We start from the raw sequence: 144,179 nt of genomic DNA, 5'->3' as shown, positions 1-144,179 counted from the left end.
TCCAATGTGTGAAGGTGAAGTGATGATAAATAATTCAAATGCAACATACAGGTGCTCTGATGCAGGTGTGTCCAAAGCTCTGGCAGGGGGTGGGGGTGCGCAGAGCAAGATGAGCAGTTGCCCTGTTGAGAAGAGGACCAGGAGCTGGGTCACACAGGATTTTCACAGGGCAGAGGAGGAACAAGTTTCTAAGTGGAGAAAATAGACGCTCAGGAACTTGGCAGCAAGACCATGGGGTGGAATCACTTTAAAGGGAGAGAAGATGTGGAGTGAAGCTTAGGCAAAACTGGGAAGAGTGGTGACCTCAGACTCAAGGGCCCTTTGGATTTAGTGTTCTTTTCCTAGGCAATGGAGCGCCACCAAAATTTTGAATATGCCACAGCCTAAAAGGTAAGATATCGCAAAATACTTTGGAAATCTTCTGAGAGCTGAGCCATTGAAAAGAATATACAATAACTAGAGTTTTGAAAAGTCTCAGGAGACAGAGTCTAGCCTTTCCCGGGTCACTCCTGGGAGGAATGTGGAAAGCTGGAGTGTTACCAGCTGCACTCCAGCGAATTTAAAGAACTTAATTTAACATCAGGCATTAATGATGGCATTGGAAAAAATCTGGTTCATGGTCCCTAACCAAGGTCATTAAACAATGCTATTTTTGCATATATTACCTACAAAGCTAAGATCAATCCTGATTTTCTTATATTTCAATGTTTCATCCCAGAATTGCGCGTACAGCGGCAAGAGAAAACATTGAGCAGACTCCAAGGCAATGAATGAGAAATAGGGAGATTCTCCTGACTTGTCTGAAAATCTCTTTGAAAACTACATTGACAAAAGTATGTGATGGTCTTCATATACAAACTCTTCTCTTTAGAAATGAAAGTCCCTATTAAAAATTTTAAAGTACTGACAACTATGAATATAAATGGGTCTTCAAATACTGTGGGCTTTAAATGGTTTCTAGCCTATATGATAAGAAAGCAAGCTTCTAATCTGAAAGTTATGTTTCAAAGGCAAGCATTTCACACTTTCTATGTCCATTATTACATTTTATTGAGGGAAGGCAGTCTGCTTGGAATAATGCAACTCCATTTCCTACTTTTGGTAAAGAGCTGTCTTTGGACATAGATAATGAGCTGTTTCAGTCATTACAGATTTTCATGACAACCACTCAGAGTTCACTGCAAATTCAATTACATTCGAATTTGGCAACTCGGATGGTCATAGCACCGACTATGTTTTCTCTATTCCTCAAGAAGATTGGTACGTGTTTTGATGGCCCCTTAGTGTCATGATGAAAAATAAGTGTCCCTGTTTTTCCTCTCCAGTGTCAACAATTTTGGATGATTATATACCTTATGAAATTGCTGCTATTCTAGTGTTGTTTTCAAGGTCCACTTAAGTACCCAAATCTACTCACATTTTTATGCCTGGTATGGCAGTTTGGAAAAATGTAAAACACTACACAGCAAAATGAAGTCTATCTTTAGAGAGATATGGCAATTTTCATCTTCATTTAAAGGAAAGTTGGAGAGATTTTAACCAGCTCAGGAGCCCAGAGAGGTTAAATAACTCATCCAAGTCAGGTAGACCCACCTGACTCCAGATTTCAGTCTCTGCTGACATTCAGAGCTCTGTTCCTACTGGTGTTAAGCTAGGATGTTTTTTTCTATTAATACATAAGTCTCCTCCACACCTGGACTTGGGCAGGTGAGCAACTGAGATGCTGTATTTTTCTGTTTATCCTTTCAAAATATCTTTTCCAAGCACCTTGTTCCAGGTTCTTATGTTTGCAACAAAAAACTAAACACTGTTCTTGGCCAGAGGAATGTTTAACCTAATTAGAGAGGAAATCTCATGAATTACAAAAATAAAGGGGCAAAACACTACTATGTGTCAAGTGCTGTTAAAAAGAACATGGAATTGCAGAGAAGGAATACGGTGCCACTGTGAGAAGTGTGGTGGGAGGCGGGGGAGGGGCCCAGATCCATGAAGTGGGCAGATGCCAGGGTCCCCACAGTCAACAGGGAATAGAACCCAGCTCCTCTTTCAAAAATTCACATCCTGAGACAGCAGACCCCTGACTTGCCTTTGATGGCTCATATCCATCAAACTACCTCGTCTTGCCCATGTTTTTCATGTCATGCCCTCTTTTTTAGTTCCTATATTCTGTGCTAAGCTCTTAGCAGCAGACACAGAAAAGGAGACATCCAGCTAAATGATTCATATTTGGTGTATAAGATGAGCTGGGTCATTGTTGTAATCAAGATTTTTTATGAATACTGGAAACAGAGCTAGAAAACAAGATTTCAGCAAGTATTTGAAAGGTGTCCATTTTGTGGGGTTTTTCAAATTTTGACTCTACTGAGGTTTAACTGACCAATAAAATTATAAGATGAACTATAAAATTATAAGATATTTAAAGTATATATCATAGGGATCTAATATATGTATACATTGTGAAAGGACTCCCCATTTAGTTAATTAACACAGCCATCATCTCCCATATTCATCTTATTTTTTAGATGAGAACATTTGAATTCTACTCTCTTAGCAAATTTCCGTTATGCAATACCATGTAGTGTTGACAGCTAAATAAAGAATTATTGGACTCAAGAAACAATGGAGTTGGGGTTGGGCTGGCCACCTTGGTAAGAACCAAGATTCTATGAAGATAAAAATAAAGTCAAAAATTGTATTAAGACAATAACTGTGCATCTTTTCTAAGGCACAGATAGACAATGGACACCTTAGAGTTGTCATTCACTGCATGATTCTAATAATTTAACCTTGAAAATTTAAAGTGATATCAGATAGTCAGCCACAGAGTGCAAAGGAAAAAAGAAATGTCTTAATACACAAAGGAAATGAAAAAATTTTATTGCACCTGGATTTAACTTTAATAAATGCTTTTTAACTTTCTCCAAAATGACATTGGTCATTTGACTAGAAGGTGGGCTGAGGGGAAATTTTAAGAGATCATTTTAAAGCCCTAGGGAAAAAGATGCTGCAAAAAAGATGTTAATGAAAATGGGGTTACAACTGACATTAATTTTTCTTTATACTCAATTTTTCAGAATTTCTACAATGTATGTGAATTGGTATCACAATCATAAATACCATATGCATTAAAAACAATGGGAATACAAAGGAAAAGATATGCTCGTTCACTGCAAGATAAATGAATCTGCTTTCGAAAAGTTTCCAGATGTACAACTCTGCTGTCTGCATGTTATCTGAATTTCTTGGCCAAAATATTCTGGCCATTTTTAAAGGAAAAAAAAATCACAAATTAATAAAGATAAATTGCCTAGAGATAGATTTTAATGAAAGTGAACTCACAACAGCAGCATATTTATTACCTCGCATTGGCAGTTTAACAGAGGCACACCTGGCGCTGAAACTCATACTGTTTAAACTATCTCAGCACATCTGGTCTTATCTTATCAAATAATGCAGATTCAGGTGAAACTGAGGAAGCCCTCATGTCTGTGGGTTTCTTGTATAAAAACTTTCTAAACAGCAAAACACACAAGAGATACAGGAACACCTACAGAAAAACACAATCATAGGGAAATTTCACGAGGTATGTGTCAGATCATGGGAAAATCTGGAGACTGACGAGCTTGATTAAAGCCATGCTTGCTTCAGAAAAATGATCCAGAGGGATGGGATGGGGAGAGAGTTGGGAGGGGGGTTCAGGATGGGGAACAATGTACACCCATGGTGCATTCAAGTCAATGTATGGCAAAACCAATACAATGCTGTAAAGTAAAATAAATAATTTAAATTAAAAAAATAAATTAAAAAAGAAAATACATAAAAAAGAAAAAAAAAATAAAATGAAAGAGAGAAAAATAAACTTATAAGTACATTCTAAGAGCATATGAGCAGACAGCTTTAAAATTTCAGTTCCTACAGAACCGTACCCTTATTCTTATGTGCATCTATTTGTGAACCAAATTTTTTTATTTAGACACTCAGGTGCCAACATCTGAGAAACCTGGTGGGTGACAGGTGAGTAAAGAGAATCATCTCAGAGCTCCAGGTCAGCGGGGAGCAGACAGCATGCTAGAACCTGGCGTGTGCTCTACAGGGGGTCCTGATACTTCAGAGAAGCCCCCGAAGGAGAGCGATCAGGTACCCACCACGGATTCCTACTAATCCATAACGCAGCTCCTATGATTAAATCAATCGGTCACAAACTCCACTCCACGAGCAGCTGAACAGAGGTGTGGTGGGTGAGCCAGCTGGACGAGGCCTTAGCCTCCTGCACGCCGTCCATCACGCGCACTGGTTCAACTGAAGTGTGTTGTGCGTGCCTGCTCAGTCGTATCCTACTGTTTGCGACCCCATGGACTGTAGCCCGCCAGGCTCCTCTGTCCATGGGGATTCTCCATGGCAAGAATACTGGAGTGGGTTGCCATGCCCTCCTCCAGGGGATCTTCCTGATCCAGGGATTTGAACCCAGGTCTCCTGCATTGTAGGCAGATTCTTTACTGTCTGAGCCACCAAGTGAGCACCCAATAATAATAATGTTCAATGAATGAACTGTTAGATAAGGGAGCTGAGGTATTCAAATTGTTTCTCACTGCCTCTCTAAGAGATTCGACAAAATTTTCCTATGTCTGGGAAAACATGTGTGAAAAAAGGAAGCTATTTTTTTTAAATGTCTAAAATTGGCCTTGGAAATGATTTAAAAATGTTAAGGCAGTTTGAGAATCATGAAAAACTGTAATTAAGTCATTTAAATTGTTGAAATTACAGATTTTGTAAACATGACAGGAAACACTGACCTGGATATTGTAAACACCACCACACAGCACTTCGTTCCCTTCCATCTGTTCTGAATCTGGAGTCTTTATTCAGGATACAATGCTCCAGGAATCACTAGAAACGTCTTGTTGACACTTGCTCAGAACTTTCTCTCCTCTTTAGCATGATTTTATTTCATAAATCAAGGATCAAATATTCCAATAAAACACATCTCTAATTTATTATTAATAGGATAACAATTTATCTTTAAAAGGTTATTTTTTAAAGTGTTGAAACAATTTATTCCTTAAAGCAAAGAATTATCTGTACAATTTATTTTAGAGATGCTTTTCTATCTCACATGGAATAAGTACCTAACTTAACCATTTGTGAGCTCCATATTTTTAAGGATATAGAATTAAGACATGAGTACTGCTACCAGTAAACTTACAACCCAGCAAGGTAAACACTTAAAACAAAACAATATACTAGAAGTAGCTAAATGAATCTTGAAATATATTAGATGGCATACACCAACCAAATCACATGATGCAATGATTAATAAATGGCTCAGAGAATACACCCTCAGTAAGGACTAGAGGAATCCAAGAAGATTGCACAGAGATGTCAGCCAGGGAAGACTTGAAGAGAGAGGGTTTTGACTGACTTTAAAAGTCAGTACAGATGAATGGAAATTTCCTACAATGCTCTCTTGCCCTTTCCGTCTCCATCTAATCAGAGGAACATTAAAAGAGGTATTTCATGCAAAACTGGAATTCTAGAGAGAACATATAAATATATATCACAGGCATCTACATAGTACATACCAGAAGGATATATGTGTGTGTAATATCAGATCAGGGGCTTTCCTGGTGGCTCAATGGTAAAGAATCTGCCTGTCAATGCAGAAGACATGGTTTCGATCCCTGGGTCTGGAAGATCCCGTGGAGGAGGAAATGACAACCCACTCCAGTATTCTTGCCTGGAGAATCCCATGGACAGAGGAGCCTGGTGGGCTACAATCCATGGGGTCGCAAAGAGTCAGACACAACTGAGAGACTACACAACAAAACATCAGATACATACATATCATATCTGATGGGTGTATTTCATGCAATATATACATATATGTATCATTTCATATCAAACAGAGGGACCCAAATCCTATCTATGAACAATGATGCTATAAGACCCACATTCCTGACCCTCAGAGCTTGCTTTCCCCAAAAATCCCTCAAAGAAAGTGGCATCCATCTTTCAGAGCTACACGTCTCACTCCCAAGAGCTAACATCACCCCACAACCAGCTGAGGAAGCACCAGGATGCGAGTTGTCCCAGAGCAGGTTTACCTGAGCCCACCGTCTGGGGAGTTCTCTTCATGTTTACTGGTCAGGAGGCTCTTTAGTTCTCCAGTTGGTACCATCATGTCACCAGCCTTTCAGCCTCACTTACCACAGTTGATAACTCCCTTATCCATGAGAAGCCACATTTATGAAGCTCTAAACATGGATCACCCTGTGTTCTCTCCCCATCTTCCTCCTATTTCACTGCGGACACCTTCTCACCACGCATTTCTTTGTCCTCTTCGTCTCCCCAACCCTAAATACTGTCATGACCCAGAGCTGAGTCTTCCAAACTCCTCTCTCCAACTGTACCTCTGTTCCTTCAGTATCCTCCTCAGGGTCATGGCTTAAATCTCAACTTCCATCTTCATATCCCCAGCCTGGAATCTCCCTCCTCAGTTCTTGATGCAGACATCTGCTCATGGGTTGTGTCAGCTTGATGTCTTAAAGGGGACTCAAATTTCACAAGTCTAGCATTAGACTTTTCACCAACCACTTGAACCTCTTTTCCAGCCCTTCGAAGTCCCTTCCAAATCAGCCCTTAGGACCATCATTCACCATTTGTATGAGGCAAAATGTGAAGTTATCTCAAACTTGGCTCTTTTTCTTAACTCATATCCAGTCCATCACCAGAGGTGTTGACTCTGGGCAGTCCTCCACACTGACCCGCCCAGGCTGTGGTCACCTCCCACCTGGGCTATTGCAGTAAAGGCCTGTCATGTCACCCCAATCACTACAATCTACTCACTGAGCAACTTATACAACAGGCATTTACGTCTCACAGGCTGGAGGCTGGGCGTCCAAGATCAAGGTGTCTGCAGGTTTGGTTTCTCCTGCACTCTCTCCGCGCCTTGAAGATGGACCACCTCCCTGCTGTGTCCTTAAGTGGTCTTTTCTGCTTTTCCTCACCCTACTAGTGTCTTTCATGTGTCCTGATCCCTTCTTCTTATAAGGACACCAATTAGACTGGATTAGGGTGCCACCCTAACAACCTCATTTAACTTTAATTACCTCTTTAAAGGTCAAGTCTTTAAATATAGTTACACTTGCAGCTGGTGCTTCAGTATATGAATTTGGGGAGGCAACAGTCCATTACGGTATCATTCAGTGTTTTCCCATCTCACACAGGAAACAAGCCAACATCTTTTCAGTGGCCCGAGAGACAGCACCTGGCGTGGCCACCCTGCCTCCAGTCTTTCTCCAGCTCCTGCACGCAAGCAAATCAGCTTGGTTGCCTTTCCTGGAAGAAGAGGCACCCTCTTTACTTGTGATTCCCTCCTTGGAAGGGGCTTTCTCTTCCTGTCACAGAGTTCTCAGGTCTTTGCTGAAGCATCTCTTTTCCAGGAGACCTTCCTGCCTAATTTACAGCCTCACCTTGAACATCACGATCCCCCTCTCCCACTTTATTTTCCATCAGGACACCTGTCATCATCTCTCCCAGTGTTGACATGACATATATTTTACATATTTATGGGTATTTGTCTGACACCAAGCTTCCTGGTGGCTGAGGTCTGTTTTATTCAATGCTGGTTCTCCATCATCTTGAACAGGAACAAACATTCTCTGATCAAGGTGACAGAAATTCATGACTGTTTTCAAGGGTATAACGCTGATCAGAACTATCAACTATTTCTAGAACTTATTTGATCTTGGCCAATAAGCGACCTCTGCTTTCTCCTACTTGATAATAAGCTCGTACTGGTTTTGAGATCTCTTTCTGGCTGCTGACTCTGCACAGCTACCCCAGGTCCATTATTATTTCTTGTTTCTTTGCTTGTATACTTAGAACATGCTGGAATCAGCACATACAAATTCATAAATTCCGACCTCAAGGGCTTTTCTACGAAAGCCCCTTGTTTATTGAGGTGTTAATATAAACCATAGTCCTGCAAAGAGTTAGAAATTTAAGATGAAAGAAGAGAAGATTTATTGAGCACCCACTTTGAAAGTGTATGATTTCACTGAATCCTTACTACAAGCCTCTGTTACCACTGTTATTAAATCTAGTGATACTGTATTAAGTCTATTGATACTGTATTAAGTCTGTTGATACTCATTAAGTCTATTCATACTGTATTGTCTGTTGATACTGGATTAAGCCTATTGATATTGTTATTAAGTCTACTGATACTATATTGTCTACTGATGTTGTTAGTAAGTCTAGTGATACCATACTGTCTATTGATGTTATTATTAAGTCTATTGATACTCTATTAAGTCCACTGATTTGATTGTCTCCTCCCACACATGAGAGCCAATATGGTTCCCTGAATATATAACAAAATCTACCCTTTTTTTTCCTCCTGAATATGCAGAGTTAATCCACAACTCTTAAGGATTTTATATAACAAGAAGCTTATCTTCTCCACTGAGCTAACATTCTCCTGCTGGACACCCTGTGCCTATTCTCACATGTGGAACCCTGGACACAGCCTTGATCTCAGAGGCTCGGAATAAGCAGGAGCCAGGAGGGAGGAAAGGCATTGTCTTCAGCAATTCTCCAAATACAGCATAATGTACTCTGTAAGAGTCTAGACTCCTGAGTGCAAAGCCCAGATTGTCCATTGACTAGCTATACATCTTGGGGAAAATACTTCACTTTTCTGTTAAATGGGAAGGATGACAACAAATACATTGACAGCATTCATAGAGATGTTATGCCACAGCCTGTAAGAGCTTCAGTAATGTAAGCTATTGATCTGCAACTTGCTTTTTTCATTCATACCAGCAGTTACATGTGTCCCCTGATGATAAACATTTAATTTCTGATCTCTTGCTTTAATAAAGCAAGTCAAACATACTCATACATATTTCCAGAGGCTTATGTGAAAATTAGTCTAGGATATATACAGAGAACAGAGTTTGGCAAATGTTCATCTCCAGTTTGTCTAGATATCACAAAATTGTCCTCTAATGCCTTTGTACTGACTTTTACTTCTGTCCCCCCACGCAGCAGTGAATGATACCCTCCCATCATCTGATTGTGAGGCTTGATGAGTGTGGCCTTCTGATGTATGTGAGATGACCTCATGAGATACTCTGTTTTCATTTCCCTGATGGTTAATGAGGTTGGATATCTTTTCATTGTGTTGACCTTTCAGATTTCCTTTTTGGCTGATTGCTTATTCACAATCATTTCTACTACATTTTATTGATCAAGGTAATTCATAAAACCAACTTTGATTTGAGGATAGGAGAAATAGAATCCATCACTTAAACAGACAGAGCATCACAACGCACAGTGCATTTGTCAGTTCTGTGGCTTGCCTTTTTATAACTGTTTTAGTTAATTTTACTGGAATTATCTATCACTCCCAAATAATAATTCTTCACCCATTTAGGTTATTACAGAATATTGAGCAGAGTTTCTTATGCTATATAGTACATCCTAAATGTAAAAAGAATTTGAAAAAGGATAGATGTATATGTATAATTGAATCACTTTGCTGTGATTTATGCATCACAGACGTCGCTTCCCAGCCTGTGGCTGATCTTTTCACACTTTACAGTGTCTTCTGACTCATAGACATTTTCAGTGTTAACATAGTCAAATTTACTGTCTTTGTCTCATGAACTGTGATTTCTGTGTCTCTTTTAAGAAAATCTGTGCTCTCCAAAAGTCATATTCTGCTATTTCTCCAAATGCCTTAAATTTTAGTATCTACATTTAGGTCATAAACCATTTGGTATTTATTTTAGTACATGGTTTGGGGTAAGAATAGAATCTAATTTTATTTTTTTTCATGTAACAAGCCAATTGCCCCAGCAGAGTCTGTTAAAGAGTCTAGATTCCTTTATTTATTTGTAATGTCCTTCTGCTGTATAATAAGTTTCCTTATATTTATGGTTGTATTAAAGTCCTCTCTAGCTAGAATACAACACTATTTTAACAACTGAATAAGTTAAGACTGAACATTTGATTTGATACACCTTCATTTTTTTCTTTAACTTCTCCTGACTACTAATGTTCTTTGCTTTCTCATTCAAATTACAACTGGTTTGTTGAGTTCCACTTATTAGTATCCTGAATGTTATTATATCAAATTTTAAAATTTAATTACATTGTAAGCAATGTAAAAATCTCATCAGGCATTTTTCATTTTTTTCTTAGAGACTTAAAAGATGATTCTAAAATTAATATGAAACCATCTAGTGTGTAGGAATCTAGTACATCCAAAGCAGTCTTTGAAAAGACTTAAGTCAAAGGACTTATACTGCTTGATTTCAAGACTTATTATAAAGCTGTAGTAATCAGGATTAGAGATACTGGCATGAAGACTGACATAATACATCAATGGAACAGAAAAAAATGCTGGAAATAAACCCACATCTGTACTGATGTTTGATTACCAGCAAAGTCAGCAGAGGAGAGCCTTTTTGAAAGGAATTCTGGGAACAATTGGACATCCATCCAGGAAAACGGACCATAACACTCTCCTCAAACCAAACACAAACATAACTCAGCATGGATTACAGACCTACATTTAAATGCCAGAACTACAAAGCTTCTAGAAGTTTCAGGGTCCAAGTTAGGTCTGGGAATATCTGTACCAGTCCTTAACTAATTTAACAAGAAAGAGCTGAGCAATAGCAAATTGTTTCATAGCCCTGTTCCCATGGACAGCACAAAATTTTCTCTAAAACACTACACACTCCAAAACTAACATACTCAACAGCTAAATCTAATCATACTCAATATGCTTCTTACCTTACTTTGTACCAGTGCGTAAAATCTTAACAAGATTCTTTTAAAAACTCCTTATGGGAAATCTATCACCACCTCATTTCCTGATGCTCCAAAGTGAGCTGTTTAACTCAGTGTTAAGAAATTTCCCATGTCCTTCTCCTTGTTTTACCTCTCCTGGCCAGCACAATTTTTGATATGTAGTAGGCACTACTTTGTTTCATTTTATTTAATTGAAGATATAAAGTCAAGGTTTAAATGTTCATAAAAATTTATGAAGGAAACATTTCTTTAAATTACTAAAGCTGAAGCCAATGGAAATGACAGTAAAACTCTAAAATACCTATTTTCTCTCACCCAAAAAGTCCCTACTCTTCTATTGCAGATCAGCTCAAAGAATTTAAAACATTTTTTTTCAAAACCAACAAAGAACAAAAGGGTAAAATTTTAAAACACAATTCAGGAGTTTGAGCAGATTCAGTTTTCTCGTCATTTAAAGGTAATGAACCTTTGACACTATAGCTTTAATATGAGATGATGATATTCTTCTCCAAATGTGTTCATAACTATTCACGGTGAAGCAGTTTTAGGTTCACTGAATTTACATGTTGCATATTACAGAGCATGACAGCTTTGAAACTCCATAGGCAAGAAACTTGTGACTTCCAATTCATTGTTATGCTGCAAATTAATAGGTATGTAAACCTGTAATAGATATTTTCATCTACAAAGATTGCAGTTGCAGTAAGAAGCATTGTTGGTCCTTTAATAGACTGGAACCTGGTGGTCCAGAGTCAACGATAAGAAAGTAAGAGAAAGAGGCTGATATCCCCTGGTTTACGAGGAAAGCCAATAGAGTCCTGTTCTTAGGGCTCACGCTGCTGCATGTAGGCACCAGGCGCCCTCTTGAGTGGATGAAGGCACAGTGTGCCTTCTCGAGAGGGTCTTAGAAGCCTGGGCAAGAAAGTGAGCTCAGTGGACCTCCACGCTCCAAGAAATTAGCCAGAAATAGAGAGAGAGAGAGAAAGACAGAAATAGAAAGAAAGAAAGAAAGACATGGGGACCCAAGCTCTGATAGAGCAAAGGTGTTTTAATCAACATGGTGTGTGCATATATACTGTCTTACAAGGTGGTTATTCTCAGCAAAGATAAAGATTAAAATTCCAGACTTACAAAACATAAGATGATCCCTATCAAGAGAGAGCTGCAAACAATCACCTTTTACCATATGGCTCATAAAAAGGAAGAGGGTACTTATCACCATAATGAGAAATGCCTGGATTCCTCAGCCCCGGGAAAGGCGTGCCTCTCCTCTTAATTCCTGAATATTCAGGAATTAATAAGGACCGGAGGGTTCCTGATAGATCCAAAACAGCACACAGGAAGCCTCCTGTTAAATGCTTCCTGACAAAGCATGACAACTATTACATTTCTGCCGTGTTTAGCACCAATTTCTGAATGAGCACATCCAATCACATTGTTATCTATTTCTTAAATATTTTAGGACCTCTCATGTTTGTTCCAGTATGCTAAGCAATGCAGCTCTCTAAATTTCTAGCGCCGTCCAGAGGCTGCAAAACTTTAACACATTTTTGAAATCAATTATTAGAACACAAAGGGGTCTGAGGGAGAATCTGACACAGCAACTGTGGAGCTATTTTATTCACGGGACTTTTTTGAGAATCTTATAAAGATTACAGACACTGTCAAAACAAATGCACACTTTCACAAAATTTTGCTCACAACTTTAGGAATTTCAAAGAATACTGAAGTCTGATTCCTGGATCCCAGATTAAGAATCTTCACCTAGTTTAGTCCCCTTGAGTAAGTTAGTAGTGTGTGCTCAGTCGTGTCCGACTCCTTGCAACCCCATGGACTGTAGCCTGCCAGGCTCCTCTGTTCATGGGATTTTCCAGGCAAGAATACTGACATGGATTGCCATTTCTTCTTCAGAGGATCTTCCCAACCCCATGTGCTGTGCTGTGCTTAGTCGCTCAGGCATGTCTGACTCTTTGTGACCCTATGGACTGTAGCCCGCCAGGCTCCTCTGTCCTTGAGGATTCTCCAGGCAAGAATACTGGAGTGGTTCGCTATGCCTTCCCGCAGGGGATCTTCCCGACTCAGGGATCAAATCCAGGTCTCCCGCATTGCAGGTGGATTCTTTACCATCTGAGGCATCAGGGAAGCCCTTTCCCAACCCATACTGGGAACCAAAGCCCAGTGTGGGCCAGGACTCAGCACTTAAGTGGCCCAGCCAGACTAAAACTCAAGTTTTTCTGTCTAAGTTCATCTATTTTTCTGCACAGTACTCAAATTCAAAAGAGGTGACTAGGAACAAAACACAGGGTAACAATTCAAAGTTCTTATTAGATATGGAATAAAGTCTGAACAAGACAGACAAGTAGGTGCAGTAACTCTAGCATAATATATTGAGTGGTAGAAAATAATCATAGCAAGCCATCAAAAATGACAGCCTAGGGACTTGCCTGGTGGCCCAGTGGTCAAGACTCCACTTACCAATGCAGGGGACAAGGGTTCAGTCCCTGGTGCAGGAAGATTCCACATGCCATGAGGCAACTAAGCCCGTGTGCCGCAATGAGAGACAAGCTTGGATGCCACAACTAGAGATGCCCATATGCTGCAGCTAAGACCCAACCAGCCAAATAGATTAAATAAATAAAAGTGACTGCCTAGGCATGAGAGGTCAAAGTACATCGCACACAGTGGGCACAGATCACCAATATAAAGTGATTGCTAGAAGGGAGGAGGGGGAAGGGCAGAGACAAGGCGGAAAGTCAGGGTAGGGAGGGAAGAGAAATGTGTTTACCAGCACAGAAATAAACGTTTGTCCAAAACATCGTACTTCTGCTAAGGTTAACACTGTCTTATCTGTTCAGTTAAGTGCAAGTGTGACCATGATATGGTGCTTCTGTTAGGGGAAGCACACTGATTGAAACCGCCCACCCTGGTCAGGTACCATAGTAACCATTTGCATGAGTTGTTTTATGGCAGGAGATCCTGATAAGGAATACGGAACTAATAGGCCACCACCAGCCGGAAGAGTTCGGGAAAGATCCAGAGGAGACACTACCTGTCCGTCCACTTCCCAGAATCCCTCTTGCTAGCATCCATCTTGGCTGAGCGATGCGTGCGCCACCAGGAAAGACTCTGAATTAGAATGATTGGCCAAAGACCACCCGGAAACTAATCCCATCACCATAAAACCCAAGACTGCGAGCCACGCGGCAGAGCAGTTCTCCTGGGTTCCCTTACCTACTGCTCTCCACCCGGGTGCCCTTTCCCAATAAAACCTCTTGCTTTGTCAGCATGTGTCTCCTCGGACAATTCATTTCCGAGTGTTAGACAAGAGCCCAGTTTCGGGCCCTGGAAGGGGTCCCCCTTCCTGCAACACTTCCCTGATGGCTTAGCAGGTAAAGAATCCACTAACCACGCAGGAGACACATGAATTTGATCCCTGGGTCAGGAAGATCCCCTGGATGAGGAAATGGCAACCCACTGCAGTATTCTTGCCTGAAAATTCCCATGGACAGAGGAGCCTGGTGGGCTATATAGTCCATGGGGTGGCAAAGAGTTGGACACGACTGAGCAACTAAGCATGAATGCCATGCGACAATATAAGTGTCTGCCATTAAGTAGTTATCAAAGGAACAAATATTATCTCAGTTTCTTTTTAACCTTGGAGTAAGATGGATCCTGTTAAGATGGTGCTTTGTTCAGAGATGGAGCAGATGGGATGGAACAGCCTGGGAGCTGGCGGGAGCTAAGATTTCAGAAGAAAGCAGAAGCCACTCTGCACAAAGAGGAAGACGTGTTTGGAACCCCACGTAGAGGGAAGGACAGAGATGGGAAGGAGGACAGGGTGCGGAGCGGGCAGGTGGCAAGAGGGCTCCACTCTGGGAATGTACTGGAAGAAGGAAGGACTAATCTGACTCCACATATCACCTGTTTCTTTTGCTTTAACACTGTGCTCAGTTGCCTGTGCTGAGTCACGTTGGCTCTGCACCTTTTGTGAAAGAATGCTGCCCAGAGCCTGAAATACACAGGGGAGTCTCTTCTCAGGGCTCGGACCTTCAAGGGTCCATCCACACAGAGATAAAAAGTTGCAGAACAGACAAGGGCACTTGTTTTATTGGAAGTTTATAGAAACATCATGACCTGACCTAACTGCACAGCTGAAAGAACAAAGGATTCCTATACCAAAACATCTGCAACAGAAAACTACCCCCTCCCTCACCTTGCCCTTTAAAAATGCTTTGCTGAAACTCTTCAGAGAGTTTGAAGTTTGGGGAGCACAAGCCACCCATCTCCTTGCATGGCCCTGCAATGAATCTCTCACTGCTCCAAACTCTGATGTTTTGATTTGTTAGACCTCACAGTGCATTGGGCACATGAACTTGATGTTGAGAATATGAACTCAGTAACAGTATCTCTTCCTCAGAACCCCCAAATCTTGAGACTGGTTTAAAATTCAAAGAATGTTTAACATGAGTGGTCACTTAAGGGAAGACACTGAATGACCTAAACACTTTCTCTAGGGTGATGTAGGGGCCAAAACAAAGCTGCTAACTCTAACAGAACTCTTTCTGACAATAGAATATATGTCCAAAGAAGATTATAGACTCTTCCCTGGAAATGTTAAGGCTGAATTAGTTATCCAAGAGATTGAAATGATGCAGGTATAAAACCAACTGCACTGAAGTTAAACCAACTAACCAAAGTTACCAAAGTCTGCTAGATATCTTCTTTAGTATCTTTTAACTCAATTTTTATGTTTCTATGATTTGCTTTCTTCAATAGTCCACATGTTTTAAAATATTAGACACCATTAGAAACAAGAATTTCAGGCACTGAATTTAAATATATCTGTGAAATTCACTCATGCACATGAATTTCATTAAGTTCAGTGAAGCAAATAAAGTCTGTTGTTATGAAGAGGACCTTTGACGGCTCATAATTACATAAAAATAAGTGCATCAGTTGAGTAGACAAAATTAAGATGTCAGCATTGATGAATCTCATAACTAAAATTTTAAGAAGCACTTTAAGACTCAGTAACTTTTCCCTGTTTTGTGTGGCTACATTAAAGTGGTAACAATTAATTTTGCAGCAACTTGACAGTAATTATTTAACTCAACACATCATGGAAGGCAATTTTTAGAAATGATGGACTAAAATACATTAAATCTGCTTAGCTAATTAAAGCATGAAAGACTAAGATGGCAATTGCAAAGAAAATTCAATTTAATTAAAAACCTGAACAAAATTTATAGATTAGAAGTAAATGATTGGTTCTAACACTTGTAAGTAAGGATAACAATACTAAAACAAAAACAAGCTCCAGGTCAAAAAGCTAATAAGAGGCATTTTTTGGCAATGGTAGCAGCAAGGTTCTTTTTGGTAAATACTGGCAGCCAACAATAGTTAGGACAGATGTATGTCCAGGCTTCACTTAAAAGCTAGTCTCAGATCAAAACCCACCACACATGGTAGGTATTGCATTGAATCTGTAGACCACCTGGGGTAGTATGGTCATTTCAATAGTGTTAATTCTTCCAGTCCACAGGCACAGTACACCTTTCCATCTCTTTATGTCACCTTCAGTCTCTTTCATCAGTGTCTCATAGTTTTCTGGGTACAAGTCTTTGACCTACTTAGCTAGATTTATTCCTTGTTATTTCATTATTTTTTATATGATTGTAAATGGGAATGTCCTCTTAATTTTTCTTTCTGGTAGTTCCCTGTTAGTGTATAGAAATGCAGCTATTAGCTTTGGGCTTATTATATATGACTTTATTTGAAGAAGGAAATGGCAACCCACTCCAGTACTCTTGCCTGAGAAATCCCCATGGACAGAGAAGCCTGGTGGGTTACAGTCCATGGGGTCACAAAACAGTCAGACATGATGTAGCAACTAAACAATAACAGCAACATGCCCTTATTGTGTTGAGGGATGTTGTCTCTGTAGCCACCTTGTTGAGAGTTTTTATCATAAATGGACGTTGAATTTTGTCTAAAGCTTTTTCTGCATCTGTTGCGATGATCAATCTGTTAATGAGGTATATTGCACTGATTGATGTGTGGATACCAAACCATCCTTGCACCCCTGGGATAAATCCCAAGCATGGTGTATGATCCTTTTAAAGTATTTTTGAATTTGATCTGCTAATATTATGTTGAGGATTTTTGCATCTATGTTCACTAGTGATAATGGCCAGTTATATGATAATGTTCTCTTTTAATGATAGCTTTGTCTGGTATCGAGGTGACCCTAGACTTGTAGAACGTGTTCAGAAATGTTCTGTCCTCTGCAATTTTTTGGAATAATTTGAGAAGGATGGATCTTAACTCTTCTCTAAATGTTTGGTAGAATTCACCTGTGAAATCATCTGATCTTGGACTTCTGTTTGTTGGGATTTTTAAAATTACTGATTTAATTTCATTAATGGTCACCAGAGCTATATGCTGTAGGGGTTCCTCCTATGTGGTCTGCATGGGCCCTTCTGCTGTGGTGAGCTGACTACTGTGGGCTAGTATGCTTGTCTGACTCTTATTTCAGTTGGTTGCCAGGCCCTGTCTTGTGCGGAGGCTGCCTGCTGTGGTTGGTGGGGCCAAGTATTGGCATGGCTGGATATAGGGCCAGGGAGTCTTGGTCTGTACCACCTTGTTGGTGGGAGGTGCTGGGTCATGAGGGGGGGGTGGGCTTCTGGTAAGCAGGGTCAGTTTTGTCATGGCTGACTGTGGAGTCCATGGTATCTTGGAGCTAGAGGTGGGGCCATGCCCTGGTGTCTCTAGCCCCGAGGGTCCTGAAGTCAGTGTTAGCTGACAGGTGGTGGGACAAGGGCCCAAGGGATTCCAGAGACGGTGCTGACCCCTTGGTGTGTGTGGTCAGGTTCTGGGCCCTCTGATGGGCAGGGCCAGTCCCAGGGCAGCTGGGATCGGTGGGATTCCATGGCAGCCAGCTGTTGTGTGGGGCTGTGTTCCCACCCACCTATCCACTTGGCCCAGGGTGTCCCAGGGCTGGTGCTGACTGGCTGGTAGGTAGGGCTGGGTTCTGGAACTAGAGGGAGGATTTCAAAATAGCGCTCACAGCACCAGCATCCTCATGGTGGATGAGCTCCACACAATGCTGCTGTAGCATCTGCATCCCCAGAGTGAGCTCCCACTACCTCCAGTCTCTCTGCGAGGTTCTTCAGCAGAGAGTGGGTTTGACCCAGACTCCTTCCAAACGACTGCCTCTGCCCTGGGTCCTGGGTTCTGCGTGAGCTTGGCAAGCATGGAGTCTCTCTTTCCCACTTGTCTCTCTTTAGCTTTGACTTTCTCTGTAAACTTCTAGCTAGCCTACCTTTGAGCTCTCAACTATCATGGAGCCACCAGCCTCCTCTCAAACATGTATTACCAAGCTCTCCATCATTTCTGAGAGTGTCCTTAACTGGAAACTTCCCCAAGCTCTCCTCCAGAAAAATTCTGTCTCCTTAGGGAGGGTGGTGAACTCTCTGCTTCTTCCCCAGGAGAACCTGGCCCACTGCTCCAGAGCTAAGCAGGACATGTGCCTTAGTCACTCAGTCGTGTCCAACTCTTTGTGACCCCATGGACTGTAGCCCACAAGGCTCCACTGTCCATGGGATTCTCCAGGCAAGAATACTGGAGTGGGTTGCCATGCCCTTTTCCAGGGGATTTTCCCAACTCAGGGATTGAACCAAGTCTCTCACTTCTCCTGCATTGGCAGGTGGGTTCTTTACCTCTAGCACCACCTGGGAAGCCCAAGGACTTTAAATAACTGCTTTTAAAATAATTTTCACCACTTTTGTTTCATTGGAGAGGGTCTGCAGAGTCACCATTCCAATATGTTTTCCATTTATATACGTTTTTACCATTCAATTAAATTTTCTATTTATGTTTTACAATGTAAGTAATATATTAATTTACTGCATATAATATAATCATACATACATATAGTTGCAAATAATCCTACCTGTCTTGTGCTGCTCAAAATATCTCTGAGAAGGCGCTCAATCAAAACTGTATGGATGGATTTATCTCTGGGCTTTCTATTTCATTCCATTGATCTATATGTCTGTCTTTGTGCCAGTACCATACTGTCTTGATTACTGTAGCTTTGTAGTATAGTCTTAAATCAGGCAGGTTGATTCCTCCAGTTCCATTCTTCTTTTTCAAGATTGCTTTGGGTATTCAAGGCTTTTTGTATTTCCATACAAATTGTGAAGTTATTTGTTCTAGTTCTGTGAAAAATACTGTTGGTAGCTTGATAGGGATTGCATTGAATCGATAGATTGCTTTGGGTAGTATACTAATTTTCACTATATTGATTCTTCCAATTCATGAACATGGTATATTTCTCCATTTATTTGTGTCATCTTTGATTTCTTTCACAGAGTTTATAGTTTTCTATAAAGGTTCTTTGTTTCTTTAGGTAGATTTATTCCTAAGTATTTTATTCTTTTTGTTGCAATGGTGAATGGAATTGTTTCCTTAATTTCTCTGTTTTCTCATTGTTAGTGTATAGGAATGAAAGGGATTTCTGTGTGTTAATTTTATATCCTGCAACTTTACTATATTCATTGATTAGCTCTAGCAATTTTCTGGTGGTGTCTTTAGGGTTTTCTATGTAGAGGATCTTGTCATCTGCAAACAGTGAGAGTTTCACTTCTTTTCCAATCTGGATTCCTTTTATTTCTTTTTCTTCTCTGATTGCTGTGGCTAAAACTTCCAAAACTATGTTGAATAGTAGTGGTGAGAGTAGGCATCCTTGTCTTGTTCCTGACTTTAGGGGAAATGTTTTCAATTTTTCACCATTGAGGATAATGTTTGCTGTGAGTTTATCATATAGGGCTTTTATTATGTTGAGGTATGTTCCTTCTATGCCTGCTTTCTGGAGGGTTTTTATCATAAATGGATGTTGAAGTTTGTCAAAGGCTTTCTCTGCATCTATTGAGATAATCATCTGGTTTTTATCTTTCAATTTGTATAATGTGGTGTATCACATTGATTGATTTGCAAATACTGAAGAATCCTTGCATTCCTGGGATAAAGCCCACTTGGTCATGATGTATGATCTTTTTAATATGTTGTTGGATTCTGTTTGATAGAATTTTGTTGAGGATTTTTGCATCTATGTTCATCAGTGATGTTGGCCTGTAGTTTTCTTTTTTTGTGTGGCATCTTTGTCTGATTTTGGTATTAGGGTGATGGTGGCCTCATAGAATGAGTTTGGTAGTTTACCTCCCTCTGCAACTTTCTGAAAGCATTTGAGTAGGATAGGTATTGGCTCTTCGCTAACTTTTTGGTAGAATTCACCTGTGAAGCCATCTGGTCCTGGGATTTTGTTTGCTGGAAGATTTTTGGACACCTTATCTTTGACAAAGTAGGCAAGAATATACAATGGAGAAAAGACAATCTCTTTAACAAGTGGTTCTGGGAAAACTGGACAACCATCTGTAAAAGAATGAAACTAGAACACTTTGTAACATCATACACAAAAATAAACTCAAAATGGATTAAAGATCTAAATGTAAGACCAGAAACTATAAAACTCCTAGAGGAAAACATCAGAAAAACACTCTCTGACATAAATCACAGTAGAATTCTATGACCCATCTCCCAGAGTAATGGAAATAAAAGCAAAATCAACAAATGGGATCTAATTAAACTTAAAAGTTTTTGCACAATGAAGGAAACTATAAGCAAGGTGAAAAGACAGCCTTCAGAATGGGAGAAAATAATAGCAAATGAAGAAACTGACAGAGAATTAATCTCAAAAATATACAAGTATATTAATCTCAAAAATATTAACTAATGTTAATCTCATATTAATCTAAAAATATTAATAATATTAATGTTAATCTCATATTAATCTCAAAAATAATAGCAAATGAAACAACTGCCAAAGAATTAATCTCAAAAATATACAAGCATGCAGCTCAATACCAGAAAAATAAACAACCCAATCAAAAATGAGCCAAAGAACTAAACAGACATTTCTTCAAAGAAGACATACGATGGCTAACAAACACATGAAAAGATGTTCAACATCACTCATTATCAGAGAAATGCAAATCAAAACCACAACGAGGTACCATCTCACGCTGGTCAGAATGGCTGCTATCAAAAAGTCTAAAAACAATAAATGCTGGACAGGGTGCGGAGAAAAGGGAATCCTCTTACACTGCTGGTGGGAATGCAAACTAGTACAGCCACTATGGAAAACAGTGTGGAGATTCCTTAAAAAACTGGAAATAGAACTGCCATACAACTCAGCAATCCCACTGCTGGGCATACACACTGAGAAAACCAGAATTGAAAGAGACACATGCACCCCAATGTTCATAGCAGCACTGTTTGCAATAGCCAAGACATGGAAGCAACCTAGATGTCCATTGGCAGATGAGTGGATAAGAAAGCTGTGGTACATATACACAATGGAATATTACTCAGCTATTAAAAAGAATGCATTTGAATCAGTTCTAATGAGGTGGATGAAACTGGAGCCTATTATACAGAGTGAAGTAAGTCAGAAAGAAAAACACCAATACAGTATATTAACATATATATATATGGAATTTAGAAAGATGTTACCGGGAGTTGGCAATGGACAGGGAGGCTTGGTGTGCTGCGATTCATGGGGTCGCGAGGAGTCCGCCAGGACTGAACGATTGAACTGACTGGCTGAACAATGACCCTATATGCAAGACAGCAAAAGAGACACAGAGATAAAGAACAGACTTTTGGACTCTGCAGGAAAAGGCGAGGGTGGGATGATTTGAGAGAATGGCACTGAAACATGTATATTACCATATGTGAGATAGATCACCAGGCCAAGGTGGATGCGTGAAACACCGAACTCAAAGCTGGTGTGCTGGGACAACCCTGAGGGATGGGATGAGGAGGGAGGTGGGAAGGGGGTCCAGGATGGGGGACACATGTACACCCATGGCTGATTCATGTCAATGTATGGCAAAATCCACCACAATATTGTAAAGTAATTAGCCTCCAATTAAAATAAATAAATAAATTAAAAAAAAAACTATATGGAGAGTTCAGACCTTTCCACACCCCTGGCTTTCCCCCTATATTTCACTTCGGATGCATTTAGCTTTTCCATCAGGGAAATCATGACCAGCGCTCTGGGTCTTCTGAGCCGTTGTCACCTTCCCCAAGAAGAAACTGTGGAGCCAAGTCGCTCTCCCATGTGGACGAAGGGTCAGTGAGTAAATACTGATAGACACAGACGCACTAATAGGTGAACCGTGTGCCTTAAAATCATTTCAGCGAACCTCTCCACGCTTTAAAAAAGAACAGGAAAAAAAAAAAAAAATCGTGGTACTGCTTCTTCTTTAGGAAGTAGCGGATGGGCGCTACTCCTGAGCGCAAACCCCGCGGGGTACCCCCCAGCGGCCAGTCCCCGGTCCTGCGCTGTGTCCGGAACCGGGGAGGTTCGCGGGCGGCCAGCCGGGGACCCTCCGAAGCCCGCGAAGGACCGGGCCCCCTCGCACCGACGACCGGACGCGCGCGGGAAGGGCGGCGCTGGCTGGGGTACCTCGGGGGAAGAGGGCCGCGGTGGGGGGACCAGCCGGTGCTCGCGGAGCTCCGAGCGCGGATGCGCGAGGCCACGGCGCTGGACCCGGGGAGGGAGCGTCTGGAAGGCGGGGGCCGGAGGAGGGGGTGCCTTGCAGCCGCGGGGCCGGGGCTCGGGGAGCGGGCAGTGGAGGGCGCGCCCTTGGACGTGCGCGCGGGGCCGGTGCGCGTTCGGACCCCCGGCGACCCCGCCTCCCCGGGCGCCGGATCCAGGGCGCCCCGAGCCCGCGCCGGGATATGGGCGCCCGCGGCTGGGGGAACGTCCCCCCAGCCCGGGAGCGGAGTCGCCGCGGCGGTCGCCGAGGGAGGAGGACCGAGGCGCGGCCCGCTCTGCCCGGAGAGAGGCCGGTGGTCCCCTTCCGCCCGGGATGGAGGGTCCGGCAGGGCCGGCCCGCGCCCCAGGACCCGGGGAAGCGGCGCAGGTAAGGAGCGCGGCCGCGCGCCACCGCCTCGCCCCAGTGGCCCGGTGTCCACCCCTGAACCTGCCCGCTGCCCACCCCCAGCCCTGCCCCACGAACCCCCGCCGCCTCCTGCCGGAGCCCCGGCCGACCCGCACCTGCCCCTTCGTAGCTGCTCTCCGCGGGGTCGAGGGGCGGGGAGCCCCGCGGTGTAGTTGGGACCCTTCTCCCGTCTTTACCCCCAAAGAGCCGCGCGCAGACGGGACTTAACTTCTGGAGAGGTAACGGTGGTCCGTGACCCGGCCTTGCGCATCCCTCGGCGGCGGGTGGGTGGGAGCGCCTTTGGGGGCTAACATGGACTGTTTGGGCAGAGACCTCTGAAGTGCCCTGTCTCACCACCTCTTCACTGGGGTGGTCTCTCCATCCTCATCCACTACTCTCAAAGCCCTCTTAGGTGTGTGTTTGCATGTTATCACTTGGTTACGTTGGGATTAAGTATTAATAGGAAGTCGGTGACAGCCATCTAGAGTAGCTGCTGTTCGTAAATTTCGAGACAGTGGCGTGCGGTATTTCTGGGAAGCCGCTGATCTTCAAGTGTTACCTGCTGTCTCGGGCAGGTGATGCAGGGCTGGCGCTCCGTGTGGATGAGCGGTACCTCGGTGTGGTGCTGCTGGGTCTTCCTGAAAGCGGGGAAATCCGTGCGAAGCAGTGGAGTTGTGTTTTTTTTTTAAGTAAGCCTTTTTATATGGCTCTTTTCCTGCTCTTCTTCCTTTCATAAGAGCACGTTAGTTTAAAAACTATGAAAAGTAGATTTTACAGTATTACTCAAATATTTGCTTAAGCTGATCTCTTGGCTCTTGGTGGTGGACTGTTTTGCTGGAAGGTTCGATGTGCCTGGAATTAAAACTTCCTCCGAGGAAACCGTCCCTCCAACAGAGTGCTGTCAAGTGACATCCACTCCAGGTGTGCAAAACGTCCTCCAGGGAACTTTTCAGATTGTAGAATAGTCATATTTTCATGTATTTTACTTTTGTGAATCCTGTGTTCTTTCCATTTTCAATGTTCGTTAGTGCTGACTCAACATTACAATATTTAGTAGATGTTTCACATAAATCATTAACATAGATAATATACTTGCACTTACAGGCTTAGAAGTATAAAGTGTCCTGCATAATAGTTATCATCTATTAAATATTTCTTTAATCTCAGAAAAAAATGTAGTGATGAGTTTTAACAAATTAAATTCATTAGAGCTACATAGCAGACTATGAAAGAAATAAGCAAAGCTTCACATTTAACCAATAATTTGTTTGCTTTTTTAAACTATAAAAGCACGTCTTTCAGAGATAATGAGAGTCATTTCAATTTTGAAGATGTGTTTTATTCCTCTGGCTAGATCATATTTAAAATATATCAGATTAAATATATATATGTACTATTACATTTTAATCAGCATCATTTATTTCATTATGTTGGTTCTGATTTTTCTTTTAATTTCTCAAACCCTCATTTAGTGGTTAGTACTTAAGATTGTGCCCTACAAGAACTCCTGTCTTACTATGGGTAATATATGCAAGTGTCCATAGACATAGTTACAGTTAAGCAAAAAAAAAAAAAAGCTTAATTTTTTTTCTCTCTAGAATTGTATAGTTTAAAAGTGATTTATATGGGAATGATCATTGTAGTGTAATAACCCAAACATTTAATCTCCTAGACATAGGAGATGGTGATTAGTGATTTTAAAAAAAAAAAAATACCCATTTTATTGTCTTCTTAGTTAAATTTATATGAAGTAAACACAAGGCTATGTGCTGTCAGTTCTGCAAATGCAGTATTCTCTGTATAGACAACCTCATTTGAAGTATATTTGCATATAAATTTCTGAGTGTAGCACCATCTAAATTAGGAAACAAAATAACTGTGTATAACAACTTGTCTTTTTAGCATATCATTTTGCTATATGTAAGGGAGATGTTTGTTGTGGAATAGGAGGCCTTGGGAAGAGGAAGGAGACAGAAAAGAGATGCTTCCTCAAGGTCATGGACCCCTTTGAAGGTCTGCTGAGAGTTACAGGTATGCTATCCAGAAAAATGCCTGAAGAGGTGTACCTACTTAGGACTCAGTTTCAAGAGGTTAACAACTCTCCAAGCTCAGTCTTGGACCCCAACCAAGACCACTTAAGTTAGATTTTTAGCATGTCAGTGGGCTTGGTTGCTGCACATACAAAACCCTAAATCATTCCATTATAGCAAAACAGAGCTGCATTAATAATTACCTTCATAATAAAACAATGAAAACTGAATTGGAAAAGAAATATCAATTAGGTATAAATTTATTAAAATGTGCTTATTCTTTTTGTCGGTTTGTTGCTAAACTCTTTTTTCAAAAATTAGATCTCTGAATGAGAAAAGGAAGAATTTTAATATGAAAATTTTAACTAAAATCATATTACACTGATGACAGAGACCTAAGGAGCAAACAGATATGTAAAACCTAGGACTGGACACAAGCTGTGTTCTTACAGAGAATGTCTATATGAATCACTGAGTTATTTAGATGAAATTCTGTGGGTTGTGTTATAACTGAGGTTCTGACCAATGACCCCTCTTGGTAGCCATGATTTCATCCTCTGTATCCTTCTTTAAGATTCTTGACTCAGTCTGTTTGTTTATAATTCCTTAGTTCAAAATGCCATGAGGAAAATATCCAATAAATTGCTGTTCAGAATCTCCTTCTCAGATGTACCCTTAGTAACTGTCTTCTGGTGTTTGCCCTAAAAAAAAAAAAAAAAAGTGTTGTTTTATTGCATTGATTGAGTTCCTGCTTAAACCAGGCACTTTAGGGGTTCTACTTCATTCCGTCTTCACCAGCACCCCGTGATTAGGGCCCCTGATAATACAGAAGGAACCTGGGCCCAGAGAGGCTGTTTTCATTGGCCCAGATGGCTGCTGGGCAAAACTGAGTAATGACACAGACCTGACCCTAAATCTGTGCCTCCCACCACAGACAGAGCACAGAGGGTTTTTTAGTTCAGTTCAGTTCGGTCGCTCAGTTGTGTCTGACCCTTTGCGACCCCATGAACTGCAGCACGCCAGGCCTCCCTGACCATCACCAACTCCCAGAGTCCACCCAATCCCATGTCCATTGAGTCAGTGATGCCATCAAACCATCTCATCCTCTGTCATCCCTGTCTCCTCCTGCCCCCAATCTTCCCCAGCATCAGGGTCTTTTCCAATGAGTCAACTCTTCGCATCAGGTGGCCAAAGTATTGGAGTTTCAGCTTCAACATCAGTCCTTCCAATGAACACCCAGGACTGATACCCTTTAGGATGGACTGGCTGGATCTCCTCATAGTCCAAGTTACTCTCAAGAGTCTTCTCCAACACCACAGTTCAAAAGCATCAATTCTTCTGCTCTCCGCTTTGTTTATAGTCCAACTCTCACATCCATACATGACCACTGGAAAAACCATAGCCTTGACTTGCCAACCAAGCTTGGCAAAGTAATGTCTCTGTTTTTTAATATGCTGTCTAGGTTGGTCATAACTTTCCTTCCAAGGAGTAAGCATCTTTTAATTTCATGGCTGCAGTCACCATTTGCAATGATTTTGGAGCCCAGAAAAATAAAGTAAGCCACTGTTTCCACTGTTTCCCCATCTATTTGCCATGAAGTGATGGGACCGGATGCCATGATCTTAGTTTTCTGAATGTTGAGCCTTAAGCCAACTTTTTCTGTCTCCTCTTTCACTTTCATCAAGAGGCTCTTTAGTTATTCTTCACTTTCTGCCATAAGGGTGGTGTCATCTGCAGATCTGAGGTTATTGATATTTCTCCAAGCAATCTTGATTCCAGCATGTGCTTCGTCCAGCCCAGCATTTCTCATGATGTACTCTGCATACTAGTTAAATAAGTAGGGCTTTTAGGGCAGTGAAAATACTCTCTATGAATCAGTACAGGAGGAAAACTGGAAAATTCACAAATATGTAGAAGTTAAACAACATGCTCCTGAACAACCAGTGGGTCAAAGAAGAAATCAAAGGGGAAGTGAAAAAATACTTTGATGCAAATGAAATGACAACACAATATAAAATCTTTGGGGTGCTGCAAAAGCAGTTCTAAGAGGAGAGTTGGAAGCAAAGTGCTTACATTCAGAAAAAATAAAGATCTCAAAGAAACAGTTTCATTCTACACCTCAAGGAACTAGAAAAGGAGCTCAAGCCTAGCAGAAGGAAGGAAATGACAAATGTCAGAGGAGAAATAAATGAAATAGAGACTAAAAAGACAACAGAAAAGATCCATGAAACTAGGAACTGGCTTTTTAAAAATAATTAAAATTTACAAATCTTGAGTTAGACTAAAAAGAGAAGACTCATAAAATCAGAAGTTAAAAGGGAATCATTACAAATGATAGCACAGAAATATGAAGGACAATAAGGGACTACTATGAACAATTATATGCCAACAAATTTGATAAGCTAGAAGAAATGGATATATCCTAGAAAAACGCAACATACTTAAGACTAAATCAAGAAGAAATAGGATATCTAAATTGCCCAGTAGCAACTAGGGAGACTGAATCAGAATCAAAACTCTCCCAACAAAGAAAAGCTGCTGCTGCTAAGTCACTTCAGTCGTGTCTGACTCTATGCGACCCCATAGACGGCAGCCCACCAGGCTCCCCTGTCTCTGGGGTTCTCCAGGCAAGAACACTGGAGTGGGTTGCCATTTCCTTCTCCAATGCATGAAAGTGAAAAGTGAAAGTGAAGTCGCTCAGTCGTGTCTGACTCTTAGCCACCCCATGGACTGCAGCCCACCAGGCTCCTCCATCCATGGGATTTTCCAGGCAAGAAGTACTGGAGTGGGGTGCCATTGCCTTCTCCAAAGAAAAGCTAGAGACCAGGAAAATTCTACCTACATTTAAAGAATTAATGCAGTTTCTTTTCAAACTCTTCCAGAAGAGTGAAAATGTGAACACTGCCTTTTGAATTTTTCCTTTTTAAATCAACCTGTTCAAATCATAGGAGATACAGGAGATGATCATTTCAAAATGGAACATGTGACCAGTTTGATCATGTAAAAGTAAATGAGAAGTGATGGAGGGCTGGAGAAGAAGGGGCACGTGTCTAAAAGTGGGGAAATGCTAACACCCTCGACTAGAGAGCAGACAGATAAAGAGATGATCTGTCATCCGGGACCAGGAAGCAAATGCTGACATAGACTGTTTGGAATTTCAGAGGTGACCACAGATAAAACAACATAGGGAAAAGGAGAAGAAGGTCACTGGGTGATAATGTGCATGAACTCAGCCAATAGCATGAGTCCAGAGTTAATAAATCGAGTTAACAGCCATTTAAGGTTATTTAAAGGTCAGAGGTGAGTATGGGGAAGAAGATGTAAGTAGTGACTCGGACCAGTGAACGTGGAGATTGGTAGGGAGAAGCAGAAGACTTCAGGTTTCTCATAAGCGCTCCCACCTCCTTTTTTTTTTTTTTTTTTGCTGTGAGACTTGTGGGATCTTAGTTCCCTGACCAAGGATTGAACGCAGACTCTTGGCAGTGAAAGCACAAAGTCCCAACCACCGGACCACCAGGGAATTCCCAAGCCCTTCTGATGGTTTTCCTCTCCAGCGTGTGTGGGTTCTGCTTTGCTAATGGCTCAGTGTTTCCTGTCATTCTGATGGGCACACACAGCACTTCCATTCTCTGCCCGAAAGTCTATACTTACTGGGGCTGCAGTATCCATTTTCTGTGGATTATGCAAAGTTATATGTTCATGGAGTAATGCTTTTTAATTATTGTGATGCAATTCAGGCATTACCAGTGGATAACCTTTGAAATTTCAAGTCATACTCCACTTTCTCTTCTGAAATCTTAAAGTTTTCTGTTCCTTTTAGTCTTTCCTTTTCCTACCTCTTATTTTTCCAGCATTCCAATGCTTTTATCCTATCTTCCCTGAAAACACTCAATTAGCCCTTAATACTGAATACTGACTCCTAAATTCCCCAAAAGTACCATGAAAAACATAAGATACCCACATCAGTAGTCTAGTAGTTTCATTTTTATTGATATGGAAACTCTGAAGGGAATATGAATTGTTTTTGTTAAAATGCCTACACTTGGAGACTTCTCTGGTGGTTTAATGGTAAAGTATCTGCCTGCCAAATGCAGGGGACATGGGTTCAATCCCTGGTCCAGGAAGATTCCACATGCCAAGGGGCAATGAAGCCCATGTGCTACAGTTACTGAGCCCTCACTCTGAAGGCCGTGCTCCACAACAAAAGAAGCCACTGCGCGAGGAGCCTGTGCACCGCTCTAGACAGTAGTCCCCACCTGCAGCAGCTAGAGAAAGCCCGCATAGCAATGAAGACCCAGTACAGCCAAAAAAACAAATAAAAGCAACTCCTGCAGCTCAATTCCAGAAAAATAAATGACCCAATCAAAAAATGGGCCAAAGAACTAAGCAGACATTTCTCCAAAGAAGACATACAGATGGCTAACAAACACATGAAAAGATGCTCAACATCACTCATTATTAGAGAAATGCAAATCAAAACCACAATGAGGTACCATTACACGCCAGTCAGGATGGCTGCTATCCAAAAGTCTACAAGCAATAAATGCTGGAGAGGGTGTGGAGAAAAGGGAACCCTCTTACACTGTTGGTGGGAATGCAAACTAGTACAGCTGCTATGGAAAACAGTGTGGAGATTTCTTAAAAAACTGGAAATAGAACTGCCATATGACCCAGCAATCCCACTTCTGGGCATACACACTGAGGAAACCAAATCTGAAAGAGACACGTGCACCCCAATGTTCATCGCAGCACTGTTTATAATAGCCAGGACATGGAAGCAACCTAGATGCCCATCAGCAGATGAATGGATAAGGAAGCTGTGGTACATATACACCATGGAATATTACTCAGCCATTAAAAAGAATTCATTTGAACCAGTCCTAATGAGATGGATGAAGCTGGAGCCCCTTATACAGAGTGAAGTAAGCCAGAAAGATAAAGAACATTACAGCATACTAAAACATATATATGGAATTTAGAAAGATGGTAACGATAACCCTATATGCAAAACAGAAAAAGAGACACAGAAATACAGAACAGACTTTTGAACTCTGTGGGAGAAGGTGAGGGTGGGATATTTCAAAAGAACAGCATGTATACTATCTATGGTGAAACAGATCACCAGCCCAGGTGGGATGCATGAGACAAGTGCTCGAGCCTGGTGCACTGGGAAGACCCAGAGGAATCGGGTGGAGAGGGAGGTGGGAGAGGGGATTGGGATGGGGAAGACGTGTAAATCCATGGCTGATTCATATCAATGTATGACAAAACCCACTGAAATGTTGTGAAGTGATTGGCCTCCAACTAATAAAAAAAATTTAAAAAAATAAAATAAAAATAAAACAGAAACTATGAAACAGGAAAAAAAAAAATGCATACACTTGGATCATTCCTAATTATAAAGTCATCAGAAAGGTGGGTGAGAAGCCTCCAGGTAATTATATTAATTATCTTCCAGATGAAAAACTTGAGTTTTCAGTTGTGTATAGAATCATTTGATCATTTCATTTTACTTACTTGAAAAGTCTGTGGCCATCTATTTTGAAGAACTACAGCTTCAATTGAAGGAGCAAATGATTCACATGGTATTTTTTTTAAAGGTTTAAAGTTGATCACTTACAAAAGAATTTAATTTGATTTCACATTTCATTTACTCTGAAAGCCATCCTCTTACCGCTGTTATACTGACCTCTTCTGGAAAATTCTTGTAATGTCATTCTGATCATGTATGTTAGCTCTGTGTGTGTGTGTGTGTGTGTGTGTGTGTGTGTGTGTGTGTCTTACTGTACACTATGGAATTGCTGTCATAAAAAGCAGAGTCTGGTGTAACTGCAGAGTTCAGCTAATTGAGGGTTTACTATATGCAGGTGCTAAGCAGGTAGTTCATGGTCCAGTAGAGAGAACAGGTTTACAAACCAATGATGGCAGTGTATATACAAGCAATTATAATAAATTTTTAAGTACATATAGAAGAAAAAGCAGGAAAAGATGAGCAAGAACTCTAGTCCAAGGTCCAGTGGTGACTCCTATGGTTCCTTACAGAACCCACAGGGAGAGGCCAGGTGAGATGTGCAGGGCCTGACTATAAAGGGGCATGTGCCTGTCTGGACCTGGTGCCCTATTCCTACGGCTTGCTGAAGGACTTGAAGCAGGGGAGTGATGAGGACAGAATTTCCTGTTCTCGGTGTTAATGTGGCATCGGGGAGAGTAAGATACACCACAGTGTACCTGCACACAGGGGAGCAGGTTCCAGCCACACACCAGGCAGACCTGACGGGGGTCCCCCAGTCAGAAGGGGACCCAGGGCAGAGAGAGGGGCAGAGCAGGAGGGGCGGTGTCAACTGGTGACTGGCGGCGGGTTAGCAAGGGGGCTTTCTCCACCTGTCTCCCCGGACTGTGTGGAGGCTGGAGTCGTAAGCCAGGAAAGGAAGGATGGGCGAAGGGGCAGGTTTGGGGAAGCGATGAAAGTGTGGCCAGGGTCAGGGAGGCTTTGCTGTCGATGCTGTCCACTGCAGGTAGAGTATAAAGTCACAGGGGCTGTTCTGGATGGGACCACTGTCTATTCATCAACTTCAGCTGAACCCTGAACGCAGACTCATACATTTCACTGGTAACTTTACTCCCTACCTCTTCGAGGCAGCTACTCCTCACTTCTCTGCTCTTTCCAAAGCTCGGATTATCTCATCTGAAAGTTGCTTCCCTCCATGCCCTTAGCAGCTCTGACCTTGAATAAAGTGTTTTACACCTAGTGGAGGGGTAGACTAGTTTTCTTTAAGGCTTCTTATAGCTTTATAATGTTATCATTCTGTTGAAAACAAATGTGATGTGTGTATGTGAGTTACAAACCTGAACTAGACCTACAATGGATGCTTTGAAGATTTCTTTTCAATAGTATCAACTGTGGTATAAAATCAAAAGATATTGTTTTCAAAGTCATCCTTCAAGCAGGATTAAAAGTTTAGTCGATAGTGTTAAATATATCTGTGAATGTGAATGGAGAACAGATAAACAACTTGACTAACATGCTTACAAAACAGCACCCAAGGTGAAAATTCATCGCTGTAAATCAGTTAGTCGACTGACAAAAGGTCCCTTTGTAAGTAACTTTTAAGTGTGACATTTCAACCAGAATATTGAGTTAGGGGTTTCAGATTTTGACTATTCAGGCACCCAGTGATACAAAAATACATCTCATATTATCACTGTTAAATACAGTAGGTATTTTTGTTGAGAATTGGTGGTTTTGCCATAGTATTTTGTCCAACTGAATTGCCACGAGAGAAAAAATGGTAATGCACAAAGAATTCATGAAAGATTTTTCAGTGTCTTATGAATAAATATACGATTAGTTGAAGCTGTATCAGCTTTTCATTTAAGGCCTGCAGCTGTTGGTGTAAGAAGCATCAAATTTCAAAAGAAGTTAGAGCATAAATAAATAGCATGAGAAAAAATCTCCTGAGAAGAAAATAAAATAAAAATTAAGCATATGGATTATCATTCACATTGCTTCTCACAGTCAAGGTTTAGTGCCAAAATATGAATTTCAAGTACATAACTTAGTCATTTTCAATTCATGCTGCAAATCAGGCTCTGTAAAAATAGTGCAGAATAAAAGATTAAGATTATTCAAAAGTTCAGTAAATTTCCTTTACACCTTATAAAAGATGAATGATCTAATTGTTCTTTTTAAAGAAAGATAAGACTACATAAGATCACCTTGTTACTTTCACTTAATTTGTTAAACAAGATATAATTTTAGTTTACTGAGAAAATAACTATCATAATTTTAACATGTTGAGTCTACTTTCTCTTTATTGTAATGATCATTATTTAAGGTTTTCTCAAATGTTTAAGTTTTTTCACTTATAAAAGGTCTAAAAAAAAAGTGAAAGTCGCTCAGTCGTGTCCAGCTCTTTGCAGTCCCAGGGACTATACAGTCCGTGGAATTCTCCAGGCCAGAATACTGGAGTAGGTAGCCATTCCCTCCTCCAGGGGATCTTCCCAACGCAGGGATCAAACCCAGGTCTCCTGCATTGCAGGTGGATTCTCTACCAGCTGAGCCACAAGGGAAGCAGTCTAAAGAAAGTGATTTTTAAAGACTGTTACATAAGACTTTGCAGTTTACTTGAAAGAGAACAGTATACATTTAATACTAGTAAAGTCAAATGTGAATTTGATTTTTATAAGACTTTTGTTGACATTGGATTCCACTGGAAATGCATCCCACAGGTTTTTCTATTCATTTAAGGTCAAGTTCACTGTAGAAAGTTAAAATCACATACGAGGGTCATGATTCAGGGTTTAACTGTTGGTTTTGTGGGAGGTTTTTCTCCTTGGCACACTTAGTGCTGTGTCCTGGAATTGGTGCCCAGACAATTTTAAGTGTGGTATGAGCTGCTTGTGTCACGGGAGTAAAATTAGATGCGCCTGTTGCTAATAGGAGGGAATGAAACATGAGACAGACCCAGAATGGGAGCCTTTCTCCCAGCTGCCTGGTGAACTTGACCCCTCCCCTCTCACTGGGCGAAGTCCTTGGACAGCCTCAAATCCTGTCTCAGAAGCTCTGAAGGAGCGCAGTTAATTCACCGTGTGCTTTTTAACAATATCTAAGGTAAGTAATCGGCTTTAACTTGGACCTTACAGAATTAGACTGTTTAACTTAAAGACCAAATAGATATAAGGCTTCTTGATTATTTTTTCCTTCATAGATGACATAACAGAAAATAAATTTAAAATGTTAAATATATTTAGCTCAAAATGATTATATATTAAATATCAACAAAATGGAATTAATGCCTCATTTCAAGTTTTTCTAACAATTAAAATGCTATGTGTTATTCTAGCATGATTATGTCCTTCTAATAGTTTTAATTTTAGAACACCATGACAGCATTTTTGTATTATCAGGCATTCAGTTGTTATACTGTAGTTAATCCAGATAAAGAGTAATCTTTCAGATCACCTACTTCTAATTCTGGGCTTCCCTGGTGGCTCAGAGAGTAAAGAATCTGCCTGCAATGAAGGAGACCCAGGTTTGATCCCTGGGTGGGAAGATCCCCTGGAGAAGGGAATGGCAGCCCACTCTAGAGTTCTTGCCAGGAGAATTCCATGGACAGAGCCTGGCGGGCTACAGTCCATGGGGTCAGAGAGAGTCAGACACGACCGAGCGACTAACACTTTCACTTTCACTCACTTTTCACTTGTAATTCTACTCTTAAGCTTTTCTGGTAGAAGTACACTTGCTTTACATTTTGTCATAGTTTTGTCAAAGACATTTAAACACAGAGTAAAATTCATGAGAACCGAAGCCCAGGTGGTTTGATACATTGAGAATGAGCAAAACAGAAGCAAAATGCCAGCTTCAGCTGCCCAGCTCTTCTTGGATGAAAAAGGGAAAAATGTCTCTCTCTCCAAATCTGGGGGAAATAATCTATTGCTCAAAATATGTATCAGAAAGTATAGTAAGTAGAATATGAGGTAAGCGTGTGCTGTACTTTGACCTGTTAAACATCTGTTCTTTCTGGTGGATCCTAAGTAACATAGGGCCTTTGGAGGACGGGTTTCTAAAGAAAGTCATCAAGAAAGATAATAGGGAAAAAATAGCTTGGCTGGCTGGAAAATTTGCCAGCAGAATGGAGTAACTCACTAGTGCAAAATGAACTACAAAACTCCCTGTGTTTATGTTTTGCTTGTTTTCTTGGAAACATTTTGTAGAGATGGATACAGAGAGACGTACTTACTGCCTTGTGGTTCAAGTTGTTGTTAGTCTTAGAGGTTCTAGAATTTATCTGAGGTTTCTTTCAAAGCCAAATGAAAAGCAGTGTTTCACTATATTTAAATATCAAATTCCAAAGACCAACACATCCAAGTTTCCTGAATATGTTGGCTAAGCTTGCAGCTAAAATGCTGCAAATAAAGCTGTTCCGTGTTGTCCTTTAAAAAATAAACCCTGTAGTCATTAAACTAAATTCCCACTGTTGTTCAGTCGCTTAAGTCGTGTCTGACTCTGTGACCCCACGGACAGGCTTCTCTGTCCTTCACTATCTCCCAGAGTGCTCAAACTCATGTCTATTGAGTCGGTGATGCCACCCAACCATCTCATCCTCTGTCATCCCCTTTTCCTTCTGCCTTCAATCTTTCCCAGCATCAGGGTCTTTTCCAGTGAGTCAGCTCTTCACATCAGGTGGCCAAAGGATTAGAGCTTCAGCTTCTGCATAAGTCCTTCCAATGAATATTCAGGACTGATTTCCTTTAGGATTGCCTGGTTTGATCTCCTTGCAGTCCAAGGGACTCTCAAGAGTCTTCTCTAGCACCACAATTTGAAAGCATCAATTCTTTGGTACTCAGACTTCTTTATGGTCCAACTCTACTATAATGAAGGTGAAAATCAAATAACAATTATAAATTATGAATGGGTGCCCATTTTGTTTAATTTTGCACATTTTATGGGACCTGGAAAGGGTTTCCCCAGCTCCCTCTTCTACCTGGCTGCTTCTCAAGTGAGCCCAGCACTGCTCGCCCCCCCGAGGCTTTGGTTTCCTAGTGAGGAACCTTCAGAACCCACCTCTGCTTCCTTCTTTCCTTCCTGCCTCCTTTCTCTCTCAGCCTCAAGAGCATCTAGCCTTATTTTTCTCTGGACCTACTTCAGGACCAGATTGTTCTCTGGTGTTTGCGTGAGCTTTGTAGAATTCCTTACCCACAGTCTTTGCCATTACAGACTCCAAGCTCACTTCTTGTTTCACATCTTACTATGCCTTAGGGAATTTCCTGGGAAATAGATGCAGGAGTGTTTGGTGATCTGTGGACTTGCAGGAGACATGAGACCTCTCCCAGAGTCCTTCACAGTGTCCAAGTCCACTTGACTTTGATCCAGCTGGTATGCTGTGCATGCTGGTTAAAGAGCTGGCATTCTCATGAGTTGTATGTGCCCAAGGCATCTGTGCTTTGTCCTGAAGCCACTGGGATAGAATTAGTCTTAGGGGAGGTCACTTTTGTTGCCATGGAGACTGGATAAGGGGCATGGAGGGGTTGAGAAGAGCTGTAAAACGTCAAAAGATGGCCTCAGCTGAGGTCTGGAAAACAGACCCCAATGGAGAACCAGCAGGAAGAAGTCATTGCCATGGAGACGGTACCTAAAACCCATCCTCACCTTTGTGACTATTTTAACTCTTACCTGAAACATTCTCAGCAAGTTTTACATGTGCAGCATCTTTGAAAAAACACACTCTCAAGAAGCCTGGTACGTTGCTCGAGTTGATCAGTTGACCAACTGTTTGTTCTTCAGTGGACAGAATTGATCATGTCACAGAACTAAGAAGGTGTAACTTTAGATTTCAGTCTGTGTTATATGATAGTGAAAGGAAATACCTTAAGATAATATGGTTGAAAACTGAGGGTAGAAACAGCCCTTCTCTGATGCTAATTGTCCTCCCAAATCCAACTCATTCATCAAGGTAGAACTTTGCATGAGCTTGAAATACACTGTTGAAATACAGAGTACTTATGGATAGACATTCCTGATAGAAAGTGAAGTCGTATGAGGTCACTAAGGTGTGAAATGCAGTAAAGGTCCAGCCTATAAACCTGTAGGTGCTGGTTATATAATGGTGAACAAAACGGAGAACAGAACATCCTGATTTTGGCCTTATTTCTGCTAACTTCAGCTTCTGGACATTGATATTACTCCTTAGTCAAACATGACATAAGGACGTGGTAAAAGCTTCAGATTTCTGAGTTTATTTAATAAAAACAAGAGTAAAACACCAAGAAAACATGTTTGAATTGCTCATCTTCATAATCATAGCCCTGCTTTAAAATAGTCTCTTACTGACCTAAGAAACAAACATGCATTTTAAAACCGCAGTTTTATGACCTAACATTTGTATGACAGTGGCTAAAAGTGTTTTTTTTCCCTCTTGTTACTTTTTCATTTAAATAAAGGTTTCTTCCCTGATCAGGAATGTTAGCTAGTTAAAAAGCATTTATTCTGTTGGTTTGGTGTATTCTGTAAGGAACTTTTTAAAATGGCAGCTTGCCATTTTATTTTAAAAGTAAGTTCTATTGTAGAGAAGAGAGAACGGTTTGATGATCTTGTAACCTGTGACTCTCTCTGTGCGTGTGTGTGTTTTATAGCAGGGGCCTTTGTGATGGTGGGAATTGTATTGATTGTGACTTTGGATGAAATTGAGAACTACAGTTTGTGTACTTTGCTTTATTTTATAGTCATGCTAAGCAATCTGACCAAAGATGAAGTGGAACTATTTTTTAAATTACTTGGTCATCCTAAATGTAGTCATAAAGTTGGGACAAGTATAGTGAATTTTCTGTTAGCTTTTCTATTATCGGAGAAATATATATATCAAAAGGTAAATATATACAAATTTTTTAATCTGAAAAAATACAGAAAGACATTTGGGAAATGCAGTTTTAAGTGAAAAAGGTAAAATATAGAGGGAAATTATTGTTAACAATTTTAAAATGTGTTTCTAGTTTCTATGGGTGTATATTTTAATATGTATTTCACTATTCTGTTTTTCATTCAGCACTCTACCATTAGCATTTCTCTAGCATATTCAAGATATATGCTTTTCAAGCAGTTAATTCTGTAATGTTATAATAATCCAATAACTAGTTACTCTGATGTTTAAACCTTATCATTATTTGTTGTTGTTTAGTTGCTTAGTCATGTCTTGACTCTTGTGACCCCACTGACTGTATATCCCACCAGGCTTCTCTCTCCATGGGATCCTCCAGGCAAGAACACTGGAGTGGGTTGCCATTTCCTCTAGCAGGGGATCATCGAACCCAGGTCTCCTGTGTCTCCTGCATTGGCAGGCAGATTCTTTACCACTGAACCACTAGGAAAGCCTTTACTTTCCAGTTATTCATCGTTATAGATAACGTAAAACAAATACCGTTAAAAGTCAATCTTCATTGTCATTTCTGATTGTTTCTTTGGAATACGTTTCTAGAATTGAAATTACTGTCTGTTTGAGATTCTCAGTACATAGTGCCAAATATCCTTCTAGAGGAATGGTGTTAATTTTCACTTACAACAGCAGAGGAGTTCCATGCCCATTTTTCAAACATATCCATATGATATTACTTAAGCGTGCCAATGTTGGCTAGAACCAGTTTTTAAATTTCCCTTACTGTTTGAAAACTGCCTGTGGAATTTGTATTTGTGTTTCCTGGTGAAGTAGAATCTTTTACTGTGCATTAACCATTTGTGTTTCTTTAATGTGTGTGCATGGTTTTGCTCAAGTTGTATTGATTTATTTATCTTTCTAAGGGTATTAACCTTGTCTTATCTTTAAGGCAAATATTTCCTCCATTAGTTATCTACTGTTGAATTTTCCTTATTGATGTATTTTTTGTCACATCTACCAAGGCAGCCTCTTCGTTTTCCTAAACGTTGGCACCATGTAGGACTTATGTGAGTTATGATGCAAACAGTGACCTCCAAAACTAAAAGATAATAAGATTATGTTGGATTAAGCTAGGTTTGTGATAGGTTTACACCAGCAATAGTAAGCTCTATATAGGAATAGAAATATGTAGCAATTGGAAGACATACGTGTATGTGTGCGTGAGAATGTGTATATACACTGATGCTTAGAAAACACCTGTTTTTATTGATCTCTGGCAATATTGTAAAAATAATGTGATAGTTTTGAATTCTGAGTCTCTGGCCATACCCCTCCAATCCAGTCTCAGACTCTGAGCTTATCTTTTATGGACTGTCTGAATTTGCCACCATTATTTAGATGACACGTGCTTTGAAATTAATATAACAGAATGACGTGATATGATGGGATTGAGTGTGTCCAGGGAAGACTTCTTGGAGGAGATGACATGTGAACTGGTGCTGAAGGTGAGGAGGGGGCCAGCAGAGGGTGACAGGTGGGAAGGATGCCCAACAGTGGGTTCTGACCTGAGGGTTCACCTGGGCTGTTTGTGAGTAGATGGGGCACTGTGGTAGCAGATGAAGAGGTGAGCAAAGGCTCTCATGTAGGACTGGGGGCGGGTGATGGAGGAGCCTGGATGTTCTCAGTGGGGAAAAGCCATGGGAAGATTTGACATCGTAGAGTGACAGGAACTGACTTTTATTTCACGTGCCTGCCGCTGGGTAGAGAGAGGCTTCCAGAGGGGGAGGAAGGGAGACAGGTTTGCAGTGGTGAAGATGAGGGAGTTCGAGGGGCTGGCACCAGAGTGGTTGCCATGGAAATGGAGGAAAGTAGGCAGACTGAGGAGATAGGCTGAAGGTGGAGTTGGTGTGGGGCTGATGTAGGGCTTGAAGGGGAAACAAGAATGACTTCAGAGACTTTGAAGACCTGGGTGGGTGGTGATGGACTTTCTCATATAAACAAAGACTGGAGGGGTCAAAGATGAGTAAGTGAAGAATGCCCTCATGAAACTGTTAATAACCACTTGGGTTTCAAATAATGCAGATTGTCAGTCCTCAGTGTTTGAAAATACTGAGTGATGAAGAGCACCATTTTATACAATCAGTTTGAACATGGGGGAGATGCCTGTTCAGTTAGAAAGAGATTTAAAGAATTATTTTAGACCATGACATTTTAAATAAGGACATCTTTAAATCATTCCTAAAAATAAATGGATAAAAAAATCTCAGAGGAGAGTACTTTATGTTCTGATTCATCATTTTGCTACCTTTACAATCAGAAAAGTCATCATAATTTCTAATTTTAATTTAAACAAAACTATGGAGATCAGTCCTGGGTGTTCATTGGAAGGACTGATGGTGAAGCTGAAACTCCAGTACTTGGGCCACCTCATTCGAAGAGTTGACTCATTGGAAAAGACCCTGATACTGGGAGGGATTGGGGGCTGGAAGAGAAGGGGACGACAGAGGATGAGATGGCTGGATGGCATCATCAACTCGATGGACGTGAGTTTGAGTAAACTCCGGGAGTTGGTGATGGACAGGGAGGCCTGGAGTGCTGCGATTCATGGGGTCACAAAGAGTCGGACCCTACTGAGCGACTGAACTGACTGACTGACTGACTGATGCTCTTTTTGTGTGTTCGTGTAAAGAGGAGAATGAACAACTTTTAAAAATCTCTTCCTAAAGTGGAGATTGTTACTAAAACTCTTACCCTGATTTACATAAAATGATGGATGTTTGTAAACATTTGTACACGTCCACGTTTTGATCTTTCTTGAAGTAGGTCAGTACTTGGGAGCTCTATTATAGGCAAATGTTGGTGTGATTGGCATCTTGTAAAGAGCCTTTTTAATTCTGACTAATATTTAGTAGCTGAAGGAAGATATAACCTAATCGTTTGGCATAAAATTGAGGAACTGGAATTTTTTTCACAAGACTTATAGGTACCAGCTTGATTTTCCTCCCACTGAATCTTTTAAGAACGATCACTTGACTGTTGTAGTTTGATGCTTCAATTCCAAAGTTAGTCCTACAGAATTTTGAAAGCTGTATATGTATTGAGTTTATAGATTAAGACTTGAAAATGTGATTGTTGTTGTAGTCGCTAAGTCGTGCCCAACTCTTTTGTGACCCCCTGGACTCCATAGCCTGCCAGGCTCCTCTGTCCATGGGATTTCCCAGGCAAGAATACTGGAGTGAGTAGCCGTTTCCTTCTCCAGGGGATCTTCCCAAGTCAGGGACTGAACTCTCATCTCCTGAATTGGCAGGTGGGTTCTTTACCACTGAGCCACCTTGGAAGCCCTGGAAATATGATCACTGGATTTCAAATGAATTTGTTATATATAATATGGTGAATGACAGATTATCACTGTGGCTGGAATACAATGACATGTTTCAAAGTATTCTTCAATGCTGCTTTTAAAAATCACTTAATTTAGGAGATTTGTTATTAGGGTAAAAAAAATGTTTTGTTGGACTAATGGTCAGTCAGTATTGACAAATTCTCTCTCTGTTCGTCTGTCTGTCCCTTTGTCCCTCTCCCCACTCCCACTTCCCCACCTCTCCCCCCTTTTCCCCCTCCCCCTCTTTACCCCCTACCTGTGGCAGATGGTGCGTGAACAATACACCACGATCACGGAGGGCACCCAGATAGAGCGGCCAGAGAACCAGGCTGTCTACAAAATCGGCATTTATGGCTGGAGAAAGCGTTGCCTGTATTTGTTCGTCCTTCTTTTGCTCATCATCCTCCTTGTGAATTTTGCTCTTACCATTTGGATTCTTAGAGTCATGTGGTTTTCCCCAGTAAGTGTTTATTTTTCCTGATAATCATGTTCGAGTTTTGTTTGTGCTGTCCGTCCATCCCCATTGCATCAACAGAAGCTCCCTGTCATGCAGTTAGTGTTTGTCTCCTGTCTGGATAGAATGCTCAGTAGCAAAAAAAAAATACATATAACATTTAAAATAATATAGCATTTACCTTTTCTTAGCCTTTTTTAATAGTTTCACTGTAAATTATGCTGTGTTGAATTTACAGTGAATTTTCATTGCGGTTTTTCCATTCGTCATTATCTCTTCATGGTAGGAAAATTGGAGCCATCTTGAGTTGGGGTTGATGGTGTGTCATGATTGCTTAAAGATTATTTAATTCATTAACTGGCAAAATTTTACAAATTGTATTTTTCTAATTTCACTAGTTTATAAATATTTACCATTCAGATGCAACTTACTTGATTTTTTAAAAGCCCCATTCTGATATGCAATAAATTCTAGTACACATTTCAGTATTTAACAGCAAACTTAATAACTAGTGAATTCAGTTCAGTTCAGTCACTCAGTCATTTCCGACTCTTTGTGACCCCATGGACTATAGCACACCAGGCCTCCCTGTCCATCACCAACTCCCAGATCTTACTCAAATTCATGTCCATCGAGTTGATGATGCCATCCAGCCATCTCATCCTCTGTCGTCCCTTCTCCTCCTGCCTTCAATCTTTCCCAGCATCAGGGTCTTTTCCAATGAGTCAGTTCTTCTTCTCATCAGGTGGCCAAAGTATTGGAGTTTCAGCTTCAGCATCAGTCCTTCCAATGAATATTCAGGACTGATTTCCTTGTGGATGGACTGGTTGGATCTCCTTGCAGTCCAAGGACTATCAAGAGTCTTCTCCAACACCACAGTTCAAAAGCATCAATTTTTCAGTGCTCGGCTTTCTTCACAGTCCAACTCTCGCATCCACACATGACCACTGGGAAAACCATAGCTTTGACTAGACGGACCTTTGTTGGCAAAGTAATGTCTCTGCTTTTTAGTATGCTGTCTAGGTTGGTCATAGCTTTTCTTCCAAGGAGCAAGCTTCTTTTAATTTCATGGCTGTAGTCACCATCTGCAATGATCTTAGAGCCCCAAAAAATAAAATCTCTCACTGTTTTCATTGGTTCCCCATTTATTCGCCATGAAGTGATGGGACCAGATGCCATGATCTTAGTTTTCTGAATGTTGAGTTTTAAGCCAACTTTTTCTCTCTCCTCTTTCATCAAGAGGTTCTTTAGTTCTTCTTCGCTTTCTGCCATAAGGGTGGTGTCATCTGTGTATCTGAGGTTACTGATATTTCTCCTGGCAAACTTGATTCCAGCTTGTGCTTCATCCAGCTTGGCATTTCACATGATGTGCTCTGCATGTAAGTTAAATAAGCAGGGTGACAATATACAGCCTTGATGTACTCCTTTCCCAATTTGGAACCAGTCTGTTGTTCCATGTCCAGTTCTAACTGTTGCTTCCTGACCTGCATACAGATTTCTCAGGAGGCAGGTCAGGTGATCTGGTATTCCCATCTCTTGAAGAATTTTCCACAGTTTGTTGTCATCCACACAGTCAAAGGCTTTAGCACAGTCAACAAGTAGAAGTAGATGTTTTTCTGGAACTCTCTTGCTTTTTAGACGATTCAACAGGTGTCGGCAATTTGATCTCTGGTTTCTCTGCCTTTTCTAAACTCAGCTTGAACATCTGAAAGTTCATGGCTCACATACTGCTGAAGCTTTGGCTTGGGAAATTTTAAGCATTACTTTGCTAGCGTGTGAGATGAGTGCAGTTGTGCAGTAGTTTGAGCATTCTCTGGCATCATCTTTCTTTGGGATTGGAATGAATAATTTAGTAACCTAAAAATCAGTTATTATAAGGAATTCGGAGTCTGTTTTAAGCACCCTCATGTTCTCAAGATAGCTGGGTAATTTTATATGCTTTAATAATATTTTGTGTCCCTTTTTAAAAAAAATTCATTTAATGCAGAATGTTTTTACTTTACAAGATAGTCACAGTGAGAAAAGATGCAGCAATGAACATTTTTTGGAGACTGAATGAAGGTTGAACTCCTCAGGTTTAAACCCCAGGGTCTGTCAAGGGTACCTCCTGACTATAGGATCCTGTCTGGCCTCAGAAAGACCCTTGCTATGTGGAAGGCTGAGGGATGAGCAGGAAGACCCTGGAAAGGCCTGGAAGGGAGACACACCCACCCGCCCTCACCTCTAGCCCCACAAGTGCTGGAGACAGAGGACTGTAACAGCCCCTGGGCACTAGGGGCCATGCGTTCTCCCAGCCACTGTGTGATCCCACAGTGTGGCTGGCACTCAGTCAGTGTGTCCTGAAAGAATAATGATGTGCATTTTCTTAGAAATACATGTCAATCAGTCCCACAGATTTTGCGTAAACATTGTTATTCTGTGAGCCCACCTGGTGCTCTTGGCTGTTTATGGTAAAGTGATTATTTAAATTTTACATGCATTTCCTAAACAGTCCTTTGTATCTGCATAAGATTTAATATAACACTGAATACTGAATAAAAACAACTAAAGTTATAAATAAAGTGCTTAAGAGAAATGCAGAAAAAGGCCGATAGGAAATCTATGAAAATGTATACATAGTTTAAGTTGATAATAAAAGAAGTGAAAAAGAAAGCAATAACAGAATCTCTGCTTTTGTTAACAGGTAGGCATGGGTCACCTGCATGTTACGGCAGATGGACTTCGCCTGGAAGGGGAATCTGAGTTTTTATTCCCATTGTATGTCAAAGAAATACGCTCGAGAGAGGTAAGAAAATGAGGATACGTTTAAACAATTTATGAAAAATAATCTAATGAAAAGGATGTCTGCACTGACATTGCATGGCTCCCTGGCCATGTGCCTTGTGTGTGCCCTGGCACACAGTGAGTGACCAGCAGGGTCACACCCAAAACCTTGCCCAGAAACCCCAGCCCCACTCCCAGCAGATTTTTTACATCTCATTGACCAGAGTTGTATCACTTGGGTCTCCTACCCCAGAAGACAGGCTGAGAAAGCAATTAGCATTTCCAGCCCCTGAAGTGGAAGTCAGAAAAAAGAGTGGGGAGAGGGGAGTTGGAAAGCATCCATGACTCAGGCAGAGTGGTTCCCCTGACTGCTGACTGTGTCCATGCCCGGGGTGGGCCTCACAGCCCTGACTGCAGCCCTGTCTGCCCTTTCAGGGAGAATGATCAAAAGAAAAAAAAACAAGAGCCTGGACGTTGGCACCTGAAGACCGGGCTCCATCATGGAACTGTCACTTGCTGGCTGTGACTTAGGGAGAACTGTCATTTAATCTCTTTGAACTCAGTTTCCTCATCTGTAGATGAGGATTAAAGCTACCTCCTTCAAAGTGTGGAGGTAAACGAGAGGATGGATGGTCAAATTCTTCGGTGAATTGTTAGCTTTTATTATCATGCTAGTTATTTCATAACAAAGAAAAAACAAGTAGTAAGCTCACACAATTGGATAAATGGTGAGACGCTGGTAAACCCATGTGCTTCCACAAAGCAAGTTGGAGAGCTAACCAGCCAGACTTCCAAAGCGCTCCTAAAACTTCTTTCCTTCTGAAAAAAAAAAAAAATGACGCATCATTCCTCCACAACTTTGGAAGATACTTGGTTCCCTCTGAGTGACATAAAACCACCTGAAGCTAACAGCCAAATTACTGCATTCCTTTTGAAGAAAACTGTTTATATAAGAGCCAGCAATCTTCTGTGAAACAAAGCCCCCATTCAGACTATGACCCCACTTACATGCTCATAAAACCACTTTATCTTCCAACAAAGAGCTCTAAAAGCGTAGGCATCCAACAGATTTTAAAAGCTCTTGAAATTGTGAGAAGGCTTTTGTGTTTTGAAAATAAGTAATACGGTATTTATTATAGAAGAGCTAACCATTCTCTGATTTATCTTTTTTTTTCCTTTTTTTTTTTCTCCTTTATTTATTTATTTATTTTTTTCCAGTGGGTTTTGTCATACATTGACATGAATCAGCCATAGATTTACACGTATTCCCCATCCCGAGCCCCTCTCCCACCTCCCTCTCCACCCGATTCCTCTGGGTCTTCCCAGTGCACCAGGCCCGAGCACTTGTCTCATGCATCCCACCTGGGCTGGTGATCTGTTTCACCATAGATAATATACATGCTGTTCTTTCGAAACATCCCACCCTCACCCTCTCCCACAGAGTTCAAAAGTCTGTTCTGTACTTCTGTGTCTCTTTTTCTGTTTTGCATATAGGGTTATCGTTACCATCTTTCTAAATTCCATATATATGTGTTAGTATGCTGTAATGTTCTTTATCTTTCTGGCTTACTTCACTCTGTATAATGGGCTCCAGTTTCATCCATCTCATTAGAACTGATTCAAATGAATTCTTTTTAACGTCTGAGTAATATTCCATGGTGTATATGTACCACAGCTTCCTTAACCATTCATCTGCTGATGGGCATCTAGGTTGCTTCCATGTCCTGGCTATTATAAACAGTGCTGCGATGAACATTGGGGTGCACGTGTCTCTTTCAGATCTGGTTTCCTCAGTGTGTATGCCCAGAAGTGGTATTGCTGGGTCATATGGCAGTTCTATTAAAAATCTGGAAATAGAACTGCCATATGATTTATCTTTTAAAATATATCATATCCTGGACATAAGTTGTGATAAATGAAATTTAAATTTTTTTGAAAAGACCAAATACTGATTAAAACTTGATTGTTTCAGATCTTCACATTGAGAATGGACCTGGTGTATTATAAAATGTAGATGGGGTCTGTAAACCCACAAGGTTATTATATTTTGTGGCTCATAGGATCTGTGATATTGGAAAAATTCTTTTCTATAAACCCTCAATTTATATACAAATGTAAAAGTATAGTCATTTTAGATAGTATACATTTGGCTCACTGTGTAAATCCATTTTTAGGACTCATCTCTGCTTCTGCAGTCTACACAGAATGTGACCATGAATGCACGCAACACAGAAGGAGAAGTCACAGGCAGGTTAAAAGTGGGTAAGTTCAGCTTCATCAGAGTGCTTTGAGTGTGTGTGTGGTCTACAAACAATTGTGCCAAATGGATATATTTGGTTTTTTCTTCTAAAGTATTCAGAGTTATTATGAGCAATCAGAGTATGAGTTTTCTAAATATCATGCTGTGTTGACCATAGAGAGTTCACCTAGTGGGAGGACCGTCTGAAGTATTTTAATTGAAGTTATTTTGATTCCAAGAAATAGAGGACCATTTAAGGTAGTACAAGAAGCACAATGATTATTGCAGGATACAAAATAATCTTGCAGAGACAGAGAAAAGAAAACAAAATAGTTGCGCTCAAGGAAAAAAAGACCCAGGGCTGAGAGTCAAAGTATTCCTTCTCTCTCTTCCTCTACCCATCCTTCTCACCACCATGTTTCCTTCCTTTCCGTGTGTGTTTGCCCATGATTTTCACTTGGGTATTGTGATTACATCAGTCCTAACTCTACAGGACTCTCTGGTCCTTCCTCTGGTTGACTATAGTTCTCAATACCAGCCAACTTAGTCTTCAGTGTCTTCAATTCTGAACTCACAACAAAGTACTCTAATTGGCCCAATCACTCTGTCCAAACAACTGCCCTTGGGTAAGCCATGTACACCCATCTGACCAACAAATAAGATCAGAGAATATGGTCAAATGGAAGCAAGGTCCCATGGAATCTTGCACAGAGAGCAAAAGGATTAGAAAGAATAAGTATCAATGGAAGAAATAACAAAAGAGCAAACAGATGGTGAAAGGAATATATATTTGGATTACATATGTATACATGTATACATATATATGACTCCGTTATACATATACATGTATTAATTCAGTTCAGTCGCTCAGTGGTGTCCGACTCTTTGTGACCCCATGGACTGCAGCACGCCAGGCCTCCCTGTCTATCACCAACTCCCAGAGTTTACTCAAACTCATGTCCATTGAGTCGGTGATGCCATCCAACCATCTCATCCTCTGTTATCCCCTTCTCCTCCTGCCTTCAATCTTTCCCAGCATCAGGGTCTTTTCCAATGAGTCAGCTCTTTGCATCAGGTGGCCAAAGTATTGGAGTTTCAGCTTCAACATCAGTCCTTCTAATGAACACCCAGGACTGATTTCCTTTAGGAGGAGTGGTTGGATCTCCTTGCAGTCCAAGGGACTCTCAAGAGTCTTCTCCAACACCACAGTTCAAAAGCATCAATTCTTTGGTGCTCAGTCTTCTTTATAGTCCAACTCACATCCATGCATGACTACTGGAAAAACCATGGCTTTGACTAGACAGACCTTTTTTGGCAAAGTATTACCTCTGCTTTTTAATATGCTATTTCAGTGGCATTATTTAATGGCTACATAATATTCCAAAGAATGTACATATATAATAACTTGATTATGTAATATTCACATATTGTAGTTAGGTTACTCTATTCAGTCATTATCACAGTTCTTAATTCAGGCCACTCATATACTTAGTAGGTGTTTTCAATAAATGTTTATTGAATGAATGAATAGAGGAGTGAATGAAAGATTGTGTAGTATGGGATGGGCTGAAAAACCAGCTGGGAGAGAGTTTTAGGAGATGGAATGGGGTAAGATGGCCTGTCTAGGGTGCTCCAAAGTGCACAGGGGTTTAGGTATAAGTCTGAGCTACACCATGAGGGATTTGGGGTCATGGAGAAGATCATGGGTGGGAAACAGATTCAAAATTTAGCAGCCAAAACAGAGGAGAGAATTTTAACAAAGAAAGTAAGGAAGAAAAATCAAGGGGTTAGCAGCTTTATTCACAATAGTCAAAACATGGAAACAACATAAGTGTCCATCAGTGGATGAATGGATAAAGAAGATGTGGTACATATACACAATGGAATACTATTTATTCAGCCACAGAAAAGAACAAAATAATACCATCTGCAGCAACATGAATGAACCTAGAGGTTGTCATACTAAAGTGAAGTAAGTCCCAAAGAGGAAGGCAAATACCATATGATATCACTTATATTTGGAATCTAAAAAAAAATAATAAAATATGATACAAGTGAACCTATCTATGAAACAGAAACAGGCTCACAGACATAGAGAACAGATTGTGGTTGCCATGGGGGAGGGGACTGGGAAGAGGGATGGATTGGGCAGTTGGGGTTAGCAGATGCAAACTATTACCTGGAGAATGCATGAACAACAAGATTCTACTGTATAGCACAGGGAACTATATTCAATATCCTGTAATAAACCGTAGGGCTTCCCTGGTGGCTCAGTGGTAAAGAATCCACCTGTCAATGTAGGAGATGTGGGTTTGATACCTGGCTCAAGAAGATACCCTGGAGAAGGAAATGGCAACCCACTCCAGTATTCTTGCCTGGAGAATCCCATGGACAGGGGAGCCTGGCGGGCTACAGTCCATGAGGTTGCAACATGAAGTCGGACATGGTTTAGCAACTAAACAACAAAAACAACAATAAACCGTAATGGAAAAGAATATGAAAATGTATGTATGTATATGTGTGTGTGTGTGTGTGTATATATATATATATATATATATATATATATATATATATATATATGCTGTATATATACAGCAGAAGTTACAATATCGTAAATCAACTCTACTTCAATAAAATAAATTTTTTAAAACAAGGGGTCCATCCACAGTGCTGCTGTAAACAGGACTGGAGCCCTTACCTGGTTATTTAGGTCCATGAACTCATGCATGTAGATGTTAAAGACTAGCCTAAAGATTAGAGTTAAGCGACACAGATAAGGGTCATTGACTCCAAGCTTATAAAGCTAAACTAAATAATGCAAGATTATTCTGAAAAATTAGTAGAGTGAACTTAACTGCAGTTTTCTACTTCCACTCCAGTATTTGTCTGGTACCATATCTGCAGCAGTAGAATAAAACCTTCCTAAAGGACTTTGTGATGTTTGTTTTTAAATGATGCTCTCTTAAGTTAAAGCTAGCATAGTGGGGAGGGACAGTGTTAATGGGTTATATTGTGAGTTAGGAAGAATTTGATTGTGTTTTTACAAGAAAAACCCTTGGGCCAGTTTCACAAACTGAATTTATCAGACCATAAAACCTGCCTTTATTTACTTCCTTTATCTTTTATTTATTTCCCTCTTTGTTTGAACCAAAGCCTTTCATTAGGAATTTTATTTTACCAAATAGCTCTTTCTTTATCACAAAGAAAGTATTTGAGTTTTGTTTCTTAAAGGATGTGGCTGCAAATGAGGGTGACATGTTCACTTCTAATGCATGCCCAGCAAGGTTATAAAATCTAGTAGACTATTAATAAAAGTTAGAAGATTTAGTTATAAACTCAGTTATTTTAAGAGGTGATTTATTCCTATGGCGGGCTTGTTGTCACATGGAGAACAGTTTCTTTTGAGGTGGAAAACATGTTTAAACATGTTTAAACACTAAACATGTTTCAGTGTCTGTATTTTTTATAAAATGAAGGTGGAATTTTATTCACCTCTGTGTCTTTGCTGGGGTAGCCCCTCTACCTGGAAGGTCTCATTCTCCCCTCATCAGGGAAACACTGATGCTTCCATGTCAGCCCAGACATTTTCCCCCCAGGGTGTCACCCCCGACCCCCCAGGAGGGACAGGAATTCCTTGTTGAGTTCTCACTGGACACTGTCCACGCTCATCTCATGGCACTTATCACATCGCCCTGGGCTTACATGCTGTTGTCCTCAGTGGACTGTGAATTCCATCTGCATCTCACTCATGCATATATATTCAATTCTGAGCACAGAACCTTGATCATAAGAAACATACAAGAAATTTGTATTGAATGGAAGAGACTCACTCTCCTGCATTTTCTTTGATTTGAGGGTTTACTTGGCTCTGTTACTTGTGAAAACTATGCAGCTAAACTCATTTGTTGACTATTTCAACAATATATATGAAGTAATGGTTACAGAAAAAAATATGTCATTTAGTTGAGCCCTTTTACTTAATATATTTCCCTCAAATTGTTATATGAACCTCCAGGGAGCTAAACAGTGAGCTCTTACTGGATAAATTACTCCAGTTTTTTCATCTTGATTTTAAGCTCAAATAACTTCAAATTCATCACTTAATGCAGATCAATGTTTATATGATAAATATATCAGATATATCAGTGACCCAGAAGAAGTAAATAGTGACACTGAATCACAGGGTAACTGAGTTTGGGGGAAAGCTAAGAAGAGCAAAAATACAGGCAAACCAACAAAAAATAAAGCAAGCCTTCCTAAAGAGAACAGAGATAAAACATAGAGGGAAAAAAAAAATGACTTCCACTTTATAACACATGCACACACACACATACACATATTTAAATGGAGCATGTGTGTGGAGGGTTTTGAGGTACAAATCAGAATATGTATTGTGACAATATCCAAAACTGATTAATGTATTCACTGAAAATGCACACACACACACATACACATATTTAAATGGAGCATGTGTGTGGAGGGTTTTGAGGTACAAATCAGAATATGTATTGTGACAATATCCAAAACTGATTAATGTATTCACTGAAAAACTTCTATTTAATTTCTAGCAGGTCCCCCTCAACTTGAATGAATACTGTGAGGGACACAGGGACACATACACAAAAGCTTTAGGTATCCATTTGACAATAAACTTACTTTTCTAGATAAGACTACAGAGCCAACAAAAGAATTCAGGAACACTTGAACAAATGCTGAATGCTGTGTTCTAGAGAGATTAATCCAGCATTAATCCATCATGCTGGGTTAAGGTGCAGGGTTGGAAGAACAAGAAGCACAGGGAAATTAGGAGACATAGAATAATGGATACCCAAGTGCACCAATGAGAGAGATTGAATGAGATCTCACCCACCAACGGTACAGCATCACCAATGCCTGGCACTAGAAGCACCCATGAAACAAACATCTGCTGAGTCAGCCATGGGTTGCTCACAGTGGGTCTAAAGTTCATGAGAAAGGAGTCAGCTTGGAGGACAAAGTGATGTCCTGTCCCTGAAATAGAAGACATGGAGGAGACAGAAATGTCTGGGATGAAGGGAAAGGGCAGAAGTTGGAGGGTGTATTTCCATGGTGATGTCTGTTTTCTCCAAGGAGTAGGAGGTGAGGGGTAGGGCAGAGGCGAGAATCCCAGTGACTCATTGCCTGGGTTAACTGTGGTCACTGAGATGGTCTTTCACAAATCTCATATTTCAGAAAACAAAATCCTCAGTTGTCAATACGCAAAAGAATAGCAATTTAAGTAATCTGCATAGAAGAATTATATTATTTTTGGCAAGTTTTAAAAACTGGAAAAAATTAATTTTTAAATAATTCATTCACACATATATTTGATATAGACTAACACACATGTGATGTAAATTAATTTTAATAAGACTTAGGGTTAGGACTGAAAACTTAATCATAGAATTTGAAAAACTATTGGTGACAAATCCTAAATGTTCAGTGATTTGGTACTACTGCGTGACAGCACATGTAAAAGTAGTTTTTAACACTGCACAGAGTAAACACTTTATAATAAGCTGTTTTAATTAATTCTTTAGGTCCCCAAATGGTAGAGGTCCAGAGTCAGCAGTTTCAGATCCACTCCAAGGATGGCAAACCACTGTTCACTGTGGATGAAGAGAAAGTCATGGTTGGTACAGATAAACTTCGAGTAACTGGTAGGTATAGCTCTTTATTTCTGATTAAGGAATAATTGAAAAAAACATTAGTTTCAGGTGTACAATATGGTGATTCAATATTCATATATATCGTGAAATGGTCCACACTAAGTCTAGTTAACGTCCATCACCACACATACTTACAAATTTATTTTCTTGTTATGAGAACTTTTAGACGCACTCTCTTAGCAACTTTCAAATATACCATACGGTATTATTAACTAGGGGGCTTCCCAGGTGTCTCCGTGGTAAAGAATAAGCCTGCCAATGCAGGAGACTTATGTTCAATCCCTGAGTCGGGAAAATTCCCTGGAGAAGGAAATGGCAACCCACTCTAGTATTCTTGCCTGGGAAATCCCGTGGACAGAGGAGCCTGGCTGACTACAGTTCATGGCGTCGCAAAAGAATCGGACAGGACTTAGCGACTGAACAACAGTTGCTTTCTGGTTTTAAAATAAGCCTGTGTAGGAGAGATACATACACCCCAGTGCTCACTGCAGCACTGTTTACAATAGCCACGATATGGAAGCAACCTAAGTGTCCATCAACAGAGGAATGGATAAAGATGAGGTATGTATATACAATGGAATATAACTCAGCCATTAAAAAGAATGAAATAATGCTGTTTGCAGCAACATGGATGGACCTAAAGAGTGTTATATTGAGTAAAGTAAGTCAGACAGAGAAGATATATCATATGACATCCCTTATATGTGTAATCTAAACAGAAATGATACAAATGAACTTACTTACAAAACAGAGAGACTCACAGACTTACAGAATGAATTTATGGTTGCTGGGGGGAGGAGAAGGATGGGGGAAAAGGATAGTTACAGAGTTTGAGATGAACATGTACACACTGCTATATTTAAAATGGATAACCAACAAGGACCTACTGTATAGCCCAGGGAACTCTGTTCAATGTTATCTGGATGGGAGGGGAGTTTGGGGGAGAATGGATACATGTATATGTAAGTCCACATGAAACTACCACAACATTGTTCATCAGCTATACCCCAATGCAAAATAAAAAGTTAAAACAAACCTGGGTATTTGCAACTTCTTTAAAAATCATATTTTGTTTATAGGAACCTAGTAAAATCATGGTGTTCTTCGAAAAGTAGGAAAGCAGTTATGCCTATTTTATCCCACAACTCAAGCGTCTATACGAAGTCAATAATCAGAACCTACGTGTCCTGTAACATGCAGTATAAAGGCTTGATTTGTTGACTGTTGTTTACTTTTGTAAGAATGCTGCACCTTTGGTTTGTGTTTAGGGCCTGAAGGGGCTCTTTTTGAACATTCGGTGGAGACGCCCCTCTTAAGACCCGACCCACTCCAGGACCTCAGGTAAGAGTTTTGTTCAGATGTGAACAAACTGGTTATGTGCTGGAGTAACACTTCAGCAGATACTACCAGGTGGTTCCTTATTCCTTAAGTTGTCCTTATTCTGATGACCTTCCACCCATGACAGGTCATTTCTGACAGAATCCAGAGGAAGGGTGAACGTCCTTGTGCGTGTCCCGTCCTCCCATCTCTGAGACGCAGGCCTCGTGGCCAGCCCTGCCCCTGCCCGAAGGCAGCCTGCACTGTTCTGGTGGACTATTTCCTCCTCCAGGAAACCTCAGGGACTTGGCTAAGTGCCACTATTTTATTTATTTTTTCCTAGCTTTTTTTTTTTTATTGTGGGAAAAATACACATATAAAATTTAATCATTGTAACCATTTTTAAATGTATAGTTCAGAACATATTTATACTTTACATACTTAAAAGTTTTGTTTTTTATTTTCTATTATGGTTTACCACAGGATATTGAATATAGTTCCCTGTGCTCTACAGTTAAGACCTTATTGTTTATCCATCTGTAGCAGTTTGCATCCGTTAACCCCAAACTCCCAATCCTTCTCTCCCTCCATCACCACTCTTCCCCTTGACAACCACAGGTCTGTTCCCTATGTCTGTGGGTCTGTTTCTGTTTTGTAGATGAGTTCATTGTGTCATATTTTAGATTACACATACAAGTGGCATCATCGATGGCTCAGCAGGTAAAGAATCTGCCTGAAATGCAGGAGACACGGGTTTGATCCCTGGGTGGGGAAGATCCTTTGGAGGATGACATGGCAACCCACTCCAATATCCTAGACTATTGCTTGAAAAATCCCATGGACAGAGGAGCCTGGTGGTCTACAGTCCAAAGGGTCGCAATAACTCAGGCGTGACTGAGCCCACAACACACATAAGTGATATCCTATGGCATTTGTCTTTGTCTGACTAGAATATGTACTAGAGAGTAGGACAGTCTCTAGGTCCATCCATATAGCTGCATATGGCATTATTTCACTCTTTTGTGTAACTGAATAATATTCCATTGTCTGTGTGTGTGAGTATGTGTAAATATACCACATCTTCTTTATCCATTCACCTGTGGATGGACATTGGAAGTTGTTTCCACAGTTTCTGGTTACTGTGAATAGCGTTGCTATTAAAGTAGGGGTGTAAATGCAGCTATTTAAAAATGCTTCGTTGATTCCATGTCAGCCATAGGAAAGTCCAGAATGCTCTCGGGGCACTTGGCCTGTGACCTAGTCTCCGTGGGGCTCCCTAGACTGGCATCCTGGGCGCCTCCCTCCTCACTCGTCCTGAGACTGAGCAGCTGCCAGCTCCAAGATCCACACTCCCACACACATTGTCCCACCTGACTGGGGTGCCCCTCCTTACCTTGGACACCCATGGATGTCTCCTTGTCCTCACGCTTCAGCTCACCAACCCATCATTTTTCCCTGAAAATCATCAGCTGAGGTAAAACAATTGCACCTTTTAGAGAAAGAGAATTGTGTCCTATATGGGCTTAAAATGTCCAAAAGGCATTCTCAGAAATTTCAGTTTACATTACATTTTTTAAATATGTGCACTGTGAGTAGAGACAAGAGCATTACAAAACTGAGAACGTGATGAATCCATATATGCAAAGAAATTGGAAACCTTTGATATATCTTTTTTCAACTATGGCAAAAAACACATAAATTTTACCTTCTTAACCACTTTTAAACGTACAGTTCAAAGCCTATGGTAGGTTCACTGTTGTCAACCATCCCTACCTCCAATCGCCAGAATTCTTTCCATCTTGAAAAACTGAAACTCCACGCCCCTTAAACAATAACTCCTGTCCCCCTCCCCAGACCTTGCACACCACCACCCTGCCCTCTGTGTCTATGAATCTGAGGATTCTTGGCAGCTCGTTTAAGTGGAATCATACAATATATGTCCTTTTGTGACTGGCATAATATCCTCAACCTTTGGTATATCTCTACGTAATATCAGAATATATAAAATCACCTCGTTCCATATGTGTTTATTCTTTATACAGAGTCTCTGTGTGCCTGTGTGTATTTCACTGTATCACTGGCTACTGAATGTCCTTTACTGCTGTAACTGTTTATTCCAACAGTATATTTGTACTTTATAACAAAAACAAACAATAGTTTTAAAAACAAGTGCCTTCAAGTCTACAGTGTCACTTAAAGTCACATTTAGAATTTGAACTTGAAAAATATTCAGGTCAGCTAGCATATTCTAATATATTATGTATAATAGGGGAATAATGTACAGTAGGAACTCCAGCTTTACAAACAAGCCTGGTGACCTTGGCCAGAGGCTATATTTTCTCATAAAACATTGGTAGTATTATACATCTCACAGTGTTCTGGGGAAGATTTAATAAGCTATGAAGTTAAAAATGTTTTGTAAACTGAAAGTGGAATACATATAACCATTTTTATTATCATCATTATACCAACTAGATATTCATACCAAATGGAATTAGAGTTAGGAAATTTGGCATTTCTCTTAATGTTAATGTCTAATTAAACATTAATCTAAAGCAAATGAGAGTTCAATTCATCTTACCCACTTAGAGAACATTTGCAGCATAAAATTAGATTGTGACTATAATTAAATTGTAACAGCTTCATTGATTTTGATAAAGGACCATGAGATCAATATTATAGAATTATTATGGTTAGGGAAGAAGAACATTTTATTTTTGTAGGAAAGAAACATGATTCAATATCTTTAAAAAGTAATGCCATGAGAAAAATTTTGTTATTAAAAATAATGTAAATTGTAGAGCTGCCAAACCACTCTTCACAATGAACGTCACTGTTTTAAAAGTATAGGCCTCATAATTAAACAATTCGTCTTACATTTTTCCCATTAAGAAATAAATTTGCTGTCTTCTACAGCAGGCCTTTCATGAAAAAGAAATGGCAGAAGAGTATTCTCTGGCTTTCTAAAACGTGACACTAAGGGAGCATTCCATAACCCAAGTGTTACAACCAGAGTGATTGAGAACATAATGAAATTATAAGGAATTGCTTGAGGAATGGGGTTTGGATGGAAGACATGAACTAACAGGTTTCGAATGCCTGCCACTGCCAGGAAATGTGTCTGTACTGTCACATAATTTATTTCGTTTCCTCGTCAGCTCGACCTGAAAAGCATCAACTCAATCCCCATTTTACAAAAGAGAACACTGAACTCAAGGTAGGAGCACATTCTATGGCACAAAGGAAAAAAGGCAGCCAACTCATGACTCAGCTTAGCTCTGGCTCCAAAGCCAGTGTACGCTCTGTTCCCACCTTCCACCACCCAGGGGAACCCTTCAGTGATTTACTCCCTGATTTACCACCAGACTCTGCTGACTGAGTGCATGAGAGTTGTATTGTCTTCTGTGAGTCTTGCTATCACCTGTCTTTCCCTTTTTATGTCTATGTCCAGTAGCATTACTGTTCCTGGCCTGAGTAAAAGGAGATCGATTCTGGAATATTTTAACTGACCTATGAAAACTTTGTGGATGTTGTTGGGTTAAGATCATGAAGATCATTTATAAAAAGACCTCTGAAATATATATGTTTAAATATCACAATTTAAATTTTGGTATTTGTTCAAATAGTAGTTATGAAAGGGTAACAGTTATTTTCTTTAAGAAAAATATATAATTGACTTGTATTTAAGCTAGATTTACATTTCTGAGGGCAAGGTCATCCTCAAGAGAAGTATGAACTGTAACATACCATTTTAAAGCTACTTGGCATTCATGCATGATATAATTCAACCTTTTTTAAAAATTCAGCAAAAAAGTGTTAAGTGTGTTTATGTGCCAGAGTCTATATAGATGCTGGTTCCACAGCGATAAAAGGCATGGTCCCCGACCTTAGTGAGTTTAAAGTCTATTGGGAGAAAGAAACGTGCAAACAAGTTACAATGACATCATTCATTGCAATGATGAAGGTGTAAAACGATAGTGAGGGCGTAGGAGAAAGAATCTAACTCTTCCTAGGGTGATCTGAGATGAAGTCACAGATAAGAAAGCTCTTGAATGGAAACTTAAGGAATTAGTAGATGTGGACACAGTGGGGCAAACTGCAAAGCCCCTACAACCCAGTAGGGATGTGATGGCAGAAACTATGTCCTAGGCACATAGTAACACATATGTTTCTTCATTAGATCAGTACAATGAACAGACATGGAAGTATCTGTTCCCATTTCAAACACTTGTAAATATTGGTTTCCTTAACAGAGTTTATAAATATCACTTAAGTAGAAACCAAGGAAGCCCATTCATTCCCAGGTCCCAGTAATCAAGTAGAAAATTCATTGTCAGTGCATGTGTAGCTCAGTCATGTCTGACTCTTTGCAACCCCATGGACTATAGCCCACCAGGCTCCTCTGTCCACAGGATTCTCCAGACAAGAATACTGGAGTGGGTTGCCATGCTCTTCTCCAGGGGATCCTCCCAATCCAGGGATCGAACCCAGGTCTCATGCATCTCCTGCATTGCAGGTGGGTTCTTCACCACTGGCACTATCTGGGAAGCCTATGGTGGAGTAGAAGCTAAGTCAGGGGTACTCAAGGAGAAATCAGGATTCCACAGAGACCAGGGGCTGGAACTTGAATATTTTATGGAGACTGAGATTGCAAGCTACAACCTAGTGTGTTTGAAATGCCCAGAGATATCTCATAGATCTTGAGAAGATATTTCAGTATCTGGTAGGACTAAGCACGTGTGTGCGTGCGCACGCACACACACACATATGCATACACACATACAAACACACACACCCTCTCAGAGTTTTTCTCTCTCACCATTTCTCTGTCTGTTCTTGCTTATTTTTCCATGTGAACATTAGGTCTTTGATACCTGACCATGTTGAATGCATTCATGGAAATGTGTACTTCAGAGCATTCTCATCTCAGTCCTTTTGGTAATATGGGTCTAAACCTGTGCTGAATTGAAATGTTTTGTCTTCAAGGATAGAAATGATGCAGAGGGGACGAGGTCTGCCTCTAGGAGCATTGAGTTGTGAGAACATTAACAGCTAGTCATTGGTCCTGTTGAGGTCACTTGTGGTTTGAGAATGACCCTGGAAATGGACTCACCTTCGCCAGGGTCCCTGAAATGGGCCCAGCGGTGCAGGGTGCTCACACCCTCCTCCTTCCCCTCCGCCGTCTTCCATCAGGCAGGAAACATGCAGGCATTTAGCAGTGGCCAGAAGGGGCCTCCATCTGCAGACCAGGCTCATGTAGGTACCAGCATGTTTCCCCCAACACCTAAACCCAGCAGAACTTGACCAATAAATTCCAGGAATATCTCTGCTTCTAACACTCAAAGTCATATTTTAACATGTATAACAGGTCAGATCTTACATACTGAGAGGTACATAAGAAAAGGAAGCTTTATTTTCCATAACAAATAGTGATAGATGAGAAAACTTGCCAATTCAAGGGTGTAATCCACCTGATTTAAAGGTTCATCGGTACCACTCAGTCATAAAAGAGAACAAAATGTCATTTGCAGCAACATGGATACAACTAGAGATTATCATACTAAGTCAAGTAAGCCAAACAGAGAAAGACAAATAATATAGGATACCACTTATATGTGGAATCTAAAATATGAGAGAAATGAAACTGTCCGTGAAACAGACTCAAGGACATAAAGAATAGACTGGTGGCTGCCAAGGGAGTTGGGGAGGGAAGGATTGGGAGTTTGGGGTTAGCAGATGCAGATTATTATATATAGGATGGATAAACAACTGTATAGCATAGGGAACTGTACTCAATATCCTGTGATAAACTATAATGGAATAGAATATAAAAGATTATACATATGTATATATATGTATAACTGAGTCATTTTCTATGCAGCCAAAATTAATTAACACAACATTATAAATCAACTATACTTCCATTAAGAAATTTTTTTTAAAGTCAATCAGTCACTTCAGATGCATATTCATTAACAGGCACTTCTCGCCTCTTAAATGTTACCCTTTCTTTCTTCTACCACCTGCACCGTACTCTGACCCTGCAGTGGGATGGGTCCTTTTCTCCTTCTCGTGGACCTTTAAACATTCCAAGCAAGTCAGCCTTTCGCCTTTTGGTTGAGTCGGGTTGAAGCAGCTGAAAAGCCTGTCCAGTGATCCTGTTGGGCCATCTGGTGGAAATGAAATCAGTCGTTTTCAGGCAGAAGCAAATACGAGAAGTTCCCTGCTCCTGTGTTCCTGGTTCTATATCTGTGTTTGACTAAATCACAAGGAGCTGCTGTTGAATCTTACAGAAACAAGGCCTGCTGAGGCCAGTCTCCACCCTATCTATAAACTCCATTAATTAATCATTTTTCCAGGAGAAATCACTGCGTGTGCCCTGTAGTCTTCCCAAATGGGGAAAAAAAAAAAGCAAACAACAAAGTCCAAATTTTTGTGAACATGTAACAGATGAATGTGTTGCCCTTAAATTTCTCTTTTTCCCAAAGAAGTTTGGGTTTTGGCTAAAAAAATAGTTTTCCAGATATTCACCAGTAGCACTTTCTTCTGGTGTGGCATGCCGTGGACGCTGACCACACTGTCTGGAGCTGCTGCACAGGGCTGGGATGGTCTAACATTTGCATCAGTTTTCAGAGGATACTAATTTCATAGATTCTCATTGATGGAAAGTTAATTTCTTTACTGCGCTTTATTTCTGGATTTATCAATGAAAACCAACCCTGAATATTCATTGGAAGGACTGATGCTGGAGCTGAAACTCCAATACTTTGGCCACCTGATGGGAAGAGTTGACTCACTGGAAAAGACCCCGATGCTGGGAAAGATTGAAGGCAGGAGGAGAAGGGGACGACAGAGGATGAGATGGTTGGATGGTATCACCGACTCAATGGACATGAATTTGAGCAAACCCTGGGAGATAGTGAAGGATAGAGGAGCCTGGCATGCTACAGTCCATGGGGTTGCAAAGAGTTGGACATGATTTAGTGAGGGAATAGCAGCTGTTCGGTCCAACCCCATGAACTGCAGCATGCCAGGCTCCCAATGTACGGCAAAAACCACAATATTGTAAGGGAATTAGCATCCAATTAAAATACATTAATTTTAAAAAGTTTTAAAAAGAATGAGTGAATATACTATATATCTTACTGATTATATTCTCTATATGTCTCTATCTCTTTTGTAAGATACTATGTCTTACTGATTATATTCTCTATAATATTACTGATTATATTCTCTAAGATTTTTGTTCTCTAAGAATATAATCAGTAAAATATATAGTATATTCTCCATTGGTTGGGGGATTCCTGGGGTGGCTGTCTTTTATGCCATTTTTTCTTGGTTTCCTTCCCTCATTTCAGACTAGAATCTCCAACACGGAGTCTCAGCATGGATGCCCCAAAAGGCGTTCACATTCAAGCCCCTGCGGGGAAGATTGAGGCCCTCACCCAGATGGACATCGTTCTTCAGAGCAGTGATGGGACGGTGAGTCCAGTGGACGCCGGGTGGTGGGGGCTCCCATTGCACAAGCCTCACGTCCACTAAGTAATGATGACATTCACGTCCAATGAGGCATCAGCAAATTACAGTTTGTAAAGAGACGTCATGAAAGGCGTCACAGAAAATGTGAAAGAAGGAAAAAGTTTAACACTGAAAGAAAAGCCAAGAAAGGTTAAAATCAGTCTCTGTTGGATCCAGGCTGCTTTCTTTGGCATTTGTGCTATCAAGTCTCTTGTTTTCATCTTTGAAAAAGTACTGGACATTCAGAACTCTCAAAGAATGTCCATCCTGCCACTTCCTAGTGACCCTCTCAGTAGAACTGTCACTGAGGGTCACCTGTAAGTGATAACTCTTTTTTTTTTTTTTTACCACCCAGGGTGCTCGCTCACATCAAGTCCTGGTTCAGTGAAAGTCAAATATGAAAAATAAGAACTGCAATAAAGAAAACTCTGGAACCTCCAGTCCAGAAATAAAACATCCCTGATAAGATCCCCTCTCTCAATGGGCAGCAAGGCACAGGCTCCCTACTATTTATTGATCCTTCTAGTGTGAGATCAATTTGCCAATTACCTGTTTGAATCAGGGACATTAACAGGCCTCTCTGGGCGTCTCTGCTCATTTGTCAAGTACAGGAAATAGTATTTACTTCACAATGTCACAGGGCTAAGAGACATCAATGCAGAAAGATAATTTTGAACTGATATTAATTTTATATTAAGAAAGGGTGTGGTTGAGGCTGCAGATGGAGACCACAGGAGGCTGGTTCAGTCCCTGGCTTGGCAAGATCCCCTGGAGAAGGGAATGTCAACCCAAGTATTCTTGCCTGGGAAATCCCATGGACAGAGGAGCCCGGGCAGGCTATAGCCCGTGGGTCACAAAGAGTTGGACACAACTTAGTAACTAACAGCAGCAGCAGCACAGCATTAGACAATAATGTATATAGGTTCTGCTCCAAAAAACATAAGACCCATTTGACTTCCTGCTCTGACGGTGACCCAGACCCCAGGGCAAAGCCTGCCTGCCATGCACTTGTACTGTCACCCTGCGCTTCCCGCAGAGATGTCAGCATCCTGGGACACCAGTGTATTCAGAGCTTGGCCTGACGGGATCAGGGCTGCATAAAACAAAGGCGGGATTCGACCTTGTTGGCGAGGAAGAACGTGGGCACTTCCCAAACGTCGTTTAGTTCGTTCTGATAAGTGAGCACCCGGCCAGGGCTCAGGCTTGGTTGCTCTGTGCTATGACTCTGATTTCTTTTAGCTGTCAGAGATTTCCAAAACTCAGTCAACAGCCATTTGTGTGCATCTTGGTTCAAAGGAACAAAAAGTCCAGTGGCTTCCCTTATTTCAGTTGTCTGTGTGTCACCTGCTTCCTGTATCTAATAGAAGGCAACAGAGTTGCAAATAAAATTTTAAAAGCTGGAGAAATGGTTGCTAGCCGTTACAGTGAATTTAATTGCCTTTCCTAGGAAAATAATATCATGAGCAATCCCAGCATTCACAAGGTAAAATGAATAAGATGAGTCAACTTCTGTGGCTTGTACTTTATCCTAATAGGAGGAGAAGCTAAAGGTTAAAGTGGAACACAAGGTCAATGCGAATCAAAAAAACGGTATTATTTTGGCCAGATAACTCTGAAAGGTCTTCAAGGAGTATTACATCATACACTTTCCTAGCTGGCCTAGTGCAATGAGTAAAAGAAAAAAAAAAAAAAGATTTCCCTCCAGTTCCTAAGGAATATTTATCCCCCTGCCCAGATGGAAACTAGAAATAGGCTTTGAAAGAATCAGGTCATCGGATTGTGACTTCAGCCAAGGCAGGTGCCTACTTCATTTTCTATGCAGAGAAAGAACTTGGAACATTTGGAGCACTCAAGTTTCGTGTTTGTCGTGTTCCCTCCTCTGTGACCAGGTCTTGTCTTGCTCTCTCCCAAGCAGCTTGTGCTCAACGCGGAAACTGTGTGTTTGCCCGAGCTGGCTCTGGGGAGCCATGGGCCTGCAGGCAGCTCCCAGGGGCTCTACGAAGTCTGTGCATGTCCGGATGGGAAGCTCTACCTGTCTGTGGCCGGCGTGGGTTCCACGTGCCACGAGCACAGTCACCTCTGCCTCTAAACCATCAGCATCGCCCACAGAGCACCTGCCGTGTCTCGGCGCACCCTGCAGTGCAGACCTCGACCTTCCCACCTGGAGCCGCTCGACAACGTTGAGCCGAGTTTGCACGTGGGGGTTTGAAAGGAGCTCAAACGTACCACTGAAAATGTTCCCGGGAAACTCTGTGATCTCAGAGTGGACCTTAGACACAGAAGTCCAGGGATCAGAAGAAGGTGTTGATCCCACCAGATGGGCTCATTGCCATCAGAACCATTGTGACTTTCCCTGTCCTGTGTGTGTCGGTCTGTGATGGGATGTTGGGCTGCTGTGTGGAATGGATGCATGGATGTGCGATGCTCGGCTGGGGACCTCTGACCTCCTGTGAGAGCAGTCTGGGTCCTCCCCAGGTGCCCCAGAGTTCTCTGAGGTTTTCCACTGTGTCACTCAATCCTGCAGGAGCTGTATTCATTTCAACGCAAAGTATGTCCAGTTTCAGAAGAAAATCTTCAAGTTTTGAAGGGATGTTGAGATTGATTTGACTTTCAGAATGTGGTCACGGGAATAAATTGTACACAACTGATCATGTTTCTTTATATAGTCCATGAGCAATAAAAATCAACCTACATTTTTCATAGACTTCACAGTGTGTGTTACTTTCTTTAATCCTCACAACTCTTTTTAAGTTTAGTACTGTTTTTCCCCCAGTTGCTGGTGATAAAAAAAAAAAAAGGTTCAGATGAGTCAAGTCACAGGTCACCCAGTATCTACTAAAATTAAACTCAACTGAACCCTAACATTTCAACATCAGTTTCACTTTGGAAAACTTTGATCTGTGTCTCATTGCACCTGCATCACCTGTTTACCTGATACCTGCACAGACGGGCTGATGCCTACGTGAAAGGTGGAGAAACTAAAGTCAAGGGGAGTTTTGTCATCCACCAAGATGGCCCCATGAGCTGGTGGGGGCTCGCTGCTGCCCAGCCCGTGTGCCTACCTCACAGGAGAGGCGAGGGACCGGGGGTGGGGTGGAGCTTCACCAAGTCACTGCTCATAGGCGCCATCCTCAGCTGTGTGATCTGCATATGAATACGGTGGACATACACATTGAACCCATGAATGCTTTGGTTTTGTGGCTTTACTTACATGGTAGAATGCCTTCATCACACCGAACACCAGGTGTTGGTTTTGATGTGTGTTTTACTGATCGGTCCCGTTAGAATCCCCACACGGCACAAGACGTGGTGGGACCAACAGCATTGCAACTTTCCCATTAAAGGATTTATGACTAGAAATACAACATCAGTTTCATTTTCCAGTCTCAGAACTGAGAGAAAAGTGAAGTCTTTATTTCTAATGCTGTCTTAACAAGGTTTTAACAATGCAACCTACTCCTAACAGTTCCTTAATATTTAAATTACTGGTATTATAAACATTTGAAACTATTAATACAAAATAAAATACAAATTAAAATTTTAAAAATACAGTGTGTCCTAATCAGTTAAGAGCAAACTCAACTCTGAATATAACGCTCCAGTTTCAGGGGCTTGGGAGGGTGGGGGCTTAGATTATTTAAATAAGTATTTGCCTTTTCCATTTAGTTAAGTCCTGATTTTTAAAATTAATGTCTGCTTTCTTGCTGTGACACTCCTGTTGTCATACTAGTGTTGTCATTTTTATTTCATATTTACTCTCTTATACCATGTTTGTATAGAAAAAAGTCTTCCAACCCAGCTGATGTAGATGGGTTCTCATAGAATGTGTGTACATGTCCAAAAAAAAGTCGATGATAAAGCAAAATTTAAAAAAAAAGGAATCAAAGGACGGGGAATAGACCATTTTAAATAAAAGGTGTAAATCCAAACTTTTGTTTCTAGCTCCTTTCTCCAGAGTGATGAGGAATTTCTCCTTGGTTATAAGACAGACTTTCAGATGGGCTGTATTCTGGAATGTACTGCATAAACCTACCTTCTTAAGTACATTATACAGTGTAGTTTAAATCTGCACTGAAGGGGCAAGGCCACGCTAGGAGCACCCGCAACGAGGCACATACACAGAGAGCACTACACGCCAAGTGGGTATGATCACAGAGTATTGGCTGATATTTTAGGGACCTTGAAAAACAGTCTTTATTTCTTTTCCAATTTCCTAACCGACTGAGAAGCAGACACAAGTCAAAAAATGAAGATCAACATGTCAGCTTTAATAGTAAATTTAGACCTTTCAGTGGAGGAAACGTGAACCCTTCCCCTCTCAACCCCTCACAGGCTCCGCAGCTCCTACAGGGCTCAGGGCTCCCTCGGGCACCCCTCAGGTCAGTCTCCACTCGTGGGGGACAGGGGAGCAGGGTGGGAGCTCTTCTGAAGAGCAGAGCCAACCCCAGCATGAAGCCAGCGAGGCTGGGTTGCTTGTACTGTTTGTCCCTGCCATTCCCCGATCTAACACGTCACAGCTCACTGGGCTTCAACCTTCTCTGTATTATAACTGCCACTGCACACAGGCTGTGGTTGCGAAACCAGGTGAACTTTGGGTCGGGCATCAAAAGCAGGTGGAACAAGAGGGTAAGAAGGGCATGGAGCGCAGAGTGAATTCTGAGCTGAACAGTCAGTGCAGCTTCGGTTTTTGTCCTGGGCTTTGTATCCAGGGCCTTAACAAACACAAGAGAAAGCAGCAGAGATTTTAAACATGTGGTTCTTCTTTTCAAATATAATGTAACTCATGTTGGCTCTGGTATCCATGTCCCTCCAGGCTCTCCCACGCCTTGACAGCATGGGCCTGGGACCGGCTTCCTAAGCAATGGAGGACGGATGACATTTTAGACCAAATGTGGCAAAACAAGATCAGTGGGGAAGCTCTAGAAGTCAGGGGTTTAGGAAACTCCACCCGCAGTTAGGAAGCTCCAGCTCCTGCCCGTGGGCAGGCGTCCCGCGGGCCACAGACTGTGGCCCCGATAGCCGGTCAACTCCTGGAAGGAGACCTCTTCCCACATGGTGTCTGCGTGTCTCCCGGTGACTCCAGGCTCTGGTGGAACCCTGAGCAATACGTGACTAGCTAAGTCTTGTCTACTTGCCATTTTCTACTCTTTTATCCTTGAGGTCGACAAAACGCTGGAAGGACACAGGATGTCGACTGGCACTAATGGAAAGATACCCACTGGTCCCAAAAACTAACCTGTAAACTACTTCTCTTTATTTGACTAAACACTACGTGAACGTCTTCCCAGAATCATTCTCGGGCCTTCATCTGTTCCCCCTGGCGGCTGTGGACCACTCGGGCCTCCTGCCAACACAGAGCCCACCTCCATGGGCAGAAGGCCTGTTCCAACCCCCTCCCCGGGAGCAGCTGCTCACACACCAGTTGGCAGTCCAGTTTCCTTTTAATAAGAAATGCAAAATAGGGTAAAACGCGTAAAATAATAGTAATAATAAAAATAGTTTGGGTCCAAAATTCCTTAGCCTGAACTTCAAAATCTAAAAGTTTCAAATAATGAAAACTTCCCAAATCCATCTGCTGTAAATTCTGGGCAGCAAAACCTGATCTAAGTTTAGATGAGGCTGTTTCTCAGGTCTGTGTAGTTTAGGGTGGGTAGGTGTTCATAGTTTCACTGTGTTTCATTAAAGGGGGTGGCCCAACCCCCACCCCCAATGGAAAAGCCTCATTAAACCCAGTTTATACGCACTCGTGTTAACTTTCTAAAATCCAAATTCTGAAATACATTTGGATGCAAGGGCTTCATGTAAAGGACTGCGAACCTATAATTTTTCTGTTAAAGGAAGTCTAGAAAAAACACAAAACTCCAACTACATCAACTATCACAAAGGCCAAAATTTTCTGTGTACATTTTAATATCTGAAAGCAATAAAATACATTCCAAGTGTTGAATCTCAGTTTAAAAGTAGCAAGAACTTAAAAGTCCCAGATAGCTGGAGATCCAGCATTTGGGGGGCCCCGGGACAGAGAACCCCAAGTTTGGTGTGTAGGATTTGAAAACTTGTGCCTCAGGTATAAGAGGAACATTGCCCACCTGTTAGGGCTGTGTGAACTAGTCCCAGCACACAGCCCTTCCCTGAGGCAAGGTCGGCATCCGTCCAGCCTCTACTACAGAATAATTCTATATCATATATTTCCAAATACATATGTGTATCACATATGTTGAAGCTCCAATACTTTGGCCACCTGATGCAAAGAGTCAACTCATTGGAAAAGACCCTGATGCTGGAAAATATTGAAGGCAAAAGGAGAAGGGGGCAACAGAAGATGAGATGGTTGAACAGCATCATGACTCAATGGACATGAATTTGAGCCAATTCCAGGAGATAGGGGAGGTCAGGGAAGCCTTGCATGCTCTAGTCCATGGGGGGGTTGCAAGGAGTCAGATACAATTTAGCAACTAAACAACAACAAAAGTCACAAATGTCAACTAATCGCATTCCCTAAAAAGGTGAAATAAAATCAACTCAACAAAATCAACGAGCACCTAATAAACTGAGTATATACCAAGTATTTCATACTCAATCATAAAAAGAAACCTCTTAAAATTCCAGTATATTCCAGTATATTATAAATATATAGGAAAGTTCTATCCTAGTATTTCCAATAAATACACATATACACAGCATGTCAAACCTTAATACAGGAAGATACTAAGTTTGATTTTCAAGGAACTATTTCTCAGGAAATACCAGTTACAATGATTTCATATGTACATTTGCTTTATTAAAATTGTGGCACTTAATATAATAGGAGAAATCATCACATGGCTCACATCCAGAAGCAATACAATAGTGGAGGCGCAAACATTCCTTATTACCAGTACAAGTAAAAAAGTGGTAATATGTCCCATAAGCCCTTAATTGCATAAAATATTATACTGCACATCATTTACAGCCAGCACACTTAAATAAACTAATTATCATCTTTTATATTCTGCAAGGGATATAACGTTCATAGGACATTCAAACATGATAAAAATTAAACATCAGTTCTGAATTATTCATGGGGAAGATACAAGCTGATAATTCCTCTTTTATAACCTACTGGATATTGTCACATGATTTTACAATATTTTAACGTCTTCATAGTGAAATCCAAAGAAAAAAACTCCACTAAGTGCCATGTTGAAGGACAAAAAATGTTGAGTGCAGCACCTTTAGACAACGGAAGAGCACATCCTGTCCAACCACACCATATAAATTAGGGAACACTTACAAACAAACATCAAGCAAATGCCCTCACAGGTAACAGGCATGGCTTTGGCAAGCAGTTCTCAGAAGCAATATTCACATCCAGCGAGAACAGAGGCCACCACCGGGGTCTCCTGCGTACCACCTTCATGATCTGGGACGCCTGCAGGCCCAGGGAGGGGGACCTCCAGGAAGAGGACGTGAAGGGCACTCAGGGCACCCCAGTGGGGGCTGTCTACAGAGTCTCAATCAAGTAGTAGTCAGGATAAAATACTGTACCATGTTACATATGTGCTGAGTATCTAGTATGTAAAACTGCAACAGGCTCATAATCAGATCCAGCTGATAATGCACCCAAGAGGATCTGCTTAAAGAAACGATAAAGCTCCACAGACCTAATCCCCCTAATTTGTTTCAACCAATGATATGTCCAGTGTTTCATTAGCTCCTTCAAAAATACTGCATACATTAAAAACACAAAACTAACTTCCCCTGCCCCCACCACCAACCAGAGACACAGGAACTCTATCTAACAGACCGCTGAGCTTTGGTGTGTAAAGTGCAGTTCACAGAGATGCTGGCCAGCCAGCCAGCCAGCCAGATCCAGCGATTCCAAGTTCACAACCAGCGTCAAAACACTACTCTCTCAGGTCAAGGTCCCCTGTGGACATCCACGTTAATAAGAAGGCTGAGATTCTACCTGATCAACCCCCAATGTGCTTCACCATCCCTGAATGCAGGCGATGAGGCTTAAGGAAGGACAGCAAGTCATATTTGTGCTACGACATGTCTAGGACCTAGCTCCCCGCTTCTCCCTCGGTTTTTGCCTCACACTTTCTGTTGTATGAAGTTTTCAAGTTTTATGATGATACAGGCAGTACATTCCATCACCCTCATGGCGACCTCGGACGTGAACCTGTCGTTGGGTATCTGCGGGAAGGGCAGCAGGTCGGGGTACCTGGTCTTTAAGCTGTCCACACCGTAGGCCTCCAGGGTGTGGACGTCATTGGTCAGGCCCTCCAGCTGCTGGCTGTACTCCTCGATCTTCTGCGCCAGGGCCGTCGGCTTCACATCCTTGTCGGATTTGCCCCGCACGGCGTAGTCGGCTGCGATGAGGGCCAGCTTGGCAGACAGGAAGCATTTGAAGCACACCCACTCGTTGGCGTTCTTGTGCAGGTCGTTCCTGGCGGCCGAGAAGTTGGCCCTGGCCTGGCGCAACCACCTGCGCGCCTCCACTGGGTTGCCGACTGTCTTGAAAGTTGGGGGGACAAAGAACCTCTGGGAGTACGTCTGCCCGGCCGGCGGCGGGCCTTTCTCTTTATTTTGCTGCTGCCGCTCGGATTTGTGGCTAGTGGCCTCCTGGTTCCATGACGTGTAAAATCTCTGGAAGGAGAACTTCTCCGACTGGAACCGGGTAGCCGAGGTGGGAAACGTCCGCCTCGAGGCTCTGTCTGAATTTTGATCGAGAAAAGCCTGTTTCTCTAACCTGTTAATCTCATTCTGCAGATGCTTAAAAACCTCATTAGCCATGTCGTGGTCCTCTGGGTTTTTGTCAGGGTGCCATTTCAGGTACAACCGCCTGATAATCTTCTTCCTCTCTGACTCAGGAAGCTTCCAGGCTTGCTCCACCACAGACGTCACCTCCTTGAGAATTTCTGGGAGAGAAGTAGCCTTGAGTTTTTTGGGGGCATGATGCTTGGAAGACGGGGTCTTGATGCCCTCTTTCCCAGGGAAGAGGGGTGGGACGCTTCGAAGACCAGGGGCCAGGAACTCCGTGGGGCTTGTGGGGGTGGAGGGGGCGCTGTCTCTGCTCTGGGAGCTCTCCTCTGGCCGTGAGAACTTATACAGATCCAGAGAGCTAACGATTTTGTACTCACTGTAGCCAATGTCAATCTGATAAATCTTTCCTAGGAAGCTCGAGTTGTCGGCGTCTTCTCTTTCGACCTCTTGTACGATGATGGCGTACGTGTACGTTGGCTGGTACGACCCGTAGATGTCCCCGCCTTCGGCATCGACAAGGTACCCAACGTACTCTCCCGGGTAAAAGACATTCATGGGGTCCATGAGCAGGGTGTAATGAATCTCAGCAGGTATTGGCGTGCCAGGCATTGGCAGTTCAAGTTTCGATGGTTCTGAAGAGTCATATTTCACACCTAGGCTGTCAAGCTTCTCGCTGATCCTGTAAATGTCATTGCATCCCAGCATAGCAATTAGGTAGGACGTGTCAGAGATCAGGTTGTCAGTTGCTGACTTCAGCGTCATGGCCAAGGCCAGCAGGAAGTTGATGTCCTTACTGTCTGAGTGCTGTATGTACAGCAGGATGACGGCATTCCCAAACCGCTTCAGGAAAGCAAAGGTCTCACTCCTGCTCTGGGGGATGGGGTTGAAGCCCTTCACCCGTAGTGTGGTCTGAAGCTTCTCGAAGCAGGACACCTTCAGCCCTTCCCGGAGGGCCTTGCAGAGGCGGATGGCCTTCTCCTCATTGGCCAGGAAGGCGTTGTCATTCTCATGCTTCATGATCCTGACGAGGCCCGCGATAAACTGCTCAGAGGACAGCAGGAGCTGCAGCCGGCCTTGGAGTGAGCACAGTGCCCCAAACTGGCACACCCTGGGGGTCTCCTCGTCCAGCTGCTCCTCCAGGATGCTGCTCAGCAGGCGCGGCCGCAGCTTCTGGGGGAAGAGCATGATGAGCTTGGTGTGGAAGCCATGGTCCTTCCCCAGGTAGCACTGGCTGAGGTCCACCAGCATCTGCACCCCGATGCTGCCCTGGATCCTGCTCTTATAGTGCGGGGCATCATCGAACACCAGGATGCTTGACCTGACCAGCCGGCCGTCCTGGCTCGGCAGGTAGAGCGCAAGGTCCCGGATGTTCTCCAGGTCGCCTCGCACCTTGACGGAGTCATTCTGCAGACTCCTGAACAGGCCGGAAACGACCCTCTTGACAGTGCGCATCTCGTTCGGGTCCAGCTGCTTCCCTTCGGAGTTCTTGAAGATGCGGCTCAGCACCTCTACATACTGCTTGGTGGAGATGACGTCCTCAGTGCCCAAATGTTTGAACAGCTGGTGGAAGGTGCCCAGCTCTAAGGGCAGCTTGTACAGATACGGCTTGAAATCGGACTCATACTCCAGGTTGATTACCACCTCCTCCGGCTTCAGGAGCTTCCAGCCATCTTCCACCATTACAAAAGCAACGCCCCGCAGCTGGAAACGGAACTCCCTCTTCTCGGCGCTGAGGAACTCGTATATGCTCCTCAGGACCTTGGCTCTGGTCCTGACCATGTCCTCATCCAGTGTCGTGATGTTGCACACGTTCCTGCAGTTATTGATGACCTTGTCCACGGGGGGGTCAAGGTTCACGTTCAGCAGGCTCAGAACCTGCTCCAGCTGCTCCTGGGGGCCGAGGTCACTCCCCGCCTGCTCCCTGATGCTCAGGGGCGTGGCCTTCTCTGGGAGGATGGGGCAGGACGTCCACAGCAGCTGCAGCACGTCGCACTGTTTGAACTTCGGGTTCACCTGGGCGCCACTGAACCTGATGAGGGGGAGCGTCCCATTCACCTCCTGATATTGAGGGTGAAATCGGATGAACTCCATGGGGGCCCGCTCTGGACACAAGAAGGGGATCAGAGACAGTTCTTTCAGGAAGTCCCCCACGAACAGATCCGTTCGTTCCTGAAATATGTGATGGAGAAGGATGTCGACCGTGTTCTGCAGCGTTTCCTTAGACCAGTTTTCCGTATTAGCTCGCACACTGATCTCCTTAGCAAACTGCAACAACTGCTGCTGAGAGAGGATGTGTTTCAGTCCAATGTTTCTTAAGAATTCTACCCAGGAAGTCATAAATGCAACTTGATTTTTGGGTTTTATAAGTTGTTCCAGTTTTTTAAAGAAGTCCTTCGGGATAAACAATTTTTCAGGAAGCATAACTTCAAAAACTCTTATAGTTCTGTCATAGAAATGCTTTGCTTGCTTTAGTCGGTTGTTAGCATCATGGATTATCAACAAACCTTCCAGCTTTTCAAAAAGTTGTTCCTTGATCTCAGACAGCTCCTCGACATTTGACAGTCTATTCTTGAGATAAATCAAATGCTCTAGTTTTGCATCGTAAGAGAGATTTTCAATTTTTGGTAAGAGGTGTTTCAAATATACCTCAAGATCATCCACAGGTACACAACCCAGCAGCTCATACAGTTCTTTCAAGTGTATTTTTTCTTCAAGAAACGCAGAGGACGATGATTGCGTCCATTTTTCCACTTCAGCGGAGGGAATACTTTTTGTAAGCACGTAGCATGTTCCAAACTTCGCAATGCTCATGTAGCGACCACTGATGGATTTGTAGCACGGAAGTGACTTTAAAATTTTTATGTCATCTTGGGACATCAAGTGATTCAAATTGCAATTGAAATACATCAAAAGTGCTTCAAAGTCATTTTCCACTAATTTTTCAGTTCTAAACATTGAGGTTTGGACCATGTAATGCACAGCCTTCAAAATGCTTGTGGGGCTCTCTATGTTGGCCGTGTGAGAGGACAACAGAGGGACAAATGCACTGTCTTTGGAGCAGATTTTGTTCAAAGCCAGCTGAATGCAGCCGGCTTTCATGAGGGCATGAAAAACCTTATCAGTCTGGGCGTTTGGGAAGACAGCGATGTGCATGAGGCTCAGCGGGAGCAAGACGTCCCCCTCGGGAACCACGAGCTGGTTGGCCGACACAGTGAACTTTGTTCCGGGGAGCAGGGCCCAGTCTCTCAGGGTGTCCACGACAGCGTCGAAGGCTGGCTTTGTCTCCTCTTGGTCCTCCTTCACGTTCACAGACTCGCTGATGAAATGCCAGGCATTCTTCAGCCAAGACTCACTGGCAAAGCTGTCTTTCCACTTGGTGCAGCTCTTGGTCTTGTACTCGCGTGGCAGCACAGAGGGCAGCAGGTCAGCAAAGCTGGAAATGTCAAATACTTTTGCAACTTTGCAGTTCAGTAAAATATTGCTGTACTTCAAGTACAGCGTGTTCATGAACAGGTCTTTGCGGGATGGGATCAGTTCGTGGTATGTTGTCAGAAACTTGGGACGTTTTGTATCAAAAGTCTGCAAAACGCTGTCCAGGGTAATGAGAAGGGGCAGGCCCTCCACTTCAAATTCACTTTCTTCTGCGTCCTTAAAACAATAATCGACTAAAAGTTTTAAACTGTGGAAAAGCTTCAGGTTGGTCTGCTGGAGACGACAGGGCAGCTTCCCAATATGGCAGTTGGTGTCGGGGGAGGAAAAGGTCATTAAGAAAGCCCGGACATCGGCAGGGGTGACATAGCTCACAGGGATGTTGGCGTCCACAAGGCAGTGGTACAGGTTAGCAGTCTCGTCACAGTTGTAAACCAGGTTGAAGCCGATCTCCAGGAGCAGGTGCTTCAGCCTGTAGACATTCTCTGCAACTGTTTTGCGTGTGGTGATGTTATAATCTGCGTTTTTAAGGTGCTGTAGCTCATCCTGCAGTAGATTGTCAAAGAACGGCCTGGTTTTATTTGAGGTGGACATGTTGACCCAGGTGATGATGACGGCGGAGTGCAGGTCAGAGCCGTCGATGCTGGGAGCACGCACCACTGGAAGGAGGCGCTTCATGTCATCGTGGATGCAGCTGTACAGTGCCTTCACTAGACAGTACAGGTCTGGCTGGAGGTCCAGCCTGTTGACGGGGAAGAACGATAGGAACTTCTTCAGCGTGTCCTTGACAACATGGATGGGCGTGTTCTGCAGGACCGACAGTGTTGGGTCGGAGCCGGGGAAGTAGCGCTTCTTCAGCTGGGCCAGCAGCTCCACGTACGCGGGCGCGATGAGCGCCGTCATCAGGCTGCTGTTCCAGTCGCTGCGCACGCCAACCCCGTTGTCATCCCGCCACAGGTTCCTGCGGGCTGAGTCCAGTGCAAAGTGGCCGTTCACGTGGAACGGGAGCCCCGTCTCTAAAGAGAGTGGCAGGAAGCAGAAGACCCTGTGGGGCTTCTTGTAGTTGTGGGTGATGCAGGCGGCCACGCCCCCACGAGGGAAGAGTGTGATGTCCTGGTTCTTGTGCGCTGACACAACGCTCTTGGACACCTTGTCCATGCTGGAGAAGCCAGATCTGTTACAGATGAGCCAGGTGGTGAGGCTCCCCTCAGAGTCCTCGGTGTCCATGGTGTAGGTGACCTGCTGCACTGGGATGTCTGGGAGCTGCCTCTTCTTTGTGACGCTGTCAATGACAGACGCGTGAAACTGCTTCCTCTTCAGCCGGTCCCCGTCAGTGATATTACCCTTCACGGAATACAGCACATTCAGGGCACCCGTGGCTTTGTCTATTTCACAAATAGAGATTTTTTCCATGTGGTTAAGAAACATTAACAGCTCTGCCCCGTCTGATCGCAGCTTATCCAGGAGGTTTTGGACCATCCTGTCTGATGATGGAACTGATGAGATCTCCGAAACCTTTGCCATCTCTGTGTTACGGAGAGGGAATCGGAACATCGTGCAGTTGTCCAACCTGAAGTGGGTTCCCAGGTAAAGGTCCAGAACATCTGAGAACTGAGTTCTGAAATCCGCATCCAGGTCTCTGAACATGCGTCCAGGACTGACAGATGTGGCCCCCGGTGCATACCTGGCATGAGGGTCGAAAATGCACAGGATATCATTGCCAGAGATGAAGGAGGGGCAGTCTGTGATGTGATACACGGAGTTGAACCCCACCCCGTACTGTCCGGTCTTACAAGGGTTCCCTTCCTTGGTGCCTCTGCCCAGGTTCTGGATCCCTCTGACATCATCCTCCGTGAAAGGCTGGTTGTTGTACACACACAGTGCTGGCCCCTGCAAGGGCGCCCACTTATCATCAAATATCCTGTCCACTGGGTGCTGCCTGGGGTCAAACACGAAGCAGATCTCCGTGGCCTTCGCGTCATCAGCGTTCTGAAGCAGCTCTTTCAGCATCTCCTTTTCTGAAGGATAGGCATTGAGGATGCTCTTAATTCTGCTGGTCAGTTTTTCTTTCTGCCCAAACTCTGAGCCCAGCGTCGTGAAGCACACGTTGGATGCATAGCGTTCCAGGGCTTTGTGCCGCTTTGGCACTGCACCCAGTTTCACGGCTACTTCCCTGGGTATGTCTGCGTGACAGTACTTGACAGTGGTGTCCTTCACTTTTATCCAGGGACAGTCATTATAGCACAGAGACTTTGCAGGGAGAAGCTTAAGGTTAGTATCTGGCAATAATATGTGGCCATAATTTTTCTCACAAAATTCTTGTTTCTTTTCTCTAATGAGACTCCATATCCCCTCACTGATTATTCGCCGGCAGAGCTGAAAATTCTCTTCTGTTACTTGTTTGGTTTCTTTTTCTTGAGCTATGGATTCCAAAACGAGGGCAAAATCTTCCACAGTGAAAGACTGCCTCACACCCACACTTTCAAAAAGTTCACGGAAATTATTTTTATATTTATTAGGCAACTGATAAAGGTATGGGGCTGCTTCAAAATTTAAATGAAAAGCCACTTTTTCTGAGTTGACATACTCATTCTCAACTAGAATGAAGTTAAAGGTTTTCAGCTTTTCAGTGACTGCTGTCCTGGTGCTGTCACTCTGCATCATCGCCTCATGGAGGTATTTGTAGCAAGCATTGGTGATGTTCTCCTGGTATAACGTGATCCCATCATCAACTGACTTTGCAACTTCTCTCAGCTGGTTTACAACCAGCTCAACTGTGGGCTTCCGGAGCAAACCCAGAAACTCCTTCACTGCCAAGGGCACAGACCCACAGCCTCTGAAGGAATGAGAATTTTCATTTAGAATTGGTTGCAAAAGACAGACTATATCCTGGTGCTCGGCTATATAGAGGTCAGTTGCTGCAAACATGGTTTCAGGCTTAAAGCTGTTGCCTTTCCAATCCAAAGAGAAACCTGCCGGCTTCGTCAGAAATGGGAGGAAAGGGATTGTTTGATATTTTGCAGCAAAATCCTTTGCTCTTGGATCCCTTATTTTCAGTTTTTCATCAATAAGACTTAACAGGATGCTACTTCGTAGACAAGCAGCACCGTGATCACTTTTATTAATTTCAGCTACTGACTCTGCACGCTCCAGCATGTCATCCCACAAAATATCATCCTTTGCCATACCTAGCTGGACTAGTTTGATCAGAATAATAGGGTTTAGATAGTCCTGAGTGGAACCATAAGGAAATCGTCCGTCTTTAGTATCAAATAACTTAGCGACGCGTCCTTCAGGGTGGATTAATCTTGATGGTAAAACCAGAGGATGCCCCTCCAAAGAGCAGGGGATACATGGGGTAACACGGAGGATCCCCGAGAACTCATCAACTTTCTCGTTTAGGACAAAATTCATTAAAGGATCTCTGAGTTCTGCTTCAATTTCTTGAATATTTGGGAAAAACACTTCTGAAAAAAACTGTCTCTCTGAAAATGTATTTTCCAGCAGTATCTGTTTGCAGCCAGCTTCTTCAAATCCTAGCTTTACTGAAGAAGGAAGTTCAACAGCACAAAGGTTTTTTGACCCTGTCTTCTTGAGGTATTTCAAAAATATCTTAAAGGCGGCTGGACCAACATCTCTTCTTTTAAGTATGGAGTCATCCAGAAATCTCACGTTCTTCATGGAGACCCACATAGACCCGTCGGAGAAGACCCTCGTCAAGTCCTTCCCTTTCCCATGGGCGATGTCTTCATAAAACCCTTGGCAGATGACAGAAAAGTCGTCGTGCACTAGGTCGGGGTCAGGCCACACAGTGTGGTAAGTGTAGTCCGTCAGTTCCCCGCTGGCGGCTAGTTCACGCAACACGCTGAGAGCCTCCAGGTACGCTTTCACGACCACGTGCCTCATGAAGGTGGTATTCCAGCGCCCCTTCGTGTCTGTCTTCCAGATCTCTTTCCTGTTCGAAGTAACAGCAAAGCACCCATTGATGTGAACTGGCAATCCCGTCTTTATCCGCAGAGGTAAATAACAGAACACTTCTCCAGCCTGTGGCCGCACGGCCCACTTCTGGTCCTGGACTTCAGCAAGGAGAACTGCCACAGCCCCACATGGGACCAGGCCCAACCTTCTCCCGCTCTCACTCAGGGAGAACTTGAGCGCCTCCCCTGTGTCCATGCAGGTACAGATCAACCACGTGGTACAATCCACGGTTTTCTGGGGCAACTCATCTGACGGCTTTTTGGATTGGCCTGCTTTAGCCATTTCAAAGAGAGTAGCTGGGTCGTCTTCTGGACCTCTGAAGAGTGGTGACTGTAAGTCTGCAATCCTTCGGAACACATGGTGAAATTCCTCCACTGTGATCTGCAGGATGCAAGATGACTTGGGGGCCTCGGCAGGGAGCTTTTTGTTACTGGTGCCGCAAGTCTTCATGAGCTTAGCAGCTTCTTTTAGAACGCTGATGACGGGTGCGGTCAGCGCTTTAGAGGAGCATGATTTTTTTTTTATGATTATTGTGTCCTGTGCTAAGCTGGGATTGGTCTCCTCAATCTTCAGGTACTTCAAGTACATGGAGGTTACATTCTGAGTGAAAATGATGAGCCTGTGTCCACAGAGACTAAACTCGTCCACCAGAGAGTAGATGTCTGCTGTGTTGTAGCATGTGCTGCTGACCTCGCTCACTTTGGCTTCCTGCTGGGTTCTGAAGGACAGTCGGAACAGAGTCCCGCTATAACTGTAGGGAGCCTCCACCGTCAGGGGCAACTGACAGTCAAATACGTTCATGAATGGTTTGAACTGATTAGGAAACTTCCTGAGTCTCTTCTGCTGTTTGCTCCAGTTAATTTTGATCCCAGGGTTAGACCTGTCTTTAATGTGCTTACTAATGTGGTTGATGTTCGGGTCAAACATTATCATGAACTCTCGGCTCATAATGACAGGGATGTCAGTGATGTGGTACACAGAGTTGAACCCAAGACCAAACTTCCCAACCTTGTCAACTTCGGCCCTCTTCAGAGATTCCCCAAGCCTGGTTATGTTCACGAAGTCTGAATCCGAGAACTGGGAGTTGTTGAACGACCACAGAGCTGGCCCATGGCATGCCGCCATCCCAGGGTCCAGGAGATTCTCTCGGATGTCCATGTTTCTTCTCATGTCAATCATGAAGCTGCATTCTGTTGCATTTGCATCATCAGCATTTTGAAGAAGCTCTTTAAAGATATCTGACACTGAAGGGTACTCTTCCAAAATATTTTTGATCCTTACTGTTAGTGGTTCTCGTTGTCCTGACTGCTCAAAGCCCATGTTCTCGGGGTTAATTAGTCTTGTACTGAGGCATGGGACTTTCAGCCACTCGGCAGTTTTCATGGGTATGTCCTCATGCACCAAAATGATTGGCTCCACAGAATCTTCCAGTAAGTCATTCAGGTCATCAACTTTGATGTCACAGTAGCAGCACTCATGAATTGGCTTCATGATAAGCTTGGAAGGGTTCTTGCTATGATGTATAGGAACTGGTGTGTTGGGACTTGCTGGAATCTGATTGCTGTAAAGCCACCTGATAATGTTCAACATAAGATGAAGATTCTGTTTGCTTTCCTGGTCACTGAGGTCTTGGTCACTTTTGAGATACACCTTCTGAATGACCATAGAAATATGATCTGCTGTCAACTCCTCTATTGAGCCACAGGCCTTAAACAGCTGGTGGAACTTTGCCATGGTTTTAGGCACACTATGCAAATAAGGCTGAAGGTCAAGATCATGGAATGGTTTTATCACAGCTTGGGCGAGAGGACAGAACTTTTTGCCAGTCCAAACCCATGGAAATTTTAAGGCTCTGAAAGCATCTTTCCCTTCATTTAAATGATCATGCATGAATCCATAAATTTCAAGCAAAATATGTTGGAATTGGTAGTAGTCTTCATCGCTAAAGGTCTTTGATGTATACCAATCCACAACAATCTTAAAGTGCTTTAAGACGGCGTTGATACCAGGTTTTGTGAGGATGCCTAAAGCTTTCTCCAAGTTTACATGGACACTCTCCACGAGGGGAAGTGAAGAGCCAACCAAGGTGGCATGGGCTGCATCACACATGTCGGGGGGCGCACAGAGCTCACAGAGGTCGCCTTTCCAGACTAAGGAGCCTGGGTAGTTCGGGGGCTTTTCCTTGCAAGCTGGAACCCATTTTATCTTCTTTAGGGTCGCCTTCCCTTCACATGAGTGCAGCAGGGCAGGGTTCTTATTTAAAACCAGTAAGAGTGTCCTGGCTTTCTTCAGGAGAATGTCCTGATTTGGACAAGAACTGGCCTGTAAGGCTTCAATTTTTTTAGCCACTTGTACAACATCTTTCTCTTTGAGACTGGCTTCATTTTTCAGGCCAATCTGTCTTAAAGAGTGAAGGATGTCTGGGGAGGTAAAGGCCGAGGGCGGGAAACAAGCTTCCTCTTCATCATAGAAGAGGTCCTTCAACACCTCCACGTCAGGGTCGAAGAGTTCGCTGGCCATCACCAGCCGCCCTGGCGGGAGCTGAATAAACTTCAGTGGCGTTAACCAATCAAGCACGTTTGGGTTCTCACTTTTGAGAGAGGACAGGTTCTCAAGGACCCATAGCACAAGGTGTGTCACCTCTTCTTGAGAGTAAAATGTACTTTCGACGTCTTTTAAGATGAGCTTCAAGCAGCTGGTGGTCCTGACCTTCTCCACCTTCAGCAGGTTCGCCAGGCGGACAGTGGCCTCATCACTGCTGTCGACCACTGAGATGGAGAGCCGCAGGCCGGCTGGGAGCGTGGCCGCAGGGTGCAGGACCCTGCAGCCCTTCAGCCTGGTGTAGGAGGACAGCCCCTGGCTGGATGAGTGGTTGATGCGCTTGAATATTGTCAGCTCCTGAATTATTCTCTTCTCCTTCTCACTGCTCTCAGTCAAGTTGGCCAAGAACTTGCGCAGGGCGTCTTTGTGCGTTGGAAGCAGCGACGCAACCTGGTTACACAGCTTCTGCAGAGGCATCTTCTCCATGATGTGCAGCACAGCACTCGGCGAGGGCAGATGGATATATTTTTTAATAAGCGGGTGCTGTATGGAGGCATCTAATTTTTTAAGGACAATCCCTCCAAGCTTCTGTACCACGTCCGCTAAAAATTCTGGAAGCTGTGCTTCAGACTCGTCATCTAAAATGACTAATGAAGGAGCCCTGAGTCTGATGAGCTCCACACACGTCTGCCCTTCTGCTAGTGGGGTCCTGGGAATGAGCGGCATCTCATCAAATAAAGTCAGATCCTCTGAAAAATGTACGTAGAGATGCTTCCACACCATCCTAAGCCATGACACAGACGGGTGCCTTCTGTCTTCATCGCATGGGTACCACTGGACGATCAACTCTCTGCCAGGCCAGAATGTGTTCATTACTTCTTTGATAAGACGTGCAAAGCGTTCTGGATTCAGGAGCTGAAGCTGAGTGCAGGGTCTTCCTGCAAGTCACATAAAGAGATGCTATGAGTACATACAAGTCTACTGTCACTTATTTAACTTGCATATTCTTGCATATTAGATAGGCCTAGAAAGTCACTTTTAGAGTTTTAAGCACACTGTAAAAATGCAACAATTTGGCATAATTGTGATGATAGAGCCTAGGGAAGTAATATTTTTCTCTGGAAAGTGCTTATTTTTTTATAAATTTTATTTATTTATTTTATTTGGCTTCATCAGGTGTTGGCTGCGACATGCAGGATCTTCAGTCTTCATTGAAGCATGTGGGGCCTTTAGTTGTAGCATGTGCGATCTAGTTTCCTGGCCAGGGATTGAGTCAGGCCTCCTGCATTGGGAGCACGAAGTCTCAGCCATTGGACCACCAGGGAAGCCCCTGGAAAGTGCTTATTTTAAATAAATATATAGAATGCGTTTACATGCATTTTAAAAATTACCCTATAATATCATACAAATGGAATCAACATGGAAAATAACTTTTAGTGGTGATTTGTCCACAAATAAGAGCATCAAAGAAAATGTGAATAAAGTTTAAAGAAGCCTCATTTTATTTAAGGAAAATTTATAAGCAGGCCCTGTAAGAATTTTTCTTTGTGATGTTCCCAGGAGCCGAGCAGCTGAAAGGATAAAGCAAGGCTCCAGGTGAGGGTATAGGGACTGGTGTCCCTGTACTAGCTGACCCAGGCTACAGGAACTGAGGCCGCCAGGAGCCTAGAGCTTCCCGTCCACCATGACTGGACGTTTGAGGAGAGGGGGCTAGTGTGGTTTCTCTGGGACTTGAGGGCTCACTGGAGAGAGGAAGGGACCGAGGTTCCAGCTCTGAGATGCTCTGTGCGTGTCCAGGCAGGAAGCACGGCCATGACACTCTGAGGCAGAGTTCACTTGCGCTTATCACCCAGGAAAAGGCACTCTTCTGGACTCTGGCCTTGGCAGCAGTGCTTCAGGGTTAAGCAACGGGGCACAGGGGCCAGCTGTGATGGCATGCTTTCCCCACCAGGTAGCTGCACTCTGGGATGGTTGATAAACCAGGAGACTAGTAAGGTTTTCTCTGGGGAAAAAAACATGTTTGCTGATTTTCAGCCATTGGTCTAGAAAATAATATTTTATTTCTAAGCACATTTTGTGTTTCCGTGTATTTATCTACAATACCAGAAATAATAAAATTTTAAAGTAACATGATATACCTGTGGGTATGTATTTGCCAATACAGAGAAATAAAAAGCATCTCAAATTCAATCTTATGTAAACTAACATTCCATTTTCTCCCTAGCATACATATAATATCTAGACTCTGGAAAGACTAATTTTGGAAAAAAATATAAAAGGGGGAACACCTCAAGCCCCTTGAAATTTTGTCCATCATTAACTGTTAAACAGGGAAGGACACTCTTATTTCAAAGACTCACACACCAGGGAGATGGCCTTAACTTCTACCAAGAAGATTCTCTCTCAAGTTACAATAAGACATTTAAAATTACTGCCACAGAAGTTTAAGCAAGGACACACTACTGTAACTGTTGAAGACACCAATACCCACGTCCTGATTATTGTCAGTTTCTACACTATGTGGCTTAGGGTGAGTCAGGCAGTAGTGTTTAAGAAGTCACAAAATTTTGTCTATAGTCTGACTAGCACAGTCTCCTTGGTCTGTGAGTCCCATTAAAATATTATTTTTAATTCATTTTTAATGTTCTGAAAAATGTTGAATTGAATTCAACATAGAATTCAATATAGTTGAATTAACTATAATAGAATATCCAAATCACAAGGCAAGGATATAATACCAAAGATACAAAAAAAGTTAGAAATTAAAATTCAGAACACAAAAAACAGAAAAACCAAATGTGCAGCACACTGTGTTCCATGTTAATGACTGCCACCCAACATGCACTCTGCAGATAATACTGTCCAATAACCTTGCATGAAATTCAGCAGCCTATAAGCCTCATACCTACCTTCAGGACAGCTGTCTAGTATCAATGTGCAAATAAAATAATGACACGCGCACACCACATGTAACATGCGATTGTGTGGGCCACATGTAACATGTGATTGGCACGCATACCACATGTAACATGTAGCTGCACACACCACATGTAACATGTGATTGATGCGCACACCACATGTAACATGCGATTAACACCAGTCATGCTCTGATGAAACAAATCATAGAAAATAAAGGAGAGAGAAAATGTAGTAAGAGACAGTTCTAAGCACAGAAGTCTATTAGACCTGGAGTTCTGATTTCTGTTTATTTTGTAGTTAAGCTTTCAGCTTTTACCCTAAAGTATAAATGTTAACACAGAAAAATGTCTCCATGCCCTGGATCGGGGCACCCTTGAAATTGTGAAGGAACTCAACCGGTATCCATAAAATAATTCAACAGCACTTATTAAATGACTTGTGCTTCTGTGGCCCTGTCTTTAGAATTATCAGCACTGTGAAAAGAGGTTAAGTATTTAGTGCCAGGCGTGTTCCTAGAGACAGAAAGTATTTATCAGTTGTAACTATTTAGGAACAACTCTGCTCAGAGTGGTTTGTGCTTTACTGTGGGTCAGCTCAAGGTGAAACCGTCAGCATGCTAAATCTATGGTTCAGCCCTCACTTTGAGGAAGATTTTCCACGTGGATGGAGACAGGATGCTACAGTCCACTTGAAAATAAGATGAGGTGCCAGTTAAACTGTAGGCCATCTGTCAGTCAAATCTTTAAAAGAAGAAAAAGCAGCACACAGGGATGGAGAGAGCAGCTCTGTGGCCAGCCCGGTGCTCCCGACGCTCTACGAGGACCCAGGAAAGCCTCACTCTACTCCACAGGGCACCAGGCTGGCTCAGAACAGCGCTGCGAGCAGACTTCTCAAGAAGTCGGCAGTGACACTGCAGTGCCGTCCTCGCTTCCATCCTGAACAGGAGATAGACGACAAGTTGGGCGGTTGCCAACGCCACCCATAGCACCCCCCGCCCCAGGCAGACGGCTAACCATGCAGCCTGCTGACAACAAGACTCTGCCTTCCGCTGTGATCACTCCTTAAAGATGTAGGAATATAGTCATGGTAGCTGTGGGGGGTCAGCCACTTTTCCTACAAGCTAGAAAACAAGACTAATACTTACATGAATTATCACTATAACAGTGACTTAGCTTCTAAATTAATTTTAGCTTCAAGGAATAGACTGACCCCAAAAATAATGTTTACTATAAAAACAATTTCTGTAAAGCTAACCTCATATCCTGATTTTCCAGGGAAACACGAACTGGAGGAAAATAATACAAATCTATCAAAACTTTTTATAAAGACAGTCAATAACTGACACTTCATCGACAGAGATCCTAGAATGGATGCCCCTCTGTCCACTTCAATCTCATCATATAACAAGTGTGGGCACTCTCACCCTTCCATTAAATCCGCAGCTTAAATACCAATCTCAGCATAATTGTTTCATTTGAGACTAAATGTTCTATGAACTGAAACATGGCCTGATTGTGGTGTGTTTAACAACCACCTATGTACTCTACTAGTATACTTTCCTCTCTCCTTTAATTGTTAGCACCAGAAAATAATACTGATACAACTTCTAGTTACTGAGGTAAATGAAAAAACAGGATTCAAAGAATCAAATGAACAAAAACATCAGGCTGCAAATGAACACAACATTTAGTCATCATACCTGAGTATCCCCAGAGAAGTTGTTGTGCTAGAATATAATTAAATCCGTTCTTAGAAAAAGCCGGAATTGTCACAGTTTTCACATAATGGCTACAGCAATTATTCTGAATCTTAAGATAGCACTGTTTTCAGAATCTTACACATCATTATGTAAAAGAAAAGCCATAAACAAACTCCAAACATAGCAGAATATACATTTAAGATTTAAGGATATACTTCAATATAATTGACCTAGGTTCGATTCCTGGGTCAGGAAGATCTGCTGGAGAAGGAATAGGCTACCCACTCCAGTTTTTCTTGGGCTTCCCTTATGGCTCAGCTAGTAAAGAATCCACCTGCAATGCAGGAGACCTGGGTTAAATCCCTGGGTTGAGAAGATCCCCTGAAGAAGGGAAAGGCTACCCACTCCAGTATTCTGGCCTGGAGAACTCCATGGACTGTACAGTCCATGGGGTTGTAAAGAGTTGGACACGGCTGAGCGACTTTCACTTTCAATATAAACTAAATCCAAATTATGAATCATTCCTACCATATGTCTGATTCAACTGCTTTTCTTCTACTTCCTCCAAAACCCATTTACCTGCTCTTCTAACTTCCAAGAGTCACCCACTTACTCAAGTAACTTAATACAGAAATAACCTAGACCTGTGATAGAAAAAACAAAACAACAGAATCTTCACCCCAACTCTGAAGTTCCAGAGAGTCCTAAGTCCTTCAAGCTCTTTTAGCCTCAGTGTCTCCGTCCCTCAGAGGAGGATGAAGGTGGAGAACAAATGAGACACAGAAGATACACATTTGAAAAGAAATTCTGACTCACGGCCACACTGCAGGCATCTGCCTGCTTGTATCCCCATCCCCGCAGCTCCATCCCACCCAGCCCAACAATGCAAGCTCAGCATCAGCCTATCAACCTGGCACTGGGAACATGTGCCCAGGGGCAGATCAGGCAGAGGGGATTAAATGGGCGGCGATAGGCTCCAGAGTGACACACAGGCACCCAGCTCAGGTCCGCGTGGCCTGCAGGGGCAGGGATGGCAGAGAAAGCCTCTCCATGGAGGAGACTTGTAGATTGAAGGTAAAGAGATGAACAGAAGCCCGCAGGCAGGGTGCAGGAGAGAGAGTATTTTAAGGAAAGGGGATACTGTGCAGAAATACAGATACGAGAAAACCTGAATTCGTGTAAAAGAAAACTTTACCAAGTATCCACCTTGAAGTGGGCTCTGTGCCACATGGGGGTAACAAACCTCACAGGGGTCTACTCTCTCGGATGAAGGGAACTCTGGTCTCTCAAGGCCAGTCATGGGAGCCCCACAGACCACTCAGACAAGACCGGACCTGTCAGGAGTCAGGATACACTCTGGAACCCATCAGCGGATGGTGATGAGATGAGATGAGCATGGCAGGGAGGAGGCCCTGGGGCCTCACAGCACAGTCAGAGAAGGGCGATGCAGAAATTCCATCCCCAGAGCCCAGAGACACGAGAACAAGGGAAGAAGAACTAAAGAGCCTCTTGATGAAACTGAAAGAGGAGAGTGAAAAAGTTGGCTTAAAACTCAATGTTCAGAAAACTAAGATCATGGCATCTGGTCCCATCACTTCATGGCAAATAGCTGGGGAAACAATGGAAATAGTGAGAGACTTTATTTTGGGGGCTCCAAAATCACTGCAGATGGTGATGCAGCCATGAAATTAAAAGATGCTTTCTCCTTGGAGGAAAAGTTATGACCAATGTAGACAGCATATTAAAAAGCAGAGACATTACTTTGTCAACAAAGGTCTGTCTAGTTACAGCTATCGTTTTTCCAGTGGTCATGTATGGATGTGAGAGTTGGACTGTGATGAAAGCTGAGTGCCAAAGAACGGATGCTTTTGAACTGTGGTGTTGGAGAAGACTCGTGAGAGTCCCTTGGACAGCAAGGAGAAATCCAACCAGTCCATCCTAAAGGAAATCAGTCCTGAATATTCATTGGAAGGACTGATGCTGAAGCTGAAACTCCAATATTTTGGCCACCTGATGTGAAGAACTGACTTATTTGAAAAGACCCTGATGCTGGGAAAAAACTGAAGGTGGGAGGAGAAGGGGACAACAGAGGATGAGATGGTTGGATGGCATCACTGACTCAATGGACATAAGTTTGAGTAGGCTCTGGGAGTTGGTGGTGGACAGGAAAGCCTGGTGTGCTGCAGTCCATGGGGTCACAAAGAGTCGGACACGACTGAGCAACTTAACTGACTGACTGAACTGAAACGTGCAACTGCAAATGAGAGGCGACAGAGTTAAATAGTGAGAGTACCAGCAGTACCATAGTACTTAGCTGAGGATTTTACATGTGAAACAAGTGGAAGATGGTATTTTGTTGGGGCTACACCCATTTCGAAAGAAAACACTTCCCATGCAACTGTGTGCAGTTGTACTTCCAAATATGGCCAGTAAGATTTTACTTAAAATTAGGAAAGACAAGCCCATGGTGCTTTGTGTCAGCTAAAGGATCACATAATCTGTTTTTACAGCCAAAAAGACCCACTGACATTTCACATCTGTGACGTTCCCACTGTAGGAAGGGAGCCCCACAGACGCAGCCCTCTCGGCCTCTCTTTTCACACTCTTGCCCCATACGTCAGCAAGAAGACTGGCTCACTGACCACTCAGTGTAGGAAGAGACGCCTGCCCCTGACCAGAGGGACGCCTGGGGTGGCTCCCGCAGCTCCACAGTGCAGGGCATGCTGGGAAGGAAGTCAAGGTCCCCAGTGCTATCTGTGACCAGCCTGGTGAGCCTATCTCACCCTAGAGGTCAGAGTACAGGCCCACATTGTGCCCTAAGCCATGCTTCCAAGACCAGGTCACTGCAGTGACGCAGGACTGACCAGTAAGGTCTGCCCACTGGTTCCTCTCTGTGTCTTCCTTCACCAACTGGGGTCCCAGGAAAGGAAAGCAAAGGGGTAATTACTGAGTCCCCGCTGGCCCTACACCATAATGCTCCCCCTGGCCCTACACCATAATGCTCCCCAAGCAGTAAATCTGTTCATGGGGATAAAGTGACATCAAAAATACATTTCTGTCTGGAACTAATGGTACAAAACAACAGGGAGGATGCCCGGGAGGCAGTCCTTCACCACGTGGCCAGATAAAGACACCAGAAAGGCTAGAAACCAGGATGATTAAATAATCACAATGGTGGCAGGCTAATATTAATACTTAAATCCAGATAACTGACAGTGAACACAACTCCTGGGATAACTAGCTGCACATCATGGGTGACAATAACACCAAAGACATCCCTTCTACTGTAAAACCAGGAACCAGAGATAAAACACGAGTCTACAGATGATTCCAAAATAACAAATCAGAACTCATAGTAGATGAGAAAATGAGAAAATACACAGAGTGGGAAGACTCAGCTTTACAAAGATATCAAATTACTGAGTTAGCAGTAAATAAATGTAACTCATCCCAAAAATATTACGATAGGTCCCCATTCATGCGGGGCTAGAGAAGAGGTTGTGGCCACGCCCTGTGCCACGGAGTACTTGAAAATTCTAATTAAGACCAACATTATCCTGCTGATCTTCTACCCTTTGAACCTGATTTGATTCTGAATAATTTTCGACTGATTTCCAACTCCCTACCTACCTCAGAAACTAATGCACATGAACAAAAATTCTCTCTTCAAAACAAAGTGAAACCACACAATGAAATAGCACAGCTGTGAGAAAGAACGGTCTGCAACTGCGGACACCAAGCTGGACGATCCCAAATTCAGGGCAAGTGACCGCAGCAGACTGTGTGCACATGGATTCCCCCCAGAGGAAGCACAGGAAGCCCTGAGTGAACCTGTGCTGTCGAGAGTCAGGGTCACAGTTGCCCTTTGGTGGTCAATACTATCTCAGAGAGGCAGCCAGCCTTCTGGTTCTGATCCAGGCGTGTTCAGATTATAAAATTCCACTAGACCTACGTGTAAGATAAGTATACTTCTCTGTGTGTACGTTGTATTGCAATGTAATGTTTTACATAAGAAGATAATAGAGAACTTGGGAAGTAAGAACTTGTAAAACTTTGGAGCAGAGAACGGCAGAGACATAGGCAAGAATCCACATTAAGACTCCCAACAGGGCTCCTCTAAAGCTCCTGACACAGGGAACAGCAGTGAGCCCTCCGGCTCACACTGCATTGCCCACAGCTTCCCTGCGCTCCATCCTGAATCTGTCCCCCAAGCGCCAACTCCTTTTGCTTCCATTTACAGGAATGAAGGTGCATGACCATTAGCAAGTTTTCCTTTAGCCGTTACCTTTGAAAACAAACCAGCACACAGTACAAAAGACACGTCACAAAGAGCACGCTTTACAACCTTACCTGGTAGGACAAACCCAGAATTTTTCAGGCCAATATCTAACTTAAAAAAAGTTCAATATCCTTCAATTTAAAAAAAAAAAGAGTGGCTGAAAGAATAAATAAACAAAAAAAAATTCAGGCAACAGTCTTACAAAGGTGCTCACAAAAGTTGAAAGATAAGGTTAAACAGAACCTTAGTGATTTTTCCTCCAATTATTCTGTCTTTTCCTGAAAAGGACTCCCAGTAGAGGGCACCCATTCCTGCCTCGGCCCCAGGAGTCCTCCCGACCCTGATGCACAGGTCACTTCTCAACCTGCAGGTCCCCAAAGCCACCCCAACACAACCACATGGAACCCTGGAGGCAGGTGGCGTGGGGGCAGAGCAGGCAGACTCCCTCTCCCCTCATGTGTCCACCTAACCCACAGCAGTGCTCTCACCGCCACGCGGGCCACCAGGGAGGAGGCTGGGGGCAAAAATGGGGAAAGAAATGGGGAAGCACTGCAGGCCCGTGAGGCACTGTGCAGGGGTGAGGACCACCGCCACACCCTAACCCTAAACACAGGTTTCTAAACACAGGACCACCTTCGCATTCGGACAGATGTCAGCATCCATGACTGACACATCTCAAACCACAAGTACATGAGGTTGAACCTATGGAGCTGCTGATCAATAGGCAATTCCATACTTGTTCAACTTAACAGGAAGCACATAAACTGGTCACATTTTTATAAATACATTTATTTTTAAAAAGCTAAAATAGCTATAATACCTCGGGTTTGGGCAGCTTCCTTTAAAGCAGCTAGAAGGTGAGGCTTCAAGTTATCCAAAAGAAATCGTCCTTCAAGACCTGGGAAAAGGGACCTAAAAAGTGACAGAAATGCAGCAATTTTAAGTAGATAAGTTCAGTGATAATAATTTCAAGCCAGTTACATGTGCTCACTATTTTACCTAAGTTATAAAGCACACCTCAAATCACACGCAATCCTTGTGATCTAGTACTATCCAGGTGTGGCTTTAAACCCTGAGGTAGCATGCAAACTCAGGGACGGCCCAAGAACACCTTAGAGAAACATGGACTGTATTCCCTGAAATGTCAATAGGCATCCTGAGCTATGATTACCGAGTATTTTCGTGAATTTAATTTCATCAAAATAATTTACTTTTGACTAACTTTAGTTATTACTAGCTCTTTGTAGCCATTCTTTTCCACGTTCTGCTATTAGAATTTCCAGGAACAACGACGGCTTGCACCGATTTTTAACGGATAAACATCTGGAGGCCCTTCCACAACAGAACTTAACGGTGTGTTCTTTTCTAATGGAGCAGCTCTGCAGAGCCCCCTAAGGCCTTACGCACACCTACACGGCTAGGCGGGGGCCCCGCCTACCTGGGGTGCTCCTGCGAGGCGATATAGACCACGTCCTGGTCGCACGCGGACGAGGAGAAGGGGACGAAGGCCCCGCTCTGCAGCGGCAGCAGCTCCAGCCCCAGCAGCTCGCCGTAGGCCTGGTCGGAGAGCACAAACTCCAGCAGGTGCAGCCTCTCGGGCGCACCCGCGCCGCCCAGGCCCGCCTTCCGCAGCACCTGCCGGGTCCACGCGGGTGTCACCTGCGTCAGCGGCCCGGCGCTGGAGGCCACGAGCTGGGCGGCGGCAGCCAGGTGGGCCGGGGCCCGGACCACCTGCCTCCCAGAGCGCTGCAGGAAGTGGAGGACGGCCGGGGTGTAGTCCAGGCCCTCGTCCAGATCCGAGAAGCATGCCTGCTCCAGGGGAACCCAGTGGCCGCCCAGGGAGGGCAGCACCGCGTGCTGGAAGAGCTCCTGGAACAGCGGCTCCAGCGCCGGCCGCCAGGGCAGCTTGACCCGCGCGGCATCTGGCCACAGCCCATAGACCGCGGCCACCGAGAGCGGCAGCCCAGGGCTGCAGCCAGCCCGCAGGCGGGCAATGGCATCGAGGATGAGGGCGGCGTAGGCCCTGGGCACCACGCTCAGCACAAGCAACTCGTTCCACACGGCGGCCGGGTCCCTCCACTGGTCCAGCTCCCGCCACTTGATGCTCCTGCGGTTGTCCGTCAGGCCGAAGAAGCCGCTGACGTGGACCGGGAGCCCAGTCCGGCTCTCCTCGCCCGGCGGTAAAGGGAGGAAGCAGAAGGCTTTCCCTGAGAACCCAGCAGCCGCGCCTCCGGCCCCGTCCTCTTCCGCCGGGCCCGGCAGGGGCGTGGCGATGCCGATGACTGGGACGAAGCGCAGCTCGTCGGCCAGCGCGTCCAGCTGCGCGCTCAGGCCCCGGCCGCCCACGCTGTTGCACACCAGCCAAGACGTTTCCCGGGCGCCCTGGGCGCCCCCGTCCTCCAGGACGATGCTCACGGGGTATGTGACGCACGTGACGCCGCCGCTGGGCACCCGCTCGCAGTAGTCACGGAGGGCGGCCCCCAGCGCCTCCACCGCCCCGGGCCGCTCTGGCGCCGGCGCTGCCGGCTCGTGGGCCGACACTCTGAAGACCAGCTTCTCCGAGCCGTCGGCCTCGCGGACGTGCAGGGACACGTCCTGCACACTCTTCAGGAAGAGCAGCACCGTGTCCGCGTCTGCCTGGAAGGACTCGAACAGCTCCAGGACCTTCTGCTTGTTGTAGAGGGTCCCGCTAAGTTGGGAGGGCTGCCGCCGAAGCGGGAAACGGAAGAACGTTCCGGGGAAGCTGCCCTTCACAAACGTCTCCTTGGTGCTTCCAAAAAGGCCAATAAATGGCGCAAACTGGTCTGAAAGCTCGCTAATTTCTTTGCTGTCATCTCTGAGATTCCAACACTGGCCTGATTCGTGTGGACCGAAAAGTGTCTGATGAGGATCTAACATGCCAATCTGGTCACCACTAAAGATGCAAGGAACATCTGCAAAGGAAAATTCAAATCACCATCAACTCTGAACTATACTGACACTGATAATCACAATTACACTGCACAGTTACACATGGAGAAGTATAAGCCACAGAAGGATTCTAAACAGAGTTATCTAAAAATAAACTAAGTCTTGCTTTGGAAACATAATTCTTTGAATGCAAAAAAATGGTTTCTCTTTAGATTCAAAAAGCACCAGGCATTGAGAGGCTTTAAGTGATTATTGAGAAAACCTAAGATGTATCTTCAAGCATTTACTAAATTAATTAAAATACATATGGAATATTTGGATATTTACACTCTCCCTACAGCCTTGTGAACCCAACTAAACAGAACAGATTTGTAGCCTGTGTGCAAAGTAAAATTTCAACCACAGATTCTCTGAGAGAATGAGAAAGAACAGGTGATCTCAAGCATATGTCCTGAGCGAGTCTGAAATGGACAGTGACTTGAGGATCTAGCCTTCACACAAGACCCCTGTGGGGTCCACCCGTGGCACGCAGGGTCACCGACCACAGGCTTAGGCATCACAAGCACCAAATCCTGAGCGTTGGGGTATTTTCAGTAGGAAATGTTACGTCCACCAGCCCACCACCACGTCCAGTCAACAAGGCTGGCCCATGGCCCCCCATTGTCCACAGTCCCCTCTGCGCTCCCATTACTGAAATTATGTCAGGGAGAAGCCTGGTGGCTGGAGAACAGAACTCTCATGACCTTGGCAAGTCCTTGGATTAGAGATCAGCACCCAGGGAACTCATCCCACATAAGTGTGCTGGTTCTCAGACAGGGATCAAACCCACAGTGAGAGCAGATACCCACCGCCAGGGGACTCTCTGGACAATACACCCCTGACAACAGGCTCCAGGCTTATGCAACGCACAAGTATGCCCCCATAAAATTTAAAAACCACTGCATGTCACAGATGTGAGGAATAACTCACAGATAGTTGAACACATGACTATTAATATTCACATAATTGTTACATAATGACTTCATCAGTTTTATTACATAATACATAATATTACTTAACACAATACTATATATTATAACACTGTAAATGCAATTTTAAAAATAGGTTTGCTAAAAATGGGCCATGGTGAGGATGCTTCTGTGTCCCACTTGCTCAGGGCAGTCCCAATTTGGGCCAGTGGCTGAGAATAATATCACTTCTTAACCCTCAGGACTGCCCCAGTTTGGGGAATCAATTACATGTTACTCTAGCGACAGCTAGAACTCTGCCAGGGCAGCCCCTTCTCCTGCAAGTTCAAAATGCAAAAACAATTGCAAATTAAGCCATAACTGGTGCTGATTTCATTAAAAAGTTTTATCACAAGACCACAGTAAATACTAAGAACTCTGGTTCCAGAAGAACAGCCCTAAAAGTTACAAGTATTTCCTAGTGTAACTGAATCAGAAACCTCATATTCTTTCTACATTCCACACATGACTTCAAAGTCATCATCAAAATACTCAAGTTTAATAAAGAAGAGCAAAATTTCTATAGGGAAAGTGAGAAACCAAGATCATTTCAAAGTTCTCCTCTGTGTTAGTTACGTACCATTGGACATTATATTTCCTTCTTCCTGTTATTTAAAAATATGTACAAGATAATCTGTGAAAACCAGTTTGCCTGACTCAAAAATCTGCAGTACAAAAGCTTTTAGAGTAACAATTTTGTGTAGGCTGACGTAAAGTCTCGAACTTCATATAAAATGACTGACTATAATACATTGATTCCACCGGAAATGATGACGTTAACTTTTGCATCACACGATGAAGATTTGATATGGTTACCGAGATAACTAGAGAAAACACAAGACACACTGAAATTTCATCAGCATTCAATGTCGTCTCTGAAGTTCACCCGACAATATACAAAGCAGAGGCTAAAATAACTGTGAATCTCAAGACTGAAAAGCCAGATACCACACCTGTTATGTGATAGACAGAATTGAAGCCAATTCCAAATCTTCCAACCTTCAAAGGGTCGTCCTTCTTCCTGCTCCGCGCTATTTCCTGAATGCCATGCCAGTCCTCTGGGGTGAACACCGCGTTGTTGTACACGTAGAGAGCAGGCCCTGGGGGTCAAGATGCACAGGCAGGGGCTGAGAAAGAAGGAAGCCTGGACACTCACTTCTCCTACACAAACTTCCTCTATGTAATGATGCTTATTTGATGAAAAGACAGAAAGAACTGAAAACAGTGACTGATCCAGTATCACCGTTTGGTTGCTTTCACAATAAAAACAGAAATTACAAATTAATGGTAAAAATAACCAGCAGAAGAAATATAGTATTGTTGACCCAAAATCCAAAAAGGAAAAATTATAGTGCTTAGATACAAAAAACATAGCACAAACAAAATTATTCACAGTGTACTACTTTGTAAAACTTGACCCTAAGTAACATATTTACTTATATATTTTTATAAATGGAATTACCTATAAATGTACTGAGAAGACTAAAGAAACCATGTTAAAATAATGCTTTTCACACACCTATGAATTCAAGCACAGATATGGGGATGCTGGTCATAATCTATGTTACAAAAATGGCATGACTGTAAAATATCTGTAAAACAGTCAAAGTAGAGACATGAAAAAGCCAAGCCTATGAGATTACTACAGCAAGGTCGACCACGTGGAGATCATGGTGTGTCCCACACAGCAGGAAGGGTGTGGGTGCACTCTGGGAGCCCCCGGCTTCTGGGAGCCCCAGCCCTTCCTTCACTCGTAGCTCCTAATTAACTACACCCTTGAAGTCCTTAATAAAGTGAGAAACTGAGGAAATCTCTCTATTTTTCTGCATTGGATCTCTCTCATCTGACACATTCTGAGTCTTCTGTCTTCTCATTATATAAAAGAAACAAAAACAAGTTGAACTCAAGAGTTCTCATCTATCAACACTAAGCGTCCGTAAAGGGGAAAAAACTGTAACCCAAGAAGATGACACCAGCCAAGACACCACTCTTGTCTGAATGCAAGAAAAACCCCTCACACACCATGAGCACAGAGCGTCCTCAATAGATGTTAGTTAAAGAGATCACCAGGGCTTCCCTGGTGGCTCAGATGGTAAAGCATCTGCCTACAATGCAAGAGACCTGGGTTCGATCCCTGGGTCAGGAAGATCCCCTGGAGAAGGAAATGGCAACCCACTCCAGTATGCTTGCCTGGAAAATCTCATGGATCAAGGAGCCTGGTAGGCTACAGTCCATTGGGTCGAAAAGAGTCGGACATGAACTGAGCGACTAACACTATAGTCCATGGGGTGCAAAAGAGTCAGACATGACTGAGCAACTTTCACTTTCAAAGAGATCAAAATCATGTCCAGCTCCTTCTGGATGTCCAAGTTTTAAAAATCTGTCTAATGTGACATCACTCACTCAGCTAAATAATCATTTCACATATTTTTTAAAAAATGAAGTGAAGTCAGGGCTGGAAGCAAAAACTCCTAGACATGAGAGAGCTGAGAAGCAAAACACCTCTAGGATCTCTTCCCATTTACAGCTCTACAGGACACTCCAACCAGCAGAATGATGCCAGACAGAGAGCGTGGCAACACATGCGAGCTCCTGGGACCCTCAGAGTAACTGGGGGTGGCTGTGTCCTCACCAGTCCATGGACGAGCAAGCTGACACGCAGCCGGGCTCAGCCTCCACTCAGGCCCAGGGAGGAACTCGAGAGGCAGAGCTGACACTGGGTACCAGCGCCCATGGACGAGAAGCACAGGCAGCCCCAGGCAGGATCAGGACTTAGACAGAAGTCCGTCACATCTACACTGAGTGTCTTTCAACAATGCTTATATCACAGACTCTCAGGGCCAGGAAACCTACTGGTTTCATCCTCTCACTGTAAAACTGAGCTTGCCTGAGATCAGCAGAGGTGGCAGGAGTCAGGACTAGAATGAAAACCTCTTGACGTGTTATATCTCAGATCTCTTTATAGAATAAAAAAAAAATGCAACTTCCAAATCACAAGAATAAACATATGAGCTATCATAAACACTAAATATTTAGTATTTAAATATTTAACAGTAATGTTGATTATCCTCCTAAGTCATAAAACATCTTTTAAAGAATATATGATTTACACCTCTCTTAAAAAGTATGTCCAGGAAAGTCTGATTTGATCTTCCCTTTACTCAATGACTTTCCACCACAAACAGTCATTCACAATCATTCTGTAAACTTTAAAGCTGCTCTGCAAGTGATGAATATCCTTTTCAACACAGCACTTCGTAGTGCAGGGCTTCAGGAGTCCTTGTGTTAGTCACAGTTTCCTACTGTCTTTCCTTTCATTCTCCTTACTCTATCCTCTCCTTTAGTCTTTCTTCCCACCTCCCTTCAAAATATTGCTAGGGCACCTCTCACAGCAGAAAATAAGACACAAAACCACAGCCTCTAACTTCTTTCCAAATGCAGAGGCGTGTTCTCTTTGGAAAGGGTGCCATTCTGTCTTACTAACGATATAAAAGGCTCACAGTTTACTGAATAGAATAAGAGGTTTACGTATTTACATTGTTTGTTACTCTGAATTTTAAGATTTTTATTCTTTTTCTGTTCTGTAAAAATACCAACTAGCAGAGACACTTGCCCATGAAAAGCAGAGAAAACCTCTGAAGAAGTGGAGTTAAATATGCAGAGAAGTGAAGGAGAGGTGGTAACGTGACCATGCACTGAACGCTGTACTGTAAACCACAAAAAGTCACCTGTTAGTACACAGAATAAAACGTGCCCCTGACTAATGACAGACTCTTACCCTGATATTGTGCCATGTCTTTCGACCAAAGAGTCTGTGTTCCATACTGAGTCTCATCGTACAAGAACTTAACTTCTGTGGCCCCAGCATCTTCTGCATTCTGAATTAATTCCTAGAAATACACCAGAAAGAGTAATATTTAATAAAACAGTCATCTACTACCCACCTTGTATCCACCTCAAACATGTAAAAAGCCTTTACACATAAATAAAGGAAACCCACTATCTGGATCACGAGCGGGTCTTTGTAGGTTTGCTTGTTTAGTTTGTTTGTTTAACGAGTGTATTCAGACTAAAAGGATATATCATAAATACAAATACTGAACTCAAACAATTATCCCTTTAAATACACTCACCCAAAAAGCAAACTTCTAAAACCAAGAGTCAAGCAGGCATGGGTTCATGGCCCCTGAATGTGGGTTTAGTATTATTTTATTTGGTCAGCTGGTTGGTTTGCAATGCTCCTGTGCAATGTTTTACATAAAATTCACAAAATTACAAAATGTAATTATATAAAATTGCCCAAAAAAGCATTGTAGAGCAACACTGCTTGACTCCAGCACACAGGGGCCCCTTTGCCTCTGAACCCTCATACATTCACGCCAACTGCATCTCAGGCTGTCGTGTTCAGCATGTGCATGGCAGGTGCAGAGGGAAACAGATACAGCCATTCAAATCTAGACAAAGCTTTAAAATGCAAACACGAACAGGACTTCCTGGTAACCTCTCTCATCTCATGGTTACCAGCATGGAGGTGCACATGCATGCAACTCTGCCCTACCTTCAGAATCTGCCCTCCTTCTGGGTACCGTCTCAAGATGTCCTTGAGGAAGTCCACAAGCGGTGGCGTTGTTTGACCAAATCGACCTAAAAGAGAGAACACATTCAACATGGTTGAATGTTATTAAAGCATTAATAGCCTTTACAAATGATGAATACCATTTGGTTCTTAGAGACAGTAAAGCTGTGCAAGTTCTGACTTCATACATGTCACTGCAGCCCTCTGGTATGAAAACCTACCAGACTACACAGCTTCAGTACAAAGTAGAGTAGAATCAATTTTATAAAATCTCAAGATTCTTAATTAAATTACAAATTTGGGTTTTAAAAAACACTTTAAAAATATCCTAAATGTCACATAAGATTATTAACTCAAAAATAAAGAGTGTGGGGTGCTGCTATTTTCCAAAGCAAATGAAATAAATGGCGCTATTTTATGGGTGCTTTGGAGGTGGTTTTTGTCGCTAAGTCGTGTCTGACTCTTTGTAACCCTATTGACTGCAGCCCGCCAGGCTTCTCTGTCCATGGGATTCTCCAGGCAAGAATACTGGAGAGGGATGCCATTTCCTTCTCCAGGAGATCTTCCCAACCCAGGGGCTGAACCTGCATCTCCTGAATTGCAGGCGGATTCTTTATTTCGGAGCGACCAGAGAAGCCTTTGCAGCTAAGAAGCCAGAGATGGAAGTGCCTGTCATGCCAGCCTTAATATTCTCAAATCAACCACTGTTCTCACTGTTCTGAAATGTGGCACAGGCAGCATCCCAGTGGCTGCCCGGTTCCCATTCCCTCCGTCTCTCCTAAACTGGAGACTTTCAGGACAGGCCAACCAGGACACCTTCAGACAGGGGACAGAAAAGTGTAGGGAGAACGGGGGAGGGAAAGTAATTTCCCAGATGCACAGAAAAAAATACATGTTTATAAGCAAAAACAAAATATGTGCTGACGACAAAACCTCAGTCTTAATTAATCTGCATCATTCTGGTACAACGACCCACCCCCACCAAGCCCCACAGGACCCAACCCGCAGACCGCTCACCCCAGGGGAGGCTCACTCCACCCATGTGTGCTCCTCTGGCCCTGACATGCCCTCATCACATTCCAGTGGTATGTACTTTCATTTCATTTTTAAAACATTATCTTTATGCAATTAAAAATGGGATTGAATCCTAGTAAAGTCAATGGCATACCTCCCCCTTTTAAGCCTTTTGATTGAAGGTTTACAAAAAGATGACAGTTCTGGGAAGTCAGATCTCCAATCTTGATCCAGTCAGATAACTGAAAAAAGAAAACGTATGAAAAGCAATACAGTTCCTACTTCTATAAATTCAAAACTTTACCTCATTCTGTTTCACTTAAATAATGTTTGTTAAGTGTTCTAATCAGGAAATAAGTTGCTCTGAAGAAATGAATATTTCAGAGAACAAAATTCAGTCAAAAATTTTATTTAAAAATGTAAATGGTCTTCCTTGTGTGCGTGCACCAGTCGCTCAATCAAGTCCGACTCTTTGCGACCCTGTGGATCATGGCCCACCAGGCTTCTCTGTCCATGGCATTCTCTAGGCAAGAATACTGGAGTGGCTTGCCATTTCCTCCTCCAGGGGATCTTCCCCACCCAGGGATTGAACCAGCGTCTCCTGCATCTCCTGCATTGGCAGACGGGTTCTTTACCACAGAGCCACCTGATTTTTTCTTAAGTAATTACAAATAAAGAGACAGGAACACAAGCCACGGAAGAAAAGTACCGAGGCCAAGACAGACTGTTAACACTGTTTCAGTACTTCAGTTGGATGATGGGTCCATGGCTGTTCATTCTATTAATGATTAATTGACGACTAAAAGAGAGCTATGCATAAGCCAAGGATTAGTAGTCCAACTCAGTTAGCTAAGGTACATTTAAAGAAGAATGGCAGGAAGGGAAGCAGAAATCTGTAACATAGGACCACGTCTCCAGGTCTTAAGGAGGACTTGAAAAGGAAGAACACAGAGTGTAGAACCCTGTTAGTGACAACAGACGTGACTGGCTGTGTGGCTCCGACACTGAATGCTTCTGGCAGATTGTAATCAGTGGCCTATCTCAGGCAGTGATCCTCCCAAAGAGAAGTCAAGCAGCAGAGAGAACCCAGCAGTGTACCCATGTTCCTTCCTGAGCCCGCCAAGATCTGGGGGTTCTGCTTGGGCCTCTCTCTTGAGACCTTAAGTCACTCAACCAAGCAAAGCTGGTCATATCCAACTCCAGAGGCAATGAAACCATAAAAGTTGCCAATTTCAGTCTTTGTATTTTGTTTTTAGAACAGAATGATTACAAAATAACTTGAACATTTGGGTCTCTGTTCAGGTCAGCCCTAGTCTCCTTTAAAAACCTCAGTGATAAAAAAAAAAAAAAACCTCAGTGATGCTCATTTTCATTTTTCATGAAACAATAATTGTGAAGTAAATAGTATAATATTAACTGCATCTGAATCTTGCAACACTTTTTCCTTTGTTCAGTTGTCAAGAACACAAGGAGGCTCTCAAGATTCAAGGGTTGATAGGCACGTTTCTGATGAACTAAATGAAAGGTAACAATACTTCCCACATCCCGGTTTGAGGCTCAAGCAGATTTGGCTGGAGGAGAAACAGTCAGGAAGACACACAGCTCTAGTGAGCAGTGTCCCTCTCTTCATGGGACAGGAGGTGGAGGGAACAACCCACAGACCCCTCTTCCAGACCAGGAGAAACAAGAGAGACAAGGAGAAGGTGGATAGCAGGGGACCTGGAAAGACTGAGGACCAAGTATTGTTAAGTGCCCACTCCTAAGTCCACAACCAACCAGAACCAGTTTCTTGTATACCCAAAATATTTAGAATTCTCACCAATAATTCAAATCTAAAAAGTTCTGAACAGCACTGGATAAAGAGGAAAAGAAAACCACTTCTATGAAAGGTTTGCGAATGTAAAAGAGACCCTTCTTGACGGCACATGTTGGCATCACTAAGGTCACCAGTTCAGTAGAAGTCACAGCCCGTCTTCTGCATCAGGAGAGAATTACACCCTCTGATTGTTTTCTGTGAGAGCTCCAAACTTGAGTTCAAAGATCACCTTTACTAGTTTAAGTTTCTCTTTGTTTTAAAGAACTTTACATTTAACTTTCATTTATTCCCGATTGACAGCCTGACAGGTTCTTTCTGGTGTGGACTTTGGAATCAGACACACATGGGTATGAATCCTGATTGGATCCTTCATCTCTCTGACTCTTAGTTTTACTCTTCTGCAGGATGGACCAGTCACAACTCTCACATGAGGCTGGCTGTCCTGCGTAGTAAACGAGATGAATGGGCAAAGTCACCAGCAGAACAGTGTGTGGAACACAGTCGACTGCCCAGCAAACATTAATCATATCCCCAGTGAGCTTACCAGATGCAAAAGGAGAAAGGCACTGCAAGTGCTTCCCAAACTCATGACCCCAGCCCTGACCTCTAGCCCTTGAGCTTCAGGATCAGATCCACAGCTGTCTGTGGACGACCATGCCCTAGACCGTTACACAGCAGAGACCTTAGACCTGGTTTTCGGTTCAGTTCAGTCATTCAGTCGTGTCCAACTCTTCACGACCCCATGGACTGCAGCATGCCAGGCCTCCCTGTCCATCACCAACTCCTGGAGTTTACTCAAGCTCATGTCCGTTGAGTCAGTGATGCCATCCAACCACCTCATCCTCTGTCATCCCCTTCTCCTCCTGCCTTCAATCTTTCCCAGTATCAGGGTCTTTCCCAATGAGTCAGTTCTTCGCATTAGGTGGCCAAAGTATTGGAGTTTCAGCTTCAACATCAGTCCTTCCAATGAATATTCAGGACTGATTTCCTTTAGGATGGACTGGTTGGATCTCCTCACAGTCCAAGGGACTCTCAAGAGTCTTTTCCAACACCACAGTTCAAAAACATCACTTCTTCCATACTCAGCTTTCTTTATAGTCCAAATCTCATATCCATACATAACTACTGGAAAAACCAAAGCTTTGACTAGACAGACCTTTGTTGGCAAAGTAATGTCTCTGCCTTTTAATATGCTGTCTACATTGGTCATAACTTTTCTTCCAAGGAGCAAGCGTCTTTTAATTTCATGGTTGCAGTCACCATCGGCAGTGATTTTGGAGCCCAAAAAAATAAAGTCTGTCACTGTTTCCACTGTTTCCCCATCTATTTGCCATGAAGTGATTGGACCAGGTGCCATGATCTTAGTTTTATGAATGTTGAGTTTTAAGCCAATTTTTTCACTCTCCTCTTTCAGTTTCATCAAGAGGATCTTTAGTTCTTCTTCCCTTTTTTCCATAAGGGTGGTGTCATCTGCATATCTGAGGTTACTGATATTTCTCCCAGCAATCTTGATTCCAGCTTGTGCTTCCTCCAGCCCGGCATTTCATATGATGTACTCTGCATATAAGTTAAATAAGCAGGGTGACAATATACAGCCTTGAGGAAACAGTCTGCTGTTCCATGTCCAGTTCTAACTGTTGCCTCTTGACCTGCATACAGATTTCTCAAGAGGCAGGTCAGGTGGTCTGGTATTCCCATCTCTTGAAGAATTTTCCAGAGTTTGTTGTGGTCCACACAGTCAAAGGCTTTGGCATAGTCAATAAAGCAAAAGTAGACGTTTTTCTGGAACTCTCTTGGTTTTTCAATGATCCAACAGATATTGGCAATTTGACCTCTGGCTCCTCTGCCTTTTCTAAATCTAGTTTGAACATCTGGACGTTCACAGCTCACATACTGATGAAGCCTGGCTTGGAGGATTTTGAGCATCACTTCGCTAGCATGTTAGATAAGTGCAATTGTGCGGTAGTTTGAGCATTCTTTTGCATTGCCTTTCTTTGGGACTGGAATGAAAACTGACCTTTTCCAGTGCTGTGGCCACTGCTGAGTTTTCCAAATTTGCTGGCATATTGAGTGCAGCACGTTCACAGTATCATTCTTTTAGGATTTGAAATAGCTCAACTGGAATTCCATCACCTCCACTAGCTTTGTTCATAGTGATGCTTCCTAAGGCCCGCTTGACTTCACATTCCAGGATGTCTGGCTCTAGGTTGGTGATCACACCATCATGATTATCTGGGTCATGAAGATCTTTTTTGTATAGTTCTTCTGTGTATTCTTGCCACCACTTCTTAATATCTTCTGCTTCTGAAGGGCAGAGAAGCCCCAGCAAGATGGTAGGAGGGGAGAAATCGCATTTAGAATCAAACCCCATACCCGCCAGAGACGCTCAGAGGGCTCAAATAAACCTTGTGCACACCAGGACCCAGAGACCCACAGAGACTGAGACAGAACTGTGTTTGAGTGTCTCCTGTGGAGGTACGGGTCAGCAGTGGACTGCCACTGGGACAGGAGCTCTGGGTGCAGCAGACCTGGGTATGGCATAAGCCCTCTTGGAGGAGGTCACCATTAACCCCACCATAGAGCTGCCAGAACTTATACAGGACTGGGAAACAAACTCTTCATGGGCACAAACAGAACCTTATGTGCACCAGGACCCAGGAGAAAGGAGCAAGAGACTGACCCAGACTTGCCCGTGAGCATCCAGGAGTCTCTGGTGGAGGCGTGGGTCGGTGGTGGCCTGCTGCAGGGCTGGGGGCACTGAACGTAGCAGTGCATGCAGGGACCTTTTGAAGGAGGTCACTATTATTTTCATTACCTCCACCTTAGTTTGGCCTCAGATCAAACAGGGAGGGAAAACAGCCCCGCCCATCAACAGAAAATTGGATTAGAGATTTACTGAGTATGGCCCCGCCCAGAACAAGACCCCAGTTTCCCCCTCAGTCAGTCTCTTCCATCAGGAAGCTTCCATAAGCCTCTTATCCTTCTCCATCAGAGGGCAGACAGAATGAAAACCACAATCACAGGAAACTAAACAATCTGATCACATAGACCACAGCCTTGTCTAACTCAATGAAACTATGAGCCATGCCATGTAGGGCCACCCAAGACAAATGGGTCATGGCAGAGAGTTCTGACAAAACGTGGTCCAGTGGAGAAGGGAATGGCAAACCACTTCAGTATTCTTGCCTTGAGAACCCCATGAACAGTACAACTGGTTAGACTTTGTTTTATTCTGCTGCTACTAGTATAGGAAAACAGAGTCTACCGTGTTACTTAGTTTAGCCCCTGTGACCCACTGGTAATACAGAAACAGGGTCTAGGTCACCCCCCTCTCCATGTGCTGTCCTAGCTGCTTAAGTCCTGCACAAACACACATAAAAGCAAACTGAAACTCGAGTGACCCCCACCCCCGACCTGCTCATCTCTGCCAGCTGAGCATTATCCTACTGTCCTGCCCAAGGCTTGTGAACCTCCTTGGCAAGGCCTTCCCCTTTATTCTACATCCAACACTCCACCAGTTCTCCCACTGTTTGCACAAATATACATGGCCATTTGGTACCACACAACCCTGTCTTTCACAAAGCCCCCCATGTATCCTTTCCTTTGGGTTTCAACTCTACAGCGCAGGTCTGGAAGCTCACCACTTACATGAGCTCAAGGTTCCTACCTAGACTCTTCACACCCACCCACTCAATCTGACCACTCTGCACACCACACCCACGCCTACCACCCTGCCTGGGTGCTCTGCAGAGAGGCATCCAGAAACCCTACCAATGGCAAGACTGAGCCACAACTGACTCTTTGGGTATGACCATACCTAGGGGATAAGACGACAAAGCAAACCCTGAGGAGCAACCAAAGAGGTTAGGGTTAGTAGGACCAGGAGAGGATGTGCAGGAAGGTCAAGAGATGGGGGCGGACGCAGAGAGAAAGGTAAGGCTGAGGAGCTTTTCTCCTCCGTCCTGTCCAGAGCCCTGATCCAGTCACTGACGACCACCAAACACCCTAGGGACCAAGCAGTAGGAGGACTGATCCCTGGAGGAACACAAGAACAGGCTAATCTGAAACCTGTTTAAGCAGGGAAGAGACGGGAGGGTGCACCAGGCACCCTGAAGGCCAGAATTACACTGCGAGATTAAAAATCACAGGCACCAAGCATGTCCCCCGATGTCTGTACTGGTATTAACAGTAAAGAAATCCAGTACTTGAAATGCCATCCTGGGTACTCAAGCAGTCCTGTGTATCTGGTTCAACTCTTAAAAAGTGAAGACGTTTAAATAATAAGTTAATTTTTAGTAAACTGTCTCTATTTAACACCTCCTTTAAGAAAACTGCAGTATTTCCACCAGTCTTAAAGGTTACATATAACATGAAATACTCCTGATTTCCAAAGTTCTGATAAGTCATTCATTTGCATCTTACAGGTTTTCATATAAATTTACTCCTCAAAATAATGCCTTACATATTAGAGTATGCCTGAAGACCTTCTCAGCCCTAAATTTCTGTGCTTCAAAGATGGGGGGAAACTTCTAAAACATAAAAGGCTAAGGTACTGACCAAGATTCCAGTCAAATGCATAACAAAATCAGAAAAATATGAGTAATGATGAAGTCACTTCAGAGGTGATGGCTCCAGATAAGCAAACCAAAAAAAAAAAAAAAAAAAAAAACCCTCTTGCTATACCGCACATCAAAAAAGTATCTTAATTTCAGGAAGTGAAGATGATTCAGACAAAAAGGGAGAAGGGGATACAGTGCTGAAAAGGCAAATCGACAGAAATCTGAGCAGTGACAGGCGCACAGCCACCTCATCTGATCCCTGTTCTCAGAGAAGGATGACTTCCAGGCGGGCAGGAGCCTGGGGCCCCCTGTCCCAGGCCTCTCGCCCCCAGATCCCGATCCTCCAGTCCTCCACCTCCGCCCGTATCCCCGCCCCCAAGCTCCGTGGTCCCAGGGCCCCTTCCCGGGCCCCCCTATCCTCAATCTCCGTCCCTGGGCCCCGTCCCCGGTCCCCGCCCATCCCCGATCCCCGTCCCCAGGCCCCCCAACCCCTGTCCCCCATCCCCGATCCCCGCCCCTGGGCCCCGTCCCCGGTCCCCCCAACCCCGATCCCCGTCCCTGGGCCCTGTTCCCTGTCCCCTCCATCCCCGATCCCCGTCCCCAGGCACCCCACCCCCGGCTCCCCCATCCCAGGCCCCCTCATCCCCTGTCGCCTCCCCATCCCCGACCCCCGTCCCCAAGGCCCCCGCCCGGTCCCCGGCCCCACCCCAGGGCCCGTCCCCGCCCTACCTGCCGGCCGCCGAGCCACAGCCTCTGCTCCGACGCGGGGAAGCCGGTCTCCGCCGCAAGGCGCCGCTTCACGTCGCGCACCGTCCAGGACGCTGGCACTGCCACGGTCCTGCAGCCCGCGCAGCCGGGCAGCACGGTCACCCAGAGCCACCTGCGCGAAGGAAAGGCCTCAGCGGGAGCCACGAGGGACCGCGGCCCCCGCCGACGCGCGCTCACCTGTCGCCCATGGCGCGTCCTCACGGCCGGGGCCACCGCGCCCTCGCCATGCTCCCCGCCGCCCGCGCCGCCCGGCCCGGCCCCGCCCGCCGACGGGCAGCCGCGGGAGGAAGCCGCGGCCGGGGAGGGGCCCCGGAGGCGCCGCCCGCGGGCACGCGCCCGCCAGGACCGTTAGCTGAGGAGACGCCCGGCCTGCGCGTCAGGACTTGGCGGGCAGGCCCCGCCCCGCCCCAGCCCCAGGCCCCGCCCCATCCTCCAGGCCCCTCCCCTTCCTCACCTTTCCTTGAGAAACCCCTGAGCCCACCAGGCCTCACCCTCCCGTCAGGACTCGCCCCGCCCACCCGGCCTCTCCCGTTACTTCAGACGCCGCTGGCCCCGCCCCTCTCTCAGGCCCCGCCCGCGAGGCCCCGCCCCTCCCGAATTCTTTGGTGAGTCGCTGCTGGCCCCGCCCTTCCCCAAGCCCCGCCCCCCGGATTCTTTGTCGAGTCGGTGCTGGCCCCGCCCCGCCCTCCCCGCGTCTGCTGCCGCGCAGCGCGCGAACCACCACCACCACACGGTTTGGAGAAGACGTGTGTTTTCCGTGATCGAGTTCCAAAGAGCCGGTGAGTGTAGAACTAGCCCTTTCCAGGGCCTCCGTCTCCTTCAACCCTAGGAACTTGTGAGTGTCTGGAGGCATCTCCGGATGAGATCGACGGGGGCCTCTTGGGCACCAGCGGAGAAAGGCGGCCGCAGAACCGTGCCTCCGCGCTTTCGTTTCCTGTTTGCTTTTAAGGCACAAAAGGACGATCGATCGATTCAGTTTCCTACTGGACTGCCAGCCAGAAAGCGATAGATGAGAAGGCAAGCGGTCTTAACTCGGCAATATTGTGTTCTGTTGTTGTGGCCTGTTACCCATCGCACCTGCAAGCTCCTTGAAATCAGAAGCACGCTCTCAGAGTCGATGGACTCGTCCCCGAGTTACCAACGTGGCCTTGCCATTTGAAAGTGTATGTGGCTTTATGACCCTTCAGAACATGTCCTTTCTTCGGGCTAACTTCTCCTAGGTGTGGATGAGACACGTTGCAAAAAAAAAAGGCAACATCTACTAAGGCAGCTCAAAGACTCTGTCGTGAACACGTAAACTTATGTGCTTCTTGTTTAAATACACTTGGTAGAATTAAATTTTCATGTTGACTCCAAAGATGGTGTTAATTACTGGTTTTCAATTATACTTCCCCCCCCCCCACACACACACACACACAAGAAATATTACTCAGAACTCATTATCAGTAATAAAGATACAAAACACCGCTACAGCTGTTCCATCCCTTCCTTCCAACCATATTTAAAAGTGAAGTTGCTGTAAATCATTCAGGTCTTTCTCTGCTTGGAAAGTAAGCGTGTTCAATCAATCAGAGGGAGACAGGCTAATGCAATATAAAAATCAGGTCAGAAAACTCTAATGGACAAATTCACTTCTTCAATCAGATAAGATGATACAAGCAAGTGTATCAGACAGTGAAACTAGTATCATATGCTATGCTCATATGCAGAATCCTGATACAAATGAACTTATTTACAGAAATAGGTTTTAGAGAAGTAACTTATGATTACCAGAGGAGAATGGTAAAGGGGAAGGATAGATTGGAGTTTGGGGTGGATATGTACACACTGCTATACTTAAAATAGATAACCGAAAAGGACCTACTATATAGCATGGAGAACTCTACTCAATACTCTGCAATAACCTAAATGAGAATTTTAAAAAGAATAGATACATGTGTATGTATAACTGATTCACTTTTCTGTATACCTGAAACTAACCCAACATTGTTAATTGACTACTTGTGCTTAGTTGCTCAGTCATGCCCAACTCTTTGCGACCCCATGGACTGTACCCCACCAGGCTCCTCCATCCATGGGATTTTCCAGGCAAGAATACTGGAGTGGGTTGCCATTTCCTTCTCCAGGGGATCTTCCCAACCCAGGAATCAAACCGGGGTCTCCTGCATTGCAGGCAGATTCTTTATCAGCTGAGCTACCAGGGAATACTGCAATATAAAATAAAATAAATTTCTTTAAAAGAGTATCAACAAGTAGAATGTGAGCTCTCATTCCTTTGCTAAAGTGTCACAGCATGCACGACCCCAGGACAAATCCTTCACACCTCAATCCTTTGATAACCCCCTGGGCCCTGATTTTCTTAAGTGTCTCCTAGGGAGCCAGGCAAACAGGATGTGGTGACAGAAGAATATAGATGCACAGTGAAGACTTGAGAGACAGAGAAATGACCTGAAGGGAGAGGGTTTCATAAGAAGCAAAGCAGATTTGGCTGGGGAAGGAGGCTGATCACAAAAAGCTCTGAATATCTGGGGTTCATAGTATGCTTGAAATACACTTTAAATGATTAGTCAGCATGGGGAATACACATCTGGAACTCAGCAAGGTGTCAAAGGTAAGGATATAGAGTAGGGAATCATTCATTGAACCAGTGAGTATTTATTCAACCTCTCTTGTGTACTAGATCAAAGTGTTAATCACTCAGTCATGTCCGACTCTTTGTGACCCCATGGATTGTAGCTCTCCAGGCTCCTCTGTCCATGGGATTCTCCAGGCAAGAATACTGGGATGGGTTGCCATTTCCTACTCCAGGCCATTTTCCTCACCCAGGGATCAAACCCATATCTCTTGCGTCTCCTGCATTGGCAGGAGGGTTCTTTACCACTAGCACCACCTGGGAAGCCCACAGACATTTCTAAATGTCAGGAATACAGCAATGAACGAAACAGAGGCCCTATCTCATGCTGACGTTTTGAGGAAGGAAGACAATGAACAAGTAGACAAATGATATTAATTCACATCACGAGGTCATCCTGTTCTTTTTAAGTGAGGGGAGGGACTCAGGGAAGTACAGGAAAGGACAGGAGAGGCACTAGAGTCGTTGGAGACCTCCCACCCACGACCCGGCGAGCAGATGCCTGGGTAAAGCAGAGGGAGATGACCTTATGCAGAGAGAACCTACAAAGGGGGACAGAAAACCGGGGCAGCTCGTGCTCCCTCCCCTTTCACCTGTATTCAGTGTCGTCTAATTCTTTTCCCTCTCCCAGTTCTCTCTCTGATCCATGTCCCACCCAACACAAACACAGGTTTGCAATTACTGTGTCCTTTCACTGATGGCTTCATGGGGCCTGGAAGAGGTTGTCACACAGAACAGGTGCTCAGTAAATACAGAGAAAGGAAGGAAGGACCGAGAGAGGGAGGGAGAAGAGAAGGAATGAGTAAATATCTGGAACATACAAAGAAGTGGAAACTCAAACATTATTCATAATTCGAATACCCACCCAAATGCTAATGATTTTATACACTGCCATAAATGTAAGGGTTTTTAATATAATGGTAATTATACCATGGACAAATAGTATTTTTCAGTGTTTTTATCATGGTGGAAACCTCATATCTAATAACTTCCTGACTTTCCATTGCGAAGAACTATCTTAGGCTACTTAACCCAATGAATACTTAACATGGGTATTTTAATTTTTCAGAAGTGTACAAACTTCAATGAATATCTGTTCATGAAACATCACCATTATGTATGATAAGAAGGAAATTTGAAAAATATATTCTAGGGATGTTAGAGAAGTGTGAAAGTCGCTCAATCATGTCTAACTCTTTGCGACCCCAAGAATTCTCCAGGCCAGAATACTGGAGTGGGTAGCCTTTCCCTTCTTCAGGGGATCTTCTGGACCCAGGAATCATACTGGGGTCTCCCACATTATGGGGCAGATTCTTTACCAGCTGAGCCACCAGGGAAGCCTTAGGAAATGTTAAGCTGAGCCTTAATGCTTTTATCAAATGCAGAACAACAAGAAACCAGAGCTTTCAGTCCCTCCTTTCAGGGTAAGTCCAAGGCAGTAAGGAAGGGGGATCGTGGGACCACCCTCTGAGCCTGTTTCAGTCGTGGAGACGGGCAGATAAAGCAGTTAAAACATGATCGCACATGTTGGACTCTGCAGGACACAGAGAACAATATTCCTTCTCATGACACCTGTTTTAACTTGCCCTGGTGCTTCCTTTCTCTTTCCCTGGATGACACACCTGGCACAACACGGGCCCCAGCCTCCCCATCACTCTTAGGTGATGAAAATCTCCTAGTCCCTGCCAAATGTGGATTCATTTCAGTAACTGAAAATCCTACCCAGGGTCATCGTCAAAAAACACCAGTCCAGGGCTTCTCTGGTAGCTCAGTGATAAAGAATCCACCTGCCAATGCAAGGGATCTGGGCTTGATCCCTGGTCCGGGAAGATCCCACATGCTGCAGAGCAACTATGCCATGCACCACACCAGTGAGCATGTGCTCCAGAGTCTGCGAGCCACAGCTATTGAGCCCAAGTGCCACAAATACCGAAGCCTGCGTGCCTAGAGCTTGTGTTTTGCAACAACAGAAGCCACCGCGATAAGAAGCCTTCACACAGCAACAAAGACGCCCCCTGCTCACTGCAAGCAATGAAGAGCGCAGCCATTGTTGTTGTTTAGTCGCTGAGTCGTGTCCGACCCTTTATAACCCCATAGACTGTAGCCCACCAGGCTCCTCTGTCTTTGGTGTTCTCCTGGAGTGGGTTGCCATTTGCTTCTCCAGGGGATCTTCCCGACCCAGTGGTCAAATCTGCATCTCCTGCATTGGCAGATTCTTTACCAATGAGCTACTAGGAAAGCCCATAAATAAATGAATCTTAAAAGAAAAACAAAAAAACACCAGTCCAATCCAGTGTAAAAATTCGTAAATTTTTATTGTGGTCCATTCTCAGCCTCACACTGCAGTTTGGAAGCATAGCTCCAGGCTGAGGTTAACTTCCCCTGAAACAACTGCTTCATGATTTTACGAAGTGGAATGTTCCCAATTGCGTGTCTTTGATTCAAGGGAAACAATTAATTGGTTCCTTCTGCAGAATGCTGGCCAGTTATAAAAAGACAAAAGTGTAACAAATCATTATTCCCTTGTTTCATGAGTCAGCAGAAGACTATTTAGCTTGGAAACAGAAAGATGACGATATTGTGGGCACGTGGTTAAGTGAAGTCCTAAAGGATGAGTAAAACCATAAGGCAAGCAGAGAAAGGAAGACGGTGTCTAAGGGAGAGGAAACAGGACCACAAATCATGGAATAAAAATAGCCATAAAGCTGAGGAGTTTCTACAGTTGCCTTTGAAAGGGTCAGAGGGTAAAAGTCATGCAGAGCATAAAAAAAAATAGAACCATGTGGTCATGAAGCCTCTACACCATGTATGTATGGAGTGACTGGAAGGGCATGGGGAGACCCCTTTAGATTTTAATCAGGTTCGGTGATCATAGCTACATTTTACAAAGACTCCTCAGGCACCAGAGCTGAGGATGACTGAAGACAAGACTTAAGAACAAAACCAAGAACAAATGGTCTCTGTGAGATTAACTAAAATGCTTCAAGAAGGGAATCAAGAGTGCCAAGTTGCTGAAGTGCCCCCAGGACTTGACAACAAGGAGACCACTGTTGACTTAGTTCTTTGCTCCAAAACCTATGGGGATCTGTAGGATCAATGGTCAAACTATCCAGTGTGGCATATAAGGCTCATCATAGTTTCAGTTCGGTTCAGTCACTCAGTCGTGTCTGACTCTTTGTGACCCCATGAATCGCAGCACGCCAGGCCTCTCTGTCCATCACCAACTCCCGGAGTTTACTCAAACTCATGCCCATCGAGTCGGTGATGCCATCCAGCCATCTCATCCTCTGTCGTCCCCTTCTCCTCCTGCCCCCAATCCCTCCTAGCATCAGGGTATTTTCCAATGAGTCAACTCTTCGCATGAGGTGGCCTAAGTACTGGAGTTTCAGCTTCAGCATCAGTCCTTCCAATGAACACCCAGGACTTATCTCCTTTAGGATGGACTGGGTGGGTCTCCTTGCAGTCCAAGGGACTCTCAAGAGTCTTTGCCAACACCACAGTTCAAAAGCATCAATTTTTCGGTGCTCAGCTTTCTTCACAGTCCAACTCTCACATCCATACATGACCACTGGAAAAACCATAGCCTTGACCAGACAGATCTTTGTTGGCAAAGTAATGTCTCTGCTTTTTAAAATGCTATCTAGGTTGGTCATAACTTTCCTTCCAAGGAGTAAGCGTCTTTTAATTTCATGGCTGCAGTCACCATCCACAGTGATTTTGGAGTCCCAAAAATAAAGTCTGACACTGTTTCCACTGTCTCCCCATCTGTTTCCCATGAAGTGATGGGACCAGATGCCATGATCTTAGTTTTCTGAATGTTAAGCTTTAAGCCAAATTTTTCACTCTCCTCTTTCCCTTTCATCAAGAGGCTTTTTAGTTCCTCTTCACTCTCTGCCATAAGGGTGGTGTCATCTGCATATCTGAGGTTATTGATATTTCTCCCCCATCAATTCTTCATAGATTCTTCTGTAGCCACCCTGCCAACCCTGATACAGTCTGTGTCCAAGATCAGCTGATAGTCAATATGCAGCACTCATGAAATACTCACTACATGCCAGGCACCTACTAAAGGCCTTCTGTGATTCAGCTCACTCAGTCTTCCCAGCCACCCCGTGAAGTAAGGAGACCTCAATTTCAAGTAAGGAAAATGAAAGTAAACATCTTACTTATAGTTCTACAACTATGAACGGAAGAGCCTGAATTTGAACACAGGAAATGCAGCTGCAAAGCCCCAGCACTGTTCAGTGTTAACCGAGTCAGTCAGTCAGTTCAGTCGCTCAGTCGTTCCCGACTCTTTTTGACACCATGGACTGCAGCACGCCAGGCCTCCCTGTCCATCACCAACTCCCAGAGCTTGCTCAAACTCATGTCCATCGAATCAATGATGCCATCCAACCATCTCATCCTCTGTCATCCCCGTCTCCTCCTGCCTTCAATCTTTCCTAGCATCAGGGTTTTTTCCAACGAGTCACCTCTTCACATCAGGTGGCCAAAGTATTGGAGTTTCAGCTTCAGCATCAGTCCTTCCAATGAACATCCAGGACTGATTTCCTTTAGGACTGACTGGTTGGATTTCTTTGCAGTTCACGGGAAACTCTCAAGTGTCTTCTCCAACACCATAGTTTAAAAGCATCAATTTTTTGATGGTTATGTATAGTACCTACTACAATGTAGACACTCTGTAAATAGTTGCCAGCCCATGGAAAATTTAAATTTTGCTTTTTTGGAACTTTCTGAAATTTTTTTTCTAGTATTTTGAACCTATGGTTGGCTGAACCCGCAGATGCAGAACCTGTGAATACAGAAGGTCCATGGGTTTATCTAGCCTTCCAAACTTCTGTGGTAGGTTCCAGCAAGAGAGATGGAATTTATGAGTGATTGTTGGTTCAGCCTATAGCTTTGCTCTAATCTACACAGCAAAGTTATGTTCGAATTATCTGTAGAAGTATTAGGGACTTCCCTCATGGCTCAGATGGTAAAGAATCAGCCCGCAATGTGGGAGACCCAGGTCCTATCCCTCAGTTGGGAAGATCCCTTGGAGACGGGCATGCAACCCACTCCAGTATTCTTGCCTGGAGAATTCCATGGACAGAAGAGCCTGGTGGGTTACAGGGTATAGGATCGCAAATGGACACAACTGAGTGACTAACACATACTTTAGAAGTGTTAGAAAACAGCATAACTGGTAAGATTATAAAGGCCTGAGTACTAACACATCAAGGCACATTTTCTGAAGGATTAGGGGTAATGTTCTGTGCCCGTCACCTTTCTCTGCCTTGGGATGGGAATTGGGGCAGATTCTATGGTTTTTCTGCTCACTGTAACATAACCACAGTTCTGAGGTCTCTTTAAGTTATACAACATGATTTCACTTCTATCATTGGAACAAATCCAGCCAAAATCATTATATAAAATTTCAACCTTCAATCCTCATGCAAAGGTCAGCTTTCTCCTCACTGAAGCCATCAGCACCCCGCACTAGAGCAGGTGGTCAAAGGCTGCCGGCCTTTGAGGGGAGCAGGTGGGGGTCTGCTCTCTCCCTGTCCCCCAAATAGTCAGCTGCGATTGACCCCACACAGGCCAAAGTCCTGAGACAAGAGAGGAAGAGGGTGGGCTGTTCCTCCTTGGCCGGGTGGTCCTAAGCCCCATGGCTCTGGCAGGGGAGTGAGTTCACCCTCTCTCTTCTCACCCCCCTGTTCCTGAGTGTCTGTGTTTGATAAAGCTCTCCCGTTTCAGCTTTCCGTCAGACCGCCTGACCTTGAAGGAACACGGAGAGTCCACTGTCTCAGGCGAGGTTTGCTGGTCACACAGGCTTTCTCTCCAGACTTTCCCAGGGTGCCCAGCACCTGTCCTCTGCCCTGTGCAGCCTCCACTGCTGGTGAACATCCTAAAAACCCTTTAAAAGGGTGAGTTTCATGATATGTGAATTATATCTAACATAATAACAACATTGTAGCTGATGCGAAGCAAAGCCATTCCCCGCACACTGTGTGTAGAACCCCTCTGGGGTGAACGTGGCTCCCGTGATGCTCCTGGTGGGTCCAGTGGTTTGTCTACCTAACTGTCTTCTGAAGATGCTCTGGGCCTTTTCCAGAGTGGTCGGAACTGACATCTTTGCCCTCAAACACATACATGAACAAGATGAAATATAGACTCCTTAGGAGAACATGCAAGTTCTACTTTGCACACTCATCCACGCCCTGCCCCCTCACCTCACCAGTGTACTCTCCCCGCCTCCCACCTCCCCTTCCGGGCTCTGCTCCAGCCCCATCAGATCAGCTCCCCTGCTCTCTCATGTAGCCTTTGCCTGTGACCATCTTCCTCCTCCGACGTCCTCTCCTCCTTCAGATTTGGGAAGCCTGATGCCTCACAGGGTGCCACGGTTGCGAGCGAGCCTCGTGCCCACCTGCAGGCTGACTTATCCCCTGTGTGTCTACTCCCTGAGCTCACGGACCCCATGCTCCACCATCGAAGCCTCACACAGAGTGATCCTTACACAGAGGACCCAGTCTCCAACCAGAGAGGCCGGCGGCCCAGGCACGGCTTACCCTGCAACCACGTTCAATAACCAATCAGTCAGACAAGTGACAAAACTTCCCTTCTCTTCGTGCCAGTGTAGACGCAGTAGTTTGACTTCTATTTTTAGTTCCCTTCAACATGCTTTGGGAAATGATGTCATGTTTCTGAATTAATATTCCTGCCTTTGCTCCTTCCAAAGAGGGCAATATGCACCCCCTAGAGTAAAAATAAAAACTGTTCAAGTTTTGAGAAGATAGGACTGTACAGGCTTTACCTGATGCTTTTGAATCTGTTGTTAATGTGAGAGATAGTTGTTGAGTTGCCAGAAATCCCAGATTGTTCATCTATAACTGTGCCAAAGCCCCATTACCCAGGAAGAGGCTTAAGTGTAGTCATGCTTCCGAACGGCAACAGGGTACCCAGAAAGAACTTCGCATTAGAAAGGGAAACGTGACTCAGGCCCTCAGATTTTGTCAAGGTGACACATCTTGAGCTGTCTTAGCCATTTCAGAGAATAATAGAACCATATGTGGCCTTTGAATTCCTCTTCTACTTATGATAAACTCTGATGAAACATCCTCTCTTGGAACATTTTATAGAAAATATAGGGACAGAGTGAGCTAACTATGGCAGTAAGTACACTAAAATGAATGTATCCCATGCTAATAATTAGAGTGTTTTAATGGAGTCTTGCCCTAGACACAATAATAAGGAAACTTTTCAACATAAACCTATAAAACGTTCTGTCATAAAAATTGATTACACTGGACATAAAAAAGGAAATGGTATGAGCAACGATACCATAATACACTCTAATACACTTCTTCCTTTTTTGTTTCTTCCAGCTATTGATATTTTTCTTTTCTTTTAGGAAATTAATAATTTCCCTTCTGTTTTGCCCTTTATTTTACATGTTGCTTTCTTCACTCTCCACCTGTCTCCAACACCCGCCACCCCCTTGAAAGTGAAAGTGAAAGTCACTCAGTCATGTCCAACTCTTTGCAACCCCATGGACTATACAGTCCATGGAATTCTCCAGGCAAGGATACTGGAGTGGATTGCCATTCTCTTCTCCAAGAAATCTTCCCAACCCAGGGATCAAACCCAGGTCTCCCACATTGCAGGTGGATTCTTTACCAACTGAGCTATCAGGGAAGCCCTCTGCCCCCTCGTGTGCAGATGAACTGATGGTCAGATTCTCGGCTCTCACACCTGTCCATGGAAGGGATGTCTCCACTCAGAGCTCACTGCCTCACCTGTAGGACCCTTCCTTGGGGTTATGGGGAGGTAAAACAGGCTATCGCTGACCTGGGAGGGTCACCTGTATTCATACAATAAAAATGCATGACAACCGGTATGCCCTAGGCACTGGCACTCTGATTAAGGGGCACAGTCCCCGGGGGGTATGTCCCTCTGTCCGGGGGGGTGAGTCTGCTCACGGAAACAGCAATCAGGCGGGCACCGTGAGAAGGAGGCCTCACACCCTTCTTGTCACCTTCATCCTTCCCCGTGCCCTCCTCTCTGGCTCTGGAGGTCAGTGCCGGAAAAACCATGAAGCAGGCCAATGTGTCTCAGGTCCCACTCAACCTTTGATCTGAACTTCACCTCCTCTCCTGACACGCTCTGTGCTTGTATCCACTGCGTCCCCAGTTCTGCTGAGCTCAGTAAACGTAACCCATCCTGGGTGCAGGCTCTCTGCCAGGGGCTCAGAAATCAGACAGATAAGGATCTTAATAACAGCTCCACTGCCCATTAGGAACTCAACGGCCTGTGTGCTCAGTCACTCAGTCTTGTCCGACTCTTTTGCAACCCCATGGACTGTAGCCTGCCAGGATCCTCTGTCCATGGAATTTTCCCAGCAAGAATACTGGAGTAGGTTGCCATTTCCTCCTCCAGGGAATTTTCCTGACCCAGAGCTCAAACCTGCATCTCCTACTTTGGCACTCAGACTCTTTACCACTGAAGCTCGAGGATAGCCAAGACTGAAATGTTGCAGAAACATCATTTCAACATAAAAGGGACAATGCTAAAATAAAGGCAAGCTGCTGAGTGCCACAGCATGGCCTTCCATTAAAGGCTTTCCTGGACAAGCATCGCAGTCAGGAAAGAGACTGCTTTCCTGGGTGACCCTCTGTCTGGACCGAGGTCTGGTCTTCTCTTCCCTTGTTTCTCTCCTCCTGAGCGTACCCAGGCTCAGCTCCCATCAGCTGCATCCTTCACACCCCGGCCAGGCACACCCCTCCTGCTCACCAGGACCCCCTCCAAAGTGGCCCTGGGCCTCCATTCTGGTGCATTCCCCTATGTTACTGTGTGTTTAGAGATATCATTTATTTTTCCTTCCATCTCTTTAACCTTCTTTGGAGAAGACCACACACACAGGGAGCTCCCAGCCAGCCCTCCCCCTCCAGCCGGAAGCACTGCACTCTGACCCCACTGCTTCTTCCCCCAGTGGCTCAGCAGCCACTTCCTGGCTCTCCAAGGGCTCTGTTTTAATTTCTACCGCAGTGTGGGCCCCAGGATCAGAGGGCGGGGAGGTCATTCACTGCCTCTGAAATCCCATCACCAAGACCGTTGTTCACTTAAAACAGTCATTGGGATGTGAGAAATGGAAAATCATGCACAATAATAATAATTGGTGTGGCTAATGAAACACTTCCTAGGCACCAAACACTTGTCATTTAATCTTCACTAAAATCCTATTAGGCATGTTTCTTCCTATTTTACAGATGAAAAGGAGATTCAGAAAAGTTCTAACTGCCCCAGACCACATGCAGTTCCTGCAGACCCATACCCTGTGCATATCCCTACATGGGGCTGTTACTGGTGCTAACAGAGATGTTTATCCTGGGAAAAACGTGACTCCAGGGTGCATGCTATACTGTTCAAATAGGAGAAAGGTTTTCATGTACAAACATTTCTGTGACTCCAGAGACAGATGTGGGGTTCACTATAAGGAAAAATATCCCACCAATTAGAACAGTGCTCGTTTGTATTTACTTATCACCAACCACATGCTGACTCTTTCACATCCACTGTTGTATTTAATTTCCAGATGAATCTAACATTATCATCCACAATTACAAATCAGGACTCAGGACCCAGAGAGGGCAAGTTAATTTGTCTGAGGTTTCCTTGCAAACACCAAGTGTCAAAACTGGAACCCAGGTCTCCATTCAATGTTCTCATTCTGTGCTACACCCCAGAATTGAAGTAAAAGAGAAACACTTGCTTTGAGATTCTAAAAATCTCACAGTCAGCACACCTTAGGGGTGCATGCATTCTTGACTGCTAAGTTGCTCCAGTTGTGTCCGACTCTTCGTGACCCCATGGACTATAGCCCACCAATTGTCCATGGGATTCTCCAGCCAAGAATACTGAAGTGGGTTTCCATATCCTCCTCCAGGGGATCTTCCCAATCCAGAGATTGAACCCACATCTCTTACATCTCCTGCATTAGGCAAGCGGGTTCTTTACCACTAGCACCACCTGGGAAGCCCATGCCTTAGGGGTAAGTGCCCTAAATTCTCTCCTAAGAGCTAACCACAATCCTGTATTCTAAAGCACGTGGCAGTTGTACAGTCTGGCCAGACGTAGGCAGCATGGGAGCCCTCAGGCACATGCTGGGAAACACTTAAATGAATATGATAAATATGTGAACATGCACTACAGAAAAGAGACACAGACAATGCAGCTAAAAGGGTGAGACTGTACATTTCACTACTTCTGTTTCATTCATTATAGCCAATTGAGTTACTTGTTTAAAACTACACTCCCCTACCTATTTGAGCAAACTCTGGGAGTTCTTGAAGGATAGGCATGCTATAGTCCATGGAGTCGTAAAGAGTTGGACATGACTTAGAGACTAAACAACAACATATTTAGCTATGAAGTAGTGCCTCAAACAGAATCCCTAGACCATTATTTGATTAAACTAACATTCTCTGGTCAGAAGTATTTGAGGAATGAGTTTACTTATGAAAAACAAATGGGAATCTTCTTAATTTTGTCATATTTTATTTTTAACATTTCTTATGTTCATTAAAGTTTTTTAACATTTCTTATTTTATCTCATTTCCAAATGTTTGGACTTGGAGTGATAATGTCAATGAATGATCACTTCAAAAGCATCATGTTTTATGTCTGTGCAGTCAGTGCCACAATAACTTGAAAATATGAATCATAGAAACTGTGCCCACAAAATTATAGATATGTGAATTTGTGAAAAACAACTTTATGGTTTTTTCCCTTTGCTTTGAATAAAAAGGGATCATGCCACAGCTTCCCTCATATGGAAGGTTTACAAATAGCTTCATGCATTTGCTGTTTGGCGGACAATGATAGTAGTTGGCAGGCAACCACTTGGAGGGGACACAAAGGAAATGCTAGTTAGAAATAGGTCAAGAGAGAGTTTTTTAAGGGAAATTGGGAATGAATCCATAAAAAACCAAAATGACTGAATTTTATAATGATTACTGTAACTGAATGGACACTTCCTCTGTTAAAATCCTACATTTTGCTCATTTTCCAAACCATTTCAAATTTTCTTTTGATAAGGATTTTATTGGATAAATTAGATAGTTATAAAATGGAAAAGATATCTATTTACTGACAGCTTCTAAAAATGAATATTTCTGAAGAACCAAAGACAAAATTTTTAACAGAGAAAGCATAGAATAATAGTCATATGAACAGGTGTTTTTTTTTTTCAGAATTCACGCAAATCTAAATCAAAAAAAAAACAAACCTATGATTGTTCGCTATTTCTATAATCTTTATAAATATAACAGCTAAGTAATTTTGGCTGATTCATGTTGATGTTTGGTAGAAACCAACAAAATACTATAAAGCAATTGTCCTTCAATTAAGAATAAATAATTTTTTTAAATAAAATAACTCATCAATGAAAAAGCTATTAAGGGCAGTTGAGTGTACTTCAGAAAACATACACTTAATGTTATTAGCAATTAAAGTTTACATATGTGTTTCTCTTTTAAGCCTCTGGTCACTTTCTTGTTTTCTAAATATTTTCACACAGCCCCGAATCCTTTCCCCTCTGATTAATCCTGTTAATTAATTCCTGTTACCACTGAGTTGATCTGTTATGAAGTATGACTGAGCCCCTCCCCAACATAACAACACTCAGTCCTTCAAGTCCAAAGGCTTCGTAGACTCACCTTTCCCACCTCATCCCTGCCCCTCCTTCCTGGGCATCCTCCCAGAGCCCTGCAGCCATGCTTATATCTTTACACCTTTTTTGCACATTTCTCTGGACATTCTGTTTTAAAGATATTAATGAGGGAAAAAAAGCACCAACAACTAGACATGACTTAACCAGTCAACTGAGTGGACTTAATCCATGGATAATCCACACTATGAATTGAAAGAATGGGCTAAACCTAACTAACCCTTTGAGAAGCCTTCAATAAATAGTTGTAAGTAAACTGGGTAACATTCATGGTATTTATGCTAAAAATGCATTAGCACAATTTCCTGTTCCAGAACAGGAAACAAGAATTTCAAATCATCTCTTATTGTAACATGACCTAAGAATCCAAAGAATATGATGACAAGGTACACAACTACTAAAGTGCAGACATAAAAATGACTCTCCCAGTGTTTGCCTTTTTCAGTGACTGTGGGCAGTGGGCAGAGAAGCCTCCAGTTCTCTGCAAGGCACGTGCTCTGCTTGCCAGCCCTCTGTCCTCTTCTTCTGGGGCTCAGCTGAAGCTTTAAGCTAAGCCTTCCCTAGTTTAAAAAAAAAGGACAATATAAGTGTATGATGGGTCTGCAGTCATACACAAACCCATCACATTTGCCTTCATTTTCTCCACGCAGGTGAAAGGAACAAATTAAATAGTGTCTGAAATCTCTTCTTTTGGGACTCTGCATTCATCCACCACTTTCTTATTTTTTTTCTCTTTCTGTGGGCAATAGGGAGCAGGTGGCCATTTAAGTTTATGTCAAAATGTCAGATTGTTAGGCTGCGCCTTCAGATGCCAGTTGTCACAATCATAGGCAATCCCTTTTATACATTTTTCTGTTTTTAATATTTTCTATGATGCTTCAAGGGATTTTTTTCTATTCACTCTTTGAAGGCTTTTTCTACAGCACCTATTTAACTTGGTCTAGGAGGTGCTGCAGGTTTCAGATTGCATTTGGCATTGGCTCTGGAAAGAATTAGCATTTTGTTTCTATGTTGTTTTTCTGTGGCTACTGCTTTCAATCATAACAAACTAGAAGAACCATTTATATTAAAGTATCATAAACAAATCATTTTGCCTACTGCTTAATTAAAAAAATAATAATAATCTTGAGTCAGTTGAACTAAGTTACCATTTCTCTAGGAGATTCCCTCTCCCTCCACCCCTCCCCCAGGAGATTCAGTAAATGAGATCATTTAAAATTGCGTTTCTTGCTAGGTAATACATTAACATTATTATTATTCTCAAGGAAAAGCTATCAGTTGATTTTTCAATGGAGTGGACCTTTCTGAGCAGTGTCTAAAGGGCAATGATTCTGACCCCTGTGAATTTTCAGTAACACGTGTATTTCTACAGCTGAGACGGTTCCTCATCTCCCATCGGTGATTCTGTGACTGCACCGAACCTGTCCCGGGTCTGCACACGGGTTTTCCTTCCCCGACGTGAGCCCGCCTGGAGCGGGGCAGCCCTTGGGGCTCCCCAGGGACTGCCCTGCAGTTTACAAAGCTCACACACACACACATCTGTACCCCCAGGGCTCTGCTGCAAGGACCAGGGAAAATAGAACATCTAGGGTTTGCTTCACAACTGCTGAAATCTGCCCATTGGGTATAGGACGCTCACTGTAATTAATAGTTCCCTCTGCTTCTCTGGATGCCTGAAATTCTTCATGATAAAATTTTTACCACGAGGCACAGGGGTACCAAGGCCGAGCAGAGGATTTCTGCTAATTCCAGGGGAGGGGGATGAGAGCTGGCACCCTCCATGTGCACCAGCACCCCGCAGGGGGCCCACTCTCCACCCGCTCTGGGCCCCAGACCAGCCTGTGTGGACCATCAGTGGTGTCTCCAGGATGCTCTCTGGGCCTTCTCTTTGCCTCCTGAGCTTCCTCTCTGAGAGCCAGTGACACTCCATAAGCCCCTCCCCAAAGAGATCCCAGCGCAGGTAGAAACGGAGGGGCTGACAGTGATGGGAAGGGACACCCTACCACCAACAAGAAGGACGAGACAGACCAGTCTGCAGCTGCTCTGTAGGCTGGGGTGGCGGTGGTGGTGACCGCGGCACCCCCCAGGGCACCTGCATTGAAGACAGGTGCTCAGGCTATGGGTGGGGCTTTGTGCGGGCTTCTGGAGGATGGAGGGAGAGCCGCATCAGATATAGCACAAGTGTCTTACATTTACGGGCTCTTATCTAACATTTTTATGGGCATTTTTTTCCCTAAGGCTGCATGACTAGAAAATGGGATTCAGACCAAGTATGTCTGGTTCCAAAGTCTACACTCTTTCCATTACATGATTTGTTTTCTCTTAAAACAAATGGGTGTCTGTGTTTGTGGAGGGTATTGTGGAGTTGGTCTTGTTTTGTTTGGATGCAGAGGTGTATGTCTAAGGAAGAGAGATGTAGAAGAGACAGGATGGGACCCATCGTCCCCTCTCTGGCCACATGAGAGGGATGGTTTGGAGCCTGTGAGGACAGAGGGTGAAGGACCAGTGCCATGAAACCCTGGGTGGGAATAAGTCCAGGCAGCACTGCCTCTCTCCCAGGAAACAAAATCAGCACGAGCTTCAGAAGAAGGCATTCCTCTTCCTGACCTCCAGTCCACAGGTGGCAGTCACTTTGGTCCCAAGGGGTCTGTTGGGTTAAAGTCTTACAGAGGTACCACCTACAGAGGTCATGACAAGTGCCCCTGACCCAGAGGCTCAAGTGGAAAGAACATAAGCAAATTCATTCCTGAGACCATAGGAGATGTCACCGCCCCAAGGACACCCAGAAATAGCCGGGGAAGAAGTTAAGCCAACAAGAAGAACATCGGAGTTAAGGTCTTATCAACAGGTGATCTGGAGTCATGGAGACGTGGGTGTAAATACGAATTGACCTTATTTACACTCACGAACCTCTGAAACCTAGGAGGGGGGAATAATCACTAAAGCACTTGTTCTTTCACTGGACTCCACCTCCCCAGCTCGAATCCTGGCTGACTGCCATTAGGCCCACAGCTCCATCAGAAGTCAGGGCTGGCTGGTTTGCTTGGCCCTATACTGCCCACTACTGTTCTTCCCCACTGGGCTTAGTTTTCACACACTTGGACTCAGCTAGTCTGCTCCTCTCCTGCTCTCTGGACCTCGGGACCCTGCTCTCTCACCTGAATCTTTACTCCTCCTACTATGGGATAATAGGAAATAAACATTTGCTCTTTGCCTCTAAGTCTTGGCACAAAACTCCTAAAACGCTTGGAATTCCCTGAGAAAAGAGTGTCTTTTATATGCTGATGAGGTAGCTCAAGGCAGGACCCCTAGATAGCTTCAGATGGGGAGGGAGGATTCAACCCTGTGATTAGAGGGTTGGAGTTTTCTGACCCTTCTAATCTCCACGGAGGGAAAGACTAGAGTGAGTTCAATCAGTCGATGATATAATCAGTCACGCCAACAGGGACACTTTGTTGGGAACTCGGAAACAACCACTAAGCCACAGGAACTTCCAGGCTGGAGACTGCATGGAGGTGCTGGGGTGTGGGGGCCCCCGGAGATGGCCTGGGAGCTCTACACATGCGCTGCCCCCAAATCTTGACCCATGATCTTGACAAGGGTGCCTATCTCTTCCATGAGCTGTTACAATAAACAGTAATTGTAAGTAAAGCACCCTCTGGGTTCTGGGTCAGTCTAGTGAATTATTGAACCCAAGGGAAGGGGTTCTGGGAACCCCTGAATTTGTAGTTGGGGTGTCCAAAGCATTCCCACTAGCACCTGAAGTGGAGGTGGTCCCGCAGGACTGTCTGTGACATGGGGGTCTTTGCTAACTCTGGGAAGTGTTAGAATCAACTTAACACGCTGGACTCCCAGGAGGTCCTGGAGAATTAGGGAACCGATCGCTGTAGGAGAGATGACTCAGTCCCCATCCTCATCGGGTTGTTGACATTCATCTTGGATGTCCTGGCAGTTCTGACACTGCCAGGAGGCCGGGACACTCTCCCAGCCTCAGTGGAGAGACTGATACAGGAGCAGCACTGAGCAGTCAGGACGGGTCCTCCTCCACACAGCCCGCCTGGCAGAACCACCCTCGTCGCTCACCTGGGTGGTGACCACAAACTGTAGTGGGTTTCCCTGCCTCTGCTCCTGTCCTCCACACTGCAGCTGGAGGGATCCTTTTACAAAGGAAGTCAGATCATGCCTCTCCCCGCAGTGGGCCCCCATCTCCTTCACGCTTCCTCCTTAACTGTGACTTCAGCTCCCTGGCCCTAAGTCCCTCCCCGCCAGCCCACCAGCCTCCTCCCTGTTCTTGGAACATTCCAGGCAGCACCCACCTACAAGATCTACAAGGTCTGGAACATTCTTCCCCTAAAGAGCTTGTGACTAATTCCCTCACCTCCTTCAAGTGTCTGCTCAAATGTCATCTCCAAGAGGTTCATCTTGACTATCCTATTTAAAACTGTGAGTGACACATGTTCCTATGAAACCCCATAGACTCCCACCTCCTTTTCATGCTCACCGGTCTTTTGTTCCATCATATGAGGTACGACTTAGCGACTAAACAACAACAAAAATGAGGTACCCTGTAATTTAATTATGTATTAGGTTTATTGTATACTTTCTGTCTTCCCCCTGTTAGAGTAGAAAATTCAGCAGAGTCAATACCTACACCCATTTCATTCCCTTACATATTCTAAAAGCCTGGCCTAATAAATGCCTCTCACATGTTAGCTGAAAGAATGACTTTGTGATGAGTAGGACCCTATAGGGTCTTCGCAGAACAGACCTCCCCCACTGTCTCGGCAGGTCCTCCACCTGCCCTTGTCTGTAGAAAAACTGTAGACTCTTATGCTTTCCCTGAGTCCCAAAGAGTAAATTTAACCAGAGAAGTGAAAAATGCAGGAGGAAAGGAAACAGTCAAGCAAGACAAAATAATAGTTTAGTTGTTGGACAAAGTTGAAGATCTCTAGTTCCACCTCAAGGGCTGTAGAGGATATTCTGAACCATGTCCTTTGAAATGTTTTGCAGCTGCTGAATGAAACCCCACCAGGTGGGAGAAGTTAACTGCATGCTGTCCACAAGCACACAGACCCCAGATGAGTTGAAACCATGTTGATGATGTTGACCCCGAATACCTCACCATCAACAAAATCAGAAGAAAGGTCCATGAGCTGACCACACGCCCCACGTCCCCCTCCCTCACCCTGTCTTTATGAACCTGTCCCTGAAAGCTTTCAGGGAGGTCAGACTTAAGCACCAGCTGCCTGGACTCCTCTCCTGCAGTGAACGCTGCCCTTTCCTTCACCTCGACCCTGGGGTCAGCACACTCACTTTACTGCATGTGGGCAAGAGGATTCATTTGGTTCACTAACAGTTAGTGTGGAGGGTCCTAACTGAAAGGCTGCCATGCAGTCCCCTGGGAAGGTGGACACTGGACACCAGATGTGTCTCTGGAGGAGGAGAGGCCGGTTTAGCCAGGCTGGACTTGTACCTGACCATTGCTCTCTCTCTCTCCTTGACCAAACTTCAGAAGCTCCTCTGAGGCCTGTTTACAATGAGTCTCATCCATGGGCTTTGTCTTTGAACAGCCTGGCCCAGTTTTAGCAAGAATCCTGCTGTCAGTGTAGTGAGACCTCCTCCCCCTTGAGGTCTGAGTAACCTCCACGTCTGACCAAAGTCCTCCCCACCCACCCTTGACACCTGAGCACCCTGGCCTGCTGTTAGCAAGTCAGTTCAGCCGGGGTCCCTGCCCTTGATGCCTCATTAATTTGCCATCCACTGACTCCCCTCTGTCTGCTCATTGGCTATAAAGGCCCAGCTCTCTATGCTGTATTCTGAGTTAAGCCAGATCTCTTCCACAATTGCAATAGGTTATCAAATCCTAAGTAAAGGCTTCCTTACTATTTCAGTAAGTGTCAGGGTAATTTTTTCTTTAACCAACACTGTGAGTTTGAACAAGTCACACAACTTCAGTTTTCTCATCTCATCAATCCACTAACATAGGATCTCGTAGACATTGTCACCAGCCTGAATCAACCCCAAATGGACCAAGCGCTTTAGCACCCTGTACCTAGAACTGTTTCTTCAGCTCCCTAGGGGACAGGTGCCCCAAATCTGGTCCACCTCTCCATATCCTGGAAACTGCTCTTTGCATGGCAACACACTGACACTCCAGAGGTCCCCTGGACACAACAGAAGGAAACCAATCCCAAAGCAGCCTTCAACAAGGGTGACCAGGGACTTCCCTGATGGTCCAGTGGCTAAGACTCCACACTCGGGGGACCCAGGTTCCATCCCTGGTCAAGGAACTAGAGCCCACATGCAACTAAGAGTTCACATACTGTAACTACAGAGTTCGCATGCTGCAACTAAGACGCAGTGCAGCTAAACTAATTTTTTTTAAAAAAATGAGTAATACCAACTCAATTTTTAGTTTAATATTCAGATGGTATAGTCAATAATATACCTGCTTTTATCTTAGTGTAACATTTTATATTGCTTATCACATAGATAATCTTCTTTTCCTGAATACCCACATAAAGCCAGTGGGCTGGGAAGGCTTTGCGCGTTAACGCAGTGGGTAAGAACAAGCCCCATGGCCCACACACGCCCCTTGAGCACTCATGATACAGTGCCCAAGATCAAGCCCACCCCAGATCCTTTTTAGTTTTAAAAATTATTATCTTGCCCCCTGAACAAAAAGACCAGGCAATCAAGTTTTACACAGTAAGGGTCGTAATGAGACAAGTTTTAAATATCTTAATAAAAATGTGTTTATAAAATAATCTTAAGATGCTTTGATTATGAACACATACTCTATGTATTAATAAATGCTGCTGTATGCAGTCACTGACATTTTAGCTCTAAGGAAATTGTAAGTTCTGAGGAAATTCTAAAGAGCCCAAAACCTACAGGATGTAAATCTCTGCAAAGATATTCTCAAAGTTAATTTATACTTTGTTCTAGCTATAAATAGACTTGAGCACCTAGTGACCCCAAAGATGATCCAATCTGTTGGGTTTTTTTCACTGTCTCTTAGATGCTTCAAGTCAATCTTAATTGTTGAAAATATATACTTAGTGTCAGCATAAAAGAGTCTCACTGCTATTTAAAATAAATTCATACATGAAATTATTTCTAACAAATCTGCTAATTGATAAACTGAATGAAAATGAGTTCACATTTAAATAGAAAAAAAATCTATTTTCAAAACAAGAGGAAAGCACTATATGGAAGCAGTTTAGAAGGCAAAGAAAAAGAAAGAAAGAAAGAAAAAATCCACAGAAAATACTGTGATACCACTTGTATGGTGCTATATAAGGGTTCCTCTCTCAAGCTTAAACAATTTAGTGTCAGAAATAGCGAGAACATTCATCTCAGATGACTTCTTATAATATTAGAAATAATCAAAAGTTCCAGTTTGTCAAAACTCAAACCCATTAAGTACAAAGACTTCTGTACCTGTGTTATTCTCACATATGAATGACAATCAGTCACAAGTTAATACTGATTTGTTAAGAAGCATGTTCTATTGAAAAAGTTACTCTTGAACTTCCTGTGTCTAAAGAATAAAGGTTTTCAAAAGGTAAATGAGAAAAACAAATATTGGGTCTTCCCAATGTTTCAAATTGGAAAGCCAAATTTAAAAAGTTCTTTTATTTGTCGATGTCATTGGATGTGAGGACTTACCTGGTCTCTATGGCCCTAACTTTTCGATTATTGAACACACTATTTGAATACAGCCATCAAAAATCAATCAAAGAGTATTTTGTTTTAAGAAAAAAGGAAAACAGAGAAATTTAAGGGGTAATTCTACATATCACTGATACTATCTATTTTTGCATATACCCTCAAGCTTATAAAATAGGTTCCTATAAAATAGCAACTAAATTTGTGAAAAGGAGCAAATGTTATCTTTTATCTTCATAGTTTATAAAGGAAAAGCAGAAAGTCCTCTCTCTTCTCTCAGCTTATCTGATACAATGCCAAGTACTTGACAGTTGTTATTTAATATTTTCCAAAAATCACAGGCCAGTGGAAGGCACCCATACATACATTTTATGAGGGAGAAAACAGGACACATCGAGTCAATTGTCCACAGTAAGAGCCACACCAGGAAACAGAACCCAGAACCATCTGGGAAATGGAAGGAGTGATTGCCACCACAGTACAAGTATCACCCACACAATCCCCATTAGAACCAGCGTGTCTGGGGTTGATTCACTTTCACCTTGAGAGAGCTTCCCTCTGTTTTTGCCAACATATGTCTCCTATGGGAAAACCCAGCAAGACTTGAATCTCAGTGCAAAGTGCCGTAATTTAAAACATTCACTCATTTACCTATTATCCTGGGTCTCCATTATCACTTGTCCTGGAATATCTGTCTGGGAAAACCATGAAAATATTTTTCCTCCTTCCAAGTTGTTCCTGTAAGCGTGGACGCCAGTCCAGCTCGCCTGGCCGGCGGAAGGGCTGTTTTCCCCTCAGCGTCCATTCATCATCTGATGTGGGAAAGCATCGCTGTGTTCGGTATTTGCGCTCCTCACAGCAGGGCTGTCCCGTCCGTGTCGCCTCCCTGGGTTACGCCTGCTGATCAGCAGCCCACGGGCCTTCTCCAGGTAAAATTGATCAGCTAATGGGTTCTGGCTTTTCCCCAAAGCAAAGAGGAGCTATTTTCATCTGAGAACCTTCTGTATATCTTTCTGCAGGAGGTGGGGAAGATGCTGTGGATGTTCTTGGGCCCTGTGATCCTCGCCCTCATCTCAGCAGATGTATGATACTCCCTGGCGAGCGCCCTTCTCCTTGCTCTGGTGACACCTGCATCTTGGTATCACTTCTGGGATCCTGAAAGAAAACCAAGGAAGGGTAAAAAAGGAGTAGGGGAAAGTCCTCCCAGTAAAGGCACAGATGAGGCAGCTCCTCGTGGCCGACAGCCACGGTGCTGAGCTCCAGGGACTTTCTAATTATAAGCTGCTGGTTGTGTCGGAGCCCTGCCTAGGAGCATGGCACCTGGTCTCCACTCACCACTGGCAGACACACATTGTAACCGCACATGGCCGTCGCTATAAATAAAAACACGCCTACTTAACTTGGTTCCATGTTCTCACTCCTCATTCCCCCAGCATTTCTCCTCATCCCTCCAGTTCCCTGGCTTCTTCCAAGTGGAATATGTGCTTCGCACAATGTACCTTTTCTCAGGAACAGCACCCCAAGACCCAAGCCTGTGACTTTACACATTATAACTCACATCTGAAAGTGAAACATCTATGCTTAATAAAAGAGTATTTTACTAGCAATATACTTAAGAACCATGGGTGCCTGCAACAGCCTAACACGTTAAGAAATAAACCAGAAGGAAAAAAAAACAATGACAAACTTTGACAACCAGGCTAAGTCAGAGGGATGCATGAGACTGAATTTCCTACCCACTCCTGCAAGTATCATGGTTACAAATCCTTTCTAATATCCAAGGCACCCTCTTAGACATGATGGCATTTCTTTGGGGGAGACAGCTGTGTGAAAGCAGGAACCTTTCACACATCTGTGAAACACCAACCTAAGAAACACCAACTTGGCTGGTGGTGAGGGGAGACCAGGTGCCATGTTCCTAGGCAGGGCTCTGATGCAACCAGCAGTTTATAATTAGAAAGTCCCTGGAGCTCAGAACCAAGGAGCTTAGAAACACGGAGCTAAGTGGTGGTGTTTCAGATGCTCGACTAGGAAGTGAGGGGTGGAAAACAAGAAAACCAGCTGCTGACTTATTCTGTTTTTGCTACCCAGCAATGTTGCCTTGTAGACAAAAGTAATATAGAGATCATAATCTAAGCTATATTTAGATCACTAGGGATTCTTGGATTCATGAAAATCCAGGGAAGAAACTGAAGATTCACTGAAAATTCTTCCCCAAACACTTCCCTAGTGACTTGGTATCATAAAAATATCCCTGGGTACCATGAGTGAGTGAGATTAATTGAAACAAACCCATCCAAAATCTTATTCCTCTTTTATATGAAATCATATAGCAAATGGGCTTCCCTAGTGGCTCAGATGGTAAAGAATCCACCTGCAGTGTGGGAGACCTGGGTTCGATCCCTGGGTTGGGAAGATCCCCTGGAGAAGGGAAAGGCTACCCACTCCAGTATTCTGGCCTGGAGAATTCCATGGACTGTATAGTCCATGGGGCTGCAAAGAGTCAGACACAACTGAGATACTATCACTTTCATTTTCATTTTCTGTCATCTGGGATGTTAACCAACCTCGTATCACCTGGCACATTTGATAAACTTGCTAAACAGCAAAGAGACTCATGGCAAATTATTATAACTTTCCTCCAGATGGACAATGGATCATCATTACAAAAAAATAAGAAAAAACAATCTTTGGGTCGTTTTTCCTAAATAACTCTGAGCTGCAATGAATGCACATTACATGCGTTTTTTTGCCATCATTTCTAGCACGATACAGCGACTTTCCCCAGCATATTATTATGGTCAGGATACCGTCTTTCTCCTGACCCCTACTGTGCTGCCATCTGAACAGTTTTGTTGAAGGGAGAAATGCACTGAAGATGTGCCCCCCTGTATCCATGCTGAGACCCAAGGACAACCATGTCCTAACCGCTCATGACCGCTCACTAGCAATCCCATCTTCAGTTTTAGTATCACTTCTGTTATGAACATCTGACCCACAATTTGGAATTCCAGAAACTATTTCCCTTTTTTGGATACTGAGCCATTTGTGCATGTGTGTGCCCAGGACTTGTCTTACTCCCTGATTATTCAAAGCTCATCCTCTGTGGCTGAACAACTATACTTGCTAGTGACCATGCAAGTGGGTAAAAGAAGGCAGTGAACTGCCTGGGACATCAGTTTCCCACATGGTAGTCACAGATTATAGTCATTTCATAATGTTTCTCATATTTGAGATGAAGCATACCATTCTGAGGATCTTTGGCCTACTATGTATCACCTCTTTGATTATTTACTTAATGTTTTTCTTTCTTAAAATAACTCTCTACTTAAATAAATGCATTATAAATGGAAACTTTCCACCCACAATATAAATGGAAACCCAGTACCACCTTCCACAAATAGAGGGTAGCTCTAAAAATAAACAAAAGGAACACAAAAGTAATCTTATTAAATTCTGGTTGAAGCAAGTGCCCATGAAAAACACTGAGGCTTTGACTTGCTCCTTCTTCATTATAGAGGGGGTTTTGTAGATTTATGGGACATTTATTGCCTTCAATAATTTCATTCAGGAAAATGAATGACTGAAAATTAAGAATCCATTTCAAGACTTTAGAAAAAAGATTATGGGGATAAATCCAAAGAAAATAAGATTGAGAGTAGATAAGAGTAGAATTAACAAAATAGAAAACAAAGATACAATGGAAAGTGAGTTATTTTAAAAGTCTAATAAAATTGGCCAATTTGCAGCAAGACTGATCAAGATAAAATAAGTAACATACATAATATATACATATATATAGGGATGAAAATGGGATGCATCAGGAATTTAAAAGATAACAGAATATTATTTTTTAAATTTCATTTATTTATTTATTTTTGCTCATGCCCATGTGGCTTGCAAGATCTTACATCTCCTACCAGGAAGTGGCTACATTCTGTGCTTCCCAGGTGGCGCTAGTGGTAGAGAACCTGCCTGCCAATGCAGGAGGTGCAAGAGACATGGGTTCGATCCCTGGGTCAGGAAGATCCCCTGGAGTAGGGAATGGCAACCCACTCCAGTATTCTTGACTGGAAAATCCCATAGACAAGAGGAGCCTGTCCAGCTACAGTCCATGGGGTCCTACAGTCCATGGGGTCACAAAGAGTCGGACATGACTGAAGTGACTTAGCATGTCACCAGGAATTGAACTCAGACCCTCGGCAGTGAAAGTGCAGAGTCCTAACCACTGGACCACCAGGGAATCCCCTAAAAATAACTCTAAGGTAATGAATTTTCAAACTTTGAAAATAGACAAATTATTAGAAAAATATAAAGTACCAGACAAATTCAAGAAACAAGTCAATCCAAAACAGTTTCATTCACTGATATTTAAAATCTCTCCAAAGGGAAAACATTAGGCTAGATGGTTTTACTGGAAAGATGTACCAAATATTCAATAAGCAAGGTAACTCTAAAACAACAAAGTCTACCAGAAAACATAAAAACAGACAATATGCCCAAATAATGTCATCTTTCTGATAATATTCCCAAATCCAGTTATCTAAACCAGATTGGCACAGTATGCAAAAGGAAAATTACTGACAAATGTCATTCATAAACACAAATACAAAAATTCTAAATACATATTAGCAAGCTGAATGCAGCATATATAGTATAATAATACAAGATAATAGTCTATGACCAAATTGATTGGGCTTATCAGAGGATCAAATTCCATACCCATTAAAGACCTTCTGTCAAATAGGAAAGAAAACAAACATTTAGTAAAGAGGAAATAGATGGGAACTTCTTAATGAGCAAACCTCACACTGGGCTATCTCTGTCTAGTAAACATTTCACTGGACAGGGACAGGAGGTGGGGGGAATCATCACCTTTCACAGGTGGGACATTCAAAAAGTATTTCAGACAAGTCAACAGAATTAATGATAGAGTTGATCCAGATTACTGATAGAAGTTCAACTGTATTTCTACATACCAGCAAAAGTTTTTTTAAGGTATTTTTAGAGACAACCATTTATAATATCAAGGGAAAAAAAGTTACCTTGGAATAATTATAACAAAAAACTTGCATAAAAATTTTACGTAGAAAATCTATAAACTTGAACAAAAGACACCCTTTAAACGTGGTGATATGTACATGATACAGGGCAGGAAGGCTCAATATCACTGAAATATCCCCTCTCCTCCAATTGGTCTTTTAATTCAAAGACATTCCAATCAAAATCCCAACAACCTTTCAAAATAAAATTTGAAATTCTAAAAGTTCTATGGGAAAACAAGGGGATAAGAATAAAGACAGTCCTTCAGAAGTATGAGGGGAAAGATTTGCTTTGCTAAATAGCAAACTGTAAAAAAAACTGTAATACCTGAGTTGGTAGGGTATTCAAACAGAAACAATCAAAAGGTTATAAAGCTCAGAAACAGATCCTTGCATTAATGGAAACTTGATACGTGACAGAGGTGTTGGTAGAGTACAGTGGGGAAAGCTGGACCATTCAAGAAATGTTACTGGGACAAGTGCTTACCCACCTGGAAATAGAAACCTGTTTGAACCTCACAGTGCACACAAGTATCAATTCCAGGGGATTAAGGGCATAAGTGAGACAATCACACCGTAAAGTTTCTAGGAAGAAATATAACCCAATATCCTCATGACCTCAGGGTAGAAATGAACTCCTTAAACAGCAGATAGAAAGCACGAACCACAGAAGAAAAAGATGACTACATTCAAACCACATTAAAAAGATGAACATCTCAAGCTACAAACATCAGGAGAACATACTTGCCACACAGATAATCAACAGAGAACTCTTGAAAATAAAAAAGAAACTACCTCAAAGGAAAGTGGGCAAAAGAGTCTAATTTATACATACTCTTTTGCATGCATAGTATTTCCATTTAATAATGGTAAAAATTAAACGTCTACTATATTGTGTCTCCAGCATGAGATAATGTTGAAAATACATTTATAACATGATAGAGTAGTACATAATGACATCTTTGTTTGAAGTAGTATCTTTAATATCTTTCATTTATTATCATAATAGCTGTTCATTAAGAATGAGGTACAGATGGACTAATAGACTCAACATAACAAGGTTTTTAAAAAGAGGAAAGAAAGGGGAGGGGAGGCAAGCAGAGAAGAGATTTGCAGAAAGGGTCACCCTTGCATTGCAACCTCATTTTATTGCCTTTGTGAGGAGCATCTATTCATTCCCTAAACACGACTCATGCCCTCTCTTTTTATCAAGGTATGCACCCAAGGCCTTGTGAAACTTCCCTGAGAACTTACTCCCCAAGCATTCAAAGTATTCCTCAGGGTTCCCAAGACCCCCTCAGTACCAATAGATCCTTCTTCATTCATATGAAATTCTGCACATGGTATTTAAATAATACTATTTATTTAATAGTACTAAATAGGGGAGAAAAATTTGCTACCTCCAACTGTATCTCTTTGGCCTGAGAATGAATTTGGGCTGATAAGCCACATAGATGGACCTGGAGGTTATCATACTAAGTTAAGTAAGTCAGAAAGGAAAAGACAAATACCGTATGACATCACTTATATGTGGACTCTAAAATGTCACACAAGTGGACTTATTTACGAAACAGACTGATAGATGTAGAGAACAGACCTGTGGTTGTTAACAGAAAGGGCAGTCAGGGAGGGATGGACTGGGAGTTTGGGGTTAGTAGATGCAAACTAGGACTTCCCTCATAGCTCAGTCGGTAAAGAATCTGTCTGCAATGCCGGAGACCCGGGTTCGATTTCTGGGTTGGGAAGATCCTCTGGAGAAGCAAATGGCAACCCACTCCAGTATTCTCACCTGGAGAATCCCATGGACAGAGGAGCATGGCAGGCATTCATGGGATCACAGCTGTTGGACACGACTTAGCAACTAAATCACCAGAGATGCAAACCATTATATATAGGATGGATAAACTACAAGGTCCTACTGTGATATACATATATATATATATATGTGATATATATGTATATATATAAAATATCCTGTGGTAAACCATGACGGAAAAGAAGATGAAAAAATATATATATACATATTTATGAATGTATAATTGAATCACTTTATCACCTAAGGACTGATTTCCCTTAGGATTGACTAGTTGGATCTCCTTACAGTCCAAGGGCCTCTCAAGAATCTTCTCCAACAACACAGTTCAAAAGCATCAATTCTTTGGCGCTCAGCTTTCTCTATGGTCCTTCTTTCACATCCATACATGACTACTGGAAAATTTAGGCTGATGCTTTGTAAGGCCCCAAAGACTCAGGAAGAAGCTCTGACCTTCTCAGTAACTATCTAAAGGAACGCAGAGTGTCTATTCCAGGATGGGCCATCACCGTGCAGAACTGTGGTATGAACTAGGCACATGGACAGGGAGGACCCTGCAGAGTCTGTCTGCTGCAATTCACCCATGTCCCATTGTTGCTGCCTGGTCCAGCAAACAGCTGTTTACCAACGTTTGCTTTCCTATCTTCGGGTCAGTTGCCTTCCTCCCCTTTGAAGTCCCAAACCACTACTGCCATTACCCTGTCTTTAGCTGAAGATGGTACTTAAGTTGAGGGCTCTGGCCATTTCAGTGAACTATTCAGTTCCTGGGTCTCTCCATGTGTCTGTGTTTGTCACTCAATCATGTCTGACTCTTTGCAACCCCATGGACTGTAGCCCGCCAGGCTCCTCTGTCCATAGGATTTTCTAGTCAAGACTACTGGAATGGGTTGCCATTTCTTTCTTAAGGGGATCCTCCCAACCCAGGGATTGAACCTGGGTCTCCTGCATTGCAGGCAGATTCTTTCTATCTGAGCCAGACTCCTTAATAAAATTTTGTTTGATTTTCTCACCTTAATCCTCAGACAAAGCAGCAGAACTTAGAAGGTAAACGAAAATTTCTTCCATATAGTTTCCTCATTTTACAGGTTAAGACACCAAAGCTAAAAGAGGTTAGAGGCTGTGCCCTACACCCTATGGGCAAGAGAAGGGGACAAGATGACAGATGTCCTCAGGACCTGTCAATGTCGGTTTACTGAGATGTTAGCTCTGCAGGTGGGTTGCGAGGCAGCAAGTGAGTCACACCTTCAAGAGCATCTGGGGACACCAGGAAGTGACCCAGCCCCAGCAGACCTCTCTGCCCCAGGTAGGGGATTTCAACAATAAACCAGGCTACTTTCACAAAATAACACTGAAAAACATAGAGCACATCAACATTTACAAAGCCTTTGTTACATATTACTTTACTTATTCTCATGATTACTCTGTGCAATCCAAGATCAAAATATGTAGACAAAAGAAATATTAAAATGTCTTAATTCTCAGTATGTGATTCACACACACACACTCACACCTTTATTCAGTTCAACAAATATCCATTTCTTGGTGTGCAGTGGCCAAACAGTATATATATGCAGATAAATGAACACATCTCTCCCTATAATTAAGTGTACGTGTGTGTGTGTGTGTGTGTGTGTGTGTGTGTGTTAGTCGTTCAGTTATGTCTGACTCTTTGTGACCCCACGGACTGTAGCCCACCAGGCTTCTCTGTCTGTGGGATTCTCCAGGCAAGAATACTAGAGTGGATTGCCATTCCCTTCTCCAAATTAAGTGTATATTTATTGCTATTTCATCCTTATTGTTTTAAACTACAGAAATGTTTTGTTCCTTGCTGACTACCACTATATAGGATTTTTATACTCTATGTTTAACGTTTCTATTGTATACAAATCTCCATCTGATAATGAATCCATTTTTGAGTGCTTCAGTATACCACACGTTTACTTCTATAAATCCTTTACAATGACAATACATGGAAGATAAAAGCTACTAGCCTTTCTTATGGCATCTAATATGATTGAACAGCAGCCTAATGCAATTTTAAACATAAGAAATATAAACATTCAAACTATCCATACTAATAAATTTGAAAGTTCCTCAATAAGAAAAATCAGATTAATCATGATATGTTAAATCTAGGGTTTTTCTTTTTACTGCTTTCATGATAACTTTGTCTTTATTTCATTAACATGGTCAAGAATATTAGAATATCCTAAATTCTGAGTACAGTGGAAATGTTACTGATAGTAAAACTGTAATGTAGTGTGGTAAGATTACCTTGCAGAGGTGCAGTGTTTTTAATTTGTTAGAGTGATTTCATAGATACTGTCTTGTTTCAGTCTCATAACAGCCTAATGAATTGGTAGGAAATTATTAATTTCATTTTACAGTTAAGGAAATTGGTGTCCAGGAGAGTCAAGCACCATCTCAAGGACTTAAACTAAGGCTTTTACTCCATCTCTTACCTTAGTCCTGCTATTGACTGCCTGACACAATAAAGACACTGAACTATTACATCCTTCTCTGCCCATACGTTTCCCCAAAGGGGAAGTAAGCTGCCCCTCTCGTATCACTGAAGGTGGATGCCACGGCTTGGGAATCACATAATCTCTCGTGCCCCACCTTCCTCACGGTGGCCCAGGACAGTCTGCCCCATCCACGCAGAGTCATCGAAAAGATGGGCCTGAGCGACCTCTACAAGTACCTAATGAACTGCAGGCCAGTCCCGCACATACGAGACGCCAGTCTTTGCTCATGGAATATTCTCTAACACACGAAGGGACATGACAAGCTCACGGCCTCTGCCCACTGACCCTTGTCCTTCTCTGATGCATCAGGGACCAAACAGTTGGTAGCCTACAACGGCGATTAGGGAACCGGCCTGGCGGTCGGCCCTGGCCAGCTGTGGAATCCACACATTTGGCCTCGTCGCCCAAAGCCACTGCCCACGGCTAATACAAGCACAGCGTGTCCATCCAGCTAAAACACCCTGCTTTGGCAGCCCAGCTCTCCCATAGCAGGTGGGGTTGGCACCATACATGATCTCATTCAAGGAGCAGGAAAGAAGCATGCCAGCTCCACTTAACCAAGGCGAACATTTCTTTGAGTTGCTCTACTTGAAACAGAAACAGACCGGACACCCAGGTTTTAAATCATGACCACGTGACTGAGGGTCGTGTCTGAGGAAGTGGGGATTCGAGGGGGCCCCTCCTCCTTCACTGTTCTGAACAACCCTGAGCTCTACCTGTCTCAACTGCGCCAGTCTCCCTAGAAACAGTCTTTTCACCCCTTTATAGCAAAGACTCAAGCCAGAAGAGCCTTCAGAGACCTCCTGCAAATAGAACACACATTCCTCTAAAGATGATAATTAAAAATCAGCATTACTTTTCATCATGCTTGACCAGACACATTCACACACAGCTAAATCCTCTATGATATGCTGAAAAATTCACCCTTGAAAGTCCCTAATGTTACAGAAACAAGGAGCCAGTGCACACAGACTCCTGACCCACAGGAGCCTCCACTGGAATTACCCTGGGAATAACAGTACTGCTCTCCTTGCTGTCAGAGCAAAACATGAGTCAGCACAGACTTGAAAAAGGCATCTTCGCAAAACAGAGAAGTCAGATTCATTCACCTTGTAAATCAAGAGCCCAAAATGTAAGACAAGGGAAGAACTGCAGCTGTTATTAATAACTGCCTGGGCACGGTCTACTGTAGAGAAGGTCATGGTCACTACAGCCATTACGTGACCCCAGATAAACATCCCTGAAATGGAATATTTACATAATATGCTTTACAGAGCCCAGACGTGGAGTTAAAGGTGACAGATACTTATTATGTAGGGTGTTTGAGGGTGTGTCCCGTGTGCCTGCTCAGTCGTGTCCGACTCTTTGCGGCCCCATGGACTGCAGGCTCCTCTGTCCATGGGGATTCTCCAGGCAAGAGTACTGGATTGGGTTGCCATTTCCTTCTCCATGGGATCTTTCCAACCCAGGGATTGAACCCGTGTCTTAAGTCTGCTGCAGTGCAGGCAGATCTTTACCACTGGCACCACCTGGGAAGCCCTCATGTGTGTGTGTGTGTGTGTGTGTGCGGTTGAAGATTTCCAGTAGAATGTACTCCAGAAAAAATATCATATATCAAATCTAATAAGAAAAATGTATACATTATCCCCTCAAGTGTCCCAAGGGTTCTCTTCCGTGTTGTACAAACCTTCCTCGTCTTTGCAAGGAGGTCCTCCAGAATGTCTTGTTCACCTTTGCCTCCCCTGGTCAGATGCAAGGCCGTGGATACAGAAGGTATTCAATAGAGAATGAATCATTTCATCACTCTGGCCATTTCCAGGTAACAAGAGACATCTATACTTTCACAGCGTGTCTTGAATCCAGTGGATCTAGTCTTAGCTTTTGGTCCATCAGAGGGCAGAGCTAATTGTTGGAGACAAGGATTTAGAGGGGCTACCACTGGAATAAGCTCCCCGGAGTCTCAGATTGACCTTTAAAAAGTTCAATTATCTTCCAAGTTTATACAAAACTGATATGCCGTATGGGTGAATTGTATAATATGTGAATGATATCTCAATAAAACTGTTACTTTTTTTTAGATTTTTTTTTAATGTGGACTATTTTTAAAGTCTTTATTGAATTCATTACAATACTGCTTCTGTTTTATGTTTTGGTGTTTTGGCCCCGAGGATCGTAGCTCCCAGGCCAGAGATGGAACCCACACCACCCGCACTGGAACGTGAAGTCTTAATCACTGGACCACTGGGGAAGTCCCTCAATAAAGCTTTTAAAAATCACATATTAAAAATAGATTATATGAATGAAATAGATCTCATTTGATATTATCTAATATTATTATTATCTGACTTTTTGATGGGAAAAGTAATATGCACTCATTCACTGGAAAACCCAAGTTTCTCTAGAAGCCTGGGGGTGGGGACTTTGCCCACCTGACACCTGACAGTGGTGGGGTGAGGTGAGGGGTGCGGTCATTGAGCAATTAGTCCATTTAAGGAGGAGGAAATTGAGCCTCTGTGGGATGAAGCATCAGAGCTAGTCTCACATGGAGTCAGTTTTAAACCATGTTTATCTGACTCCAAATAAATATATTTAAAATCTTGGGTATTTTTTTTTTCAGTCATTAGCAGGGCCTCTGGGGAACATGAGGTGACTGGGACACACTCTTCAGGATCAGAACCTTCTTAGGATAATCATAGGGTTTAAACCTTTCATAGACAAAAGCTTTAGTCAATAAACCCAAGGAGATGCTTGGCATGTTATACAAAATTGACAAAGATTGGATGTAATTTATATTGTAAGTTTAGAAACCTAACAAATTAGTATCTTTATGCCCAATGAAATGAAATGAAATGTTAGTCACTCAGTTGTGTCCAACTCTTTTTGACCCCATGGACTGTAGCCCACCAGGCTCCTGGGTCCATGGGATTCTCCAGGCAAGAATACTGGAGTGGGTTGCCATTTCCTTCTCCAATGAAGTAACCATTATTTGTCAAGTAAGGTTCTGCTTATATAAGGGTGCCAGATTTAGCAAGTAAAAATATGCCTAGTTAAATCTGAATTTCAAACAAATAATTTTTTTTAGATTATGTTTATCTTATACAATAGTTTCTGTAATTCCATCTGGTAACCCTATTAGGACTTTTTTAGTGGTTAAATGCATCATTGCGTTAAAAACAAGGAGAAAGACTGAACCTCTATTCATATGGTAAAACAGTGCACAAATTCCAGATGCAGCAAAAATCCAAACTTCTCTCTAGGACTTAGTACTTTAATGAAATAATAAGTTCTAAGAAGTTTAAATGATCACCCATAAAAATATTCAAGCAGCTTTGACTTTTTTTTTTTTTTAATGTCATTTCAGAACACGTGAAAAGGCTATGTGAACAGCAGAGCCCATATTTTCTGGACTAGATGACAGACTGGTGGTCTCAGCCAAAGCAGAATACTGAAAACAGATGTTTGTCTGGATGGAACATTGCTGTAAGTAAACCACCAATGACCCAAACAAGACAGAGAAGCCCTGTGGCATCCTGGGCTTCACATGGCCATGACCTCTGGGTGCCCTGATGCAGGGCCCCATGGTGCAGGAGTCAGTATTCGGGGAGGGAGGCTGATCTCAGTGCTCACTGACGTCCAGCGAGAAAAGCGAAACTGGAGATTGTCCCGTCAACCCCCTCTTTCTACAAATCAGGAATGGTTGGGCCTCTACTCTGTCTTAATTTTACATTTAATAATCTGCAAAATGGGCTGCCTGCTTCATAAGGCTGCCGTGAGAATGAAGAGAGGCAGCAAGCATGAAATCGTGGTATTTGATGGAATAATTGTTACAAACTGAGTATGTCAGGCCTTGAAGAAAATGTAAAGACGGTCTACACCATACATCTCACCTCAGAGCTGAGGTTAAATGACTCTCCAATTAGCACTGAGAGAAGTCAAGGCTGAGGCAGGGCCACGCCCCTGATGCCCAGGCCATGGCCCTTCCCACCTCCTCGTGTCTCCGGAGGCGCGGGCACAACGGCCCATCCTGACTGCAGTCTGACACAAGGTGCTCAGTGTGGAGTTTCAGGGAGGCAAAGGTGGTGAGGAGAAAGGAGAAAGGCACATAAAATAGAAACTGAAGCAGTCCCAGCACTGGCAGTAGGAAAAGCAGGTTACCACCCTGGTTGTCCACCATCAGAACCACCATAGGAACTGTTCTCATTTCCAGTTTGGCGCCCTTTACATCATTCACTTAGAGGTCCTCAGTTGGACTCACGGCAAGACTGTCGATGTCCTCAATTCTACCATCACTCAGGACTTAAAGGGACCTAGGGAAAGGGAACGGGCCCTTCCTCCTCCAGCAGAACACGCCTGTGCCGACATGGAAATGTCTGCATCATTTTTACAAGAGATCCTTCCCTCTGTCTCTCTCAGTCGTGTCCAACTCTCCGCAACCCCATGGACTGTAGCCCGCCAGGCTCCTCTATCCGTGGGATCCTCCAGGCACGAATACTGGAATGGGTTGCCATGCCCACCTCCAGGGGATCTTCCCAAACCAGGGATCAAACCCATGTTACCTGCATTGGCAGGTGGATTCTTTTACCTACACTGAGCCACCTGGGAAGCCCTAAGGGATCCTTATCAAGTACTGAGTATGTTTTATGTACTCAGAGCTGATTAAGAAGCACCTGGTCAAATGATCATTTCAAAATCCATTCCTTCAGGGACATAGTAGAGAATCCTCTTTAGCCTGCTTCCCCAAGGATGGGTGGACAGGTAGCTGGGTGAATTGAATGGGAAAATGACAAAACATCCCCTGAGTAGCTACATCTGTGCCAAGGATGGTGCTGGGTGCCTTCAGACGAACTAGCTCATCTCAATCCTAGAAAATTGTGTGAACAACTGCCATCATCTCTAGCATAGGAAGGAAATGAGGCTCACAGAAGCTGAGGGGGTTTTCGGGGTCTGCAGAGCTGAAATCTGAACCCAAGTCTTCCGAGAGCAAACCCAGCATAGAGCAACACGAGATGTGCTGATGTAAGCCAACCTTGTCTTAAAGTAAGGCTGTCATGAGGCTTCTCTTCCTATCATGTGAAGAACAGAAAACACCATTTTAATCATGGAAAAGATCTCGAAAACCAAACAAGGAGCCAGGAAGATATGGGAGTATGGTTGGTTTGAAAGAGAAACTGAAGGAGCCTTGACCTTGACAGAAAAGGAGCAGTTTGGCTAGGCAAAAAGCCAGGAAGGTAAAGAAAGGATGAAGGGACGGCCAGGAGAGGAAGGAGGACAAGGAACTGGGTGTCATTTGTCCGTGATGTGAAAGAAGACTTTGCGGCAAGATTAGGGAAAGGCAGCCAGTTAGTCCTGAGTAAAACCAGTAGGACGTGATGCCCATGCACTAACCTAATACATGCCTTGTTATCGATGTATACAGCTTTAAGAAACAACATGAGCGATCTGCCTTCCAAGTGACAAATAAAATGAGGTTGAGGATCTATCACTCCATCCGCACTGGAGAAGTCAGAGCTCCCTGGGTTTATAACTCCAGGGAGCACATGGGGTTGACCTGCATTCCCCCTTTTATCCAAACAGGCTCTCCTCGCACAGGGAAGACAAAGTCACACAAAATTAAAGCCCAAACACTGGCACGTCAGAAGCAAACCCAGCCCTCTTTACCAAGGTATCAACCTTGTTTTAAGAAACAAAAGAAGCAAGAGATTTTTCGTTGTTGTTAAAACTGGGATACTCTTTCTAAGAACTTAAGGATCACTGATTAAAATATAATTTAATAACTAGGATAAACGTGGTCCACTCAAAGCAGGGTGCTCCAATATTGCTATGTAAGATAACTGGGTGACATGTGTGGACTCATTTCAGGGCGTGCAGTTTAAAGGAGGACAATTGCTCTACATCAGGCTGGAAGGCACTTGGGGGATCCCGATCGCTTTACAATTCAACAGGACACTCCCAGGCCCACACTCCATGTTACAGCAAAGGCTCCTTTGTGAGCAGACCCACAAGCCGGGCTAGAAATGAAAATGACAAAGCCGGGCTGTCTGAGCATCTCGGCGGGGGCGGGTCGCCTCGCCCACCGCCGCAGGCTGCGGCCCAGACTGGGGGGAGTGGAGAAAAGGCCCCTTCCTCGCCGCGGCCAGGGGCGCTCAAGAAGCGCCCCAGTCCTCTCCGAAGGCGGCTCCCGCATCGGCCGCAGGGCCGGGCGCCTCCCCCCGCCCCGCGGGGCCCGCACTCCCGGGCCCCCTGCGGGCCCCCAGCCGGGGCCTCACGCGCTCACCGGGGCTGCCAGCGCCGCGTCCGCCTTTTGTTGTCCTTGTGTCCCGTCAGCGGGTCCGGCGCGACTGGCCCCGCAGCCGCGCTGGTCCAGGCCCCAAGCCGGTGCCGCAGTCAGCAGTCCGCCCTCCCCACCCGCACGCATGCTTTTTTTTTTTTTTTTTTTTTCTTTTTAAAGAGATAGAAGCATCCCCAACCTCGGGTGTCGATAACGCTGCACCAGGCGGCCTGCAGGCTCGGGCTGGCGACACAGACCACAGAGAGCCCGCTGTCCCTTCTCTTCTGACTGCAGAGCTTCATTCCGAGGGAGGCACGGCTGCAGGAGGTCATCTCCGCTGGACCCGGGGAGACCTAGGGCCGAGGTCGCCCTAGACAAGTCATTTGCGGGTGGCATTTTCCCACGGAAAACAGAGAGTCCCAGTCCATGTCCAGTCTGGAAATCCTGTAATTTACTAGAATCACTTAGAAAAACACCAGCCACATACTTGCTGCTGAAACACAATAAATACACCGTATGTGCCTTGCAGGTTCTAGTTCACAAGGTGCTTTCCGTATTTTATTTGGAATTGAGTAAGAGGTCCCAAAGGTTAAAAAGAAAAAAAGCATTCACTCAAAATACTTTGTAAACTGTGAAATGCTCTCCGGCTGTCAGAAGCTCTATGTTTTCATTGTTACTGTCAGTTGAGTAATAAAAATACTGGAACAATAGATCAGATAGGATCTATCTCCTTGCTTCCTACAAGAGGGGCATGTGAAATCCCAGGCGAGTCTGTGTTTATAGACAGCCCTCCCCTCTGCGCCTTGGGTGGGTGAACTATGCTGCTACATCCAGGTTCATCCAGGTTCCATGTGGACAAGCCCACGTCCCCAGTGGGATCTGCATTGAGGATTATCTGGTCGCAGATGGAGCATCCAAGCTCCGGACTGCTTTACACCAAAGGAAAATTGCTAACTCAGCTCAGCAAAGTCTAGAACTCTCCCCGGGGGAGACCAAGCAGGCCCCCAGTGTCAGAATCAGTCCAGAGCAAAGCCACCTGCCTCTCTGCAAAGCAGCCGTGTGCAGACTGCCCTCAGGACACCAAACTGCCCACAGGGAGTCCTTGGCAATCTTCGCCTCACGGAGTCGAATGTGTACATAGTGTCCTAGGAGTTGGTAGGGAGTGTTTCATCCTAGCATAATCACCAGGTAAGGACAGAGGACAGGCTCCTATTGGGGGGAAAGTGTGTCTGGGGAACCCTTTGTCCCTGATTCTCACTGTGGTGCCATGTGGGCCACCAGTCACCTCTGGAGGTAAACCTCACCCCTCAGTTCTGTTTTTTTCTTAATTGGAGGATAATTGCTTTACAATATTGTGTTGGTTTCTGCCATACAACAGTATGAATCAGCCCTAGGCATACAAATGTCCCCTCCTCTGAAACGTCCCTCCCACCTCCCACCAGATTCCATCCCTCTCAGTTGTCACAGAGCTCCCTGGGTCATCCAGCGAATTTCCACAGGCTCTCATTTTGTACATGTGAGTATGTTTTGTGTGCATGCTTCCCTGCTACTCTCTCCATTTGTCCCACGCTCTCCTTCCCCCACTGTGTCCACACGTCTGTTCTCTATGTATGCATCTCCACTGCTGCCCTGCAAATGGGTTTGTCAGTACCATCTTTCTAGATTTCATATGCGTGCATTAATATATGATA

The 144,179-nt window shown here is 43.6% G+C and overlaps 2 protein-coding genes across 2 annotated transcripts; one reads left to right on the top strand and one right to left on the bottom strand.

The window, feature by feature from the left end:
* Positions 1-33,391: 33,391 nt before the first annotated feature.
* On the top strand, positions 33,392-63,274 carry SGCG (sarcoglycan gamma). The gene is made up of 8 exons (XM_061133292.1): positions 33,392-33,473; positions 40,878-41,072; positions 43,750-43,851; positions 46,004-46,091; positions 51,627-51,746; positions 53,024-53,096; positions 60,431-60,554; positions 62,506-63,274. The coding sequence occupies exons 2-8, from the start codon at positions 40,878-40,880 to the stop codon at positions 62,677-62,679; spliced, it is 876 nt and encodes a 291-aa protein (XP_060989275.1). The 5' UTR covers positions 33,392-33,473; the 3' UTR covers positions 62,680-63,274.
* Positions 63,275-67,346: 4,072 nt separating this feature from the next.
* SACS (sacsin molecular chaperone) lies at positions 67,347-142,602 on the bottom strand. The gene is made up of 10 exons (XM_061133420.1): positions 142,495-142,602; positions 127,492-127,995; positions 104,795-104,945; positions 97,845-97,932; positions 96,659-96,744; positions 95,879-95,990; positions 93,054-93,200; positions 89,622-91,116; positions 89,004-89,095; positions 67,347-80,224 (listed from the first exon to the last, which is right to left on the bottom strand). Exons 2-10 carry the CDS (start codon positions 127,509-127,511, stop codon positions 68,667-68,669), a joined length of 13,749 nt encoding a protein of 4,582 aa, XP_060989403.1. The 5' UTR covers positions 127,512-127,995; positions 142,495-142,602; the 3' UTR covers positions 67,347-68,666.
* Positions 142,603-144,179: the final 1,577 nt, after the last annotated feature.

This window comes from Dama dama, chromosome 30 (assembly GCF_033118175.1).
Source record: "Dama dama isolate Ldn47 chromosome 30, ASM3311817v1, whole genome shotgun sequence".
Classification (NCBI taxonomy): domain Eukaryota; kingdom Metazoa; phylum Chordata; class Mammalia; order Artiodactyla; family Cervidae; genus Dama; species Dama dama.
The sequence above is the reverse complement of the archived record's forward strand: the minus strand, read 5'-3'. Positions and strand labels throughout refer to the sequence as shown.

What these genes read in the sequence shown, in the direction of transcription:
- SGCG (XM_061133292.1), top strand. Translation starts at nt 40,878, where the DNA reads ATGGTGCGTGAACAATACACCACGATCACGGAGGGCACCCAGATAGAG. An exon ending in CACAGGCAGGTTAAAAGTGG is followed by an intron (nt 46,092 to 51,626) that starts GTAAGTTCAGCT and finishes TTAATTCTTTAG; the next exon opens with GTCCCCAAATGGTAGAGGTC. An exon ending in GACCCACTCCAGGACCTCAG is followed by an intron (nt 53,097 to 60,430) that starts GTAAGAGTTTTG and finishes CCCTCATTTCAG; the next exon opens with ACTAGAATCTCCAACACGGA.
- SACS (XM_061133420.1), bottom strand. Translation starts at nt 127,511, where the DNA reads ATGGAGACCCAGGATAATAG. An exon ending in TGTGGCTCGGCGGCCGGCAG is followed by an intron (nt 97,933 to 104,794) that starts GTAGGGCGGGGA and finishes TTCTTTTTTCAG; the next exon opens with TTATCTGACTGGATCAAGAT. An exon ending in TTCTGTCTATCACATAACAG is followed by an intron (nt 91,117 to 93,053) that starts GTGTGGTATCTG and finishes TTTCCTTTGCAG; the next exon opens with ATGTTCCTTGCATCTTTAGT.